At 43.4% G+C, this 144179-nt stretch overlaps 1 protein-coding gene across 2 annotated transcripts; it reads right to left on the bottom strand.

Annotated features, from left to right (window-relative positions):
- Window positions 1-38246: 38246 nt before the first annotated feature.
- Window positions 38247-124223, bottom strand: l3mbtl2 (L3MBTL histone methyl-lysine binding protein 2). Of its 2 annotated transcripts, none has more exons than XM_059953735.1 (17): window positions 124138-124223; window positions 116002-116236; window positions 112827-112960; window positions 109356-109479; window positions 107056-107135; window positions 99787-99904; window positions 94253-94387; window positions 91018-91106; window positions 87105-87336; window positions 85590-85669; window positions 81627-81731; window positions 73212-73359; window positions 70480-70559; window positions 66744-66978; window positions 53486-53554; window positions 48032-48124; window positions 38247-44099 (listed from the first exon to the last, which is right to left on the bottom strand). In XM_059953735.1, exons 2-17 carry the CDS (start codon window positions 116216-116218, stop codon window positions 43993-43995), a joined length of 2046 nt encoding a protein of 681 aa, XP_059809718.1. In that variant the 5' UTR covers window positions 116219-116236; window positions 124138-124223; the 3' UTR covers window positions 38247-43992. The 2 variants fall into 2 exon arrangements, with proteins under 2 accessions (XP_059809718.1, XP_059809719.1); XM_059953736.1 differs by having other exon boundaries at window positions 43975-44099; window positions 47980-48124.
- Between the last annotated feature and the right edge of the window lie 19956 nt (window positions 124224-144179).

The following is a 144179-nucleotide window of genomic DNA, read 5'->3' as shown; positions in this document are numbered from 1 at the left end:
ATGGTAGTGATGAGGCTGCAGGAGCAGTTTTAATGCAAAGGAATGAGGGTGATGAGGTTGATCATCCAGTAGCTTACTTTTCTAAGAAGTTTAATAAACATCAAAGAAACTATTCAACAATAGAGAAGGAATTGTTATCTCATTTTAGCTTTAGAACATTTTGACATATATGTTGGTACAACTCAAAAACCACTTATTGTCTACACTGATCATAATCCATTCGTGTTTCTGAGTAAGATGAAAAACAAAAACAGAAGGTTATTAAATTGGAGTTTGATGTTCTGGAGTACAATATTGTGGTAACTCATATTAAAGGTAAAGATAATGTGGTTGCTGATTGTCTATCTCGATGTTGAATGTACATTGTAATTTTTTTTAATGGAGTGATTTTTTTTAACATTTGTAACACTCCTACTGTTTGTAAGTTGTAAGATGTTATATGATGATACTGTGGCGACCCACTTCCTAGCGCACTCGAACCGGCTCACAAATAGCCAGCGCGCTGGCGCAAAGGCCAGACCCAAAAGGGCGCCAGGTCTGCTTCACCAACAAAGGGAAAAGCCTGTGGGGGATTGTGAGTACTTGCCCCTACAGCATCCGCACCTGGGGAGGGCGGGATCAGGGAGGCTTTAAAGCAAGGCTGTGAAGTTCGAATAAAATCTTTAACTGCAGTTTACCGACTCCGTGTCGTTATTTTAGCACTGCGTGTAGCACACTGCTACAATTGGTGACCCCGACGGTCCAAACGATTTTTGGACAGGAGATGAACGACGCCGCATCTGTTCAAGCGGTTTCGTTGAAACTGCCAAGCTTCTGGATGCTGCGACCTCACCTATGTTTCCAGCAAGCAGAAGCCCAATTCCACGTTCGGCAGATAACCTCAGAGGACACACGCTACTACTACGTGGTGAGCTCCCTCGACCAGGACACAGCGGCCCAGGTTGAGGAATTTGTACAGTCTCCCCTAGTGGACGGCAGGTACATGGAATTCAAAGCCCTGCTCATAAGGACTTTCGGACTCACGGCGCGATCGGGCTGCCCATTTACTGCACCTGATGGCTTGGGAGACAGACCTCCATCGGCTTTAATGAATGAGATGTTGTCTCTGGCCGGCGGACACAAACCCTGCCTCATGTTTGAGCAGGCATTCCTGGAGCAGCTGCCCGAGGACATATGCCTGCTGCTGACCGACGCAGATTTCAGCGACCCCCGGAAGGTGGCAGCCCGGGTGGACTTGTTGTGGAAAGCCAAGAAGGAGATTGGGGCAACGGTCACACAGATCACCAGGCCACGCTCCCAGCAGCAAACCAGACCAGGCCCGGCCACAGAGCCCGCTAACCCCAGAGGCAGGGGTGAGGAGACCAACGAACAATGGTGCTTCTACCACCAGCGGTAGGGTGCAGAAGCCCGCCCTGCAAGTTCGCGGGAAACGCCAGGGCCAGCCGCCACTGATGGCTATGGCAGCTGGCCATCGGGATAGCCTCCTAAATGTGTGGGACAAGCGGTCGGGACGCCGTTTTTTGTTCGACACCGGTGCCAAGATCAGCGCCTTACCTCCGACGAGTTATGATACCCGCAACAGGGCACCAGGTTCCCCCGAGGGCCGTGAACGGCAGCACGGTAAGGACCTACGGCACCCATACGGTGCAGCTACAGTTCGGCTCCAGCAGGTTCACGTGGGACTTCACACTGGCTGCTGTAGCCCAACCGCTTCTGGGTGCAGATTTTTTGCGGGCTCACAGCCTGCTGGTCGACCTGCCGAGGCAGAGACTGGTCCACGCCGAGACCTTTCAGACGTTCTCCCTGAGAGAAGCCCAGTTGCCAGCCCCTCACCTCGACTCCATCACTCTGTCCGACAATGACTTTACCAGAGTCCTGGCGGATTTCCCATCGGTTCTGGCACCGCAGTTCACGGCAGCCATGCCCCGACACGGCGTACAGCGCCACATCCCGACCCAGGGACCACCCCTCCACGCCTGTGCTCGGCGGCTTCCCCCGGACAAGCTCCGACTGGCAAAGGAGGAGTTCAAGAGGATGGAGGAATTGGGGATCATCAGGCGGTCCGACAGCCCATGGGCCTCCCCCCTGCACATGGTGCCCAAAGCGACAGGGGGCTGGAGACCATGCGGTGACTACCACAGGCTGAACGAGGCTACCACACCGGACCGCTACCCTGTGCCACACATTCAGGACTTTGCTGCAAACCTGCATAGCGCACGGATCTTCTCCAAGGTAGACCTCGTCCGGGGATACCATCAAATCCCGATGCATCCGGACGACATCCCGAAAACGGCTCTCATCACCCCGTTTGGCCTTTTCGAGTTCCTCCTCATGCCGTTCGGCCTGAAGAATGCCGCACGGATGTTCCAGCGGTTAATTGTTGCGGACTTCGCATTCATCTATTTGGACGACATCCTCATTGCCAGCAGCAGTCGTCAGGAGCATCTGTCCCACCTCCGTCAACTCTATGCCCGACTGAGTGAGTACGGTCTAACAATCAACCTGGCCAAATGCCAGTTCGGGCTTGACACCATTGACTTCCTGGGCCACAGGATTACTAAAGACAGGACGACCCCTCTGCCCGCTAAGGTAGATGTGGTCTGCCATTTCCCCCAATCCACCACGATCAAAGGCCTTCAGGAATTCGTAGGTATGGTCAATTTCTACCACCGCTTCCTCCCTTCAGCTGCCCGGATCATGCGCCCCCTGTTGGCCCTGCTGTCGGGTCCGGGCAAGGACATTACCTGGGACGAAGAGTCTGCCACCGCTTTCATTCAAACGAAGGAAGCCTTGGCGAACACCGCGATGCTAGTGCACCCCAGAATGGACGTCTCTACCGCCCTCACAGTGGACGCCTCTAACACGGTAGTCGGTGGGGTACTGGAGCAACTCATTGCGGGTCACTGGCAACCCCTGGCGTTTTTCAGCAAACACCTGCCGCCACCCGAGCTCAAATACAGTGCTTTTGACCGGGAACTATTGGCGCTATACCTGGCAATCCGACATTTCAGGTACTTCTTAGAAGGTAGGCCCTTCACTGCGTTCACGGACCACAAGCCGCTTACCTTTACATTCACGAAGGGGTCCGACCCCTGATCGTCCCGCCAGCAGCGCCATCTGTCCTACATCTCTGAATACATGACGGATGTCTGGCACGTCCTGGGTAAGGACAATGTCGTGACGGACACGCTCTCTTGCCCTAACATTCATGCCCTTTCCCAAGGGGTAGACTTTGAGGCGCTGGCAGAGGCGCAGCAGGCAGACGAGGAGATCCCGAGTTACAGAACCGCAGTCTCCTGTTTGCAGCTCCAGGATCTCCCCGTAGGCCCAGGTGAGAGGACCCTACTTTGTGACATCGCCACCGGCCAGTCCCATCCCGTTGTCCCGGCACCTTGGCGGCAACGCGTTTTCGACTCCATTCATAACTTTGCGCATCCCTCCATCAGGACAACCGTCCGGATGGTCTCCAGCAGGTTCGTTTGGCACGGACTCCACAAGCAGGTCAGTAAATGGGCCAGAACGTGCATGCACTGCCAGACGGCCAAGGTGCAGCGGCACACCAAAGCTCTGCTAGAGCAGTTCCACCCCACCCACTGGCGTTTTGACCACATTCATGTGGATATCGTGGGCACCTCCTGACTATCGTGGACTGGTTCACAAGACGGCTGGAGGCAATCCCGCTCACCGACACTTGCGAATCTTGCGCCCGGGCACTAATCGCCACCTGGGTGTCCCGCTTTGGTGTACCGGCCCACATTACCTCCGACAGAGGCGCCCAGTTCACCTCCAGCCTGTGGTCAGCTATGGCCAGCCTTTTGGGGACACAGCTGTGCCACACCACTGCCTACCACCCACAGTCGAATGGCCTGGTGGAGCGTTTCCACCATCACCTAAAGTCAGCTCTCATGGCCTGCCTGACAGGAGCTAACTGGGTGGACGAGCTCCCCTGGGTCCTACTCAGCATCCGCACGGCACCCAAAGACAATCTGCATGCCTCGTCAGCTGAGTTGGTGTACGGCGCACCCCTGGTCGTCCCCGGGGAGTTCATACCAGCCCCAAGGGGGCAAGAGGAAGAACCCGCAGCAGTCCTGGGCAGACTACGCCAGAGGCTCGGTGACCTGGCCCCCGTACCCACTTCGCAGCATAGGCAGAACCCGACCTGCGTACCCCAAGACCTGCAGAACTGTAAGTTTGTGTTTGTACGAAGGGGTGGGCATCGGCCACCGTTGCAACGGCCCTACAAGGGGCCGTTTACGGTGCTCCGGAACAACGGGTCCATGTTCGTGCTGGACGTTGGGGGGAGAGAGGAGGTTTTCACGGTGGACCGACTCAAACCGGCCCATGTGAACTTGGCGCAACTGGTCGAGTTTCCGGCATCGCCGCGCAGAGGCCAACCTCCCAAACAGGGCCCGGCCCAGACTGTGGACATTGGGGGGGGGGGGGGGTGTATTGCCGGTTCGGGTGGGGGGGGTGTTATGTGGTGACCCACTTCCTAGCGCACTCGAACCGGGTCACAAATAGCCAGCGCATTGGCACAAAGGCCAGTCCCAAAAGGGCGCCAGGTCTGCTTCACCAACAGAGGGTGAAGGCCTGCAGGGGATTGTGAGTACGTGCCCCCTACAGCATCCGCGCCCGGGGAGGGCGGGATCAGGGAGGCTTTAAAGCAAGGCTGTGAAGTTCGAATAAAATCTTCCTTTAACTGCAGCTTACCGACTCATTATTTTAGTGCTGCGTGTAGCACACCGCTACAATACTATGTATACTGTGTATGTTATAAAATTTATACATTTTTTTTCTTGTAAATAATTGTTAAAATTTTGTTCGAAAGACCAAAATTTTTTTTTTGGAGGGAGGTGTTACGTACCCGTGGTACGTATCTTGTACTTGTCATGTGACAGTGGTGTTGTAGCTATACTGGACTTCAGGTAATGGTCTTGTGATGGTGGAGTGGCGTCATTTTCCCGCCAGTAGAGGTCATGTGACAGGTTTTGTTGTGTTTTTTTTTAAAACAGGATATAAAAGGAGGACCCCTCCCTGTGAGGAGGGGCAGCTCGTGGCTGGATTTGCCATTTTGACTCCATGCCACTGTGTGGTCCAATATTATGACGCAGTTTGGCTGAAAGGTGGAGTTTTATTTTCTGCCTAAAGTTTAAAAAGTCATTGCCTGCGGTTTCTTTATAATACTGCCAGTTAAAAATCAGTGGAGAGTGAAGATCAGAGTTCGGGAGCTAAAAGATCAAGGAAAGTCAATTTTGACAGTGAAACAGGTTTGACCTTGTTTGATCCTCATTTGGAAGGAATTCGTTGGCTGTGCCTGCGTTAGCCGCTGCGCTGAGAGCAGAAAGGGTTGGGTGCACAGTTTCGTCAAGGAAAGGTCAATGCCTTTAAGCCATTTCATTTTCATCTTCGTAAATTCTCCGGGAAAAGTATAGTTCGACTGAGAACCACAACAACACAACGTGAAAGAGAATTTAAATCATCTAAAAAGTCTCTCCTTTAATGGACTGCAAGCATTTTGAACTTTTGCAGTACTACTTTGAAGAACTGTTTTTGCTTTATTCCTTTAAGAACTGTTTAAGCTGCCTCACAGCTGCTGATTTCTGGTTACGTTAGTTGTTTGTTTACTTTTTTGGGGTTTTTCAGTGTTTAGTAAATGTTTTATTTGTTCACTTATGTATTTATTGTTGCTGAATCCGTAACAACATTGAGCCCCCAGAACATGAGATTGTTTCACAGCCACAAGTCTTACCTGCCAAGCAGAGTGACCCCCTTTGTCAGTAAAGAAGCTATCCGACAAGGGTAAGAAATTCTCCACAGAAGTTAAATCTTTAAACCTGAACAGGACAACTTAAAATTGACCACCAGGCTGTGGAAGGTCTATATAAGGTAGTTGTATTATATAGTTGAGATACATTTTATATTGAATTTAAGTTTATAGTTAGGCAGTGAAATATGTTCTGTATTTAACATGTCAGTAATATTTGAGTAATATTGTCAATATCTTGTTTAAGCATACTCAGTTGTTTACATAGTGCATTGCGTGTTATACGTGTAGCCCCCCCCACCCCAACAAAGCAACAACATCTTCAAAAGGTGATGTCTTAGAAGGCAGCATCCATCATTAAGGACAGCCACCACCCAGGACATATCCTCTTCTCATTACTGCCATCAGAGAGGAGGTACTAGTTTTGGAAACAATTTCCCCCCCTCTGCCATTTCACCCTTTTCCCTCCGAGACTGAAGGTGTGGGTTGTGGAGGTGCCCTGCCCTATCTAAAAAAAAGATACACAAAGTCAGGTTTATTGACAGAGCCTGCTTTTCTCAAGAACAATCTTTTTATGTGCACCATACCCCAATCAAAACAACTTAAAAGAATTGTAGAGATGCATGAAGCTGGAAAAGGCTACAAAAGCATTTCTAAAGATCCAAGTGCTCATCAGTCCTCAGCAAGAGAAATAGTCTATAAATGGAGGAAATTCAGTACTGTTGCCACTCTCCCTAGGGATCCTGCAAAGATCACACCAAGAGCACAAAATGCAATGCTGAAGGAGGTGGAATAGATCCCAAGGGTAACAGCAAAAGACCTGCAGAAATCTCTAGAACTTGCTAAAGTCTCCGTTTTTGTGCCCACTATTAGAAAAAGACCGAACAAGAATGGCATTCAAGGAAGGACACCATGGAGGAAACCAATGCTCTCCAAAAAACATTGCTGCACGTCTCAAGTGTGAAAAAGCTCACCTGGATGTTCTACAACACTTCTGGGACAATATTCTGTGGACAGACGAGACAAAAGCTGAACTTTTTGGCAGAAATGCACATTGTTATGTTTAGAGGAAAAAAGGGCACTACACACCAACACGAAAACCTAATCCCGACTGTGAAGCATGGTGGAAGGAGCATCATGGTTTGCAGCTGCTTTGCTGCCTCAGGGCCTGGACAACTTATAATCGTTGAGGAGACAATGAATTCAAAATTGTATCAAGCCATTTTACGGGAGAATTTCATAGTAGCAGCCCATCACCTGAAACTTAATAGAAATTGGATAATGCAACAAGACAATGATCCATAAGACAAGAGTAAATCAACGACAGAATAGTTTAAAAAGAAGAAAATCTGTGTTTTGTAATGGCTGAGTCAAAGTCCTGACCTTAATCCTAGAGAAATATTGTGGAAGGATCTAAAGCAAGCAGTTCATGCAAGGAAGCCCACCAATATCCCAGAGTTGAAGCAGTTTTTGTAAGGAAGAATGGCCTAAAATTCCACCAAGCTGATGTGCAGGACTGATCAACATTTACCAGAAACGTTTGGTTGAAGTAATTGCTGTATGAGGGGGTGGTCCACATGAGAAATTGAAAGCGAAGGTTCTCAAACTTTTTCCAACAAATATTGGATCATTTTTCTTAATAAATAAATAAACAAGTATAATGTATTTCTGTGTTATTTATCTAGTTTTAGGACTTGCGTGAACATCTGATCACATTTTAAGTCATTTTATGCAGAAATAGAGAAAATTCTACAGGGTTCACAAACTTTCTAGCACCACGGCACCACTGTGTAAAGAGTCCCACAAATTTTCTTTAACACCCCCCCCCCCAACAATCGTAAACATCTGCCCACTATTATTTGATTTTCCATCCTGGATATAGTATCTATGTACGCCTCTCATAGTTGTATCATGTTGGCCCTCAGCCTTCAACACACTCCAGAGAAAGCATCCCAGTTTGTCCAACTCTCCTTACAATTAAAGTACATATATGTCACCATATACAACCCTGAGATTCATTTTGGTGACGTGCATGTGTGTCATCACCAGTGAAAGGAAATAGCAGGTTTTGTATAAATGTCATTGTTCTTTATATTCCACTGTTCTTACGTGCTGGACAACCATCAAAATCTCATAAGCAGAAGACAATGTCTGATGGTTTCACTGCATTTGGCACACTCTCCACATACTGCACTGATCAATGGATCTGGGGTTGAGAGGATGAACAGCTTTAAGTTCCTTGGCATAAGGAACTTGGCATTAGGATCTCATGTGGTCTGTACATACCGGCTGTGTGGTGCAAAAGGCACAAAGACCCTCTTTCACCTCAGAAGGTTGAAGAAGTTTGGTATGGCCCCTCCAAGTTCTCAGAACTTTCTATAGGGGCATGATTGAGAGGATCCTGACCGGCTACATCACTGCCTGATATGGGAACTGCACTTCCCTCAATCGCAGGACTCCGCATAGAGTTGTGCATAGAGCCCAGCACATCTGTAGGTGTAAACTTCCCAGTATTCAGGACATTTATAAAGACAGATGTGTAAAATGGGCCCAAGGGATCACTGGAGACCTGAGCCACCCCAACTACAAACTGTTCTTAACACCTCTCAACCTTAGAGGGATAACATCCATGACTCAACACGCTGCTCCCAAACAACTCCACCGTATCTTAAAAAGTCTTCAAATTACCAAATACTGCTGGTTCAGAATCTATACTGAAAGATAAACATTACTCTCAGCTCTCAATGCTGAATGATACAATAATGGATTCATGGATTTTGCTTAAATGTATTTGCTGGTATTTTGCATATGTTTATAAAGAAATCTTTTAAATTTATTTACACATTGCTCAGATCCATATCAGCCTCACTCATCTGACTGATCTTGTTTATTCTTACAGTAAAACTGTTTTCATTTTTAGCTCAATATTATCTGGTGTGAATTCCCATAAAACCTCATTTCTTTGCCTAATCTTTTCAACTGTAACTTGGGGATTTCAGCTGCTCTTGAATCGATGTTTGAACACTTTCTTTAATTGGACCCAATTTCATCCTGCGGTTAAATCTCACATTAAAATCTGCAAGGTTTTTGGGATTGAAAATTTTTAAGTAAAAATGGAAAATGCAGAAAATAAATTTTATCTGAAGGTATCATAAACTGCACCGAGATGGGAAGGTTGTAAGCTGTCCAGATAGAAGATGATCTGATTAAACAAGGTAGGGTGCAAAAGAAATTCACAAAAATGTCACTGGGACTGGAAGACATGAGTTACAGGGAGAGACTGGAAAGACTAGGACTTTTTACCCCGAATCGAAGGAGGCTGAGGCGTGACATTATGGAGGTCCATAAAGTCATTAGTGACATAACTAATATTGTCACAGCCTTTTTTTTCCAGGTGGGGGAGTCTAAAACTGGGGGGGGGGGGGAGGTTTAAAATGAGAAGGGAAAGATTTAAAGCAAACCTGAGGAGCAACTTTTTCCACATGGAGGGTGGTGAGCATATGGAATGAGCTGCTGAAAAAGGCAGTCGAGGCAGGTATAATTACAACATTTAGAAGTCATTTAGGCAGATACATGGATAGGAACTGCTTAAGAGCAATATGCAACAAATGGGACTAGTTCAGGAAGATACCTTGGTAGGCATGAATGAATTGTGCCAAAGTGCCTTTTTCCAGGTTTTATAACTCCATAATAATGAGTGTCATTGAGCATGGATATTGTAGAGTTTTCATGGCAAGATACAGAAACAGATCGCCCAGGTTGGGACCAAGCTGGATTACCAACTCAGGACTATCCACCTCGAAGTCCATTGCTGATGCCACTACACCGCTGGCTGGCCCAACCATGAGTACTTCATTCAATTATTCTTTTAACAACTGGTTAAAATATATTGGCCTGGGGAGGGGTGGGGAAGAGATTAAGCTGTAAATTGATAAGTCTTTTCATTTTCCAACTGGAGTGGGAGTGGGATGGCCAGGCCTTCCGACTTTGAGGTGTTGTAAAAGAGCCTGGAAAGAGGTCAGGGAATTAGAGTGATAAGTACCTGAAACTGGGTGCTGTACTTAATGGACTAACTAGAGGTGTTTATTCAATTTAGAGATACAATGCGGTGTAGGCCCTTCAAGCCATGCTGCCCCAGCAACCCCTGATAAACCCAATGAGCCTTAATCTAATTACAGGACAATTTACGATGACCAATTAACCTACTGTGGGAGGAAACCAGAGCACCTGGAGAAAGCCTACACATTCCAAGGGGAGGATGAACAGCCTCCTTACAGACAGTGCCGGAATTGAACTCCAAACTCCAGAACACCAGAGCTGTAATAGTGTTGCTCTAATTGCTACACTACCGTGGCACCCAAATCTGTAATTCATGCTCTGCAATTAGTCCACTTTTCACCACGTGCAGCAAACATAGTACACTAAAGTGGAGGAAGCAGTGGAAGCGCTTTGCTTTTGGACCCTGGGTGGCAGAATAGAAGTAAGAGGACATTGCTCTGCTTGTAAGAGGTACTGTGGAAAGGTGAGTGGGGATTGTTGTTGGAGTGAACCATCTTCCTTTGGGAAGAAACAATTCTGCCGGTTCCACATACAGGTGGCCCCTGTTTATTGAACGTTTGCTTTATGACAGCTCGCTGTTACAAAAGACCTACATTAGTACCTGATTTCGCTAACCAAAGAGGATTTTCGCTTTTACAAAAAAAAAAGATGCCTGCTTTATACATGTGTTTACCCCAAGAAAGACTACCATGACAGTGAAGCCTTGGGCGGGCAGCTGTGTGTGCATGCACATTTTTTTCTCCAAATCGATTTTGGCTACTGTCTTCCCGATTTTGATAAGTGGAACTACACTGTACATACAATATTTCTACTTTATATAGGCTGTATATTTATCATATCATTCCTGCTTTTACTATATGTTTGTTATTTTGGTTTTATGTGTTATTTGGTTTGATTTGGTAAGTTATTTTTCGGGTCTGGGAACGCTCAAAAATATTTCCTGTGTAAATTAATGATAATTGCTTCTTCGCTTTATGACATTTTGGCTTACGAAAGGTTTCATAGGAACGCTCTACCTTCGGATAGCAGGGGAAACCTGTGCAGTACATCTCTTTAGGGAAACAAAATGGCAAAAGTCATATCCCAAGTTTAAATTCAGTTACAAATCTGGAATTTGGGATTGAAAATACAAAAGTAACAATGCCCATGCACAACAGCAGACTGTGTTAAACCCTGGCTGGTTCACTAATATCCAGGTCTTGTCTGACCTATATCTGATATCATACTAACCCTATGTCGTTAGTCTGATGTGGCCTCAAAACGGCTTAGCAAGCCTCTCAGTTGTATCTGTAGCAATACACTTAAACAGAGGCTTTGCAGTGTTCAAATTCATTGCCTAGGTCAAGGGTCGGCAACCTGCGGCTCTTTGATCTCTGTGCTGCGGCTCCCCGTAGTTTGTTAGTTTTGGAAATGTAATTCGAAATTTGAAGATTATGGTGATCTTGTACAATCTAAAAACATTGTGGAGACCCCACTTCCTGGCACATCCGAACCGGCTCACAATTAGCCACCGTTCCGGCTAAGGGAGATAGCCTACGGGGGTTTGTGAGTACGTGTCTTTTGGAGCATCCGCGCCCAAGGGGACGGGTAGAGGGAGGCTTTAAATCAAGGCTGTTTAGTTCGAAAAAAGTTACCTTTGACTGCAGTGTCTTTATTTTAGCGCTGCGTGTAGTGCTACACCACTACAACATGTTTTTTATCGCTCTTAATATACATCACCACTGCCAATGCCTGACACCCGCCAGTGCGCACTTTCTTTTAATTCTTCGATCCAAGGTAGGCTACCTATGGAGTAACCTTCAACCCAACGTCTTTTTTTCGGAGTTCAAAATGTTTTTGTTGCATGCAGAAATGTAATTTCGTTTTCTCTGCAGGAGTTCATTAATTTCATAAATGCAACACATTATAGTTTGTTTATACATAGCATAAAGGCAAAAAAAAACGTTGTATGCAGTGTTATTTCATTTTAAATGTCAAACGGGTTTTGTGGCTCCCAGTGTTTTCTTTTCTGTGGGAAATGGGTCCATATTGGCTCTTTCAGCGGTAAACGTTGCCGACCCCTGGCCTAGGTCAAGGCTAGGTGGTCGGTCTAGTGTCATTCCCTCTCTGAGTCCAATAACTCCTGCAAAGGTCTCCTACTAAACACTAGTGGTCTGGTGCCTATGTTCAGAGGTGCACCCCACAGATTAGTCAATCCCCAGTCTGACATAATTGTATTCACTAGTCAATGTCCCATTGCTCAATCCATGGGTATGCCCTGTACCATTACTAGGCTGACCTGTCGCCAAAGGTATTGGTATTCAGGCAGGTAGGTGTAGCCCTTGGGAGTTCTCAACAGTGGATCCAGGTCCCATGAAATCTCATGGCATGAAGTCAAGTGTGAACAATCTGCTCTTGATTACCACCTTCTGTCCTCTCCCAGCGATAAGTCAGTTCTCTTTCATGGTGACCAGCATTTAGAAGTAGCACTGAGAATGGCAATGGAACAGAAAGCACTCTGCGTGGGGTTTTCAATGTTCATTCCCACAAATAGCTTGTGAGCACCACCACAGTGGTCAGCCTGGGTCTGTGGTAGGTAGTGAGTACAAAACGGGGAATAACCCTACTCAATCTGTGGCAGATGTTGATGGCAGCATTGGTAAAGGTGACATCTGTGTAGTCCGTGTGAAAATAAAGTCCTGCTTTCACACTCGTGGACACTTTTCATTGCTTAATGGAGACAAGAGAGGTTGCAGATGATGGATGTCTGGAACAACACACTGAAAGAACTCAGTGGGTCAGGCAGCACCTATAGAGGGAAATGAACGGTTGACATTTTTGAGTCAAAACACTTCATCAAGAATGGAAAGGAAAAAGGGAGATAGAGGGGCTAAGGACAGAGCAAGAGCTGGTGGGTAACAGGCGAGTCCAACTGAGAATGAGGTGGTAGTCTTGTAAGGGAGGGGTAAAGTGGGAATCTGCACAGGACTGAAAGAAACTGCAGAGTATTGTAAATTTAGTCGGCTCCATCTTGGGTACTAGCCTACAAAGCACCCAGGACATCTTTAGGGAGTGGTGTCTCAGAAAGGCAGCATCCATTATTAAGGACCTCCAGCACCCAGGGCATGCCCTTTTCTCATTGTTGCCATCGGGTAGGCGGTACAGAAGCCTGAAAGCACACACTCAGTGATTCTGGAACAGTTTCTTCCCCTCTGCCATCTGATTCCTAGATAGACATTGAACCCTTGGACACTACCTCACTTCTTTTATAATATGTAGTATTTCTGTTTTTTGCACAATTTTTAATCCATTCAATATATATACACACACAAACATACACAGTAACTGACTTCGTTATTATTATATTTTGTGTGTTTTTTCTTCTATATTATGTATTGCATTGTAATGCTGCTGTTAAGTTAACGAATTTCATGTCACATGCCGGTGATAATAAACCTGATTCTGAATGAAATGGGAGGCTGGGATAGGTGTAAGCGACAAAGAGCTGAGGAAAATGGAATCTGATGAGAGGCTTCAGTGGATGATGGAATAAAGAGGAGAGGAGGGAAAATGGAGGGAGGAGTGTGTGGGTGATGGGCAGATCAACAGGGCAGGGAAGGGAAAAAACTGGTGTGATGAGACCAGTGGAAAAAGGGAAAATAGGGAATATCTATCGTGGAATATGGTATTTAACCCTTTTAGATGGGATATTCTCAGAAGAGCAACATACAAAACACTGGAGGAACTCAGGTCAGGCAGTATCTAGAGGGGAATGGACAATTGATGTTTTGGGTTGAGACATTTCAGCTGAACTGAGGAAGGGTCTTGACCTGAAACACTGACTGTCCATTTCTCTCCACAAGTGCTGCCTAGCCCCACTGAATTCTCCCACATTGTGTGCTGCTCCAGATTTCCACAGCTGCAGTCGCTTGTAGCTCTCCCTGGTACATCTGTAGAAATTTGCAAGGTCTTTAGTAACATGCCGATTCTCCTCAAGTTCCTAATGAAATATACCCCCTGTAATTGCATTAATAAGTTGGGTTCAGGATAGATCATCAGAGATGTTGACATCCAGGAAATGATCACCCTTTCCACTTCTGATCCCTTGATGAGGACTGGTGAGAGTTCCCTCAACTTGGCCTTCAATCAATTCCTTGGTCTTACTGACGTTGAATGCAAGACTCTTGCTGTGATACCACTCAGTCAGATGATCTATCTCACGCCTGTGCACCTCATTGCCACCTGAAATTCTGCCAACCATAACTGTGTCATCGGCAAATTTATAGATGGCGTTTGAGCTGTTGCTAGCCACGCAATAGTGGGTGTAGAGAGAGCAGAGCACACATTCTTGAGGAGCACCAGAGTTGACTGTCAGTGAGGAGGAAATGTTATTCCCGATTCACACAGACTGTGGTCTCCCAGTGAAGAAGGCAAGGATTCAGTTGCAAAGGGAGGTACAGAGGCCCAGAGACCCAGATTAATTCTTGATTACAATTAAGAGTATGATTGTGTTGAACGCTGAGCTCTAGTTAATAAACAGCAGCCTGATGCAGATATCGCTGTTCTCCAGGTGATTCAAAGCTGAGTGGACAGCCGGTGAGATTACATCCACTGCAGACATATTGTGCATTAGGCAAATTGCAGCAGGTCCAAGTCTACAAATTTCTACAGATATAGCATGGAGAGCATTCTAATAGGTTAAATCACCGTCTGGAATGGAGGGGCAACTGCACAGAATCGGAATAGGCTGCAGAAGGTTGTAAACTCGGCCAGCTCCATCATGGGCACTAGCCTCCTCAGCATCCAAGACACCTTCAAAAGGTGACGCCTCACAAAGGAGGCATCCATCATTAAGGACCCCATCGTCCAAGACACGTCCATTAGACATAAGAGCCGAATTAGACTATTTGGCCCATTGCGTCTGCTCCGCCATTTCATCATGGTTGATCCATTTCCCCTCTTAAACCCATTCTCCTGCCTTCTCCCTGTAACATTTCACACCCTGGCTAATAAAGAACCCATCAACTTCCATCTGGAAAACACATAATAACCTGGGCTCCACAACCACTTTGGCAACAAATACCACAGATTTACCACTCTCTGGCTAAACAAATTCTTCCTCATCTCCATTCTAAATGGATGGCACTTTGCTTACTTCTGTTCTCGACTCCCTCACTATAAGAATAGACTTCTCTACGTCCACAACGTTTGATATAGGTTTCAATGGGACCCATCCCCCACCCCCCCGACCAATTCCCAATTCTTCTAAATTCCTGTGAGTACAGGCCCAGAGTCAAAGGCTCCTCATATGATAACCCTTTCATTTCTGGAATCTTTCTTGTGAACCTCCTCTGAACCCTCTCCAATGTTAGGGCATCCTTTCTTAGATAAGGAGCCCAAACCTATTCACAATGCTCCCAGTGTGGTCTGATCAATGTCTTATAAAGCCTCAGCATTACATCCTTGCTTTATATTTTAGTCCTCTCCAAATGAATACTAACATTGCCTTTGCCTTCCTCACTACTGACTCAACCTGCAAGTTAACCTGTGGGATCATTGTGCAGAATTCCCCAAGTCCCTTTGCACCTATAGGTTTTGAAATTTCTGCCCATTTAGAAAATAGTTCATGCTATTATTCCTTCTACTAAAATACGTGACCATATACTTCCTGAACTGATTTCCACCTGCCACTTCTTTGCCTATTTTCCTAACCCAAGTCCTTCTGCAGCCTCCCTGTGCCCTGAACACTAGCTGCCTCTCCATCTATCTTCATACCATCCCTAAATTTAGTCACAAAGCTGTCAATTTTGTCGTCCAAATCACTGACATACAATTGAAAAAGATGCGGTCCCAACACCTATCCCTATGGAACACCGCTAGTCACTGGCAGCCAACTAGAAAAGGCTCCCTTTATTCCCACTCTTTGCCTTCCACCCATCAGGCAATCCTCCATCCAAGCTAGTAGCTTTCTTATAATATCATGGGCTCTTAACTTGTTAAGCAGCCTTGTGTGTAACACCTTGTCCAGGGGTCGGCAACCATTACCACTGAAAGAGCCATATGGACCCATTTCCCACAGAAAAGAAAACACTGGGAGCCACAAAACCCATTTGACATTTAAAATGAAATAACACTGTATACAACGTTTTTTTTTGCCTTTATGCTATGTATAAACAAACTATAATGTGTTACATTTATGAAATTGATGAACTCCTGCAGAGAAAACGAAATTTCTGCATGCAACAAAAACATTTTGAACTCCGAAAAAAAGACGTTGGGTTGAAGGTTACTCCATAGTTAGCCTACCTTCGATCGAAAAATTAAAAGAAATCGCGCACTGGCGGGTGTCAGGGATTGGCAGTGGTGACGTATATTAATAGCGATAAAAAACACGTTGTGGCGGTGTGCTACACGCAGCGCTAAGATAACGACACTGCAGTCAAAGATAACTTTATTCGAACTAAACAGCCTTGCTTTAAAGCCTCCCTCAACCTGTCCCCCGTGGGCGCGGATGCTCCAAAAGACACGTACTCACAAACCCCTGTAGGCTATCTCCCTTAGCCGGAACGGTGGCTAATTGTGAGCCGGTTCGGATGTGCCAGGAAATGGCATTGCCACAATGTTTTATTTGTACAAGATCACCATAATCTTCAAATTTCGAATTACATTTCAAAAACTAACAAACCACGGGGATCCGCAGCACAGAGATGAAAGACCCCTGACCTAGTCAAAAGCCTTCTGAAAGTCCAAGTACACAACATCCACTGATTCGTTTCATCTATCCTGCTTGTTGTTTTTTCAAAGAATGCCAACTAATTTATCAGACAAGATTTTCCCTTAAGGAAGCCATGCTGACTTAGGCCTATTTTATCATGTGCCTCCAAGTACCCAGAGACCTAATCATCAACAATCCATCGCAACATCTTCCCAACCACTGGAGTCTGGCTAACTGGCCTATAATTTCTTCTCTTCTACCTCCCTCCCTCTTGAAAAGTGGAGTGACGTTTGCAATTTTCCAGTCCTTCAGAATCACGCTAGAATCTAGTGATTGAAAAATCATTACTAATGCCTCCACAATCCCTTCAGTTACTTCAGAATTCAGGTGTATAGTCCATCTGGTCCAGGTGACTATCTACCTTCAAACCTTTCGGCTAGAAATGCCCCCTCTTTTCATTGCTACCATTGAGGTGGAGGTATAGGAGCCTGAAGATACACACTCAACGTTTCAGGTACAGCTTTTTTCCTTCTACCATCACATTTCTGAATGGAGAATGAACTCATGAACACTACCTTAGTATTTTTTCCTCCCTTTTTGCACTCCTTATTTAATTTTCTTTTTTATATACAGGTTTCCCCCGCAATCCAAAGGTAGAGCGTTCCTATGAAAGTGTTTGCAAACCAAAATGTCATAAAGCAAAGAAGCAATTACCATTAATTTATATGGGAAAAATTTTTGAGCATTCTCAGACCAAAAAATAACCTACCAAATTAAACCAGGTAACACATAAAACCTAAAATAACACGAACATATAGTAAAAGCAGGAATGATATGATAAATATAAATCCTATATAAAGTAGAAATATTGTATGTACTGTGTAGTTTCACTTACCAAAATTGGGAAGACAGCAAGCCAAAATCCATTTAGAAGAGAAAAAAAAAATTGGAATGTACAAGCATACGCCTACGCACAAGGTTTCACAGTCATTGCAGTCTTTCTTGGGGTAAACACACGTATAAAGCGGGCGTCTTTCTTTCGTAAAAGTGAAAATCATCTTTGGGTAGCGAAAACAGGTACTAATGTAGGTCTTTTGTTACAGCGAGTTGTCATAAAGCGAATATTCGGAAAATGGGGGACACCTGTATACTTATTGTAATTTACAAGTTTTTATGCATTGCCCTTTACTGTTGCCACAAAACAATGAATTTCATGGCAAATGGCTGTAATAGTAAACCTGATTGATGCTAGTTTCAGTATTGAGCCTACAGCTCCAGTTCAGGTATGGAAAGCTACCATTTGCAGCAGAAATATTGACAGATCTTTACAAACAATGAACCTCATGGATGGATGTATGCCTCTTTCTGCTATTACTATCAGGCCAGGTGATTCACCAAATGTGGAAAGGCACCACAGGAGCAGCACCAGACACCCAAGATACGGTGAGTTCCCAGCCTGGTGCAGGATGATGTGTGGCAAACAATGAAAGCAGCATAAACTGGACAAAGTTAAGTAACCTCACAACTGATGGATCAAAGTTCTGCAGTCTTGCTACATTTAATCCTGACCTATGGAGGCCATTTAAACAGAAGGAGGAGACTCCAAGAACGTCCCAGTAACGGCAAGGTTCAGCATGTCAGAGCCGAAGAAAAGGCTGAAGCATTTACAATAATTATGAGAATTGTCAAATAAATGACCCAACTTGGCTTGTCCTGAGATCTCCACCGTAACGAAAGTCATAGAACAAATCAGCACAGTACAGGTCCTTCGGCCCACGATGCTGTGCCGACCCTTAAACCCTGTCTCCCATATAACCCCCCACCTTAAATTTCTCCATATACCTGTCTAGTAGTCTCCTAAACTTTACTAGTGTATCTGCCTCCACCACTGACCCAGGCAGTGCATTCCACGCACCAATCACTCACTGAGTAAAAAACCTTCCTCTAATATCCCCCTTGAACTTTCCACCCCTTACCTTAAAGCCATGTCCTCTTGTTTTGAGCAGTGGTGCCGTGGGGAAGAGGCGCTGGCTGTCCACTCTATCTATTCCTCTTAATATCTTTTATACCTCTATCATTTCTCCTCTCATCCTCCATCTCTCCAGAGTAAAGCCCTAGCTCCCTTAATCTCTGATCATAATCCATACTCTCTAAACCAGGCAGCATCCTGGTAAATCTCCTCTGTATCCTTTCCAATGCTTCCACATCCTTCCTATAGTGAGGCGACCAGAACTGGACACAGTACTCCAAGTGTGGCCTAACCAGTATGTTATAGAGCTGCATAATTACCCCACAACTCTTAAACTCTGTCCCTCAATTTATGAAAGTTAACACTCCATAAGCTTTCTTAACTACCCAATCTACCTGTGAGGCAACTTTCAAGGATCTGTGGACATGTACCCCAGATCTTTCTGCTCCTCCACACTTCCAAGTATCCTGCCTTCCCCAGTCAGACTTAAGCCAATTCAGTTTACTCCAAGTGTTATCAAGCAACAGCTGAAAGTACTGGATACAGCAAATGCTATGGGTTGGGACAACATCCCAGTTGAAATACTGCTCTAGAACTTCATGTATCTGCACCTCAGCTCTTCTAGTTTAGTTACAACACCTGGAATTTCCCCTGACAATTTCAAAGATTATCAAGGATATTCTTTCAGAAAAAGCAGGACAAATTCAATCTGGTTAAGCTCAGCCCAATCATTCTCCCCAGCAAAATGAACATATCAGGACTTATGGACTTCATCAGGGTCCAGTTGAAGGGTCTTAGCCCAAAACGTTGAATGTTTATTCTTTTCGATAGATGCTGCCTGGCCTGCTGAGTTCCTCCAGCATTTTGTGTGTGTTGCTTTGCAACAGTCCAGATTCTATAACATGTGACTGCAATTCTGTCATAATTTTGGCTTTAAGGCTCTTATCCTGTAGAGTAGTGATTCACTGCTGAATATTTGCTGATACCTAACAGACCAATTCCATTTCTCAGTCTTCTCGAGTCACCACAGCAAGGCTGCTAGTACCACCACTCGATTAGTCGAGAACCAGAAATAATATTGGATTGTTCCTAAGAAATAGCTAAGCACTGCCACATTCTATGGAAGTGTGACTTTTTGATAACAGCAAACAATATTTTAAAAGAAAAAGATTTTAACCTTTAACATCTACTTTCACACAGCAATATTCACTCTTGCCATACCAAAGTACACTTATGCCATTCCTTTTCACGCTCTGATGGCCAAAACACTAACTGATTATCTGATGCAATAGTTGTAGTGATGACCAGATCATTTTATAATCTGACCAGTTCTATAAATATCTTTGCCTTGAAATATTTTATCCATAGTAAAAGAAGAACTTTGGTAAAGATTTGAGTGCACACAGCAGCTTACTGTAGGAGTAAACCCTACTGCTCATGAAGCACTTCTAATTATTCTCAGCTATGACATAAGCATATGATGATTGTAAACCCCATCTACAGTACAAGCAGTCTTCAAACAATATGGAACTGCCCTTGGTCTGCTGTAGATTGGTGATTCCTGTGCAGGTATCTTTGAAGATACCAACTAAAATAGACAACAATGATCTGTATGACACTGAAGCACTTATGTGAGTGTTAGATATATCAGTTTAACCGAGTTACAATTTTGCAAGCGAATCCTTGACTAATAGCGTTGGCAGTCCACAGAGCTATTGGCAAGTTGAAAATCTGTCTACTGTAGCATTGCAGCTGCCCCCAAAACATTTAAAGCTTCCCGTGCAACACCTAACTGACTGCGCTCCTTGTCGTGAACTGTTTGTCACAGTTACCCTTCCCTCAATAGATTAATCAGCAGCAGTGTTGCTATGAGTTACTGAGAGGCCCCGTCGTCTCACACCGTGGTTGTTTACAGCTTTGGAGAAGTGCAAGTACTTCAGCATCTTCAAGTAGTTGTAATCTGGCACAGAGCTGCCCTTTGTGAATTCTAATGAAAAAAATTGTAATAAAGACCAAGTGTGTGAATTATTGTGAGACACAGCAGACTCCAAGTGCCGGAATCTGGAGAAGTTCAGCAGATCAGGGAGCATCTGTAGAGGGAATGGACCATCAACGTTTCAGGTTGAGAACCATGACGGGTCCTGACCTAGAACACTGGCAGCCCACGTCACACTACAAACGTTGCCTGGTCTGCTGAGTTCCTCTGGTAGTTTGTTTCTTTGCTGGAACTAATCAGCAGATCAGGCAGCATCGATAGAGAAACATAGTGAAGGTTTTAGGTCGTTGACCTTTCATCAGATCTGCAAAAGTTAAAAGCGAAAGCAGTTTTAAGTTACAGGAAAGGAACTGGTGGACCGTGGAGGGTCCAAGAGGGAGGCAGGGAGTAGGGAGAGAAGGAAACGTCTATGATAAAACTACAACCTAGGATGAGCAAATAGCACACTGCTGAGGTGTCTGGTTGTCAAAGGAGGTTAAGGTGATGAATGAAGTCTGAAATACCAAAAGAGAAGGGAGAAATGTGAGATACAAAGACCAAAATAGCTGATTAACTGAAATTGTTACATTTTGTCTTTCAAGATCACCCTAAATCAGGGGTTCCCAACCTACGGTCCACAGACCCTTTGGAAAAAAGTTGAGCAACTCTGCCCTACAGCTTGCCTTCCTGGTGAACCATTTACCCTAATTTCTCTTTTATAGCTCAGTGACAATATTTCTTTGATTACATTTCCTGAATGATATTTCCATTATCATTCAATGAACTCTGTTCAAGGAACATTAAGTCTCTCTGCTCATTTGCAGAATACTTTCTTGCCATTTAGAAAACATTTGCTACCTATCATTCTTGAGAATATAGTAGGACATTTGATATTTCGTTATACTGATTCTATTTGCCTCAATTTTGCCTACTCAATCTATCAATGTCACTTTGCACCCATCTCAATGGTGACGCTTCATTTTGCACCAATGCAAATTTAGAGTAACACATACAAAACGTTGGAGGAACTCAGCAGGCCAGAGAGCATCTATACAAGAGGAATGAAGAGTCAATGTATTGGGCTGAGACGCTTCATCAGGACTGATGAAGACATACAAGACCAGTGGGTTTACATTCTTTTAAGTTATTTATGAACATATTCAAAGGCTAAACCTAATATATAACTAAATATATCAGGGATGGGGTAAGGAGGGGAGGAGGGGCATTAACGGAAGTTAGAGAAGTCAATGTTCATGCCATCAGATTGGAGGCTACCCAGTCGGTATATAAGGTGTTCCTCCAACCTGAGCGTGGCTTCATCTTGATAGTAGAGGAGGCCATAGATAGACATATCAGAATGGGAATGGGTTGATCTCGGCTGCCCTAGCAATCCAGGGCATATTCAAACCCGGACTCCAGCACCATCACCGCGTGTTCCAACGACCATGGACAGCTTCAAAGTGATTGTGCAACCACCGACTGCGGCTCCAGCCTTGAACTCCAGGCTGGGTCTTCACACGCTGTGATTGTGTCTCCCGTCTCCCCTTCCCCCACCACCACTCGGCAATCCCCTCTCCCTCAGATCCCATCGTCAGCTCCTGGGCCCTCAGAGGCTTCATCTTCCTCTCACCCCAACCCTCCCCTCCCCCCTCTGATCCCTTCTCTCATCCGTGCCGGGTCCTTACCATTCCCTCTGACCTTTAACTCTCTGAGGCAGAGCGCTCTGTCCTCAGTAAGGGCTTCAGCTTTGTCCTCCTTCGCCCACACCTCAGTGAGTTCTGCGTACGCCATGACGCTGAACTCTTCTTCTGCCGTCTCCGTCTCCGAGCTTACTTCTTTGGTAAGGACTCTCCTACACCCACCGTTGACCCCTTCTTCCATCTTCAACCCTCCTCCTCTCATGGACACCCCGCTCTGGTCTTCTGCCTGCTCTGGATCTCTTTATTGCTAATTGCCGATGGGACATCAACTGTCTCAACTTCACCACACCCTGTTCCAATTCCAACCTCACTCCTTCCGAAAGCTCTGCTCTCCACTCCCTCCACACCAATCCCAACCTCACAATAAAACCCGCTGATAAGGGGGGGATCTGTTGTAGTCTGGTGTACTGACCTCTACCTTACTGAGGCACAGCGACAACTCTCTGATACCTCCTCTTATTTACCCCTTGATCATGACCCCCACTAAGGAACACTAGGCCACTGTCTCCTATACCATCACCAACCTCATCAGCTCTGGCGAATCTCCCATTCATTGCCACCAACTTCATAGTTCCCACACCCCGCACTTCCTGTTTCTACCTCCTACCCAAGATCCACAAACCTGCCTGTCCAGGTAGACCCATTGTCTCAGCTTGCTTCTGCCCCACCGAACTCATTTCTGCATACCTTGACACTGTTTTATCCCCCCCTGTTCAATCCCTTCCCACCTATGTTCGTGACACTTCTCACGCTTTGAATTTTTTCAATGATTTTAAGTTCCCTGACCCCACCGCCTTATTTTCACCATGGACGTCCAGTCCCTATATACCTCCATCCCCAACCAGGAAGGTCTCAAAGCTCTCCGCTTCTTTTTGGATTCCGGACCTAACCAAATCCCCTCTACCACCACTCTCCTCCGTCTAGTAAAATTAGTCCTTACTCTCAATAATTTTTCCTTTGGCTCCTCCCAGTTCCTCCAAACCAAAGGTGTAGCCATGGGCACCTGCATGGGTCCCAGTTATGCCTGCCTTTTTGTTGGCTTTGTGGAACAGTCCATGTTCCAAGCCTATACGGGTATCTATCCCTCTCTTTTCCTTCGCTACATCAATGACTGCATTGGCGCTGTCTCCTGCACGCATGCTGAGCTCGTTGACTTCATTAACTTTGCCTCCAACTTTCACCCTGCCCTCAAATTTTCCTGGTCCATTTCCGACACCACCCTCCCTTTTCTTGATCTTTCTATTCCCATCTCTGGAGATGGCTTATCTACTGATATCTACTTTAAGCCTACAGACTCTCACAGCCACCTGAACTATTCCTCTTCCCACCCTGTCTCTTGCAAAAATGCTATCCCCTTCTTGCAATTCCTCAGTCTCCGCCGCATCTGCTCTCAGGATGAGGTTTTTCATTCCAGGATGAAGGACATGTCTTCCTTTTTTAAACAAAGGGGCTTCCCTTCTTCCACCATCAACTCTGCTCTCAAATGCATCTCCCATTTCCCACACATCTGCTCTCACCCCATCCGCCTGCCACCCCACTCGGGATAGGGTTCCACTTGTCCTCACCTACCACCCCACCAGCCTCCGGGTCCAACATATAATTCTCCATAACTTCCACCACCTCCAACAGAATCCCACTACCAAGCACATCTTTCCCTCCCTCCCTTTCTGCTTTCCACAGGGATCGCTCCCTATGCGACTCCCTTGTCCATTTGTCCCCCCCATCCCTTCCCACTGATCTCCCTCCTGGCACTTATCCTTGAAAACGGAACAAGTGCTACACCTGCCCTTACACTTCCTCCCTCACCACCATTCAGGGCCCCAGACAGTCCTTCCAGGTGAGGTGACACTTCACCTGTGAGTCGGCTGCTGTGGTATACCGCGTCCGGTGCTCTCAGTGTGGCCTTTTATGTATTGGTGAGATCTGACACAGACTGGGAGACCGTTTCGCTGAACACCTACGCTCTTGTCTGCCAGAGAAAGCAAGATCTCCCAGTGGCCACACATTTTAATCCCACGTCCCATTCCCATTCTGATATGTCTATCCATGGCCTCCTCTACTGTCAAGATGAAGCCACACTCAGGATGGAGGAACAACACCTTATATACCTGCTGGGTAGCCTCCAACCTGATGGCATGAACATTGACTTCTCTAACTTCCATTAATGCCCCTCCTCCCCTTCTTACCTCATCCCTGATATATTTAGTTTACCCCCCTCTTTTTTCATCTCTCTCTCTGCGCATCACTCTGCCTGTTCTCCATCTCCCTCTGGTGCTCCCCTCCCCCTTTCTCCCTAGGCCACCCGTCCCATGATCCTTTCCCTTCTCCAGCTCTGTATCTCTTTTGCCAATCACCTTTCCAGCTCTCAGCTTCACCCCACCCCCTCTGGTCTTCTATCATTTCGCATTTCCCCCTCCCCCTCCTACTTTCAAATCTCTTTCTTTCCTTTCAGTTAGTCCTGACAAAGGGTCTCGGCCTGAAACGTCGACAGCGCTTCTCCCTATAGATGCTGCCTGGCCTGCTGCGTTCCACCAGCATTTTGTGTGTGTTGCTTGAATTTCCAGCATCTGCAGATTTCCTCGTGTTTGCTTTTTAAAAAAGCTGACCTGGCAATCATCTTTTGAGGGAGATTGTAAGTTTAAGAGACCAGCGAAGAAGACCTGAGAGCATGAGCAGGATTATAAAAATGAAAATCAATCCCGTGATGTACTCCGGTCCCAGACCATTCCGAGCTTTAAAATCAAGTAAGGGAACTTACAAATCAGTTCTAAAAGATACAGAAAGCCAATGCAGAGCAGCCTGTATGGGAGTGATATGTTCCCCCATTCTGGTTTTGCTTAAAAGTCTAGCAGCGGCGTGCTGAAAGAACTGAAGCTTGTCAAGAGATTGTTTTGGAAGGCCAGTAAAAAATATTAGATTAATATTTTATAATTTCTGGGATTCCCTCTCCCAACCCTTTTTAAAATATTGTCAGTTGCCCAATCAGATGGATCAATTTCCAATTAGGAGAGATTTGGAAGATTTCGATGCAAGCCTTTGCTGTTTTCACACCTACATCTCAAATAATTTTGGAATACTCTTTCTAAATTAATAAATGTTAACGCATGCCTTTTGTTAAAAGATTGGTATCAAAGAATGTGGAGAAAGAGGAGGGGGGTGTTAATCATGAACCCATTGAGTAATAAAACAGGGCTAGGGGTCAAAACAGGTTACCTTTGCTCTTATTTTCTTATGTTTCTGTACTTCAGCAGAGAACAGCCTGACCCTGGAAATTTGTTAATTTTTACTTCATTTCCATCGCCAATCTTTAAACGTAGAGCTAAGTAGTTTCTCCTGTAGAGTTAGTTTTATGGCAATATGCATAAAATGCTGGTGGAATGCAGCAGGCCAGGCAGCACCTATAGGAAGAAGTACAGTCGACGTTTCGAGACCCGACAAAGGGTCCACCAGCATTTTGTGTGTGTTGCCTGAATTTCCAGCATCTGCAGATTTCCTTGTGTCTGAGTTAGTTTTACCTTTATCCTGTGTCTCTGATGCCTTTTCTGCCACTATTACAATAATACAAAATCATTATTTACCAAGAAATCCACTTCCTTATTTATAAATTATAGTACGATATCTTGGGTAGAGGGGGGAGCTAAAATTCACGTTTAAGCCACACCCTTCTTCAATATGCTTTAGTATAGTCACTTGCTAGGATTTCCTCCACATTTCTTTCCGAACCTCTTTTCATCTCTCTTCTACCCTTTTTGTTGTTCTCTAAACCTCTCCCAGACATTGGGATTTCTAGCTTTCTCAATCTGGGCAGGTTCTTTCTTTGGTCCGAAGCAATATATAGTCATTCAACTTGTTAACTGATGGTGTTTAATTACATAAACAGAGCTCTTGGTGTAGATTCATTAATACCTGGTATTGTATTATTGTATTGTATTGGCTATGTACTTGGGCATGTTCCCAATGTCTGTGTGTAATATAACTCTCCCAAAAAAAAAACAATAAGGAATTAAACAATCATGAAGTCAATCATTTTATGCTTCATCTGATAAAGATGAGATCAGGGAGGCTATACCAAAACTGTTCAAAGTACTATGCAGGCAAGTGCTTAAATACTGCACACAGTTCTGGTCACCACACCATGGGAAGGATGTGCTAGCATTAGTGAAGGGGCAGAGTAGACATATACAGGCTGGAAAATTAATAGTTATGATGAGACAGAGATGGAGTTCAGGCTTTTTACTTTTGAACAAAGGAGAGTGGGAGATTTAATAGAGGCGTAAAGGTAAGTAAAAGAGGGCCAAAAAAGGATGGTTCCCTCCAGCTTCAGAGCTGATAACTTGGAGACAGAGGTTTCACTTAAATGGCCGAAAAGCAGTGTTGAGGACTTTGTTTTGCTAAGCAGGTGATTGGGATCTTGAATGCATTACCTAATAGAATGGCGGAGACAAAAAAAGTGAGCTCGTTGAAAAAAGATATCTTGATAAGCATGTTAAGTCATAACCTGCAGTACTAAAGAGCTCAATCTGGGAAGTGGCAATAAACCTAGTTGGTTCAATTGTTTAGCCAGCAAGGATACAATGGACCAAATGGCCTCCTCCTATGCAGTAAACCTCTGAGAAACATGGTAAATTTCAGCATCAATCCTTCAGATTTTTATCTATCTCATTTGGAACCCTGGTTAATGATTTACCACCTCAAACACAATAGCAAATGATAAAACCTCTGTTAGCTAGGTATTCCCTTACCTTAAATGTTGTTGGCCAAGTCTTCTGAATTCCACCACCATTATTGACCTGGACTTTAACCTCAGCCCTTTCTTATCTTCAAGCTATTTTTACCTCTATCTGACCTCACTTGCTTTATCATTCCCTGGTATTTACTGGATTTAAGTTCATTATTCTAGGACCTTGTTCCCAGGTGTCGCCTATCTCTGTAAGTCACAAGAACAGAAGGACACAGGAGACAGGAGAAAAAGTGGCCCAGTTGGTTCCTCAAACCAGCTCCAACATTCAATGCGATCATGGCTGACCTATCCTGGCCTCAATTCCTCGTGTGCCATTTCCAAATGGCCCTCAATTCTGCCAACTTTTGACTATTACCCAGCTCCACTTTAAACACATCCGATGAAGTGGCCTTCATTACTCTCCAAGGGTACTGTCTCAGAGATGAAATTTCTTAACTTGGCCCACTATGTGTTTTCATAATACTCTGTTTCTACCCCAGACTTCCAGCATCTGCATTTTTTTCATTTCTTGCTCTTCCTTGAGTGTTTCATATTTCTTTAAGAGGTAGAAAGAGGCCACTTCGATTCATCAAGTTTATGCTGGCTCACGAAGCAATCCCCTGCAACCCTTTCTCCTCAGATTCCACCACTTACCTACACACTGGGGGCAATTTACAGAGACCAATTAACCTGCCAACCTGCACATTTCTGGGACGTGGGAGAACCCATAAGGTCACAGGGAAACTGTGCAAACTCCATACAAATAGCACCCAAAGCCAGGATTGAACTCAGGTCGCAGGTGCTATGAGACAGCACCTCTGTCCTTTCTCGCACAGAGATCCTTGGACATAGGAAGGGACTGGAAGACTGTGTTGTAAGTCAGGTTAACGCAAAGGCTGATGAAGAATTCATCACAAGGGATCAGCATTGCTTTCCACCAGAGGGCCTGTCATTCCTATTTCAGATTTCAACCATCTCACAACTTAACTTCTTTGACCTCAGCAATTCCTCTGGAGCCTGAAGTCTAGGTCCTTCACTACCTTCCTGCTTCACCTGGAACCAGATTTTGTTACACGGCATTTCAACACAGAAGACAAGAATTTTTACAGGCAGAACCTTCAAGAGTGGCCTGCAATTCACTAAGAGCACAGCATATCTTCATTCCTGTTCCTTCTTTATTTCCTTTGATATCCCCAACGTCCAACACCTGATCCCATTCTTGAATAACAGCTCAACACCCACAGCCCCTTGCTGAACCACTTATATTCAGAACCCAACACATTTCTCCATCTCGATTCTCTCAATGGAAGACCATGTCCACCAGTTTCAGCCTTTTGAGCCCAAGGAAACAGACACTTCTAGCAAAGCACCATTTACTGCATACCTCCCATCTCCCCTCCATTCCCTCATCATCCAGAAATCTATCTGCAGGATTCCAGTCTGAATGAACACAATGATTTAATCACCACAGCTCTTCTGGGTAGAGAATTCTACAGGTTCATCACATTCTCCATCAAGAAAACAGTAAGAATTATACTTTTGAGAGATCCTGCAGATGCTGAAAGTCTCGAGCAACAGACACCAAATGCTGAAGGAGCTCAGCAGATCAAGCAGCAACTATGGAGCGAAATAACCAGTCACCGTTTCGGACCAAAATCCTTCATCAGGACCGCAAAGAAAGGGGACAGAAACCAGAATAAGGGAGGGAGGAGAGGAAAAAAGAGGGGGAACATCTTTGATTCAATAATTTGACAGATCAGTCTTCAATTTTACATCATAATCTGCACTGCTATGGGGTGTCCCACAACTTACAGAAATAACAATAAAAATAATATTGTCTTCACCATGTCTCCACACACACACACGCGCACAGATACACGGTCACTAGAGTTCAATATGAATAAGTGGTAACACTTGTGTATGTGGCATGCCTTTCAACCATTCAGTGAATACTGACACCTGGATTGATTTTACACATACTGCGTCACAAATATTTCACGGCACAGGAAGGTTACCAAGTCCAAGCCCTCAACACAAGCCAAAAATTGAACTTTTGGCTAATCCCACTTCTCAGCTCCAGATCTAGAGCCCCGTCATTTCTGGCTCTTCAGCTACTCAAAGAACTCTGAAATGGGTTCCTGGCTTTCCCACCAATGGACCCTAGCTACACTCTGGAATCCAATCATCTCCATTATTTAACACAACATCATTCCTATAGTTACTCTTCCTGAAAACTCCAGGTCCAATTCTCCTCCATTTCCCAGACATCTGCCCTCACCCCATCCTACTGCCGTTGTAATGGGGATAGGGTTTCCCTCGTCCTTAGTTATCACCCAGAAAGCCTCCACATCCAGCACATCACTCTCCTTTACCAATGGAATCCTACCATTCAGAACATCGTTCCCTCACACCCCCCACCCCGCCAATCTCCACTTTCCTTAGGGATTGCTCACTATGTGGCTCCCTTGACCACTCATCCCCATCCACTGATCACCCTCCCACTACCCAGACACGAGAGCTTCTCAGAATTTCCAACACTAAAATGCATGAAGCCCAATTATAATGCCTTAAGTGCTGAGATCAGTCAACCAAACAAACTTTCACCACGATTCATGGCAATATGTTTATGCTCTGTTCATTTTAAATGTACAAGTATTCTTCCAATTAAGTGCTGAGTGATGACATGGCAAGCCTCTTTAATAACAATAAATGTGATGCTTGGTGTATTCCTGAGTAGCACAAACCCAAAAGCTTCCAGGTTATCTAAGTGACATAAAAATGACTTCAGAACTAGTTCACCAACTGTGAAACTGTGATGAAAATCAGTTTCCAATTTACATTATTTAAAGCACTTCAGCTAAACCACATTAAAAATATCACAATGCTTTATGATCAGTGCAAACTGTGGACTTACGTGTTCAGAAGGTACCGATCTTGATGTAGGTGATAAGATAAAATGGAGTCAAACCAAGAGCGGGGACAGGAAGCCCAAGATCCACTTCCCATTTTGTGCTGGGTTCATTGCCTCAGTTGCAGGCCCAGTAGAGTGTGTAGATCAGCAGAAGGGAAAAATCTGAAAGCAAGAATAGAAATAGAAGAAAGTTAAGGTCTAGAATCTTAAATAAGTATCAACACAAATAGACTCTTGGTCAGAAATGCTGACGTCTTCTCAGACCCTAACATTATCTTTCTAAGAAACTAAATGCATATGGATGACATGGGAAAGCAGGACCAGACTCAGTTATGTTGTGCCCCAAAATAGAATAACCAGTTCATTCGAAGTTCACCCTTGAAGTATGGGCAATTTATCGAGCCTCAAAGACCAGAAAAGGCACCTGCATAGTGAACCCACCAAAAACCACAGCTGCTTTTGTAACTTCATGATGTGGTGGTAAAACCCAACTGGAGTAAAACTGAGTGTAACAGTGCTGCAACTTAGCTTCAGGACCAGACAAAGGATAATGGCTTTTCATGTCTCTTTCAAGATATTTCAAAGCACTTTATATTTAACAAAGTTCAAGTTTATTGTGATTGACCAAGGAGCACAACACAGTTCATATATAATTCACACACTATACATAAAGTAATATTAGCACAAATAAATTAACAAAAGGGTGCACAGTCACATAATGGTTAGCACAATGCTTTACAGTATAGGTGACCTAGGTTCAATCCCTGCTCCTGCCTGTACAAATTGGTACGTTCTCCCTGTGACCATGTGGGTTTCCTGCGGGTGCTCCGGTTTCAGTCCAAAGACATAATGGTTGGTAGATTAATTGATCATTGTACATTGTCCCATGACTAGGCTAGGATTGAATTGGGAGATTGCTGAGAAGCATGGCTGGAAGGGCCTATTCTACACTTTATCTTAATAAATAAACAGAATGAAAAACAAAATAGGGGCATTTATGACACAAGGTGAAATGTAAACAGTACAACTTTACTAGAGCTTCAGATGTGATGAGCCCTGGGAGGTGGCAGGGAGAGGAGTAATCTCACAGCCTGCGGGAAGACGCTGATTCCCCAATCCTTGTCCTATGCCACAATACGAACTACCTGACGGTAGATAGTCCAAGAGATCATTGGACGTATAGGAGGGATCCCTTACAATGCTAAGGGCCCTACTTACACAGTGCTCTTGATAAATATCTCAGATGGAAGAGAGACCCAGATGATCCTCTCAGCATTTGTCGCAATCCTTTGTAGGATCTTGTAGACAGATGTTTTAGAATTTCTGTAGATGGTGTTGCAGCTGGTCAGAGCACGCTCCATGATGCTTCTGTACAAATTGGGTAGAAAGTGGGGTGGAGGAGCTTCACTCACCTCCATCTCCTCAGGAAGTGCAGATGCAGCTGTGCATTCCTGACCATTGAGGTACCAGCTGAGATGATTTATTATGTGCACTCCCAGAAACTTGGTGCTCCTAACTCTTTCCACAGAGGAGCCATTTATTGTGCAGTGAGGAGTCATCAGCCCACATCTTCCTAAAGTTCACAATCATCTCTTTGGTCTTGTCCATGTTGAGACTGAAGTTGTTGTGCTTCCACCATTCTACCAGCTGTTGTACCTCCTCTCTACGCTATCTCATTGTCATTGTTGATGAGGCCAATCACTGTTGTGTCATCAGTGAACTTGATGATTCGGTTTGAACTGAATCTAGGAGCACAGTCATGTGTCAACAGCGTGAAAAGCATTGGGATGAGTGCACAGCTCTGTGGGGGCGGGGAGGGGAGCTAGTGCTCGGCGCGATGTCTGTCAGGAAGTCCAAGATCCAACTACAGAAAGAGATGTTGAGACCTGATGAGAACAGTTTACCCACCAGCTTCTGAGCATTATACTCCGAGCTGAAGTCAATAAACTGCATCCTGGGACATGAGGCACCATTTTCCAGGTTGGACAAGACAGAGTGGAGGGCAGAGATTATGACATCGCCAGTATGACATCAATGAGACACTTTGAAGTGTTTGAGCTATTTTGAAGTCACTGTTGTACGAAACACTGATTTTGCCAAATTGTGCACAGCAAGCTCCCACAAAGAACAATATGCTAATTACCATATAACTACTTTATTTGTATTAAGGAAACTGAGGAGACATCCTTTGGTCTTTAAAGGAGTTTAAAAAAAAAGACCATCTGAGGAAGCAAATGGGAAATATGACACAGTAGCACAGCAGTAAGTGCTAATACTTCAAAGTGCCAGTGACTTGGATTCAATCTGGACCTCCAGTGCTGTCTGTGAAGAATCTGACCCTTTGTGACTGTGTGGGTTTCCCCCCACTGCTCCCATTTTCTCCCACATCCCAAAGACATGCTAGTTGTCAGGTTAATTGCCTGCTATAAATGATCATTTCTGGATATGAATGGCTGGAGAATTGGGGGAAGTTTATAGGCACACAATAGGTGGAGTGGTGAGATTGCTCTGACAGCCACATAGACTTGATGAGGGTGCATGTCCTTATGTACATAACAATAAGTTCAACTTCGAAACATCTGATCAAAAGACTGCAGCTCCTTGGAACATTAGCCTGGACCCATGATTATTCTGGATCAGTGGCAGATCAGACACAAGGAATGACCTACACCTGTTCCAATGGCACAAGGGAGACCCAATTTACATTTGGCTTCTGTAGCGCCCACTAATGTTATTCAGGTAATGTAGTTTCTTTAGCTGAAAGACAAACTCATTCCCTGATTTTTCAGGTAGTACTTCTTTGATTTCAAGCAAGAGAAAAAATGCAGATGCTGGAAGTCCAGAGCAACACACACAAAATGCTGGAGGAACTCAGCAGGCCAGGCAGCACCTACGGAAAAGAGTACAGTTGATGTTTCGGACTGTACTTGTTTACCATAGATGCTGCCTGCCCTGCTGAGTTCCTCCAGCATTTTGTGTGTGCTACTCCTTTGATTTCACTAGCTCTGTACTAAACACATGATCATTGCAACTTGTGTGGGCTGACACAGTATCCTCTCACAGCTCCAGTAATCTGGAGTTAATTCTAATCTCTTTATGGAGTTTGCACAAATCACTGTGACCATATAGTTTTCATGGAACATAGAACAGTACAGCACAGGCCCTGGGCTCACCATGTTGTGCAGACCTACATAAACCTGCTACACAGTCCATAATCCTCCACTTTTCCTACATCCATGTGCCCACCTGAGAGTCTTTTAAATATCCCTACTGTATCAGCCTCTACCACCACCACCAACACCTCTCCTGAACTTTCTTCCTGTCATCTGGTATTGGCCATTGGTGTTCAGTGAGGATGAATCTGGCTATCCATTCTATCAATGTCTCTCATAATCTTATTCACCTCAATCAAGTTGCCATCGCTCCAATGAGAAAAACTTTAGCTCGCACAACAATTCCTCATAAGACATGTTCTCTAATCCAGGTAAATCTCCTCTGAATCTTTTCTAAATCTTCCACATCCTTCCTATAATGAAATGGCCAGAACTGAACACAATACTCCAAGTGTGGACTAACTAGAGTTTTATAGACCTGCAACATTACCACATGGCTCTTAAACTCAATCCCCCAACTAAATCAATATCCCAGGAGCTATGGTTTCTTTCTACAGCCAAAAACATGAAGGTTGGTAGGTTAATGCGGCACGACAAATTGCTCATCGTATGTAGACATGAGGTAGAATCTGGGTGGGGTGAGGAGTGGCTGAGTGAGGAAGTCCATTAGCATGGATTGGAAATCTGGCTGTCATTTATAAACAAACTTGAAATAAATGAGACCTTTTCTGCTTGGAGTGTTTTAACAACTGGAAAATCCCAGGGGTCAATTCTTGACCTTTGGCTGTTTTGCTATTTACTTTAGTGACCCAAGAAGGGAGTGAAACGTGAAGTTGAGTTTGCTAATGATAAGAAAACTGGTGGAAGGATTTGCGCTGAGGACAGTACAATGCGCTTGGAGAGTACTTTGACTGGCTGATTCACGGCCTGGTTTGGAAACACCAAAGGCCAAGAACAGAAAAGCCTAGAGAAAGTGGTGGGTGCAGTCCAGTCCATCACAAGACAAAGCCTTCCCCACCACTGAGCACATCTACAAGGAGTGCTGCCACAAGAAAACAGCGTCCATCAAGGACAACCACCATTCAGGACACGCTCCCTTCTTGCTATTGCTATCCGGGAGGAGCAACAGGAGCCTTCGGTCCCACACCACCAAGTTTAGGAACAGTTACTACCTGTTACGGCCTCAGCAACAATAAATATATGAGTGAGGCAGGGGTTTTTATAACAAAAAAATATTTATTAAACACTGAAAAACAACCCCCCCCCAAAAGTAAACAAATCACTAACGTAACCCGAAATCAGCTGCTGTGCGGCAGCTTAAACAGTTCTTAAAGCGATGTTGCAAAAACAGTTCTTCAAAGTAGTATTGCAAAAGTTCAAAACGCTTACAGTCCATTTAAGGGAGAGACTTTTTAAGACTATTTAAATTCTCTTTCACATCGTGTTGCTTCGGTTCCCAAAATCGAACTTTTCCCACGAAGAATTTACGGAGATGGACAAATGAAACGGCTTAAAGGCACTGACCTTTCCTTTACAAAACTGTTTCCAATCCTTTCTGCTATTCACAGGGATTAACATGGGGACATGGGGACAGTCAAAGAATTCCTTCCGAATGAGGATCAAACAAGGTCTAACCTGTTTCACCGTTGAAATCGACTTCCCTCGATCTTTTAACTCCCGAACTCCGATCTTCTCTCTCCACTGAATCTCAACTAGCAGTATTATAAAGAAACTGCTGGCAATGACCTTTAAAACTTTAGGCATTAAATAAAACTTTATCTTTCAACTAAACTGCGTCATAACATTAAATCACGCAGTGGCATGAAGTCAACATGGCAAATCCAGCCACGAACTGCCCCTCCTCACAGGGAGGGGTCCTCCTTTTAAACCCTGTAAAAAAAATCAAGACCTCTACTGGCGGGAAAATGATGTCACTCCACCATCACAAGACCATTACCTCAAGTCCAGTATAGCTTCAATACCTGTCACGTGACAAGTACACCACAGTCACGTGTCACGTGTATGTAACACTACCCTTCAACCACCAGGCTTCTGAACCAGAGGGGATAACTTCATTTACCTCAATAGTGATTCCACAACCTATGGACTCATTTTGAAGGACTCTACAACTCATATTCTCAGTGTTATTTATTTACTATTTAGTTAATATTATTAGGTTTTTTTTGTATTTGCAATTTGTTTTTCTTTGCAAGTTGGTTGTCAGTCTTTGTGTGCAGTTTTTAATTGATTTACTGTGAATGCCCACAAGAAAATGAATCTCAGGGTAGCATATGGTGACATATACATACTTTGATAATAAATTTACTTTGAACTTTGAAACCATAATGATTTGGGAATAGAACGAGTGCTTTTTTTTGGGGGGGGGGGGACCTGACAAATCTGAGTTTAACACGGGGAAGTGTGAAGTCAAGCACTAAAGCATGAGGAGAGAGGCTGTAAATGAGTGGTTCAATAGGGTCTATGTGTTTTGGTCCATAAATGGCAAAATGTTCATAGGAAGGGACAACAAGTATTTAAACGAGCAAACAGCACTTTGGCTTTTATTGTGAAAAAGAGATTTTGTTACCGTTGTACACGGTGTTCGTGAGGCCACATCTTTAATACTGTGCAGAATTAGCGTTAAGTGGTTAACTCAGATGGTCTCAAGGAATGGAGAGTACATACCTACCTTCAGCTTACCCTGACCTGAGATTGTCCAGCTCAGGCTCAGTTCTCTGGAGGGGGACAAGCCCAAAAACCACAACATGAGGGAAAATATCAACAGTTATCTAATTGTTCATTAACATCCTACAATGCACAAAATCAAGGAACACCTTTTAAAGAGCTATTAAGGTTGGTAGGAAAATATGGTAACCAAATTATATCCCAAGAGTTTCTGTTAAAAGCAATGGAGTGAATGACAGTTTTGATAGCGCTACTGAAGAAGAAAGGCTTGCCAAACTCACCAGAGATCTTCCTTTCAATAATTCCACAGGATTCTTTCTTTTCAGGGCCTTGAACATAGTTGAAGGAATTATTCCCAATTACAAGGAAAATGTTAGAAACACTCTGCAGGTCAGGTAGCATCTATGGAAAGTCAAAACAGAATTAATACTTCAAGTCAAACAAATAATCTTTAATTCGTTTCCCAGCAGTGTTAGGACAGTTAACAAAATGTCCCTCAAGCCTTTACAGACAACTTCCTAAATAAATTATTGACTCTAAGAGGCAAATGTTTAGATTTACAAAGGCTTAGCGACGTTTACAGTTGAAATTTCATGGCTCAGGGCTATTGAAACATTAAAAATCTGGAGCTTGAACATACAAGCATTATATGTTGAGACACTTACACTTGCAGGTGGATCTCGAGCCAGGGGACACAATTTCAAGGGGTCAGTTAGGCAGGACTTCTCACTGTAGGTAGCAAATCTCTAGAATTCGCTATGGGGACCTGGCACAGAGGAGGGAATCTGGGCAGATCAGTCACAATCATATTGAGTCGTTGGCCAACAGCCTATTCCAGCTCCTCTCTGCTTGTGCTCCTGCGAGCCAAACACTTGGGTAAAAAGGGATGGTGACCAAGGGATTGGTCAAAGAACTAGTTCTAAAGGATAAGAAGGCACATACATCACAAATCTTCTGCCTGTACATGTGTTATTCAGAGGATCCTACCATGGATTGAAACAGTCTACAGGATTCCTAATCAGCAGGGGGAGAATGCTTCTGATTAAATTCAGTGCCCAGTGAGAACTGAGCCATTGCATGCAAATTCAATCGTTGTTAAATTAACAACAGGAACTGCTACTGGGCACTTGGCCTATAGAGATTGGGTTTCTCTCTGCTACTCCAATATCCAGTGATCCAAACATGCAGAGCATAACACAGGCAGGCTCAGTAAGAACAGAGATGTGCTTGGGTTTAGGTCACAGCAACCCCCCCCAATAACTCACTCACCTTCGGAAAGAATAGTCACTTAGCTTAGGTGACTATTCAGACAGCAGGAGCCCAGACTAAGTCCGTATCTGTAGTAGAGGAGAAACAAGCCCATGATCTGGAATGTGCTGCCCTAAAGGGCAACAGAAGTGGATTGGATTCAAAGACAAATTCCAAGAGGGAATTCAATAAACATTTTAGGAAAAATTATTAAGCATTGAGGAAGTGTAGGGGACCGAGACTAACCAGAAAAAGGCCTCCCAATGAGCTGGCAACAGCACAATGGACAGAAGGAACTTGCTTAGTCCTTCATGATGTCACAAAAGAGGCTGTGTCATTGTAAAAAGAGAAGAAAGGATGCAGGATTTTGATGATTTCTGAAAAAATGTAGCATCGCTTTACAGCAATCCACACACAGAAAAGGACCATAAAGGCCAGTGGAGTTGCTCCGATTCTTTACTTTTCCCTTAAAGAACAGGAGGAGGAATAAAGCATTTCAGATTCATCTGTAACTATTTACCTTCCTCTGGCTAAATATAGAAACTCTTACAGTTTGTCACAGTACGTTTATTAAACTGTCAAAGATAGCTTTTATTTTTAGTAAGTTGCCTCTCTCTTTGAGTTAACTTGTGGCTTTTGAGCTGGCTGTCATTCTGCTCTGGTTACTTGCTTCAACTCAGACAATGACAACAAAGTCTTTGACCACTGGCCACATCACAGCCATGACAGATGTGGGCTCATCACAATCCCCTGTTGGTCTTTATGGATACCCAATAGTAGGGTTAATATTGGTCAATATCTACTCTCCCCTATAAAGATTTTGTTTTGTAGATTGTCCTGGATAAGCTCAGACTGCTTCAAAGCACATTTCAGCTAATGAAGTGGAATCATCTGTAATGCAATCAGAAATGAGCTAGCCAACTTGTAGGGCAAGCAATAGCCAAGTTCAAAACCTTAGAAATGGCCAAGTCAACATGCAAAGCAACATTGCTGGTGGAACAAAATAATGAGAGAACATCCCTTCCTTCCTTTGCTACTGCTCTCTGAGAGGTCAGATGGTAGTCTCGATGTAACAGTTCATCCAAAATAACTATTTCCAAATGTGTGGCATTCCTGCAATGGACTGAGGAGTAACACAGGTTATGTCCCGAAGTAGGACTTGAAAAAATAACCACTAAATACTAACCACACTGCCACCCCTACCTGGAGAGTTTTAGCGATGTTGCCATAGCAGACCCGAACACTGATCTTTAAACCATGCTGCACTCTACTTCAAATAACTAAACCCTCAGAAAGCTACAGATTCTACTGCTCACTTCCATTGCTGAACCAAATTACAATCCCTAAATCCTCTGATTACAGAAAAGGGGATCAGTCACATCTTCAGAGTAAAATAAAACACAAATGATTGCTTTAAAACTATGTGGGTTTATTGTCTTGAATAAAATTCATTACAGTGATTTATATCTTTACAGATCAGTAAAATTGACATATTGTAGTACAGATAGAAAATCTATTGACTTTGAGAGAACAGCAACACGCCCTGACAAAATTACAAGTATAAAATAGTAGTTTGTATACCTGTGTTTGAAGTATATAAAACTGTAGATATTTCTCCAGTGATTTTCCAACAAAGTTGCGATGTGTTTTGGAACAGATACCAGTTCTTCCAAATCCTTACACGCAACCATGGGTGCAGATAGCACCTTTATTCATTGACTCATCTGAAAAATAGGACCTCCAAGGGCACAGCCTCACATTTCCACTCCACTGGAGCACAAGGTAGGTTTACAAGATCAGATTCATGGAATGTGCCCTGACCACTCGATTTTGACTCAGCAATGAGATTGCTAATACAGTTGAATTTGTCTAGTACATCACATCAGATAATTAAATAACCAAATAAACTACTGAACAATAATTGCAACCTGATTTCTGAAGCATACTGTGAACAGAGTGGTAAAATACACCTCATGAAATTGTATCCAGCAACCTGGGGGCAGCATCTCTGATGGAGGGGGCATTTCAAAGAAGGGAACCACTTTTATTCTATGACTTTCCAGTGGCCCACTTTCAATTGTAACTTCACAAGAAATCCACACAGTCACACCAGAAGCGCATTGGTAAAGTATGGAGCAAGATGGAGATGGGGGAGATAAAAAGGCAATAGCTACCAATTCGTCCATTCACACAGATTGCTTTTTTTCCAATATATATTTTTTCTTGTATTTTTAAAAAAATTTTTCTTCTTTTGATGATTATTTTTATTTTTTTCATATATAAATATTATAGACTTGATTGATTAATATACTATTTTTATGTTGATATTTAATAGGATATTGTTATCTTATTATTAATGTAATCTCAAGTCTATTGCACTTATAACCTATTCACTATTATGTTATGTTTTCTTTATATATGAAATTCAATAAAAAGATTGAAAAAGAAAAGAAAGAAGATTGCTGAATCTTGTTAATCTTGTGTGGTTGTTAAATGAATTACTACCAATACGACAAAATCTGAAAATTATTCATTGTGAGGTGCAGGATTACCAAGGGGTCCCTTAAGTTATTAGGCACAATGTGCAGAAAACTTGTGTTCATCTGCATCTGTTTACATTACTTCATTTATAAAAAGTGTGCAAGCTTTCACAGAAAAAGCTTCATCTTATTACACACATTTAAAGAATACATTTCAGAACTTTAGCTAACATGATACATACAAGACAATTCCAGGCAACAAATTGAACATGATTTCAGGGGAATCTAGCAGAAAAAGACTTGGTAAAATGTTAAGAATCACGATTAAAAGCACATAATGCACCACCACTGGTATTCACTTAAAGGGTGTGAGAGAGCCAAGCAATCAACACAGCATTCTAGCTCCAATGATCAACACTGATTGTACTAGTTTATCTACATATTAAACACTGATGAATCCCCCCCCCCCACCAAAAAAAAAATGTCTGGTCTATTTTCTGGAGGCAAGGATTTAATTCTGGTCTATTTCATTACATTGCACATCCAATTGCTTCTACTCTCGACCTTTTAATTCATCGTGTTTCAAGATAATCTCTGACTCTATAGACCAAAAATATTTCCAAGCATCCCTCAATCCTCACGTAAACCATCCAAGTTGCTTTGAGGCTGTGGTACAGTTTGTTTGGCTTCCGTGTGAGAAACTCCAATCATGCATAAAGTCCCTTGCCAGGACATTAAGATGAGCTGAAAACAAAAACAGCGCAGATCTGAGAAAGGTGAGAATAAATCAAAGTGCCAGAAATATTCAGCAATTGTGACAAGAGAAAGAACTTCTTTCCCACAGATGCTGTCTGAACTGCTGAGAATTTCCAGCACTTTGCTTTACCTAACGATATGGTTGTTGGAGGAATGAAAATGGTATACTGACATAAAACTTGCATCAATACATCATCAGCACACCAACTCCTTACCCAAGTTGAAATAAAAAATATTTTGTCAAGGTCTTTGGAGTGGAGCACTCCTCAAAAGTGTACCTTCTGAAACAAAAATTACACAACACTTGAAATTTCATCCCTGGACAGCAATAAATACTCATGGCATGATGAATATAAATAAAGATTTCACTTGGCAAAACAGTTCAGAACCCTGTGTTCACAGATACCTTTTTTGCCATAGTGAATTATTTTAATAGAAAAGGCTCAGCCAGAAGAGCCATTACCTCATAGTTCAACAACCCGAATTCACTCCTGAACCTGCATGCTGTCTGTGTGGAGTTTGAATGTTCTCCACGAGACTGCATGGGTTCCACCTCCCCCCAACATCTGAATGACATGCAGGGAGATTGTTTAATTGGTTGCTGTAAATTGCCACAGGTGAAATCTGGAAGGGAACTGATGGGAACGTGGGGAGAGCAGAAAGTGTAAGATTAGTGTGAATGGGTGCTTTACGGTTTCTGTGTACTGAGTCACTGGAATTGTGAGATGGCAGCTTTAGCAGCTGCATCTCTGCATCAGCCAACTGCTGCATGATTCAATTACAAATGCAAGGAGGACCAACGCAGCAGAACCTCACTGGGTGCCGTGCCCAAAGTGAAGGCGTTGCACCGAGGTCGCTAAAAAGTCAGCACCAAGGAAGAGAGAAGCAGTGATTGCTACTTGGATTGATGACTTTACACTAGAGCTGGGAAATGTTAGAGAAACAGGAGGGTGGGGGGGGGGGGCTTAGAACAAGCTTAGAACAAAAGCAAAAGCTTGCGATAGGACGGTTATTGAGAGGGGATGATTAGCACAAGATGAAAGGAGTGGGCTCAACAACAGAACAAGTTAAAAAAAAAGTTATTGGCCTAAACGATTTGTGGTTGGGAGAAGCAGGCTCGTTACCTGAAATAAAGTAACTTTGAAACACTGAAATGAAAACAAATTGCTGGGAATGCTGAACATCTGAGAGGTTCTACAGCAGGTAGAGCTGAGATATTCAGTTGATCACCCTGCTACGTGAATGAGGGTAAATGGGTGATCGATGATTAGCAGTGGGCTGAACAGCCTTTTCCAGTGCTCTAGGTCTTTAAAACTCTAGTCAGATTTGCTCCAAGTACTTAAGTTGCTTTATGCATGTTATTTATATGCAACTATCCTTCACTCACTGTTTTCCTGGGTAAATGAATCTGCCAGTAGTAGGGAGAGGTTTGGCATTACTCCTATTTAAAGAGGCTGCCTTTCGGGAAAAAAAACACAGAAGATGTTAGAAGCCTTCAGCAGATCAGTCTGCAAAAAAGTGGAAAGAGGAGCAGAGTAAAATCTCAGGTTAAAACAAAGGGTCTTGAAACTGAGGCTTGCTTCCCCTGCTTTAAAAGTCCTGGATCTGAAATACTAACCAGTTCACTTTCCACAGGTGCTGAGTTTCCAGCACTTCCTGTTTTTAAATCCTAGACTTCCAGCATTTGTAATTAATTTTTCATTTGCTTTTTGAATAAAATGACTTTGTTGGCTGTATTATAGACCATTTGCTCAGTCATACAGTATATGCTGGTTCATTCAACTCGCAGGCTGATAATAGGTATTGTTAAAATAAATGGAAGAACTAGAGAAATTATTTTGCAAAAAATTATTCTCATCAGACATACAACTCTTGAAGAGATGGTGGAAATCAAGTTCCACTGGAACATTCAAAGACAATTGTATATACATATAATGGGGAGAAGACTGAAATTTAGGGTGAAAACTGGACAGGTCAGTGCAGAAAACTGATGTGAGATTCTACGGATGCTTGGAAAGAGCATTTCAAGTCGTCAGATTACTAAGATGATGGTTTGTTCCCATAATACGGTGTTCGGCTCGTGTCACGGTTCTCTTTATAAAAATGGCACTTAACCCAATTTAAGATGCTTGAAGATCAGTAATTTCACATCAGGCTTGGGTGCCAGCTTTACACTGAATGAAAGAATTAATGAGTCACACAGCTTTGGAATACAGTAAACCAGCTAAAAACACTGAGTACATCACCAAATGAATGACATATCTTCAATTCTAAGCCAAATTTTGGAATGATATGGAACCCACACACTTCAAAGACTGAGCTCCCCCTCAATACACACAAATTTTCTTCCTTCACCCTGCATAAAAAACTGCATTTCCATTGCACACCCCTGAGAACCCTACAAGGGAGAGCTTTACAACTGATGAAAATTACCTTCTTGTACAGTGGTGTCAACGTAGGCAATGCAAGTGCCAATTTGTTCCCAGAAACAGCGGTGTAAAGAAAGGCTACATAAATTTGATCAAGGGATTAAATTTGACCAGAGAGAATTCTCGTACTCTACACTGAAGTAGGTCCATTTGATCTTTCACGTGCAACGGATGGCTGATAGAACTTCAGTAGTATGCCTCATCTGATTGACTAGAACCACTCAGCATTGCAATCAAGCATCAGCCCCAGCTATGTACTTAGATCCTTGGAGACATTCACACTGAGTGGCTCTTTGAAAGGTTGTTCTGGGTAACGCCAGGTTCATTTCATGCACAACGCCTTGATATTCTTGTTCAAGTTCTCTACTTGCTCACTGACTTTTCCTGCTCTGGTTAAAACTCACCCAAGGATTGAAAAAAAAAACTTCTAGCCCTTCTCTCCCATTCATAGATCAGCAAGTTTATGCAATAAGAAACAGAGGCATGTGGGACACACCGATCACAGGCTGATGTCTGGTCTCCACCAGACAGGCAAAGAAGAGATCCAGTTAGCCAAATGTCCCTGCCTGGAATCATCCCACAGAAAAAGGCCGGAGCCGCTGCATCCCACCGCCACCCAACTCCAGATCAGGTCGCAGGACCACTGCAAGGCCCGTTGCTGGCTGTAATTCACATCACAAGCCACCAAGCAGTCAAGCTTCTGGTAAGTGATGGCATCCACATGGCCAACCAAAAAGAAAGGGCAGAGAACTTTAATGGGAGGGAAGGTGGCCAGATCTCACATTCACAGTACTGTACTACACAGACCACAGAGCCCCCAGTTTCATTGTCTGTCTTGACTAAAGACCTGAAATTAGCAAGGACAAATATAGGAACCACCGGAGGTGGTTTTCAACTGGTTCTGAATAAAGGACTCCACAAGGGAATTAAAAGCTGGTTCCTACTGCTGACCATGAGAGACACATCACATCAACAGTGCAATGCAGAAACAGTGATTGATATAGTTACGTCAGTAGTTGAATGATTCACAACTATCTGCTCTCTACACATGCATACAAAGGATGACCACTTGGGTGTGATAGAGGGCAAAGGGGCCTTGGCATTAGGAGAAGTGCTTAAATGTAACACGATGGGTGGTAATATCAATTGAAAATAAATTTTATAATATTCTGATGTTATTTTTGTAAAGCACTCTCAGACCAGCTTCTGAAATACTTTCATATAATTACTTCAGCTATGATATTTCTAGCCTATTACTGCAGAACTCTTATTAATAAATCATAAGCCTTTTTGACAGCACAGAATTAGTATCACAAGAGCCCCAGCACATACTTGGAGGAGGATCCAGTCCTAGCCAGTTTAAACCAGCCTGCTTCACCGAACTCAGTTTCCAAGGCTGGGGCCTTCGTTCTCCAACAGCAGTCACTAAATGAAGAAACTTACAGGTGCAGAGGTGGCCAATTCACGCTAGCGCCGTGTCAAGAGTGGGTCAGTCATCTGGCTCCTGCTTGAGGTTTTCAGGGGGGAGCAGCATGATGCTGGGATCCACCGATGCTGGAAACTCAATGGTTTCTTCTTTCACTTGCACTGCGATGACTAGGAGAGAACAGAACATTTTTTCAATTGAGCTGCAGTTGTTCAGCCTACTGGCCTGTTGAAAAGTGTTAACCACCAGCAGCAGGGGCATCATGGCTCACCTACACAAGCTGATTGTTCCCAGTGTGGAGACAAGCTTCACAAGAGAGCTGCTCAGGACTCACCAGCACAGCAAAGTGCTGCTGTGACACTAGGATTTGGAACAGCTGCTAAATGACTAGCAAGTTATGTCATTGGAAGTGCTGCTCGTCAGACTGATTTCCTTGCAAAGGTTGACATCATTTTATTTAAAAAAGGTTTGATTCTTGTATTCAATCCCTCTGTGGCTTCAGTGGAGGATCTCAGCAGGTCAGGCAGCAACAATGGAGAGGAAATGGACAGTTGATGCTTCAGGTCGAGACCCAGATGAAGGATCTCGAGCTGAAATGCCAACTGTTCATTTCCCTCCACAGATGCTGTCTGTCCCGCAGTGTTCTGCTGGCATCTTGTTTGTTGCCGAAGCTTCCAGCTCTGCACTCTCCTGGCTTCACTTAGTTACATGTTTATTTATTTTTATTTTAAATTGAGATTCAGTGTAGAATAGGCCCTTCCAGCCCTTCGAGCTGTGCTGTCCCCCAAGTTAATTTGAGCCCAATCACAGGACAATTTACAGTGACCAAATAACCCATCAACCTGGACATCTTTGGACTGTGGGAGGAAACTGGAGCACCCGAAGGTCACACGGAGAACGTACGCATTCTTTACAGGGAGCGGCGGGGATTGAACCCAGGTCGCTGGTACTATAAAGCATTTTGCTAACCACTACACTACCATGTTGCCCCAATATTGAGGAACAGATATGCAGGCAGCTTCGGGAAAAACATAACCACTTTCAGTGCTTCAAGCCTCAGAGTTCCACACACCTCCAAAAATGGCACCTTGGAAAAATTTGTTTCTCTCACTTTGTGATTGGCAGTGGACATCTAACCAACAAACCCCAACCACCAAAGTTCTGTCCCTGATGTTCTTCAGCTCTCTTGAGATGCTTTTTAAAAAAAAGTCCCTGACCAAGCATTTATTCTCAGCCCTAAGATCTCCACTTAGACTTGCTGCCCAGTGATACTCCTGTACAGCAGCTGGGGTGGATTTTGCCTTTTGAAGATACTACGATTGTGTAGTAATTCCCTTTCTCTGTACTACATGGAACAGAGAGCAACTTACTCCATTTGTGTTATGCTTTGGAGATGGTGCAGGAGAGGCTTACCGGGATGCTACCCGTGTTAGAGAAAAAGAGGTTAGACAAACCTGGGTTGTTTTCTCTGCAGCAAATGGAAGTTGACAGAAGACCTGATAGAACTTGTAAGATTGAGAGGATGGAGTAGACAGGGTTTATTCAGGGTCAAAATGTCTATCGCCAGAGGGTGTGAATTTAGGAGAGGGGTCAAGTTCAAAGGAGATGCATGAGGCAAGTATCTCACCCTCTGCATGCCACCTTGGCTGAACAGAGGAGCACTTTCAGTCATAGACTAAAACAATTGCACTGCTCTAAACAGCACTATGAGATCATTCTTACCCTCAGCCATTAGGCTCCATAATGAGTCACCCTAAAGCTGGGGAAGTGATGACCCCCTCCTGTTAGACTGTTTAAGATAACTTATTTATATTTATTCTTCTTACTTATCTAATGCTGTATATCTGTGAACTTGTAATGCTACTGTACTTTCCTTTGGGGTCAATAAAGTATCTATTTTTCTGAGAGAGAGAGAGACAGACAGACAGACACACACACACACACTCTCTCTCTCTCCCTCTTAATATTAAACCCAAACCACTCAGAATGATACCAGGAAGCACAAGCTCACACAAGAGGAAATAGAAATATGAGACTCTTCCTCTGCCAAAACAAAAAGCCATTCAGTTTTGCTTCAGTGCACAATTTAAAAATTATGATTAACTGAACCTAGCTTTTTATTTTTCAGATCTAATTATAGTCAACAGATTAACTTATTGCATACTTTTAAGTGGTGTTGAGATGTGGGCAATGAGTTGCTGCCTTGAACCTAGGCAGCCTTTCAGGTGCTCCTATGGTGTGGAGGAGTTCCAGGATTTACACTCAGTGGTGACGAAGGAACAGATATATTTGCAGGTCAAGATGCTGTGCATCTAGGAGTTTAAGTAGGTGGTGGTTCTAGTGTCATGCGTCAAGTGCCCTGTCTGTCCTTCTTGATGGTAGAAATGGGTTGGGGGGGGGTGGTGGAGGTTGGAACTGTTATCAGGACAGCTTGGCAAGAAACTGCAATGTACTTTGCATATGGTATATACAGCAGGCATTGTGTGCCAGTGGTGAATGATAACAAGAGTTAAGACAATTGGGTAATCCGACAGGATGTTGTGTTTTATATGAACAATAGTAGAGCCTCGAGGCTGAATAGCCTGCTCCTGTGCGTCATTTTCTTACATGTCCACATATCCCCAAATCCTTTATCTTTATTCATATAATCTTCTTCACTAAAGAGAATTTTTTATCTCACTCGTGGATCCTGTATCTGAGACTCTGCATGAAGAACTGTTCTCTCTGGATGTTGTAGCTTTTAATCAGTGCCGCCCACATTTTTGATCTTCATTGCAAATAATCTGCTGCTGTCTAACCTGCATTATCCTTGCATCCACTTATAAAGTTCTTTTCTATCAAAATTCAAAGTAAATTATCAAAGTACATATACAACCCTGACAGTAATTTTCTTGCGGGCATACTCAATAAATCCATAATAGAATAACTATAACAGAATCAGTGAAGGATCACACCAACTTGAGAATTCAACTAGTGTGCAAAAGATGGTGAACCATGCAAATACAAAAATAAATAATAAATAAGCAACAAATATTGAGAACATGAGATGAAGAGTCCTTGAAAGTGAGACAAAAATAATGCTCTGAGCCTTTCTTTATGCTTGTGATTCCACACAACAAACTAAAGTGAACAAAATCCGTTACTTGTGATATTGACAATATCATCATATGAACAATTCACCAAAAAAAAACCCTGTTAAACGTTTGGCCCTTCACTAATAATGTGGGGTGAGAGTGAAATACAATTCTAGAATGCATCTAGCTTTTCTGTTAATATTAGTAAATAGCAGGAATGATGTCTTTAAGACTTTAAAATCACTTTTCTGTTTCTTTCTGATCTATGCGATGACCCTACTGTCCAGAACCAGGGAGACTGTATTTCAGTGATGGCGGGTAGGGTACTGATGAGATCTCATGTGGTCCACTGTGTACAGCATCTGTGTGTTTAAGGCCACATAGTCATGCATGGCAAACTGTTCAGAGAAGGCTTACTAGACCTGCAATGAATGGTTCATTTTTTAAGATTAGATAGCCTAGGCTTGTATCCTCTGCAGCTGGAAGAGTGAGAGGGAGGTTTGATTGAAACATACAGGATCCTGAAGGGCTTACACAAGATAAGTGCAGAGAGAATGATTGGCTTGTAACTGAGAGCCACTGCTGAAAAATAAGAGGTCACCAGGAGGATGAAACAAGCGAGTCTTTGGAATTCCCTTCCACAAAGAGCAATGGAAGCACATGCTTCAAGATTTTAAGGTAGATGCAGATAGATTCTTGAGAAGTGGTGAAAAGTACCCTTGCAGACAGGAATATGGAATTGTAGTTACCATCAAATCAATTAATCTTACTAAATGAGGGAGCTTGCTTGAGAGATATGTGCCTACTTCTGCTCCTCATATCCTCCAAATAATTATATAAAATGACCTTTAACAGGGATTTGTCCCAGTATTACAGAAAGTCTTCTCAAACAAGTACCATTTGACATTTGAGCCATTTAACGTGGCCACAATGAAAAAGCTACCTGTAGTATTTTCCCTTTTGGATGCTGACTAACCTGCTTGGTGCTTCCAGTTGTTTTAACTATCAGAAGACTTGATTTTTCTTACTTTTATCGTCAGCTGGCTCTTCCTTTGCTTTTATTTTGGATAATGCTCCTGCTTTGCCCTTCATTCTACGGTTCATCAGCAGCACCTTCCTCCCTGAAAAGATTAAATAAACTAGTTACAGGTATATCCACTTCCCAACACCACCCCCCACCATTTTATAAGTGCATCTTACACCATGGCAAAGGGGTTTTACTTTATACAATCCAGTTAACCCACCTTTCCAGTGTAAACCCCACACTTCACATTCACCAGACGGCAATTTCTCAAATTCTCCGCTCCATCTGGAGTTCAAGGATCTCATCTTTGCAATCCCATTAGTAAATACATTGCCATTTTACTGAAAAGCAGCTTTTCTGTCGAAAAGTATGTGTGAACCACTTTGAAACTGGACATCACTTCTGTCCCAGTAACATGCTATCTCTGTCTCTATACACAGAAAAGATTACATCAAGATACATACATGGAATTGGTACAATCATTCTTCTAATCAATCGATATTGAAATTCAACAATTTCAAGCATTTTGTTTTCTTTGAATTCATCAAAATTGTTCATGTTTTGATGAAGCTCATCTATCTGTGAGGTCACAACGTGAATAGTTCATTATTAAGACTGTCTGACTGCAGTGATGCTTCTGAAATCTCTGACCCACATTTCCATTCTTTAGTTGGCGCACTCTCATTCTGACTTCCGTCACTAATCTTTCAACTGCTCATCATCACAGCAATTCTGGCTGCATTCTAGTCGAGATTTCCTCTTTGTCCTGTCATCCCTCTCCCAATCTCTCTGCAACTTAACTTACTTCTAAATCTCCTTCCCACTCTTTGATGTGAAACATTTATTTCTCCTTGCACAGATGTTGCCTGGCAGGCTGAGAATATCTGAGTCACAAAAAAAAAACATGTCCAGCAATAACTGAGGTGGACAAAGGCACTTTAGCCTCTACATACTGGATCCTTTACATTCTTATAGGAAGACGACAGTCAGGTGTTGGAAAAGAGAAAGAGATACCGCTTCTACCTCTTCCAACGATTCTGAGTGAGGCACAGAGAGATCTGTATTTACTGACAATTACCTTGATTGTTCAAACTAACAAGTATGTGAATTCATACACTAAATACCTTGTGCGCACACCTGCTAAGTATCCCTGACTCTCCTGGATAGTCAAAGAGTAGCAAAGGTGGAGGAATTTACCCTCGCCAGGCATTCTTCGTTCCTCGTGGTCCCGATTCACTCGCCACGTGCTTCACGCAGGATTCTTCTCGCTTGTATTTGCAATGGTTATTCTTCAAAGTTACCGCTACCAGCGCCCACAAAGCATCCACTTTTATATCCATTTCTTATCAATTCAAATGTCGCATTTCCGTGTCATTGGCCGCAGGTCATGTGTCTGGCCTTCAACACCTGGTCATTGGCTCTGGTTCAAGCAGCATCCATCTATTGTCCTCTTCCCATCAAGGGACAGTTGCTGACTCATGGCTCTTTGTTCTCAGTCAGCAATGAGCTTGAATCGCCTCAGGCATTCACAATCCTGCATGTCATAGCCAACCAAAGAACACCTCACAAATAACTCCTTATTTGGAAATGACCTCCAGTCCAGATTACCTGAAGAGTCTTTGTGTCTTCTTTAAAACACTAATCAAGCCCAGCATGTCAAGCTCACAAAATGAAGAATAGGGGCTGCCATCTTCACAAAATGGCAGCCTCCATCCCCCAAGCACACGGCAAGAACAAAGACCGCTTCTACTGTCCTTGATTCATTTCAATTCACTGATTTGAAGATTGTCATTCTTTCTGGCCAACACAGTGCAGATCAATGACATCTCTTCCTCACTGGCCATCACACCACAGACACACCTCAAGGATGTGTGCACAGCCTACTGCTCTACCTTCTCTAGTCATGATGGTGTGGCTAATCATTGCTCAAACACCACTTAGAAGTTCACCGATGACACCACTGTTGACGGTAGAATCTCTGTTGTCAGTGAGGAGGCTTGCAGGAACGAGATAGATTGCCTGGTCAAGTGTTGTCACAACAATCTCACATCAATGATCACGGAACTGACTGTAGACTTCAGAAAGGGGAAGAGTGTACAGCTTCATGATCCTGGACCGAAAAATCTCAGGATCTATACTGGGCCCAACATATTGATGAAGTCTGCATGCCAACAGCTCTACTTTATTAGGAGTTTGAGGTGACTTGGTTATGTCAACAAAGGCTCTCACAGAATTTCTATAGATGTACAGTGAAGAGATGCACGGTTGCATCACAGCTGGTATGAAACCTCCAATGCACAAGACCGCAGGAGGCTACAGAGAGATCTAGACTCAGGCAGATGCTTCACGGGAATGCGGGCTTGCCTGCTGCAGCCACCCAGGGAAGAAAGACACTGGAGGCATCCAGCCTCCTGACGAAGGGTCTCGGCCCCAAACACCGACAGCGCTTCTCCCTATCGATGCTGCCTGGCCTGCTGTGTTCTACCAGCATTTTGTCTGTGTTGTTGTTTGAATTTCCACCATCTGCAGATTTCTTCGTGTCAGCCCTTCCAGAGTTCATTCGGTGGAAAACAAACTGGATTGTGCGCATGCATTTGTTCATCTGCAGACTGCCGAGGGCTTGTTGCCGACAACACCATTGCTCCACCAATTTACAAGACATGACACTCAGGGACTTCAACTATATTACTTTTGTCTACCTGGATATTCACTGCTGTCTTGTATATGCTATATGTGCCGTGTGCTGTGTAAGACTGTTGGTACTGTGTTTTACACCTTGGCTCTGGGAGAACACTGTTTCATTTGGCTGTAGTATGGTTGACAACTGAAATGGAATTCCCCACTACTAAGTACATCTTCAGCAAGCAAGGGAGTATCTGCAGAGGGGAGTAAAGAGTCAACAATTTGACTGCTTGCTTGATGAGTCCTGATGAAGAGTCTCAGCCCGAAAGGTCAATTGCTTACTCCCCAACCCGGATGCTGCCCGTATCACTCAAGTTCCTCCAGCATTTTGTGCATGCTGCTCATGATTTCCAGCTTCTGCAGAATCTCTTGTGTTTATGATTTACCCCTCTACAAGATGTACCATTTTGCAGTTCTCCAGTATAGTCTTCCGAAACAACAGTAGGAATGAAACTTAATCCATGGTCAGGGGTACCAAAAAAAAAAGCAGTAAATGAAATAAGCTCAAGAGGGTCAAAGGTGCAATGTTAGGATATCATCCTATTGATAATGAACTTAAGTTACTTTTTCTTTTATGGATAATTACAAGCTATTCTCATAAAATGCTCGGAAAATATTTTACCTTTTTGTACAAGGTGTAGGTGAGTTTATAATAACACACTACGCCAACATTGTCTCCACAAAAAATTTGTAAATTTCAATACTTTCAAATGCATTTTGAAACTTTAATGGCTTTTATTTTTTTTTAAACTTATTTCCTACCCTAATCACAAACATTATTTCTGGCTCAGTAAAAGTCGTTGAGGCTCTGCTTTTTGAACTTCTTGATTTAAATGACTGAGAGAAATCTTTAACCTGATTGGCTGCTCAGCTAGCTTGATGACCTCACCCTTCCTAGACACAGGAAACCAATCCGACAGCACTCGATGTTGAGAAAGGAAAAGCAACCGAGAACACTACACCACAAAAATCAACAGCAAATGACATCAGTTAGCAGCTAATTAAAGAACCCAGACTATTGTAAAAGATCTTGCATTACACATTCCAATTACAAGTATTATTTGAAAATACACAAGCCAATAATTAAGAGTATTATTCTCCCATATTTGTTAAAGAGTCAGTATTTGGACAGCTCAGGAAGTAATTAAAGGTGGGAAATGAATAACAGGAATGAAAACGCTAAAGGATGTTGCTCAAAACAGTAAATAAAGGGGGTAACCATTTTAATAGGGGATTTGATTAGATGTAAATGAAACAAACCTAAGCAATCTAAATTCAAAGTAAATTTAATATCAAAGTCCATATACGTCACCAAATGTGACCCTGGAAGGTGGGGGTCCTCGATGATGGATGCTACTTTCATGCTCCCTGTAGATGTGCTCAGTGGTGGGAAGGGCTTCACTCATAATGGACTGGGCTGCATCCACTTTTCATATGCTTTTTCATTCAAGGACATTGGTGTTTCCATGACAGGCCTTGACGCAATCAGTCAATATATTCTCCACAGCATATCTACAGAAGTTTGTCTAAGTTTCAGATGACACGCTGAATCTTTGCAAACTTCTTTAAAAAAAAAGTAGAAGTGCTGCTGAACCTTCTTCATAATGGCACTTAAGTGCTGGACCCATAACATCAGCTGAAATGATCAACACTGAGGAATTTAAAGTTGCTGACCCTCTCCATGTCAGGTCTCCCAGTGAGCTCTGGCTCATGGACCTCTGGTTTCCTCCTTCTGAAGTCAGTAGTCAGCTCCTTGGTCTCGGTGACGTCGAATGAGAAGTTGTGGTTGTGGCACCACTCAGCCAGATTTTCAATCTCCCCCCACATGCTGATTCATCATCACCTTGGATTCGGCCAACGGCAGTGGTAGTGTCAGCAAACTTAAATATAGCATTGGATCTGTGCTTAGCCTCACAGTCACAAGTATAAAATAAGTGGAACAGGGGGTTAAGCACACAGCCTAGTGGCACACCTGTGCTGATGGAGATTGTGGAGGAGATAATGTCAATCTAAACTGACTGGGGTCTGCAAGTGAGGAAATTGAGGATCTTATTGCACAAGGAGGTACGAAGGTCTTGAAGCTTATTGATTAGTGTTGAGGGGGTTGACAGTATTGAATACCAAGCTGTTGTCAATGCAGAGCATCCTGATATATGCATCTTCACTGTCCAGATGTTCCATTTTTGAGTGAAGAGTCAATGAAATGGCATCCGCTGTTGGCCTGTTGTGATAGTAGGCAAATTGGAGTCGCTTCTGAGACAGAGGTCAATATGTTTGATCACCAACCTGCCAGAGCACTTCATCACTGTGGATCTAAGTGCTAATAGACGACAGACATTGAGGAAGATTTCCACTTCTTGGGCACCAGTTATAATTGAAACTTGCTTGATGCGAGTGGGTGCCTAAGACTGCCAAAGTGAGAGATTAAATTTATCGGTGAACACTCCAGTCAGTTGATCAGCACAGGTCCTAAGTACCTGGGAAAGGGTCAGACGCACCCTCCTGAAGGATGCTCTCACGTCGGCCTCAGAGACTGAAATCGCAGCATCATCAGGGACTGTGGGAGTTTGTGAAAGTTCCTAGCACCGAGAGTTGGATGCTTAATGGTTCATCATGTGAACAATTTAGTATTTGTAAATGATATAAGATACAGGAAATAGAAGCCATTACATCACCATTGGTTGGGAATAGAGATTCATATTTCTGGGAAACTCTTGATTCAAACAAGCTCAGAACTTTGCTCTCATTTTGGAAGAGGTTCAGTGTCAGGACTTACTTCTTCTCTTGTAAGTCTTCTTCTTTGCCTTGTTGGTTTCTTTCCACTTAGTCACCGGTTGTTCAGGAGCTATGTACAAAGCGAGAGAAAGAAATCTTAAATACAGGTCAAAGAAAAAGCTGGAGTTACACGACATATCTACCTGGGGCACAGGTTGATATCCCCAATTTTTTGGTTGGCTGACGGCAACCAGTTACAAAGTAACATTAACAGAATCAGGCCATTCAGCCCATCAACTCTGCTCCACCATTCAATCATTTCAATCATGACTGATTTATTTTCCCTCTGTGGCAATGAATTCCATAGATTTAGCACCCTCTGGCTAAAAAAACTGTTCTAAATTATCTACCTTGAATAGATTCACAGTTAACGGACATCTTTGCTTACACTAAAAGAAAATGTTGGTGATAGTCAGATTAGGCAGCAACTGCGAACAGAGAAAGAGAGTTAACAATTTAGGCTGTTAACTCTTGATCAGAGGCCTAACTTCGTTTCCCTATGAACGATGCCTGTACTGATGTGAAACCCCAACATTTTGTGCTTTTATTTCAGAGTATTCAGAGATGATAAGTCTGATATGGACTAGTCAGCATGGCTTTGGCTGTGTGGATTTGGAAATGGCTTGCTCACAGAAGGCAGCGGACGGCAGTGGATGGAGTGTACCCTGCCTGCAGGTTTCTGCATTATCTGATTTATCATAGAACAGTACAGCACAGTACAGGAACTTCAGTCCATAATGTTGTGCGGATCTTTTAACCTACTCCAAGATCAATCTAACCTTTTTCTCCAACATAGCCCTCCATTTTTCTTTCATCTCTGTGCCCATCTAAGAGCCTCGTTAATGTCCCGAATGTATCTACCTCTACCACTACTCCCAGCAGTGCATTCCATGAACTTACCACTTGTGTTAAAAAACAGCGACCTCTGACGTCCCCTGAATACTTTCCTCCAATCGCCTTAAAGTATGTTCTCTTGCATTAGCCATTGCCACCCTGGAAGAAAGGCACTGGCTATCTACTCCGCCTTTTATCATCTTATGCACCTCATCCTTCTTCACTCCAAAGAAAAAATTCCTAGCTTGCTCAACCTATCCTTATACACACTCTCAAGTCCAGACAGCATTCTAGTAAACCTCCTCTGCAATCTTTCTAAATCTTCCACATTCATCTTATGAGGCAACCAGAATGGCACATAATATTCCAAGATGTTCCAGGACATCCCCTCTTATTACTATCATCAGGAGGGAGAGGACAGGAGCCTGAAGGCGCACACTCAATGTTTCAAGAATAGCACCTTCCCATCAACACGAAAGATCCATGAATTCATGAACACTACTGCATTATTTTTCTTTAACACTATTTTACTTAAACATAATAAATTTGAGGACTTGCACTGTAACAACATTCATGATATAGGTTTCTGGAGTGTGGTCTTACCGGAGTTTTATACTGCTACAACATTACCTCACCATTCTTGTACCCCTGACTAACAAAGGCCAACATACCAATGTCTTCATAACTACCCTAACAACTTACTTGGCAACCTTTAGGGATCTACGGACATGGACCCCAAGATCTCTCTGTTCTTCCACACTGCTCAGAACCTGCAATTAACCTGTACTGTCTTCAAGTTTGACCTTCCAAAAAGTGTATCACTTCACACTTTTCTGGACTGAACTCTATCTGCTGCTTCTCAGCCCAGCTCTGCAAACTGCCAATGCTGCATTGTAACCTACAACAACCTTCCACACCATCCATACCACCACCAACTTTTGGTGTCATCTGCAAACTTACAAATCCACCATTCTACTTCCATGTCTAGGTCATTGATAAAAATCGCAAAGTGTCCCAGAGTATATCCCTGCCAAACACAACTAGTTGCAAACCTCCAATCAGAATACATTCCTTCTACTACCATCCTCTGGCTTCTGTGAGCAAACCGAAGCCATGCCTGTCACAAAGCCAGGCTGACCACCCCTAATCAGACTATGCATCTCCAAATGCCCAGTTTGCCCAGCACTGATATAATTCCCAGGATTACTTTTATTACTGTACTTGAACAAAGGAATAACATTTGCCATCCTCAAAGCTTCTAATTTTTACTCCTGTGGCCAATGAGGACAGGCAGATAATCAAAGACGTAGCAATATCTTTCCTTGCTTCTCGCGGTAACCTGGGGTATATCCCATCCTGCCCCAGACAAGAACCTATCCTACTGTTTTTCAGAAGTTTCAACACAGCCTTGATCGATTAATCTTAATTTTGACATGTTCCAGCACATTAACCTGTTCTCTGCTGACCTCACATTCAACAAGGTCCCTCTCACTGGTGAACACTGAGGCAAAGTATTCATTAATGACATCCCCTATCTCTTCCAATAGCAGGTATGTTTCCTCTTTTAACTCTACTTGCCAAAGCCTTCTCATGTCCCCTTCTAGCTCTAACACCATTCTTAAGCTATTTGGTTATCTTATAACTCTCAAAAGCTTATCCAACCTGCTTCCTAAACCTTAGCAACACATACAAACTGCTGGAGGAACTCAGCAGGTCAGGCCTCATCTAAGGTAAGGAATTAACTGTAACATTTTGGGTTGAGCCCCTTCATTAGAAATATACACAGCTCAGGACACTAATCGCACCATGCTCAACCTTTTGATCCCTGACTTTGTCTGAGGTCTCCACAACCTCTCCACTAACTTTTCTAGCACTCTGGTTTCCATTCTGCTGCAACTCTAGTTTAAACCTTACTGTGTAGCACTAGCAAACCTTCCCACTAGGATATTAGTCCTCCAGTTCAGGTGCAAATCATCTCCTGTTTATCCTAAATCTTAAGTATGCTTCCTACTTCCTCGTGATTAAATGTTCCACCTCTCTTGTTAAAATAACATTTCCCTGCCTCAAACTTATCCAGAACCCTATGTAAGCGCTCCTTAAACATCCTCCACATTTTCCCAAGAACATCTGCTTCCAATTTATAGACCCAAGTTCCTGCCTAATAGCATCATAACACACCATCCCCCAGTTAAATACCTTCCCATACCATCTACTCTTATCCTTGTGCAAGGCTATGCTAAAGGTTTAAGGATGCTATGCTCATCCACTGAGAAAGCTGCCACCTGATCAGGCTCACTGCCTAGTACTAGATCCAGCATGGCCTCTCCTCCAGTTGGCTTCTTCATATATAGTGTCAGGAAACCTTCCTGGACACATTTAACAAATTCTGCCCCATCTAAATTAAGGAGGAGCCAATTAATATTAGAGATGTCAATACTGATCAATATTATCAAAAGAGACATTGAATGAGGCCACTTTGCGTATCTGTATTTTGGTCGATGTTTCCAGTTATTCCCATTCATTTGTTTAGTTTATCCTTAAATCAGTCAATGAAAACAATTACACCTTCATATCTCCAGCTCTTCCCTACTCTGCCTGACAGAAACAATGTCAACTTGGAAGCTGTAGAGAAGGTGTAGAGGAGCTTTACCAGGATTCTGCCTGTAGTAGAGGGATGTGTTATGAAAATAGGTGAGATGTTAGGGCTTTTCTCTTTGGAACGAAGGAGTCGTATAAGATGACAAGAGGAATAGATCATTTGGATGGCCAGGGGCAGTGGTGGAGGCAGATTCATTAGGGGCATTTAAGAGTTGAGGGGTTCTCAACCTGCGGTCCACAGACACTTTGCTTAATGGTGTTGGTCTATGGCATGAGAAAAAGGTTGGGAATCCCTGTCTTAGATAGACACATGATGACAGAAAATTGGAGGGAAGGGTTAGATTGATTGTAGGAATTCTGCTTATTGGCTTTGGATGTCATGACATATTAAGAGCTCATCCATATCTTTTGGAAATACAACGAGGGATTCTGCCTTTGATTCAGGACCTAGTTCTTGTTGGATAATCTTGCTCCTCCACCCCCCCACCAACCTTCAACTCTACTCCTAACAACAATGTACAAATCTATGTCTCTCATGCTCTCCAAGTGAAATAATTTTACAAATTTTACTTAAAGCTCCTCTTCTACTCCTCTGTTCCAAAGTAAATATGCTCAGAATAGCTGATCTTTTCCCTTAACTACAGTTCTCCAGTTTTGGAACATGCAGCTTAATCTACTTTACACCCTCTCCTGTACTACTATATTCCTCCATTGGACTAAAACAGCACAGAAACAGGTCCTGTGGCCACCCAGTCCACATTCATCAAGTGCCCATCCCCTCGTCCCTTGTTATTCCTCCCCTAACTCCCATCAATCCTCCAACCTGCCCCCGAGATTGTACCACTCGCACACCAGAGGCAATTTCACAGTGGCCAATGTGAAACACATATCAACACATGGACCTCTGGAGGAAACCCACAAAGTTCCAGGGGAAATACACACAGAGAGCACCCAAGGTCAGGATTAAATCCAAGTAACTGGGGCTGTGAGCAAACAGGTATACTAGCTGTGCTAATTTGTGATGACCAGTACATCCACCTTCTGTGGCATAGTCTGTACTTTACCGATGGTTTCTTAGCCACCGGGCTTGCTACCTCGAGAGTTCTGTTGACATGAGCTGCAGGATTTCTCTGCTTCCCCCTTGCAGAGCAGCTTTGCCACATTTCACTTCAGAGGTTTGCCGTCACACTCCCTTTTTGAACGAAAACCATTTTCATGATTGCATCACCTCCCCCATTGAACATGCTCCAGGAGCCCTCCGCCTTGCTGTAACTTAAGATGCTACCGGATTTCCAAAACCCTGAACTCTGATTTGAACAACTGGAGATACACCTGGCACAGTTGCACAGTTATGCAGGACACATGAAACCAACCTCTTCCCCCCCCCAGCCCCCACGGGGTTCTCATTAGGCAGTGGAATTACTGCAGATAAGACTCAGCTGTCCAACATTTTGCTTGAAAAAACATTCAGATTAATTACTTTGAATACTTACAGATTTATGGCTGCTCCCTAGTTTAAATATATCCTGTATTGGCTGGCGTTCTCTCCCCAGCAAGACTATTTAGTCCTACATTAAACCTCCCATATTTACCCTGGCTGGCAAGAGGCACCATTAAAATGGCATCTCTACACTGAGTGTCTACGCTGGTTACAATCAGATCTGCATTCAATGAACAGCTATTCTGGGAATATTGGTATCCTGCAAGACTAAAGCTTCATCAAAAGAATATTATTAACCTGAAGCCATTCTCTTTAGCTTTTAGCTAAACTGCACACTAACACCCATTCCACTTCCAGGATGAGCAGAATGATTCTTGCAGGCACTTGTCAGAAGTGACTGCTAGATGATTTCTCTTCTAAAGAAGTCCACTGATTCAGAAAGGCCAACAGTAGGCTTACATGGTTCAAATCTCACTCTTCAAAAACTTAAACTTACACAAACTTTACAAAAGTTTTCATAAATAAAGTAGAGATTCAAGAGATAATTTGTTTTTTAGATCTTAAGGGGGTTGAATCATGCTTGCATACATGGTTCATTTCAGATACAAGAGAAATGTAGCAACAGAGGCCAAAACTTCAAGGATTCTAAAAGGGAGATCTGGATTAGATGTCCAGAGGTGGCTTTCCTCCATGAGAACAGGGAACTGTGGAACAAATTCCCTGCCTGTACAATGGAAGTCAATTCACTGAATACATTGAGGTGGGAGAAGAGGGCAGGACATATTCCATCAAAATTTGTACAATCACATGGGATAAACTGGATATGTAGCCTTTCAAATCTGTCACTTTTATACAGATACCAAGCTGGACTGGTAGACGTCAGAGGGAAAGAAGAAAAGCCTCATCGCATGCTATAGATTTTTCAAGACAGCCGTAAAGTCTAAAACTCTCAGCAAAACTATTTCAAAGAACATGATGAAGGCTCTGTTAAGCTCAGTTACCCACAAGTGATCAAAAGGGGTTAAGTAACTCAAGTGGCCAGAATCAAAGCAGTGGAACATCTTGGACTGTAGGAGGCAGAACTGAAGAATGGTTCGCAGACATGAAGATAACCAACAGCTGAGAAGGGAATGGATTTTTAATACACAAGACAGGTTGGGAGCAGTTGCAGGTTAGCAGGAGTCCGTTTAGGGCATTTAGCCTCCAGTATATGATGACCATAAAACCTTAAGTCATAGAAGCAGAATTAGGCTATTCTGCCCATCCAGTTTGCTCCACCATTCTACATGGCTGATTTATTATTCCCCTCAACCCCATTCTCCTGCCTTCTCCCTGCAAACCTTTGACATCCTCACTAATCAAGAACCTATCAACTTCTGCTTTAGATATACCCAATGACTTGGGTATATCCCAAAGCCGTCCGCACCAGTGGATTCCACAGATACACCACCCTCCAGCTAAAGAAATTCTTTTAGCCAATGACAAAAGTGAAGGAAGGGCTGGAGGAAGCAAAGTTACTTGGAAGCAATGAAGCATTTGAGGATTAGAACAGTGAGTTTAATCACAGCACAACGCCAAAAAGAAAAATAATTGTCAGGTTAAATCTGTACTGATGGCTGGGATGAATTCAATGGAGACCAGAATTTTATGTGGGAGTTGATAATGAACACACAAATTGGACATCACTGGCTGCCTCCACATCCTTAAATAATGAGATGGTCTCACAGGACGAAGCACAGGGAATGACATGAGACACATTTATGTAGCACTCTTTGTGAACAATGACTTCTAAAGGCAATTTATAGGCATAGCTGCACATAAAACATGGATTTGTGGCGACCCATTTCCTGGCACATCCGAACCGGCTCACAATTAGATAGCCTATGGGGGTTTGCGAGCACAGAGCTTTGGAGCCTCTGCGCCACGGGGGGCAGGTCGAGAGAGGCTTAAAAGTGAGGCTGAGGATTTCGAATAAAGTTTTTCCTTCGACTGCAGTTACCGACTCCGTGTCGTAATTTTAGTGCTGCGTGTAGCACACCGCTACAATTGGTGACCCCGACGGTCCAAACGATTTTTGGACCAGAAATGACCGACGCCGCCTCTGTTCATGCGGTTTCGTTGAAACTGCCGGGCTTCTGGACTCAGCGCCCGAACCTATGGTTCCAGCAAGCCGAAGCCCAATTCCACGTTCGCCAGATCACCTCAGAAGACACCCGCTACTACTACGTGGTGAGCTCCCTCGACCAGGACACAGAGGCCCAGGTCGCGGAGTTCGAACAGTCACCCCCGGCAGACGGCAAGTACACGGAATTCAAAGCCCTGCTCCTCAGGACTTTCGGACTCTCACGGCGCGAGCGGGCTGCCCGTTTACTGCACCTGGAAGGCTTGGGCGACAGACCTCCATCGGATTTAATGAATGAGATGTTGTCTCTCGCCGACGGACACACACCCTGCTTCATGTTTGAGCAGGCATTCCTGGAGCAGCTGCCCGAGGACATACGCCTGCTGCTGTCCGACGTGGATTTCAGTGACCCCCGGAAGGTGGCAGCCTGGGCGGACTTGCTGTGGAACGCCAAAAAGGTGAGCGGGGCGTCCATCGCACAGATCTCCCAGCCACGCTCCCAGCAGCAAACCAGTCCAGGCCTGGCCGCAGAGCCCGCCAACCCCCGGCCCAATGAACACTGGTGTTTCTACCACCTGCGGTGGAGCGCAGAAGCCCGCCGTTGTCGCCCGCCCTGCAAGTTCCTGGGAAACGCCAGGGCCAGCTGCCGCTGATGGCTACGGCGGCTGGCCATCAGGATAGCCTCCTGTATGTGTGGGATAGAAGGTCGGGACGCCGGTTTTTTGTCGATACTGGGGCTGAGATCAGCGTTTTACCTCCGACGAGTTACGACACCCGCAGCAGGGCACCGGGTCCCCCCCTGAGGGCTGTGAATGGCAGCACAGTAAGGACCTATGGCACCCGTCAGGTGCAGCTACAGTTCGGCTCCAGCCAGTTCACGTGGGACTTCACACTGGCCGCCGTAGCCCAACCGCTTCTGGGTGCGGATTTTTTGCGGGCTCACAGCCTACTGGTCGACCTGCCCAGGAAGAGACTGGTACACACCGAGACCTTTCAGACGTTCTCCCTGGGTGCAGCCCAGTTGCCAGCCCCTCACCTCGGCTCCATCACGCTGTCCGACAACGACTTCACCAGGGTCCTGGCGGATTTCCCATCGGTTCTGGCACCGCAGTTCACAGCGGCCATGCCTAGGCACGGCATACAGCACCACATCCCGACCCAGGGACCACCCCTCCATGCCCGCGCTCGGCGGCTTCCCCCGGACAAGCTCCGACTGGCGAAGGAGGAGTTCCAGAGGATGGAGGAATTGGGGATCATCCGGCGGTCCGACAGCCCATGGGCCTCCCCCCTGCACATGGTGCCCAAAGCGACGGGAGGCTGGAGACCATGCGGCGACTACCGCAGGCTGAACGAGGCTACCACACCGGACCGCTACCCTGTGCCGCACATTCAGGACTTTGCAGCAAACCTGCACGGCGCACGGATCTTCTCCAAGGTAGACCTCGTCCGAGGGTACCATCAAATCCCGATGCATCCTGACGACGTCCCCAAAACGGCTCTCATCACCCCGTTTGGCCTTTTCGAGTTCCTCCGCATGTCGTTCGGCCTGAAGAATGCCGCACAGACGTTCCAGCGGTTAATGGACGCGGTGGGACGGGACCTGGACTTCGCGTTCATCTATTTGGATGACATCCTCATAGCCAGCAGCAGTCGTCAGGAGCATCTGTCCCACCTCCGTCAACTCTGCGCCTGACTGAGTGAGTACGGTCTTATAATCAACCCCACCAAATGCCAGTTCGGACTTGATACCATTGACTTCCTGGGCCACAGGATTACTAAAGACGGGGCAACCCCTCTGCCTGCTAAGGTAGATGCGGTCCGCCACTTTCCCCGACCCACCACGATCAAAGGCCTTCAGGAATTCGTAGGTATGGTCAATTTCTACCACCGCTTCCTCCCTTCCGCTGCCCGGATCATGCGCCCCCTGTTCGCCCTGATGTCGGGTCCGAGCAAGGACATTACCTGGGACGAGGAGTCCGCCGCCGCTTTCGGTCAAACGAAGGAAGCTTTGGCGAACGCCGCGATGCTAGTACATCCCAGAATGGACGCCCCTACCGCCCTCACAGTGGACGCATCTAACAACGCAGTCGGTGGGGTGCTGGAGCAACTCATCGCAGGTCACTGGCAACCCCTGGCGTTTTTCAGCAAACACCTGCGGCCGCCCGAGCTCAAGTACAGTGCTTTCGACCGGGAACTGTTGGCGCTCTACCTGGCAATCCGGCATTTCAGGTACTTCCTAGAAGGTCGGCCCTTCACCGCGTTCACGGACCACAAACCTCTTACCTTTGCGTTTACGAAAGCGTCCGACCCCTGGTCGTCCCGCCAGCAACGCCACCTGTCCTACATCTCTGAATACACGACGGATGTCCGGCACGTCTCGGGTAAGGACAATGTCGTGGCGGATGCGCTCTCTCGCCCTACCGTTCATGCCCTTTCCCAAGGGGTAGACTTTGAGGCACTGGCAGAGGCGCAGCAGGCGGATGAGGAGATTCCGAGTTACAGAACCGCAGTCTCCGGTTTGCAGCTCCAGGACCTCCCCGTAGGCCCGGGTGAGAGGACCCTACTCTGTGACGTCGCCACCGGCCAGCCCCGTCCTGTCGTCCCGACAGCCTGGCGGCGCCGTGTTTTCGACTCCATTCATAACTTGGCGCATCCCTCCATCCGGACAACTGTCCGGATGGTTTCCAGCAGGTTCGTTTGGCACGGACTCCGCAAACAGGTCAGTGAATGGGCTAAAACGTGCATGCACTGCCAGACGGCCAAGGTGCAGCGGCACACCAAAGCCCCACCGCAGCAGTTCCACCCCGCCCACCGGCGTTTCGACCACATTCATGTGGATATCGTGGGCCCCCTGCCAGTGTCGCAGCCTCCTGACTATCGTGGACCGGTTCACAAGATGGCCAGAGGCGGTCCCGCTCACCGACACCACCTCCGAATCTTGCGCCCGAGCCCTGATCACCACCTGGATATCTCGCTTTGGTGTACCAGCCCACATTACCTCTGACAGAGGCGCCCAGTTCACCTCCAGCCTGTGGTCAGCTATGGCCAGCCTTTTGGGGACTCAGCTGCACCACATAACTGCCTACCACCCACAGTCGAACGGGCTAGTGGAGCGTTTCCACCGTCACCTGAAGTCGGCCCTCATGGCCCGCCTGCGAGGAGCCAACTAGGCGGACGAGCTTTCCTGGGTTCTACTCGGCATCCGCACAGCGCCCAAGGACTACCTGCACGCCTCGTCGGCCGAGTTGGTATACGGCGCGCCCCTGGTTGTCCCTGGGGAGTTCCTACCAGCCCCACGGGGGCAAGAGGAAGATTCCGCAGCAGCCCTGGGCAGACTACGCGAGAAGCTCGGTAACCTGGCCCCCATACCCACTTCACAGCACGGGCGGCACCCGACCTGCGTACCCAAAGACCTACAGAACTGTAAGTTTGTGTTTGTACGAAGGGGCGGGCATCGGCCACCGCTGCAGCGGCCATACGAGGGGCCGTTTATGGTGCTCCGGAACAACGGGTCCACGTTCGTGCTGGACGTTGGGGGGAAAGAGGAGGTTTTCACAGTGAACCGCCTCGAACCGGCCCATGTGGACCTGGCGCAACCGGCCGAGTTTCCGGCACCTCGGCGCAGAGGCCGACCTCCCAAGCAGGTTCTGGCCCAGACTGTGGACATTGGGGGGTGTATCGCCGGTTCTGGGGGGGGGGGGGGGGGGGTGGTTATGTGGTGACCCGTTTCCTGGCACATCCGAACCGGCTCACAATTAGATAGCCTACGGGGGTTTGCGAGCACAGAGCTTTGGAGCCTGTGCGCCACGGGGGGCAGGTCGAGAGAGGCTTAAAAGTGAGGCTGAGGATTTCGAATAAAGTTTTTCCTTCGACTGCAGTTACCGACTCCGTGTCGTAATTTTAGCGCTGCGTGTAGCACACCGCTACAGATTGATAAATTCATGGAAGCAATGCAACATCTCTTTTGCAACAACACCGAGATATCAAGTTTGGTATGGGGGGGGGGGGGGGCACTGCACAGGACTGAAAGAAGCTGCGGAGGGTTGTAAATTTAGTCGGCTCCATCTTGGGTACTAGCCTACAAAGTACACAGGGCATCTTCAAGGAGTGGTGTCTCAGAAAGGCAGCGTCCATTATTAAGGACCCCCAGCACCCAGGCGTGCCCTTTTCTCATTGTTACCATCAGGTAGGAGGTACAGAAGTTTGAAGGCACACACTCAGCGATTCAGGAACAGCTTCTTCCCCTCTGCCATCCAATTCCTAAATGGACATTGATCCTGTGAACAGTACCTCACTTTTTAAATATAGATTATTTTTGTTTTTGCATAATTTTTAATCTATTCAATATGCATATACTGTAATTGGTTTATTTATGTATTTCTTCTTCTATATTATGTATTTAATTGTTAACAAATTTCATGACACATGCCGATGATAATAAACCTGATTCCGATAAGTTTGTGATTAACTGAAGATTAATTTTTTTTCCCTTGGACATTGGTGAGAACTACTGCCTTCCATTATCTAACCCTGCTCCTTTATAAATCACTATTATGGTGTTTTTTTAAAAAAAAATCACCTTAGAAGATATTCAGGGTCTCAATTTAACACTTCTCCAAGACGAGAGACCATATAACACTCTTCCACTTCTGCAGTGGAGTGTCAAGCTATTTCCACACTCAAATCTCCAACGTGAGGTTTGAATGCCCAAACAAGTATACCACTAAGTCACAACCAGAAATGATCAGAGACCCTGCCTGAGGGTGAACCACATGCAATTCAATAACTTAAAATAGTTATGGAAGGAAACATAGAGTTATGGAAACATAGAAAACCTACAGCACAATACAGGCCCTTTGGCCCACAAAGTTGTGCCGAACATGTCCCTACCTTAGAAATTACTAGGCTTACCTAGAGCCCTCTATTTTACTAAGCTCCATGTATCAATCTAAAAGTCTCTTAAAAGACCTTATCGTATCCGCCTCCACCACCGTTGCCGGCAGCCCATTCCACGCACTCACCACTTTGTGAGTAAATAACACCTCTGATATCTCTGTACCTACTCCCCAGCACCTTAAACCTGTGTCCTCTTGTGGCAACCATTTCAGTCTTGGGAAAAAGCCTCTGACTATCCACCGATCTATGCCTCTCATCATCTTATACACCTCAATGTGGTCACCTCTCATCCTCCATCACTCCAAGGAGAAAAGGCCGAGTTCACTCAACCTATTCTCATAAGGCATGCTCCCCAATCCAGGCAACATCCTTGTAAATCTCCTCTGCACCCTTTCTACGGCTTCCACATCCTCCTATAGTAAGGCAGCCAGAACTGAGCAGAGTACTCCAAATGGGATCTGAACAGAGTCCTATATAGCTGCAACATTACCTCTCGGCTCCCAAATTCAACTCCATGATTGATAAGGCCAATTCACCGTATGCCTTCTTAACCACAGAGTCAACCTGTGCAGCTGCTTTGAGCGTCCTATGGACTCGGACCCCAAGATGCCTCTGATCCTCCACACTGCCAGGAGTCTTACCATTAATACTATATTCTGCCATCATATTTGACCTACCAATATGAACCACTTCACACTTATCTGGGTTGAACTCCATCTGCCACTTCTCACCCCAGTTTTGCATCTTATCAAAATCCCGCTGTAAGCCCTCCACACTATCCACAACACCTCCAACCTTTGTGTCATCAGCAAACTTACTAACCCATCCCTCCACTTCCTCATCCAGGTCATTTATAAAAATCACAAAGAGTAAGACCACTTAAGTTACTGATGTAATATGGGAGTAACAAGATAATACTTATAAGACATAAAACATAGGAGCAGAATTAGGCCATTCAGCCCATTGATTCTGTTCCAACATTCAAAATTGTCAAACTATTGTCCCTCTCAATCCATTCTCTTGCCTTCTCCCTGTAACCCTTTTTGCCCTTACTTACCGAGAACCTATGAACGTCTGCTTTAAATATACCGAATGTCTTGGTATCCACAGGCTTCTGACTAAATAATCTCTGTTCTAAAGGTATGTCCTTGTATTTTGAGACTGTGCCCTCTGGTCCTAGACTCCCCCTCCATAGGAAACATCTTCTCCATGTCCACTCTTTCTAGGTCAGGCCCAGAACCATCAATGCTCTTTATAATCTAACCAATTCATTCCTGAGATCCCGTGACCCTCAACCCTCGTCAATGTGAGAACCAAACATATTCCTCCCTTTTCTAGTACAAAATGACATTTAAAAAAAAATCTTACCTGGTGCTACAGGTGCTTGGAGCTGGTAACCAGTCAGTTCACACCAGCCTACTGGATACACATCAGGTGATTCGCAGTCTACCCACTGATCATACTCGTCATCCCACCCATCGAAATGGATCCTCAACAAGCGGTTCACCACTCGTGTGATGGTGGCCACACAGATTAAGCGAGGCTCCATCAGATCAACAGCCTCCAGTTTCATTCCAGGTTCAAAACCATGATACGGAATGTCCTGACAAACAATGAGGATAATTAGGATTACATCACAGACTTCTAATTCTGTAAATCATTACAGCATTAATGATTGTTATAATGATTGTTGCTCCCTTTGGCACTGTAAGTCTGCAAGTTAGACATTCCAAGTGCTAGAAACCAAATTTCCATGGTATTAAATCCAAATTTCCTTGCAGCTCTCAATAATTTTAATTATCTAGCTTACAAAAGCAAACACCCCAGTGAAATCCCTCTCTCCCCCTTGTTAGCGAGAGAGGGGGCCTGTTGAGATGTCGAGCTGTTGAGATGAACAGTGGCTTTTGATGGAAGATAGATCATGGTCTTTGGGGGCTTGATATTGCTTGCATAGTGGATGGTGGGGGCAGGGGTGGGGTTCTGATAATGAATAAGTGTGGGGAGGGTGAGAGGTGAGGGAGGAGGGCTTTGGGGTTCTTATGTTTTTCTGCCATTCATTCTTTGCACGTTTTCCCCCGTCTTATGGATATCTGGAAAGAGTAAGGATTACTGTATACATTCTCTGACATTAAACTGAACTTTGAACCATTGAGACAGAGCCAAATGATGGCATAACCAAAAGATCCGACCTAAAGCTTTGCAGTCCTACCACATCCAGTCGTGAGCAGTGGAGGACAGCCAGTGTAAGGTCTTGGCTCCAAGTACATCCCAAACCCAGAATGTGTGTGCAAAAGAGGCTGATTCACTCAAACACATTCAACCCGAATGACTGAAAAGATGATTCTTATCTGCTCTACCGCGATTCCCTCCATCACAGAAGCCAGTTTTTAGCAACTTTAATTCACTCTATAAGGTATCAAAAATACTGGATCCAGCAACCTATAGTACAAAATAGCTATGCTCCACAACTAGCTGTGCTGTAGGCCAAACACAGCTACCTGACAATGTGCAAAGTCAAAAGAGATTGAAGATTAGCTTTATTTGCCACATGTATATCAAAACATTGTGAGGTGGAGTGGAGATCTGTCTCCAGCAAAGGAGGTGTAAGGTGCTCCTTCTATCTGCTAGCCTGAAGATCAGCCTTGGGCAAGGTGTAGCACCTGCTTAGCAACCTGACGGGGTCATGTGAAGCCAAGGGAGCAGGTGGTGGATGGTCGTATGAGCAGCTAGCGCACATCACAAGTCCTGGTTTTGCAACCATTGACTCTAAGCAGACAATCCCTGAAAAGTATTGAAATTGGCTGGGGCCACCCATCTTGTAAAGACACTTCCCAGAAGAAGGCAATGGTAAACCACTTCTGTGGGAAAATTTGCCAGAAACAATCATGGTGAAAGGCCATAATCACCCACGTCATACAACACGGCACATAAGTATGATGATGATGATGATAAGAAACATATCGTGAAAGGACTACAGACCTGCACAGGACTACATCAAGTGCACAAAACAATGCAGGGCAGTACAATAATCAATAAACAAGACAATAGGCTCAGTAGAGGATAAATTTCAATATAATAATAAATGATGCAGATGTCAGTCTAGACTCTGAGTATTGAGGAGTCTGATGGCTTGGGGGAAGAAACTGTTGCACAGTCTGGTCGTGACAGCCTGAATGCTTCGGTACCTTTTGCCAGATGGCAGGAGGGAGAAGAGTTTGTGTGAGGGGTGCGTGGGGTCCTTCACAATACTGTTAGCTTTGCAGGTGCAGCGTGTGGTATAAATGTCTGTAATAGCGGGAAGAGAGACCCCAATGGTCTTCTCAGCTGACCTTACTATCCGCTGCAGGGTCTTGTGATCCGAGATGGTGCAATTCCCGAACCAGGCAGTGATGCAGCTGCTTAGGATGCTCTCCTCTGTAGAATGTGGTGAGATTCTCCGCCAGGCGAACACCAAGAAATTTGGTACTCTTCACAACCTCAATGGAGGAACCGTCAATGTTCAGCGGAGAGTGGTCACTCCATGCTCTCCTGAAGTCAACAACCATCTCTTTTGTTTTGTTCACTTTCAGAGACAAGCTGTTGGTTCTGCACCAGTCCGTTAGCCGCTGCACCTCCTCTCTGTATGCTGACTCGTCGTTCTGGCTGATGTGACCCATCACGGTCGTGTCATTGGCGAACTTGATGATGTGATTCGAGCTGTGTGTTGCTATACAGTTGTGGGTCAGTTGAGTGAACAGCACAGTGGACCGAGCACACAGCCCTGAGGGGCCTCCATGCTCAGCGTGATGGTGTTGGAGATGCTGCTCCTGATCCGGACTGACTTAGGTCTCCCAGTCAGTCAACCCAGTTAATCAGGTTTGTCAGGGGTTCCTGGAGTGGCACAGCTCGAAGTGACAGACGGGTATAAATAAGGCACCCTAAGATGATTTTTTTTTTAAAACATGAGATTAACTAAGTATAACATGGACAAATATAACTGGACAAGTTGAGAGTTTTATTGAAAGTCTTAAAGAGCAGAGAAGCAGAAAGACCTAGGGAAACATTTTCAGAGATTGCTATCCCTCTCCGATTATTCCTTGCCATTTCTTTGGCACTTAATCTGTTTTTCTTTACAAGTTGCTAGCTCAACACTCAACCCAGCACGATGGAAATTGTGCAAGGAGCCAGCTGGATTCAAACGCAGGACCATTTGCCTCAAAGTGTGGTGCTGATGCCGCTATACCACCGGCCAGCATTTCCAGAGATCACGCTGGCACAATTGAAGATACACCCATCATTGTGCAAGGAGCCAGAATCAGAGGAAAGCGGAGATTTTGGAGGCTTGTAGGAAGTAACAGAAATGGGGAGGGGTAAAGCCAGAGGGACTTGAGAATGAGAAAGAACATTGATGAGACGTGAGGGATTTCCAGACCAGGAGCCAAAAACAGGAGTATAGGTCGAGTGGGACTTGGTAAGTGTTAGGAGCACCACAAGTTCCCCGTGATCTATTGAACATTTCTATTGTTTTCAAAGAAAAAAAAAAGAGCTAGCTGGAGGAACTCAGCAGGTTCACACCCACAATGTCCATTGTCAGGGTGAGGCCAAGCTAAAAGAACGCCACCTTATATTCCACCTTGGTAGTCTAAAGTCCAAGATATAAACAATGAATTTGCTAATTTTAGGCCACCTACATTTCCCAAGCTTCTTTCTCACTCCTTTCAATCCATCCAGGTTTACTAATCCACTCCCAGCCCCCTACCCCCAAAAACATACACCCCAGCTCCCTGTTAGCTAGTTTTGTGCCCTCTCACACCTTCCTCCTAACCACTCACCGGCTGCCAGCCTTTGCTTCAGTTAGGCCTCCCCATCACTTTCTATTATAAGCCATCCCTTTACCCGTAGTTCTGATGCAGGGTCGCAACCAGAAATTTTAGCCATTCTTCTGCTTCCATGAATGCAGCCTGATACTCTTCTCCAAAAATTAAAAAAAAAATTTTCTGCCCACTCAAGTTTCTAGCACCTGCAATCTCTTCTGTGTCCAACATGTCAACCAAAGTCCAATTAATCAATGGTCAGGGGAATTGAAAGAAATTAATCACAAAAGAAATCAATATTCATCACTCACCCGAATGAAGAGATGTGCAGGGGCTGCCACAGAGTCAGTCTCTATTAAATATGTTTCCCAGTCAAAATTTTTCTCATAACCTATAAACATAAAATGCAAAACGTTACCAGCAGCATCAAACACGGTTCAAATCAGACATGTGTGCAAGGGGCGCATTAATAGATGTCATCACAAGAAGACACCTAGTAAATGACAGCCATCCACTTCTAAACTGAACATTTTCAAAGTTCCACTGAAAAAGCCAATGGGATTGGATATAGGAATAGGAGTGACCATCAGCCATTTAACTCTAGTCTATAGTCAATAAAATTACAACAATGTAAATTTTAAATTCTAATCCACCTTACTTTCATATCCTTCAATATACCATGGGTGGTAAAACTCATCAATTTCTATTGAGCTACTGCTTAGCTTTTCCATGTTATTATGACATTTGTGAAGTGGTTAATTCTGAGTAACTTCCACACCCCTAACAATAAAAATAAAATTTATACTAACTCTTTTGAGACTCCTAAAATGCTGACTTGCCCTTTCATCCCCGCATATCAGGGACTAGCTTGTGCAATCGCTACTTACGGTCAACCTCTGGAGCTACAATAGCATTTTGATGATTCTGCACTGCAGTCCTTCCAAGATCAACAGATTCCATCTAAGATATAGTACTCTGAACTCAATACGGTACTCCAGATGTGAACAAACTAGAACATTGCATAGATTAACAAAATATTCTTCCTTTTCTGGCCAGCAAAGAAAACTAACAAACATTCTGGTACAATTCTTCATTATTACTTTTACCTGATCGAGTGTTCTGTTAATAGGAGTCCTCAGTCCTTTGGTTTTGTGTCCCAACACTTGTTTATGAATAAGAAAATGGTTCTCAGGTACCTTTTTTTGAGGTCTGAAATAGCTCCTCTTGCAGACATTTGTGATTAAGCTCACCTACTGCAGTTTCATTCATTCTACCAGTATATTAACATAATTCTATGGTCCTATCCATGCCACTTGGTCTCTTACCAATCATTTTCAAACTTTGATATTGATTTGTTATCCAAGTTATTCATGAATATGGCGAATAACTAGGAATCCAGCACTTACTCCTGTTGGGCACCGATATCACTTTTTCTATTTGAAGCAAACTACATTGAACCTTATTACATACCTTCTGAAAATCTACCTAGCTAACATACATAAAGTATTTCTCCTGCTTATTAATTTAGTTACTGCCACAAAAGATTTAATTAGTAGGCAACTACAGTACTTTACAAACTTGTGTAGGTTCCCCAAACTGGTAAAACTCTACCTGTACCTTTAAAAATTCCTACCACTCTCTTCTACTCTTTGCTGTTTTGTTAAATAATAGCCATGTTTGCTTTATTAAAAGGATAATTCTCAAACTAAGTTCATTTTGGAAAATCATGGCTTAATTATGGTGGTTTTCGGTTCATCAGGACTGGTACATTTTGGTCCAGTTAAGTAGCTACTCTAATTAGCCCAAGTTTCATGGAAATAATTAGAAAAAGGTATATAAAAATGAGTAACAAATTAGGTATTGAAATGAAATACAGAACAAATTAGAACATACTAATATTACTGCAGCACTAAAACCATGTATTAGTTCCTAATTGTTATCAGAAGAATTCATCCGGTCTACACAATGAACAAAATCAGCACACTCTTAGTGCAGATAATAGAGTGCTTTCAAATCATGCTATTGCCAAATGCATCCACCAAATCTTCAATTTTGGTACAACATTCAAGAGGATTTATCGATACCTTCAAATTCCCCTAATTCGTTGAAGTAGTGAAATCATTTCATTTTCACTCCTGGCCTTTTCTGGCATTTCCAAGCCTGAATGCTTGAAACTGCAGTGAGCAAAGCAGTTCTGACAGTCTTACATCTTATTTCTCACCAACAAGCACTGTTCTTTCAGCATAAACACACACAACTGATGCCATTTAAAAACTGTTTGCTTTTGGCACAGTATCGTGTCTAATGTCCACATAAGTAGGCACAACTGGCGTTATTTAGAACCTGCTCAACAAGTCTCCTGCCCCAACTAAACAACGTAGTGATCCAAATAAACAAAGGGAATCCCGGCTATTTTCCCAATTTATTTTGGTTCTTTAAGGGTTGTCCCAAATAAGTGGCTTCCTCATAAACAGGCCCAATAAACTTATGATGAGGCAGCACAAAGTTAGAATGTTGGGGCTTCCAGAGTCATTCAAACACTCGAGTAAAATCTACACAGACATTCTAGTACAGTGCACAAGATTTTAGAACAAGAAATATGTGGGCAAGGTTAACCCAACTGAATCATGAATAAACACAGTAGAACAGTGGTACAGCCAGTAGAGTAGCTGCTTTGCATTTCCATAAATCCTGACTCTGGTGCTGTTTGTGTGGAGATTGCATGTCCTTTCCATGATTGTATGGGATTTGTCCAAGCGTTCCAGTTTCCTTCCACATCTCAAAGGGTTTGCAGGTTAATTGGCTGCTGTAAATTGGCCCTGGTATGCTATTGAGTGGTAAACTCCCAAGTTCATGGGAAAGTGGGGAGAGTAGGATTGATATAAATGGGTGCTTGATGGACTTCCAGGAGGTTAGGGTAATTATGGTCGAAGACATATTTCTGTATTTCATTTAATCATACCGGTTACTACATTGAATGCTTAATTTGGCAAGTTTTAAAACAAGCTTACAATCAAGTCCAATTGTTATAACAGTAACTCACCTTGCGGAGGCACTAATGCAATGTCGTTCTTCTTGCAGAATCCCACAGGAAAGATGGAATACGAACATGCATGGTAACAGAACCAGTCTGATCCATCAGGAGCCTCAGTGCCATCAATTCCAATCATCAGGTAGCCATCTAACAGCACCTATCATTCATTGGGACATGAAACAATTCATCACATCTATTGCACTAGTCTAGAAGCAGATAACAATTATAGCACAGTTTGCACTATTTGTTCTCTATTTAAATATCAAATCTCAGTAAAATTGAAGCCCAGGAACTTAAAAAGACTTCAAGTGCATTGGAAACCACTGTTTTTCTTAAAATAGTGCTTTTACAAGATTTATACCATTAACAAGCTTGTGTATTTTTCACACTCACTGGCAGAAAGCGGTATAGCAGCTAAACCAAAGGTTTAATCACCTTTCTTATTTTTTATTGGCTAAGTATTAGCACATTACCCATGTGATGTAATTTTTAATTATGTAGCCTACTAACTAATTTATCTCTAAGGAATTTTCTTTACCTTGTCTATTAAAGTAACACATTTTTCAAAAGTGCCATCTTTTTTTTCTTTAGTCCTTTGTCTTAGCATTAATTCCCCTCTTAGCATTATTTTTCCAACTATTTATTTTGCTTAGTATTTATATGCTTACTGAAATCTTGGAATTAAGACTGCTGGTCATTTTTGACTCCCAGAAGAACCCAAAGGATTGAAAAATAAACAGATCTAACATGGTGTGTGTGTGTGTGTGTGTGTGTGTGTGTGTGTGTGTGTGTGTGTGTGTGTGTGTGTGTGTGTGTGTGTGTGTGTGTGTGGTACATATGAAATGTACAGGGTAAAAAATTCAAAGCTTACAGATAATATGAAAATCAAAATTGCAGCACTGGATATAAACCATAGCAACAGACTTCAGGGAGATAAAGAATAGTTTTTTTTAAAAAAGGATAGAATATTGGTGTGTGCCTTTTCACAGTAAAATAGCACAGATCCAGGAAACAAATTTCAATCCCACCCCTGCTGTTGGAGAATTTAACAAGTATATCTAAAATAGCTAACTATTATCACTAATCATTACCACAAATCTGCCCAACTGTTATAAAAACCTGTTGTGTTCACTAATGCTCTGCAGGGAAAGGAAATCTGGTAACATAACCCAGCCTGGCTGATAGGCAACTCCTCCATTAGTCTTGATAGACCATGGATTTGCACCTTGGAAAGTTTCCAGGGCGCAAGCCTGGGCAAGGTTTTTTTTTTGTGGAAAACTGGCAGTTGCCCAAACTGCAAGTCTCCCCTCTCCACGCCACCAATGTTGTCCAAGGGAAGGGCGTTAGGACCCATACAGCTTGGCACCGGTGCCATCACAGAACAATGCGTGGTTAAGCGCCTTGCTCAAGGACACACATGCAGCCTCAGCCAAGGCTTGAACAAGCAACCTTCAGATAACTAGACGAACACCTTAACCACTTGGCCACGCGCCAACACTCATCTCCAAAGCCTTCACTACACTCCCCCCCCCACCCCACCCCCTCAACACCAACATGGAAGTTCTGGTAAGGCAAGGGTTAGCATATCGTCCAGGAGAGATTGCAGGTAGACTGTAGACAACCCAGACAAGACAGGTTGTCGAAGAGCACAAGTTCCCTTCTTACAGCAGGTTACCAGAGCCATATTGACTTACACAGACATTTATTGAAGAACGTTATTGAAGGATGCAAGGGGCACACATCCCAACTAATGGTCAATTACTTTAGTAACTTCAAAGTATCATCATTTGCTAACTGGTAGTTGCTACTGACTTCTAACACCTCTGTTGTGAATGCTGTTTTATTCTTGCAAATTAAGAAATTCAAACATACACAGTTTACCATACGGTCAAAATCCATAGCTGCTAATCAATTCTGTATTAAAATGTCAAATGTCTGTTCAGACTTCAGAACAGTGTGGTGACGGGATCATGCTGTTCTTCTTTCGCACAAGTAAATAAAGTACGTTTGAGGGATGAGTAAGTTTTCAGAATCCAGTTAATCAAACACCCGGATTGTTGACAGAACTGCCTTGTTTGTTTGGCAGTGGACAATTAATGGCAGCCTTGCCAGCAACACCCACATACGTGAACAAATAAATGGAGAGGGAAATGGCAAGATTCATGAGAATTCCACCAAGAACATGAGGCTTCAGTTACGTTGACAGCTCAGAAGTTGAGTTCTCAGAGCAGATTTTAACAGCAGGATAAGGTAAATGAAAAGCAGTACAGGTGGCCCCCTTTTTCGAACATTCGCTTTACAACAGCTCGCTGTTACAAAATACCTACATTAGTACCTGTTTTTGCTAGCCATAGAGGATTCTTGCATCTACGAAAAAAAGATGCCCGCTTTATACGTGTCTACCCCGAGAATGACTATCATGACCGTGAAGCCTTGTGCGGGTAGTTGTGTGCACATGCATGTACGTGTGTATGCGTTTATGTGCTGATTTTTTTTTCTCCAAATCGATTTTGGCTCTCTGTCTTCCTGATTTTGTTAAGTGAAACTACACCCGTACATACAATATTTCTATTTTATATAGCTGTGTCTTTATCATATTATTCCTGCTTTTACTATATTTTCAAATTATTTTGGTTTTATGTGCTATTTGGTATGATTTGGTAGGCTATTTTTTGGGTCTGGGAATGCTCAAAAATTTTTCTCATATAAATTATTGGTAATTGTTTCTTCACTTTACGACATTTTGGCTTATAAATGATTTCATAGGAATGCTCTAACTTCAGATAGCGGGGGAAGCCTGTACATAGCATTTTCAGCACAACCAACGATCACCAAGGGAAAATATTCAGGGCTCAGGAAAAGATAACAATGGAGATTATTAAGTAGCTCTTTCAAAGAGCTGGCACGCACACAATGGGCTGAACAGCTTCCGTTTGTACTTTCCAATATTCAAAGATAGAAGCCGTACCTTTGGTCCCTTTCTCTTTGTTTCATCACTACTAACAATCTCTGTAGCCACTATCTGAGCCTTCACAATCTCATTCTGATTGAAACCAAATTTCTAACCCCTAAACTTCTTCCCTCACCATAGAACAGCTAATGCTCCTTCCACAATGCCACAATTATGCCCTATGCTAGCAAGATGAGCCCACAGTGTCATAAGGCTAAAAACAAGGTTGTAGACCTAATGATGCTAGAGGCACAAAGAGAGAATGCAATATGAAAATCCACATTTTGTCTGACTGTGGGCTAGCTCAGACGAGTGAACAATGATTGGCCACAAAAAACTTAGAATAGTTGAGCCTGCAGCTCAACCCTCTGAATTAGCTGGTCTGATTCTGATCTCTTGCTCGCTCCCAATTTCTGTTGTCGTACCACTAGTGATTATGCCTTCAGTGATTCATCTGAGTGTCAGATAGAACATCTTTACTCTGAACTGCCAAGAGAGAGCCCTATATATCACATCCTAGAGGCAATTCTAAACAGTGTTTTATCATCACATCCACTCAGGAACAATTAAAAACTAAATACCCTTACCGTTAACAATCTTATATTCTCTCAAAGATCAACAAAGGGAACCTCTACCAGTCCTACAGCCTGAAGGAGGAGACAATGGTGCCTAACAGTGACTCCTTTGCTTGTATCTTTGGAAACAGCTCCATTTCCATCTTTAATATCTCTATTTTCCCTTTCAGGGTTCTTTTGAAGACCTGGAGTAACACACTGACTTCGGTTCTCAGGGTCTCACGACTGGCCGTTATTCGACATGCCAAGAATGCGGCCTAAGAGCTTCGCTTGCCTTCGGGGGTCTGAGATCTTGTGGCTCTGGAGACAGACGGACTGAAGGTCGGTGTCTCTGCAGGAATCCAGTGCGTTGTGGCAGACGGAAGATCAAAAGCAGTGAGCTGGCTGCCAAAATTCTTTGGGCACAGAGCTCGAAAAAAGCGACGCAATGGACTTTTAACATCGTAAATCAACGAGCTGTTTGTTATGTCTCCCCTCTTGTCGTGAAAAGGAGACACCCCTTTCTCCCCTTATTAGGGGGAGAGAGAGCCTGTGGGATGTCGAATACCGGGTGAAGGGGTAGACTTTGGGGTTCTGCAAGTCTGTGTCTTTGCTAATGCTTTGCTGCAGGCTTGAGTGCTCAGTGGGGGCACCGGTGCTTTTTTATTTTGCTGGTGGGGGAGGGGGATTGTTGCTTGCTACCACTTACGCGTGGGAGGGGGGAGCTGGGGGGACTTTGGGGTTCTAACATTTAACTGTCATTCATTCTTTGGGGACACTCCTCTGTTTTCGTGGATGGCTGCGATGAAAAAGCACTTCAGGATGTATATTGTATATATTTCTCTGACATTGAGTGTATCTTTGAAAACAAAGGGCAGGAATATGCAATACAAGTACAGCCTACTGGGTTAAAAAGTTCAGGAACAGTTCTGAGTTTCCATACAGATGAATAGCAAGTTCACCATCTCCTCAGCCAGAGTTAAGTGAGACACCTAGAAAATGCTGTATCAGTTTCTGGAAAGCATTTCCAATGTGCTTTAGACCATTCAGCCTAGCTTTCGATCAATGCCAATTTATTTTCCTTCTCAACCCTATTCTCATGCCTTCTCCCCATAGCCTTCGACAGCTTTGTTAATCAATAACTTATCAAACTCTGCTTTAAATATTACCAATGACTTGGCCTCCACAGCCATTTTAGGTCTATCTTTAACATGAGGAAGTGTGCAGATGCTGGAAATTTAAAGCAACACTCACAAAAAAATGTTCATCTTTAATTTGCTTTCATTAGCAGCTTACAATAAACCAGTTCTATCCTAACGGCAACTTATCAGCCACTTACTCCAAGGAAGAAATGCCCAGATGCAAGACTGACAGGGACAAAAGATCACAATAAAAGTAAACATTCCTGGCACTAATTATTGCAGAAAATGGTTATCAATTGGAAAATAGCACAGGAAGGACAAAGCTCCTGACCATTCCTTTATTAAATATTTTCTTTGTTTCCACCTCATAATTTAAAATGACAAAAGAAAACAACATGCCTGCACCCCAATCCAAATTTCACCTGCCCTTTCTTATTTACACCTCTTTCAGAAACAACTTTTGATACTCACTAACTAGCCTTTATCATCCTCTTTCAGACAGCATCACCACCACTGACCTCTCCTGGTCTTCATTCTATCAGAGGCCATCCTGTTTCTTCTTGGATTGTGTCCTAGGAAGATTAATTGATTCTCTCTCCACAGAGCTCTTCAAACATTTACCATGCTGGTCAAGGTCAGCACTGACGGGTCTCCTGTCAGACTGTCCACTAACCCTCATGTGAAGAACTGCTGTTCCTCTTAGTGCCTTGTAGCGCATTGGGCAGCACTTTTTGCCGCTTCCTTGGCATTTGTCTGTTTTTACAAGGTGGAGTTCAGATCAACACTCAACCCAGCACAAATGCAAGGAGACAGCTGGGACCATTCGCCTCAAAGTCCAGTGCTGATGCCACTACATCACTGGCACGTGAAGAGTGACTGTGTGAATTCTGCACCATAACTTCAATAGTGCTTCACAGAATTCTTAAGACAGGAGTCAAGTTGGCCTTTCAAGTCCATACTCACTCGAGTACAGCCATCATTCCTTTGCTTTTCTCTAATAGCTGTGGAAATTTATTCCCTCTCAATTGCCTATCCAATTACTTAATAAAGCCTCTGATTGGTTCTGTTTTAACTAACCTTAAATAGTACAGGAAGCACCAAAAGGAAGCAAGTTTCTGTCCATTCCTATACAAGCTTGTTCCTTTGTTCCCATTTCAGCAGTTCATAACTTAAAAATATTCTGAATCCAACTTCCTTCAGTGAATTTCAGAATAACTACATTCCGCATAAAAAGGTTTATTCCCTTATCCTCTGTAGCCTTTGGCTAAAGTTTTAATTCTGTGCCCTCTCAGGATTGAACCATGAGGATAGGAATCATCTCCCTCCACTTAGCCTTTCACGCAAGGTCTCTTTACTTCTGTATCCAGATCCCAACTGAGGAATGTGTGTTCAAGAGGACAAAATGTTATAATTTTCCCTCCCCCTCTCCTCTATTCCCTACTTGGATCTCTTGCCTGTTCTCACCTGCCTATCACCTCCTCCTTCCCTTTCTCCTATGGTCCACTCTCCTCTCCTACAGTCCTTCTTCTTCAGCCCTTTATCTTTGATACTCACCTGGCTTATACCTATCCTCATTCCCTCCACTTTTTTAGTTGTCGTCTTCTCCTTTCCTTTTCCGTCCCAAGGAAGTAACTCAGTCCAAAACATTGACTGTTTAGTCATTTCCACGGATGCTGCCTGACCTGCTGAGTTCCTCCTGCATTTTGTATTCCTCCAGATGCTTTGGATTTCCAGCATCTGCAGACTTTCTTGTGTTTAAAATGTTGTGAATTTAAAGAAAATTTAAATCCTAACAGAATAAGGTAAATATTTTAAAATATGATACAGTGACATCAGTTATACATCTTAATTTGACTTTAATAGCACTATCAAAACTTTTCAAAAACAATACTGAGTGGGACAGTTGCCTCAGTTTTGGACACCCAGGTTCAGTCCTAATCTGTGTGGTGTAATCCCTGTGGTCATGTGGATATCCTCCAAGTCCACTGATTTGCTTTCACACCCATTTCATGAAGAGTTGGCACTGTAAATTGGCCATACTTTGTAGGTGAGTGGTAAAATGTGGAGATCAATGGGGTTAATAAAATAGGACAGGCTTACTGTCAATAGGTGCTTTATGGTCAGTATAGGCTGAAGAGCCAGTTTCCATGCTTTATCACTCTACAGGCTAATGACTTGGTACCAACACAAACACAGGAGGAACACAGCAGGTCAGGCAGTATCTTTGGAGAGAAATGGACAGACTGTGTTTTGAGTGGAGACCCTTCTATGAAGAACATTCAGTCCAGCTGAAGAACCTCAATCCAAAACCCTGACTGTTCAATTCTCTACGTAGGTACTGCCCAACCTGCTGAGTCCCTCCAGTGCCTTAAGTTCCAGCATCTGCAGAGTCTTGTGCCTCCAAGGACTTGGTACCATCAATTTCATGCTGAAACTCTTTCCAACAGAGTCAAAAGATTAACTTTATTTGTTACATGTACATTGAAAAATTGAAGAGTACAGTAAAATGCATCATTTGCGTCAAAGACCAACACCATCTGAATGTTTGCTGGGGGTGCTGGCAAGAGTCGTCAAGCTCCCAGCACCAATGTAGCATGCCCACAATTTACTAACTTTAACCCGTATGTATTTGGAATGTGGGAGGAAACCGGAGCACCTAGACAAAACCAACACGGTCACAGAGAGAAGGTACAAACTCTTTAGAGACAATGGCACAAATTGAACCCTGGCCACTGGCACTGTAATAGTGTCCAGCTAACCGCTATGCTATTGTTCCACTCCACGAACCTGTGGACAGCCGAATCCCTTAAGTGCTTAATCATACAAGGAATGACTCAGCCAAGTAATATATTTATTGTGAGATAACGTGTGGAGTGCACCGTTCTGCCCAGCAGCCACCTACTTAACACTAGCCCAATCACATGATGTTGTACATTGGCCCATTTAATTGCCTCCATCCTTTCCATTGTGGAAGTCAATGAGCTGAAAGTTAACTCTGTCGTACTGTACACACTCAAATACCACATTGAACAACATATATAAGCACTAAGCCAAGACGACAAGTGTAAACAACTTTCCTTTCTTCCAGATTTCTTTCCCATCAATTGCAGATCGTCTTTCACTGAGCACCCACATCATAAATGAAGAAGAAGCTAGGGTCCAGAATGAAAATACATTTCTGAAATCAACTGAACGATGGTACTCTGATCTTCCTCAGACTACTGAGTGTTCCTTTGAATAGCTAACCAAGTAAACATACCCTCAGTGGCCATTTTGTTAGGTACAATCGCGAGTTAACACAAATATTTAATTAGACATGTGGCAGCAGCTCAATGCATGAAAGCAATGTCAAGAGGTTCCACTGTTGTTTAGATTAATCATCAAGAAATGCAATCTAACTGACTTTGAGCGTAGAATGACTGACTACTGGTGCACGTGGGATGGCTTGACTATCTCAGAAAATGGTGCAAAAAGCAAAAAACATCCCGTGAGCAGCAGTTCAGTAGGTGAAAGGCCCTGTTAATGAGAGAGCTCAGAGGAGAATGGCCCAACTGGTTCAAGCTGACAGAAAGGCAGTAGCAACTCAAATAACCACGCGTTACAACAGTGGTGTGCAGAAGAGCATCCCTGAATGCACAACATGTCGAAGTGGATGGGCTACCGCAGCAGAAGACCACAAACATACGATCAGTGGCCACTTTATTAGGTACTGGAGGAATCTAATAAAATGGCCATAGTGTATACGATAACAGATTTTATACTTTAAAAAAAAACTTACCTTTCGAACAGTAGCAACACAAATAGTGGATAAATTCAGTGGATCAATAGCTTCCAGTTTCATCCCTTCTTTAAACCAACCATTGTGTGAGTAAACTGCTCGTACCTGAAATTCAGAGAGAGACAAACTTGCAAGAAATGGCAAAATGCAAAGAGTACACAGAATGTTTGAAACTCTCAATAAACCATGTCTGTGGAGAAATCAGCATGCTAGCCCTTCCAATGTAGGCAACATACTGTTAAATGGTCCATTACATGTGTTAACTTATTGATTTCTCTCAAAGATTATGACTGAACTGCCTGCTGTCAATTTTTCATACGAGTATATCAAACATACAGATGGATCAAAGTAGTCAAGTGCCAACAAGGTTCAGGGCTAACACTCAGCAGACTACCATACTCTAGTTGTCAATAGACCTTGCATATGGCAGCACAGTAGCACAACGCTTTACAGTACCAGCAGCCCGGGTTCAATCCCCGCAGCTGCCTGCGAGGAGTTTGAATGTTCTCCCCATGACCATGTGGGTTTCCTCCGAGTGCTCCAGTTTCCTCCCACAGTCCAAAAACCTACTGGTCGGTTGGTCAATTGGTCATTTTAAATTGTCCCATGATTTGGCAAGGGTTAATCAGGGGTTCCTGGGCAGCTCAGCTCGAAGGCTCGGAAGAGCTTACTTCACATTCAATGTACATACAGGGAAGGAGGGATGGATAGATATTGTTGAATTGTTCACAAGAGTAGCAAGTACACCTAAGAACATCGTGACTGGCTTCTAACTCAGTTTGTTTGATGTAGGAGAATGACTCCTCAGACTTTTCCCTAATATTCCACAATTTTCACAAAGGGAATATCTACAATGAGTGAAACATAATTATCTCCCTCACAAAGCAACCACTGTAGCTAATTAGCTATATCCGTCAAAAGGGAAATGTTGTTTATTTATAAATGTTTCTTGTTAACCAGCTATTCTAATTGTGCCAATGTTACAACTCCTGTCATGAGTTTCTACTTCAACATACTCAGTGCCCACTTTGAGGTACACCTGTATACCCGCTCGTTAGTGCAATCATGTGGCAGCAACTCAAGTCATAAAAGCATGTAGACATGGTCAAGAGGTCTGTTGTTCTTTAGACCAAACGTCAGAATGGGGAATTGACTTTGACCATGGAATGATTATTGGGGCCAGACGGGGTGGTTTGAAATTGCTGATCTCCTGGAATTTTCATGCACAACCGTCTCCAAAGTTTACAGAGAATGGTATGAGAAACAGCATGGGTTTCCTCCAGGTGCTTGGGTTTCCTCCTACAGTCCAAAGATGTACCAGTTGGTAGGTTAATTGGTCATTGTAAATTGTCCCATGATTAGGATAGGATTAAATCAGGGGATTGCTGGGCAGTGTAGCTCGAAGGGCCTATTCTGCGCAGTATCTTAATAAATAAAAACATTAGCTCATGGCTCTTGAACTCTAAGTTCCAACAAACCATATGCCTTTTTAATCCCCCCATCAACTCACAAGGCAACTCTGAGGGATCTATGGACGCGGACCCAAAGATTCAGTCTGTTCCTCTGCACTGTTAGGAATCCTGTCATTAACCCTGCACTCTAACTTTGAGTTCGACCTTGCAAAGTGAATCACTTCACACTGATCTCTATCTGCCACTTCTCAGCCCAGCTGTGCATCCTACCAATGTCCCACTGTAACCTATGACCATCTTCTATGCTATCCACAACACTAATCTTTGTGACATGCTTCATCTACTGCAAGTCATATGTGAAAATTACAAAGAGTGGGTTGGGGAGGTCACAGAACAGATTCCTTCAGAACACCACTAGTCATGGACCTCCAGCCAGAATGCACTCTCTACTGCCACCCTCTGCTTTCTATGTCAAGCCAATTCAGAGTTCATGCCTTCTGACTTTCTGAATGCGCCTATCATGGGGAACCTTGTTGGATACCTTACTAAATTCCATATTAACCACATCCATCATTCAACCTTCATGAATTAGTTTAGTCTTTTCCTCAAAGTCAAATCAGGCTCAAGAGGGATGACCTGCCCCTCACAAAGTCATGCTGATCATCTTCAATCAAACTCTGCTTCTCTAACATTTGTAAATCTTGTCTCTAAGGATCCCCTCCAATAGTTTGCCACCACTGATGTAAGCCTCAATGGTCAATAAATTCAAGGATTATCCGCAGTATCTTTCTTAAAGAAAGGAATAACATTTGCCATCTTCCCCCCCCCCCCCAAATCTTCTGGTACTACTTGTGTGACCAATGAGGATACAAAGAACAAAGGGACAGCAATCTTTACCCTCTTGTTCTGTAGTAACGTGGGTATCACCCCTCCAGTCCTAGGGACGCATCTATCCTAATGTTTTTCTAAGGTTCCAGCACATCCTCTTTCTTAAGCTTGGCATGTTCCAGCATATTAGCCTGTTCTACACTGACCTCACCTTTATCAAGGTTCCTCTCACCTGCTTCTTCCCCAAATGCTCCATTTTCCTCCAAAATGACAAAGAGAAGCTAATACTTTTACTTTATTGTCACCAACCAATTGATACTAGAGTGTACAATCATCACAGCAATATTTGATTCTGCGCTTCGCTCTCCCTTATGTACAAATCAAAGTAAATATAATAAAAATTTAAATTATAAATCATAATTAGAAAATAGAAAAGGGGAAGTAAGGTAGTGCAAGTCAGGTCCGAATATTTGGAAGGTATGGCCCAGGTCTGGGTCAGGATCTGTTCAGCAGTCTTATCACAGTTGGAAAGAAGCTGTTCCCAAATCTGGCCGTGTGAATCTTCAAGCTCCTGAACCTTCTCCCGGAGGGAAGAGGGACAAAAAGTGTGTTGACAGGGTGGGTCGTGTCCTTGATTATTCTGGCAGCACTGCTCTGACAGAGTGCGGTGTAAAGTGAGTCCAAGATTGGTTTGGGTGATGTGCTGGGCTGTGTTCACGATCTTCTGCAGCTTCTTCCGGTCTTGGACAGGACAACTTCCATACCAGGTTGTGATGCACCCTAGAAGAATGCTTTCTACAGTGCATCTATAACAATTAGTGAGTGTTTTAGGGGACAGGCCAAATTTCTTCAGCCTTAGTTAATAGGTTAACTGGCTATTATAAACAAGAAAATGAATCTCAGGGAAGCATATAATGGCTTATACATATTTTAATAATAATTTTACTCTGAACTGCCACTGGTAGAAGTGGATGGCAGGAGAACGGGGGAAGGTTGCAAGTATGTGAAAAATATAGCTTATTGGGAAATACCTGGAGCATGAGAACGTTCTGAGCTGAGAATGGATTTGAGGGCCATGAAATAAGATGAGGTTCCCAATAAACAAGAGTCAGAATTCTTTGCACACTTGGAGAAATGACTGACAATTGATTACTCCTCAGCATTCAAGCAAAGGCACCTATGCAGAAGATCGAAAGAGACTACACCAGGTAGTACGTTCAGCCACATGACTTCTGAGTGGTTCATGAACATTATTTCACTATTCCTTCTTTACACTAATTTATTATAACTTCTTTTTAAACATCTTGCTGCTGCTGCAAAATAACAAATTTCACGGCATACACTCAGTGGAGGATACCTCCTCCTGTACCTGATAAAGTATTCTTTCTAACATACACATCAACTTTACCCTGATTCATTCACCACTAGTAATTCACAACAGCCAATTAACCTAACAACCTTGGGACTTGTGAGGAAATAAGAGCTCTTGGGAGAAACATGGGCACAGGGGAATGTGCAAACTCCCCAGACATCAAGCCTGGGAGTCTGGAGCTAAAGCAGAAGCACTACCAACTGTATCACTGTACCATATATACAGGCAGTAAGACAGTTTCTCTTACTTGTGCTTCCAACTACTTTTGCCCTAGTGGCAAAACTGTTGACTTGCATTTCTTTTCTGATGCAGATACTCCCAGAGAATGAAATGTACAATATTTTTCCTTACCTTTTTGAAGAGGTGGTATACAGCATCACAGTAGAATTTCCTGACTGCTGAGGAGCTCATCTCTCCGTTAAGAGATTCTTCTGTAGAAGTGAGAACGTTTTAAGCTGACAGCTGCACCGACTAGAAAATTGTACTTTTTAAAATCTATTTTATAAACAACCTGTTAATTTTACCCTTTCTCACTTTAACTGGTAAACAATTCAAAGGAACCTGTTTGTTGATTAGCATCGTGTTATAAAACCAGTCTTTACAAAATGACAAGCTAATAGCCCCTCACATTCACATGCTAAACTCACTCCTTCCTATTTATCAAGAGCTGGCTTAAATCTTCTACTCGTTCTCAGCTGGCTGGTGCTGTCGTGGCATTGCACTGGACTTTGTGGCGAATGGTCCCAGTCTTTGCACACTTTCCACCCTTAGGTGGGTTGCGCGTCAAGCTAGCAACTCGGCCTCAAAAAAAGTAAACAAATGCTAAGGAAACGGCAAAAATGCCACTCGATGCACATCAAGGGACAACAAGGATTCAAAGCCTCAGCTTTATATGCTCTCCCTTTTCACTCCATCTATTGATTCTTCTGGTTTATTCTTTGAACATCTTACTGTTAAATGGTCTTGTAGCAGTAGGATAGAGGCCATCCTTGAGCCTTGTGATATGTGCTTTCAGGCTTTTGCGTCCTCGGCCTGATTTCTTTTGGGGGGGGAGGGAGAAGAGAGTGTATCCAGGGTAAGGGCTTTGATTACGTTGGCTGCTTTACTGAGGCAGTGAGAAGTTAAAGTGGTGATGGTTAAAGAGGACGTGCCAAGTTGCTTTACATGCAAGTGTATACCTGGAGCTTCAACCCCCAGTGTGGGAGTGATATATAATGGTTTGGAGGTCCAGTTGAAAATTTTGCTACAGAGATTGCTAGCGTTTCATTGGAAAGATGGCTATCCGTACAGTTAGGATGTACATCTGACACACCAAAGCTAAGGGGCCAAATCCGGCCCTTCCTGAATAGATAATATTGTAGCGATGTGCTACACACAGCACTGAAATAATGACACGCAGTCAGTAAGTCGTTTCGAGACTATTTTTTTCAAACTTCCTGGCGCTGGCATTTAATCCCTAGCGCCCGCCCTCTCTGGGTGGAAATGATGTCAGAGGTGTATTACCAAAGTCTCCCCCGCGCGCTGGCTATTTGTGAGCCAGTTCGCCTGCGCAAAAAGTGGGTCACCATAATATATTGAATAATGGTTTTGACACGTGACTCTCACCCTTATGTCTTTGATGCCACTCTTTTTGCACGGTTCCTGTATCAAGCCAGCCATTTACTTGTGACAGATGGGACGCAACATTCATGGTTGACACCCTCCGACAGAGGGCCTCATTACCCTCCTTGCTTGGCTCTACCTTCAGACTGGTTTGGATACTTCCGATCCTCACACACTAAAAGCATTGCTATGACTGCACTCTGGCCCTCTACACTCCAGAAGATTCACAACAACAGAAGTCCCTGTAAAGCCTCCAGTGCTCACCTGCGTATTTCACATTGTGACCCACTCTCCTGGACCATCCCACCGGGTGAATGAGAGGACTCCACATGTGGCACCAGAAATCGTCGTCCTCCTCACAATCTATATACAGTAGCCGCAGACGTCCTCCTACCACTCGATCCACAATCGCTTTCCTTGTGCGTGAAATTTCCGTCTTATCGACAACCTCCAGCCGCATCCCCGGTCGGAACGGGTACTTCATGCTCTCTACCATCTGGCCAGAAAGAAAGAGAGGACTTTTCTTTTTGAACAAGTGCATCAACTGGAAAAACAACACTTTTGAAGGGAGTGCACAATTCCACAGACAGCAGTTTTCTTAGTGAGAAGTGGAGATGAAATTCATGGATGGAGAGGCTGGTTTCTGTGATGCCTCCCTTACTGTTCAAAGTAAATCATACATTAGATTATCTTGATGCGGGGGAAGCCATAGTCAAGATCTCAACCGAGTGCCCAACCAATTGGCGCAATTATTTCCCAACATCAGCAAATTTGCTGATGATACAAAGATTGGAGGTGTAGGAAGGTTTTCAAAGCTTGCAGAGGGATCTGGATCACCTGAAAAAATGGCAGATGGAGTTTAATACAGACAAGTGTGAGGTATTGCACTTTGGAAGGACAAACCAAGGTAGAACATACAGGGTAAATGGTAGGGCACTGAGGAGTGCAGTAGAACAGAGGGATCTGGGAATACAGATACAAAATTCCCTAAAAGTGGCATCACAGGTAGATAGGGTCGTAAAGAGAGCTTTTGGTACATTGGCCTTTATGAATCAAAGTATTGAGTATAAAAGTTGGAATGTTATGGTGAGATTGTATAAGACATTGGTGAGGCCGAATTTGGAGCATTGTGTATAGCTTTGGTCACCGAATTACAGAAAGGATATTAATAAGGTTGAAAGAGTGCAGAGAAGGTTTATAAGGATGTTGCCGGGACCTGAGAAACTGAGTTACAGAGAAAGGTTGAATAGGTTAGGACTTTATTCCCTAGAGCGTAGAAGAATGAGGGGAGAATTGATACAGGTATATAAAATTATGATGGGTATAGATAGAGTGAATGCAAGCAGGCCACTTCCACTGAGGCTAGGGGAGAGAAAAACCAGAGGACATGGGTTAAGGGTGGAGGGGGAAAAGTTTAAAGGAAACATTAGGAGGGGCATCTTCACACAGAAAATGGTGGGAGGTGGAATGAGCTGCCAGATGAAGTTGTAAATGCGGGCTCATTTTTAACATTTAAGAAAAACTTGGACAGGTACATGGATGAGAGGGGTATGGAGGGATATGGTCCAGGTGCAGGTCAGTGGGACTAGGCAGAAAAATGGTTCCGACACAGCCAAGAAAGGCCAAAAGGCCTGTTTCTGTGCTGTAATATTCTATGGTTCTATCACAACAACATTGCTGAGATTTCAGTGTCTCTCCCTTAGACATCACATTAAATATAGGCATCTTATTTTCTTATTGCAGCTACTCCAAACCCTTTAAAATGCTACACCCAACATCCCTCACCCAAATAATATGCTAGACCATGTAACACATCTGGAGAAACATCAAACAGTTTGGGATGAATACAGTTACAAGGCTCTCTCTCCCTTGCTATGGACCTGCTGTCAATAGTGGTGCAGAGAACAACAGACATTGCCTCAGAGGAAGAATCAGCCAAGGCTAGTATGAGCAACAGAATAAGGTGTTGCAAAGCACATTGCTCTAATAAACCAGCTTCCAAATACAACAGGAAAATTTTACTCCTAAGGAGAATGGCCCAACAAATATCAAAGTGCAGTTTATTTTACTTCATAGGCTTTCAAAAAAAAGTATAATTGCTTTTCATAAGTGACTCTTGAAGAAAGTGTTTTCGGAAGCAGAGGCACTCTCTGCCTCACATCCCTACCAACTTCATAAGAAGCTACATGTGCTTATGCCCTCAGTCACTCGACAGAAATGGGCAACACTTATCAGAAGTGCTCTAAGTTGGGCTGCTGGTTATTACTGATTGGGGCAGCACAGTGGTTAGCACAACGCTTTACAGCGGGTTCAGTTCCTACCACTGTCCGTAAGTTTGTACATACTCCCCGTGACTGTGTGGGTTTCCTCCAGTGCTCTGGTTTCCTCCTAGATGTAGTCCAAAGATGTAACAGATTAGTCATTACGGATTGGGTCAATGTAAATTGTCCCATGATAGGGCTATGATTAAATCAGGGTGAGGGAGAAGAGGAAAAATAAATGGATAAATAAATCGCTGGGAGGCATGGCTCAAATGGCCGGAAGGGCCTATTGTGCGCTGTATCTCAATCAATCAATAAGTAAGTGCACTTGGGCTCGATGAGTGGCATCTTTCCAACCAGAATATTGGTAAAATATATGCAGAAATTCTTAAATAATAACACACTCTAAGGCAGAAACTGCAGCCAAAGGCGCAACTAGGGGTCTTTAGCAGGTCTCAGTACAGGAAGATCCGTCTCCATCACTGACCACATCTACATGAAACACTGTCACAGGAGAGCATCATCAGAGATCTTCGCCACGCAGGCCATGCTCCATTCTGCCAGCAGGTAGAAAATACAAGAGCTTCAGACTCGCACCACCAGGTTCAAGAACAGTTACTACCCCACAACCATCAGGCTCCTGAACAAAAGGGGATAACTACACTCATCTATTGAGATGCTCCCACAACCAATGACCTCACTTTAAGGACTCCTCATCTCATATTCTCATTATCTATTGCTATTTATTTATAATTGCATTTGCGTCGTTTGTTGACTTCTGCACTGTAGTTGAATCTTTCATTGATCCTGTTGTAGTTACTGTTCTGTAGATTTGCTGAGTATGCCCACAGGAAAATTAATGTTATGGTTGTATATGGTGACATACATGTACTTTGATAATGAAATTTACTTTGAACTCTGAACCAGTGTGGATAACTTCACTCACCTCAACACTGAACTAATTCCACAACCTATGGATTCATTTTCAAGGACTACAATTCATGTTCTCAATATTATTTATTTATTTATTTGTTGGTTGGTTTTTGTATTTGCACAAATTGTCTTCTTTTGCACATAGGTTGTTTGTCACTCTTTGGGTGCTGTTTATCATTGATCCTATTGTATTTCTTTGTTCTACTGTGAATGCCTGCAAGAAAATGAATCTCAGGATAGTATATGGTGACATATGCGTAATTAGATAATAAATTTAATTTGAACTTTGAACAGCAATCATGGGTGAAGGAACTAAATCTTCAATCACTATTGAAAATGCATATACAGAAAGCAGGAAGATCAGAATGGAAAGACTCACTTTTGTTAAAACTCCCAACACCCTACTTCACATGTATACACAAATTCAAACACCATGTGGCACGTGGCCAAGTAGTTAAGGTGTTGGACTAGCGATCTGAAGTGAGTTTGAGCCCCAGCCGAGGCAATGTGTTGTGTCCTTGAGCAAGGCACTCCAGTCCACCCAGCTGAAAATGGGTACTGGCAAAATGCTGGGGGACCTCATGATAGACTGGGGTCCTATCCGGGGGTGGGGGGGAGAGGGAAGAGCCTCATCCTCTCAGTCACTTCACGCCATGGAAACCAGCATAAGCACCGGCCTGATGAGCCTATAAGGCTCGGGACAGACTTTAACTAAATTCAAATACTAGAAAATGAACTCATAAGGCAATAAAAAAAAAACAAGGACCCTCAATGATTTTATTTTCCTACTTCTCAACTCAAATCCATTACATTGCTAAGATCAATTAGCTCAGCATGGGCAGAGAAATAACACCGTAAACATCCTTGATCGACTCTCATCAATGAGCAAGAAGCATTAGGTACTTTCATTTTGACTTATTCAGATTAACTCCTTCCAGATGCAACTACTTACCCAGAGCCAGAATAAATGGTAATTCCCTTACCTTAAAATGAAAGTCAGCTGGGAGGGTCTTAGAACCAATCAGTTTCTTTAAAAGATAGGCTTTCCAGTCTGTGGTTTTGTTTTGCACAGCTACACAAAGAATATCACCAGTTAATACAAAGTCTTATAATGGAATACCATACCATATCATACAGTGGAATATCTTCTCATCATGTCCTGAACACATTGTGCACTACCTAGATTACTATCACAATGCAAGGCTTGATCCAGCCTACAGAGATTTTCTCCTTTGGTGTACAATTAATTTATTAGGACAACTACTGTCTTGGTGCCAAGGAAAGGCAAATCCATTTCAGCTCTTTTAGCCATGTTTGCACCAAGGCATTCAGGAGAGAATAGTCATAGTGACAGTAATGACACATTGCAGCAGCTTGCTGATGAGGCATTAATTAGCTGGAATGTATTGGCTGCTTTTCCATGCTGTCTAGATTCTCCAGTGCAGGCCACACCAGGTACCCAACGGGTTCCATTTATACAAATATCCTCTGAGTTGATTTTGTCCACAAGTCAAAAAACAAGCAAAAAAAGTCATCCCATATGTAACTGTAACTCCTCTGTATTCAATAAATCTTACTGAAAGACACACAGGTTCGATAGAATACTTGATTGTCACCAAACAATTGATACTAGAGCGTACAATCATCACAGTGATATTTGTTTCTGCGCTTCGCAATCACTAGAAGTGGAAAGAGAAAGGAAGGTAGTTCTGCTCTTTGTAGGAACAAACTATGCACGTATGTAAGCTAGAATTCTAAATTTAATATTATGCGTGCTTGTTTGTATGCTCATTCATTATGTACCATGTCGTATGACAGAGGCTATCGTGGTCTTTTCATGACCATGACTGTTGGCAATTTTTTTCCAAAGAAGTAGTTTGCCATTACCTTCTTCTGGGCATTGTCTTTACAAGATGGATGACCCAAGCCATTATCAATGTTTAGTTGTAAGGGTGTTCTTAAATTCAATGTTTATAACCCAGAGACAGCCTGTATAAGGAAATAGTCTCTGAGCAGCTAAACCAGTGCGCAGAACCTAAATGGAGTAAATCTTTCAATCCCAATGAATTTATATTATATTCAATTGCTCAGTATCTCTAAGAACAAGGCTTTCATCCCAGGAATTAAAGTAGGTAACCTCTATTTCCCTTCCAAGAAAAGGAGACCAAATTGTAGACATTATTCTAAGTGTGACTCCATAAAGCCCTTCATAAATACAGCAAAACTTGAATTACCAGCCTCTTGCAATAAAAAACCATATTCAGTTTCCTCCCCATTTGCTATACTGCATGTTAATTTTGTGACAGATGTTCAAGAACACTCAAATTATTCTGGGGGGAGCCAATATTTTCCAGACTTAAACACTACAGACGCAGGAAATCCACAGTAACACACATAAGATACTGGAGGAACTCAGTGGGTCAGGAACATCTAAGGAAAGGAATAAAGAGTTGACATATCAGGCTGAAACCCTTCATCAGAACTAGAAAGAGAGGGGGAAGAACCAGATTTAAACTCCTGGTCAAGCTGGCTTCCTCAGATGATATCTTCCAGATAGTCCACAAAACTGCTTATTTCATTTTTTCTATGTTCTTTTTATCTTAAATGTGTTTCTGGAACTGTTAGAGTCTGCGATTTACAATTTGGAGATCGATCGAGTGATTCAGTGCTTTGCCGTCTCTGGGAAGATTCCAGGAAGCATGCACGAGTGACCTCCAGGCAAAGAACTCGGAGACAAGACGCGAGCTCATGATCAATTCCATTTTGCTGATCAAAGCACCCGTCCATCGCAGACGGGCGAACGTGGAAGGCATGCGAGGCTTCAGCACCGACTACCTGCCTCTTGATCACTGCTATGGCAAATCTTACGCTGCTTCCGGAGAAGGACTCTGTGTGGTGGCCTATTGCTCCCTGCTCTGGAGGGTAGGTTACTGTGTTCCAAGTGGTCTCTCTCGCTCCCTCACTCTCTTTTTTATGCGGGGAGGGGTCTTGGGGGTTGATCATTGTATTTCTGTTCTTATCTGTACAGGTGGGGGTTTAATGCCTTTCTCCGAATGACTTCCATGGTTTTCATTGTTTCGTGGCTGTCTGGAGAAGACGAATCTCAGAGTTGTACACTGCATACATACTTTCATAATACATGAACCTTTCTGAACCTTTGGTGGGGAAGTGAAGTAGTACAGGTTAGAAGGTGATAAGTGAAGCCATGTGAGGGGGAAAGTAGGTAGGTGTGAAGTGAGAAGCTGGGAGGTGAGAGGTAGTTAAGGCAAAGGGCTGAATGAAAAGAAATTTGATAATCATAGATGTTGCTTGACCTACTGAGTTCCTCCAGCATTTTGTGTTTCCCAGACTCTTCCCTTTCTTACTAACAGAGTGTAGTTTCATAGATTTTTCACTCATTGCCTAGTCTCACATATAAAGAATAGTTACACAAATTCAGACACCAGAAGATAAACAAAAGGGGCCATCAGTGATATTTCCTCTCTCTACCCAAGCCAAATTCATCACAATGATTTAAAAAAAGACAATTTACTTGTGAAGTGTTTTGTCATCGGAGGTATCTGGTTTTATATTGTTTTGTGGAATGCCCCAACAACAGATAATTCCCTTTCTGTACCCTGACTAGTGTCTCCATCATCAACCACAACCTACCAGATAATCCACCAGTGACTCCCCTGCACCAGCCATCCCCACCTCAGGAAACCAAAGTCACCTCCCGCTAATTCTTCTCACCTTTAGAATTATATAGAAACAAAGTCTACTTCAAAGGTTTCAAGGGTACATTTAATGTCAGAGAAATGTATACAATGCATATCCTGAAATACTCACACTGCCTCTCCCCATTTCTCGCCTACCTTCCCGTCCTTTCACTCCAACATTACGTAACTGGGGAGGAATCCTGGCAGTATTCCCCCCCCCCCCCCCATCCAATTACTTATTGAGGTACCAGAATGGAGTACACCCTTCCTGTCCTTCAGGAACCCCGCTTAATCGTGGGACAACTTATGATGACCAATTAACCTATCAATTGGTAGATTTTTGGACTGTGGGAGGAAACCAGAGCACCCAGAGGAAAACTACGTGGTCACAGGGAGAACGTACAAACTCCTTACAGGCAGCGACAGGAACTGAACCCGTATTGCTAATACCGTAAAGCGTTGTGCTAACCACTACATTACCATGCTTGATACAACAATAATAATGGTTATGAGAACTTACCCTGAGGTGGTACGAGAGGTTTGTCAAGTGCTGCACACCAGCCAATAGGATGGACATCTGCACTCCCAAGATTGTACCAGAAGTCTTGCCGCGAGTTATTTTCAAATCCTTCATATCTCAGTAATGACTTGTAACCTGCAAAGAAGAAAAAAAAAACAAAGTAGATCAGTGAAAATTTTAAAGCATTATATGCAAGATTGTCCTGCTTTACTTGTGAAAGAATGACATTATTAATGCTGGAGAACTCATCAGGCAGCACATGAAGAAGTGAAGCTAACTATTCAGGAGGAGGATCTTTTATCTGGAAGGTCTTTGGCTCAAAGTATTGACTGCTTCTCCCTCCCTCCCTCCCCTAGAATTAGGCCCTTTTACCTACCAAGTTCATGCAGACCAACTTGCGTCTGTTTTTAAATTTCTTGTCCAACCCCAATTTATTCTCCACATGTTCTCTTTGATCAGCTACATGAAACACTGGCATAGGAAAGCAGCATTTGTCATTAGGGATCCCCATCACCCATGCTATCCTCTCGCTCACACCACCAGGTTCAAGAATAGTTACTACTCCACAACCACCAGGCTCTTGAATAACTACGCTCACTTTCCCCAATCCCAGAACCAATTATCTCACTTTAAGGATTCTTTATCTCGTCATTTTGTGCTTTCATTACTTATTGCTATTTATTTACATTTACATTTGCACAGTCTGTTGTCTTCTACACTCTGGTTGATCTTTCATTGATCCTTTCATAGTTACTATTCCATAGACTTGTTGAGTATGCCCGCAAGAAGATGAATCTCAGGGTTGTATACGGTGACATATATGTAATAAAATTTACTTTGAACCTGCTTGGAACTCTGAACCCCTACCTCCTCTTCCCCCACATTCTACCACTTATTTCACGCTAGGGGCAATTAACAGTTTCCAATTAACCAACCAGCAAGCATATCTCTCAGATGTAGGAAGCCAGAGCACCGAGGAGACACCCAGGTGATTACAGGGAGAGTATGAAAACTCCACATTGACAGCACCGGTGGTCAGGATCAATCCTCCACCTCGCAGAAGCTAAGAGGCGCCTGTTCTATGACCTGCTGCATGTTTACAGCAGTTTGTTCTTATTTCAGCTTTACATTTTTGTGGGACAACGAAAGTGCCTGTAATTAGATCAAGCGACTGCAAAAATAAATCAATTGATCTGTTACTGTCATTAGTCAACATTTACTATATTGAACACCGAGGAACGTGGTCTCCGTGTGAATTCGGGATAAAAGTTCGATGTAAAACCTGGCAGAGGAAATGCAAATATAACTTACCGTAAATTCCGGACTACAGAGCGCACCTGATTAAAAGCCGCATGCTCTAAATTTAGAAAGAAAATCAATTTTGTACTTGTACAGGCCGGACCAGATTTTAAGCCGCAGGTGTCCCACGTTGTAATATGAGATATTTACACAGAAAGATATTACACGTGAGGATTTTTTAACTTTTAATTAAATCCGTATGGTAACATAAACAAATACATATTGCAAATGCTTTTTTTCGAACAGTGCCTGTAACACAGCTACTTTTAAATATACATACGTATCGGTAACACACAAATTACGTTGCGTATACTTTTTTACTGAACAGTGCACGAACAACATTCCAATATCTCCTAACGACTGGTAAAAAAATATATATTTGCTGCAGCCTACCAGGAAAAGTTATTGATCGCCTTCTTCATCTTCCTCCTGCGCACTAAAACCATCAAAGTCCTTCAGTGTCCGAATTGAACAACCTCAGGATCTCATCACTCACTTCAGTCTCTTCGTTGTCGCTCTCACTTGAGCGCACGCGGTCCTCTTCATCACGTAGCAGTCCAGCCTTTCGAAACCTGTTGGTGATGGTGGATGTTGTGACACGGCTCCACACATTTAGGATCCACTGGCAGACTTGAGTTAAAGATGCTCTTTGCATGCGTCCTGTTTTGGTAAAGGATTTCTCGCCGCTCGTCACCCAAGCCTCCCTCTCAACACGCAGCGCCACTTTAAATGCCCGGTTCACGCTGATGTCCAGTGGCTGCAAATACTTCGTGGTGTCCCCAGAAATCACAGCTGGAATTGAGTTTGTACTCTTGATGGCAGCTTTCACTGAATCTGTTATATGGGCCCTCATGCTGTCCATAACGAGCAATGCTTTTTTTCTGTGAAAAAATCCCCCCTGGTCGCTTGGCGTAGCACTCTCTCAGCCAATCCTTCATTAGACTCTCCATCATCCAACCGTTCTTATTGATTTTCACCATGATTTCTTTTGGGAATTTTTCCTTTGGCATTGTCAGCCGCTTAAAAATCACCATCGGTGGAAGCTTTAGTCAGGATGCTGTGCAGCTCAGAACACAAGTAAAATGCGTTCTCTCATGGCCACTTGTTTTCAGTGTGATGGACGAGTCACCTTTTTTATTAACAGTCCGAGTGAGAGGCAGGTCAAACGTCAAAGGTACTTCATCCATATTTATGATATCATCTGGCCCGATGGAATTCTCCGCTATCTTTGTTTGAGTGAATGTGCCGAAGTTAGCAAGTTTTTCCTCGAGGTCGGGAGGGAGCTGCTGACACAGAGTCGTGCGTACCCTGACGGACAGGCCTTTTCATCTCATAAATCTAAAACACCACGGTGGCCCACCTCTAAAATCTTCGATTTTCATTTTGGTGGCGATTGCTTTAGCCTTCAGTCTGATCTGCACGGTGGAAACACCGCGGCCACCTGCTCTCTGTGTGTTAACCCAGTCTTCAAGAAAGTTTTCAAGTTCGGGCCATCTGCTATGATTACCTCTGAAAGCTTTTGTCGTCTTTTTGCATTGACTCAGTTCTTCACGCTGGCGTCTCCACCGTCTCACCATCGATTCATTTATGCCAAGATTATGTGCAGCAGCTCGATTTCCTTCTTCAACCGCCAGATTGATTGCCTTTAACTTAAAAGCTGCATCATATGCTTTTCTTCGAGTGTTTTCCATGTTGATGAGGGTGAGTACAAATGACTGATTTACAATAATTTAATTGTGAAAGTGTGCTTGATTTATCGTACAATTTCATTGGACCTCTGTGAACTATTCATCAATTTTATTGGTCTACTGTTACGAGGCAAAATGTTTTTGGCGGCATGAAAAAAAACATGCATTAGCCGCACCGTAGTATAGGCCGCAGTGTTCAAAGCGTGGGAAAAAAGTAGCGGCTTATAGTCCGGAATTTAAGGTAGTTCTTTTCCAACACTTATTTTTTGCATTATATAGCACCAATATCAGATTATCACAACCATTCACAGCTCGGCTGTTCTTCATCTTCACATGGGCTTGACAAAATGTTTGTTTAAGTTATTTTTATTTTCAACATTCATATGTGTCACCATATACAACCCTGGGATTCACTTCCTTGTGGGCATGCATAGCAAATACAAGAAACACAACTGAATCAATGAAAGACCGTATTTAACATGGAGGGCAAACAACCAATGAGCAAAAGACAACAAATACAAATAGAAAGAAAACAATAATAATAAATAAATAAGCAATAAATATTGAGAACATGAGATCTAGAGTTCTTAAAAGTATTCTTAGAGTTCTTGGTTGTGGGGGAAAATTCAGTGACGGGGCGAGTGAAGTTGAGTGACATTATCCCCACTGGTTCAAGAGCCTGATGGTTGAGGAGTAATAACTGTTCCTGAACCTGGTGGTATGAGTCATGAACTTCCTGTACCTTCTTCCCAATGGCAGCAGTGAGAAGACAGCATGACTTGAATAGAGACAGGTCCCTGATGATGGAAGCCACTTTCTCACGACAGCATTCCACGTAGATGTATCAATGGTGGACTGAGCTTTACCTGTGATACTGTAGGTTTTTCCGTTCAAGGGCTTTGTGTGTTTCCATACCAGGCCATGATGCAACCAATCAATATACTCTCTACCACTCATCTATAGATATTTGTCAAAGTTTTAGATGACATGCCGAATCTTTGCAAACTTCTTAAAAAGAGGGGTTGCTGCGCTTTTTCCTTTGTAACAACAATTGCGTGCTTGGCCCAGGCCAGGTCCACTGAAATTATAACAATGAAGTATTTAAAGTTGCTGACCTTTCCACCTCTGAGTCCCTTGATAAGGACTGGCTCGAGGTCTTCCGGTTTCCTCCTCCTGAAGTCAATAATCAGCTCCTTGGTCTTGCTGACACTGAGTGAGAAGTTGTTGTGACACCACTCAGCCAGATTTTCAATCTTCCTCCTATGTTTTGATTCGTCACCAACTTTGATTCAGCCATCGGAGCTGTGCTTAGCCACACTGTCATAAGTGTAAAGCGAGTAGAGCTTTGTGGTGCAGGTGTGCCGATGGAGATTGTGGAGATGTTGTTGCCAACCTGAACTGACAGGGGTCTGCAAGTCAGGAAATCAAGTATCCAGTTGCACAGGGAGTTATTGAAGCCAAAGTCTTGAAGCTTATTGATTAGTTTTGAAGGGATGATGGTATTAAATGCAGAGCTGTAGTCAATGAAGAACATCTTGACGTATGTATCTTCACTGTCCAGATGTTCCAGGGTTGAGTGAAGAGCCAATGAAATGGCATCTGCTTGGAGTGGATCCAAGTCACTCTTCAGTCAGGAGTTGATATTTCATCACCAACCTCTCAAAGCACTTCATCACAGTGGATGTAAGTGCTACTGGTTGATAGTCATAAAGGCAGGTTACCATATTCTTTTTAGACACTGGTATAATTGAAGCACGCTCAACTCTAAGCAAACTGGAAAACAGATGCTGACGTATCTGATCTACCACCCTGCTCACCATTGAACTCAAAGGCAAAGCACTGAACGGCTGAAGAAAAGCAGAATGTGCTCTACATTCTGGCCCTAGGCTTTTTCCATGGGGTCACTGGTATAAAGCCAAATCTAGTTACTTTTAAATCATTTCAATGTTTTTTTTAATAATCAATTATTGGTTTAGATAAATTTTTAAGTTACATCTTTTTGAATTGGTTCATACATCTTAAGACATTTTAAAACTTTTCCTCATCTTTTGATAGTCAAAGGTAATCAGAGATACACTGCCTAAGTACTTGGAGATCACTCTGCCTCAAGGGACATATCCTGCATATGGAGGGCCAGCTTATTGGCCCCGAGAAACAGGATCAATAAGTGGTAGGCAGAGCCTTTATCAGGACCCCACTGATGCTCCCTGGCGTGTTGTTGAGTTCCTCTAGCATTTGGTGTGCATTGCTCTAGATTTCCAGCATTTGCAAAATCTGATGTGTATAACCATTCTTCTTTCTGCAATTTAAGTTTCTCTCACTTACTGGATCATCTCTATTTTTGTGATGTTTCTGTCAAACATTAGAAACAAGCTGCATACAAAGCCAAATCTTAACCCCATAAACATCTGTCTCTGCTGGAATACTTAAGCAGGGACTGACCCAACACAATCACCTCAATTATATAGAGCTGGGTGTTTAGGTGGGATTGATTTGAGGTACAGAATCTAGTGCTGTCCTAAGCAAAAGAATTCAGCAGAAACCTACCTGCTAATTTGATAACAGTTGCTATCCAGTAGACTTTGTTAGGAAGATTACAGTTATGATTTAATATTTCTACTTTCATGCCTTCTGCAACATCTTCCCACTGGTCATATAGTGGAACCTAAACAGAGAACATCAGATATTGCATCAATCTCCATATCTACCCTTGGGAGATTTCCCCTCTTAAAACTGTCGCTTGAATATTATGGATTCAAGTATTTCTTCAGTTGACCAGATAACTGAAGTAGAGTGAAGTGTACGCTGCATTACCGCAGATATGCCTGCCCCTAGATGTGTCTTCATACTCAATGGGACATTGACACTTCAACAAAATGCATACAATGCATAACTGCACCAAAGCAGTATTACAAATAAACTCATAAGTCAATTCAATGGCTAACTAGACACAAACAATGGTCAGATGATCAAAATGAAAGGATGCTACTTGCTTCTGCTCCACATTTCAATAATGAGTATTAAATTGGAACAGGGCAAATTACAAGGGTATTAGGTAGGTATTAGGGAGAGGTATTACCAACAGCAAGTCTACACCTGACGTGTGGAGGGTGTTTAGAGACTGCACAGAGTACAGGACAGATATTCTCCAGTTAGAAGGACAAGAATGGCAAGGTAAGAGAACCTTGGATGTCAAGAGAGACGGTGATTTTAGTCAAGAAGAGAAAGGAAGCATATGTAAGGTTTAGAGTAGAATAGAATGAAACTTTGTCATTGCTCGAGGCACAAGATTGTGGAGCTAATGCAGAAATCTGCTCCTCTATTTAGGAACCAATGATTAAACAGAGCTCTTCAGGATTATAAAGAAGCAGAAAAGAACTCATGAAAGGAATTAGAAGGGCCAGAAGGGGTCATTACAGTAGGATTATCTGTATATAAACATCAAGAGCAAGAGGATAACTAGGGGGTGGGTAAGACCACAAAGATAAAGGAGGGATCTGCTTGGAGGCATAGGATATAAGCAAGCTCTCAAATGAGTACTTCAAATCAATATTTACCAAGGAGAAGGATAAGGAACATTGGGAAATCAGTGTGGAGCCTGCTAATTTGCTAAGTCATTTCAAGTTAAAAGCGGTAATGTGGAGTGTCTTAAAGAATATTGAAGTGGTTAGGTCCCGAAGGCCTAATGGAATGTAGGCCAGGTTATTGAGAGAGGCAAGAGATGAGACTACTGGGGCCTTGGACAAAACCTATGTGTTCTCAAGCCACAGGCAAGGTCCCAGAGGATTGGTAAATAGCTAATATTGTTCGCTTATTCAGAAGGGAAATGGGGAAAATCATGGAACCCATAGATTTGATGAGCTTTATGTCAGAGGTAGGGAAGTTACCAGAGAAAATTTTAGGGATAGAATCTATAAGTACAATAATTGAAAATTCGTGGCCTAATTAGGACAGTCAGTATGACTTTGTACAGGGCAAGACGTGTATTACTAACTGGATTGAGATTTTGTGAAGGTGACGAAGGCGACTGATGAGGGTAGAGCTGTGGATGTTGTCTACATGGATTTTACTAAGGCATGGCAGGCTCATCCAGAAGATTAATGTGTATGGGATGAGCAGTGAATTGATAGTTTGTATTCAGAATTAGCTTGCCCATAAAAGAGGGCAGTTGTCGATGGGGACTTTTCCTGGCCGAAGGGTCGTGACTAGCAGTGTTCCAAAGGATAAATGACTTGGATGAAAATGGAAATGGGTGGGTTTGCATACAATATGTAGGTTAGTAGTGTTGTGGACAGTGTAGAAGACTGGCACAGCAGAAGATATATATAGATCAATGGCCGATAAGGACAGAGAAATGGCAGATGTAGTTTAACCCATCCAAGTGCAAAATGTTGCACCTTAGGATATCAAATGTAAAAAGACTGCAAAATGTTAATGGCATGACCCTCAACAGCAGAGGGATCTTGGGGCTCAGGTTGATAGCTCCCGAAAAGTAGCTGCACAGGTTGATAGGGTAGTAAAGAGGACATTCAGCATGCTTCCCTTTACCAGTCAAGGAATTGAGTTCCAGAGTCCGTAAGTTATGTTGCAAATTTATAAAACTCTAGTTAGGCCACTTCTGGAATATTACATTCAGCTCTTTAGGAAGGATTTTAAGGCTTGGGTGAGGGTATAGAAGAGGATGCTGCTTGGATTGAAGTGTCTGGAATGCACTACCTGGATAGAGGTCAGGCCATTCAAGTGACTCTTAGACAGGCACATGAATGTGTAGGAGATAAAAGGATGTGGACATTGTGTCACCATAAGGGTTTACTTTAGTTGAGCATTTGATCACTAATTTAATTAATTTGGCACAACACTGTCAGCTGAAGGGCCTATTCCTCCGCTGTACTGATTTACAATCTATGTTCTAATTGTTCACACTCTTTTGGATTGCTGATCCACTAACATATACTGTAGTTTAATAATAATCTGAATTTTATCACTACTTCCTTGAATGTTTACTACCTTCTAAGGCTTTGAGTCATCTGCAAACATGAAGTCAGGTCCTCATTACCCAGTGCATCGATAATAGCTATGAATCAATACCAGCCTCTGTAGTGCAGCATTTTAAAAGGCCAATCAGATATGGTCTAATCAGTCTAGTATTTCCATCATTTCTCACTCCTCCCATTCTGAGCAACGGCAGGATTCCTCACCAACCTCCAGATCATTCTCTATAAATTACTCCACTCTCACAGTGCAGACACCAGCTGGCATTTTTCTCCAGCCCTTCCAGCATTCTGAAGAGACAATTCCCCCCACAACACCCTGATTCACTCTTCCATCTCCATCAAGTGCTGCTCCCTCGTTCCTACGCTGCACCTGCCCTGTCACTCAGAGACCCAGACATTCCTTCCAATTGTAGCAGCAATCAACTTGAACAATATGCATCTCAGCACTCGCAATGTCGCCCCACTGGAGGGAACAAGCACAGGGAGGTCCTGGTCAATTCAGAACAAGAGCAACCGTGTCAGCTTCTGACTAAGTGACAGGATTCAATTTCAAGAAACCAACATTTCCATTTGTATCGGGACAAGGTCATCAACTTGCAACAGAAGCTCAGTTTTTATCCCTCAATGGAGGCTGCTCAGCTTGCTGTACATTTCCAGAGTGCTATTTTACTTCAGTTTTCACAAACTGTCCGATCTTGTGTCTCTCAGTTCCTGCAGTGTTCATTTTCTTATTTTTTTTTTAAAAAAAATCCTTCTCACCTGTCCTTATTCATCTTCATTGACTGGCATCTCTTGCAGACAGATCAGTTTCAATTAACAAGCTTCATCCTCTCTCAGCCAGCACCACTAGCAGATGTGCAATTCAATCCCACTTGCTCTCCGCCTCATCAGAGTCTCTTTGTTGTTTCTGCCCCTCCCATTCTATGCAACTTAAAACATTCAATTTATAAAGGTCATTGACCTGAAATGTTAATTCTATTTCTAACGCCACAGATGCTAGAAAGAACAGATGGCATATAGACATACAGCAGGGTTACAGGCTTTTTGGCCAACACTAATCAATTTTGCCCACGTTTATGGAATTCGGTGCCACATACAGCAGTGGAGGCCTGATCATTGAGGGTGTTTAAGGAGGAGATTGATAGGTATCTAATTAGCCAGGGTATGAAGAGATGTGGGGAAAAAGCTGGAAATTGGAACTAGATGGGAGAATAGTTTAGCTCATGGTGGAGTGGCGGAGCAGACTCGATGGCTGAATCGCCTACTTCTGCTCCTTTGTCTTGCGTCTGCTCTTCAACTGGAAAATTCTACGACTTGCTTACACACGAGGGACAATTTACAACACCCAATTAATCTACCAACCTGCACACCTTTGGTTTGTGGGAGGGAAACTGGATTGTCCTGAGGAAACCCATGTGGTCAATGGAAGAGCGTGATAAAAAGAAACTACCTAGTACGGAAGCTGGTCAGAAGGGGCATCCCACAACCACCAATGCTGGGAATACTGCTGATCACCATATTTATTTGATTCAGGTAGAAACGGTGCTACTAAGGGACAATAAATTCAAGATAGTCGCCAATAAACCACAGGAATTAGAATTTAGTTGAACTGTTAAATGTTTCAAAAAAAAACCAAATCAAACCACTGAAATGCATCACAGGGAGGGCACAAGAGGAGGGAAAAGAAAACTGAAGGTGAAAGTTAACAGACTACAGATGCTGGAAATGTAAAATAAGATAAAGAGTAGTGGAAAAGCTCTGAAGGAGAGGCACATCAGTGTTTCAGTTCTAGCGGAGGGTCCTCAACCTGAAACGTTAACTCGGTTTCTCTTCCCACAGATGTATTTCCGCACTTCCTTTCTATTTTAGATAGTGGTTAAGTTTAGATAGAAATTCAGAAGCCTTGTAAAGAACAATCACTAATATGGCACTATACAAACTAACCACTCTGCTCTCATGTTAATTTATGGCACCAACTAGAAGTAGTCCATCAGCAGCAAAATTTTCAAGTACCTGGGTTGTTATCCCCAGGAGAAAAAATATCCTTTCTGATGATTATTCTGAACCTAATAATTTTGCTTAATGAAAGCTCTATACGTGGTATCAGTCAAGACTGTGGCCTCTCTCGCCTTCTCAGCCTTGGACAAGGCCAATAGGCTGGACAGTTGAAGATGCAGCCATGTGTCTTGTATAATTCACCACTGAATCAATTGATCCACTGGCTTAATCAGTGGCATTGTTAAGAGGTTCTGGGTTTAAACCCAACTTTTGGGTATATATTAAACTGACATTTTAGACTGGTATACAAGCAGGGTGGCAGGATGGAGATATGTCTCTACCAAAGGAGGTGTGATGCACTTAGCTGGTCACCCTTGTGCAAGGGGTAACACTTGCTTAGTTCCCCCCCAACCCCTCCCAACGATCAGGGTCACGTGAAACCATGGGAACAGGTAGAGGATAGTTGTATGAGCAGCTGGTGCATATCGCAAATCCTGGTTTTGCGACCACTGATGCCAGGCAATCTCTGAAGAGTATTGATAATGGCTGGGGTCACCAGTCTTGTAAAGGCACTGCACAGAAGGTGGCAATGGCAAACCATTTCTATAGAAAAATTTGCCAAGAACAATTATGGTCATGGAAAGACCATGATCGCGCACAGCATACAGATATAACACATAATGAACTAATATAAGGTGTTCCGCATTAGGGTGTCAGATCACAGCCTCGACTAGAGCTTCCTTAAGGAACTGACGACACTCAGGCTTACTTTCTTCCCTCAGACCAACACCATCAAACAATTAATAATAATGCCCAAAGAGCACACAAAAAATGCTAGAGGAACTCAACAGGCCAGGCAGTATCCATGGCAAAGAGAACAGTTGACATTTCAGGCCGAGACCCTTCAGCAGAATGGAGAAAAAAAAGATTTCCAGCACCTTCAGATTTTCTCTTGCTTATTACTTTTATTTAACCTTTTGCCTTTTATCTGTTTGAGAGAATTATCTGTGATTAAACTGGCTACTGGGGTCGCCCACATAACATTGGTTATGCTGAGGATCACAGAACCTTACAGCTGTTCCACTCATAAACAACTCTGTGGCTGATTTTGAAATTATTGTCCCAGCTGGTACCACATGCCAGGGTTGATCACAATCCAACTGCCTTAAAGGTTCCCTTGGAACTCTCTGTTCCATATTCCAACATTTGGTCCATCGCCTTCAGTGCCTCAGGGATTCAACTGTTTGTCCAGATACTTAAATGTTTTGAGAGCCTCCATCTTCAGCACCCCCTCAGATCCCTTCTAAACATCTACCCCTTCTCTTATAGTTAAGACCTCCAGATACGCATCTCTGCTGCACAGAAACATTTCTTACAGTTTATACCGAGCCCCTTAAATTATTTTCAAACCTCAAATCAGACTCTCCGCTCAGCCACCTGAGCAGCAGCAGTACAGTGCAATACTTAATATTTCAGTACTGTGCAAAAGTCTTAGGCTCCCTAGCTATATAAACACACCTAAGATTTCTGCACAGTACTGTATATTCTATCTGCTATTACTCTGCCCATCTTACCAAATGATCAATATCGTCTTAAAACCAAATACTACCTGCTTTGCTACAAACTCCACCACTAATTTAACTGTGATCTACATAAATACAATCATACCTTTAACATTTGTATCCGTATCAGTTGTATAACCTACTAGCAATCTCTGTAGCATACATCTAGTGACAGGCTAACGCCATGGTCTAACTCTTGGATGTAGGATCCTGTCAAAGGTCTTACTGAATTCTATATAGACAACATCAACCACACTGCCCTCATTGATACATTGTGTTACTTCTTACAAAACAAAAATCAAACTGATCAGAGGGGCATGCCCACTAATAAGGCAGTGTTGATTATCCTTGATTAATCTCTGCCGCTTCAAGTACAAATTAATTTTTATTTTATTGAGACACAGCACGGAATAGGCCCCACTGGCCCTTTGAGCCACACCGCCCAGCAAACCCGATTTAATCCTAGCCTAATCACAAGACAATTTCCTAAGACCAATTAGCCTACCAACCAGCACATCTTTGGACTCTGAGAGGAAACCAGAGCGCCTGGAGGAAACCCACACAGTCATGGGGAGAATGTACAAATTCCAATTCTATCCTACAGAATCTTCTAATAATTTCCCTATTATTGATATTAGAGTCACTATACTGACTTGTCCTAATGAATTTCTTGAACAAAGGAACCACATTTTTCTGTCCTCCCCTCATCTGATACCTCACCTGTAGCCAATAAAGATATAAAAATATCCATCACATCCCAACATTCTTCTCCCTTGCCTCTCAAAGCAGCCTAGAATACACCTCATCAACTACATGGGGAGGCTTTTGTCCTTCATTCATTGCTTCATTCTTTGTGTCCCCTTTGGAAGTAAATTCATGCTTATATTCATCAGATCATCTGTAGTCCCTTGAGGAAATGTAGGATTGGTTGCAACTGTATTGCCTTATGCTGTCACTTACAAGATCTCCTCTTCCAACTTCCTAAGCCGTCAAGGTAGTAGCAAGAATTTTAATGGCCTCAGCTAATCTGTGATTCCCAGAAAAGATCACATGTCTTCCAAAATGGTGGAGAAGGAAATTGTGAATTCTCTCCACCATGGAATACCATTTCAAAAGCAATATGAACTCATTTCCAGGAGCTCAACAGACACTAATATATTGGTTATGAATATTGAAGGGAAATTTAAGGATGGACTGGGGAGATAGAGAAGGCTTCAATAGGAAAAAAAACCTTTAACAAATAACATATATGTTTCACTCACATGTTTGAAGCAGCTAACAGGGGCAGCTTTGCAGTTCTGCTCTTCAATATACTTCCCCCATTCAAAACCTCGGCTAGCACCTTGAAAGAAAGAAATATAATCAGAAGAAAGCAAGATTTTAAAATAAATTCTGACTTACTTTTTGGTAATCTGAAACAAAAGTAACCTGTGGGAAGAGAAACAGAGGTAAGGTTTCAAAACTGGGAACCTTCATCTGATGAAAAGCCCAGGATCTAAAACTCCATTTCACTTCCTACAGATACCACCTGACCTGCTGAATGTTTCCGGCATTTTCTCTTCTTAAATTTGATTGTTGCTAGTTCTAATCAGACTCAAGTCCTAACTAACTGGTGCAATGGTGAGATACTGGTCACTCTCTTATCGGCTTAACATGTCAACAGCAGCGATGTTGCAACGTGACAACCCACCGCAGCCTGCTGGTGGTGTTCTCCCCATAACCCTGTAGGTTTCCTCCCACAGTCCAAAGACATAGCAGTTAGTCTAACTGATAATTGCAAATTATCCTAGTCCAAGACTAAATGGGTGATTGTTGGGGAGCCTATTCCGCACTGTATCTCGATAAACAAACTAGAGATGTGTCTTTCAGAGACCACATGGTTCCTGGGTGTTGAGTAACTAATTCAGCAGAAGATCCTGGAGCAGGTTCTTCTACTGTCTCACCCTAGGTTGATTTCCAGTAAATTAGTGGTGCACTTGGTCGCAGTGGCCTCTTTGGATCCAACAAATAGTGCAAATGTGTGTCTTAAACGTTTTTCTTGGATTGCAGGACCCCGATGGACATTGGTAATACAAAATACTGAAAGTCTAGTTTGTTGGTTCATTTATAAGACCAATGGCGGGAGAGCCTTGTGGTCTCGGTTGTTGCGCAGGCCAGGCTCTCAGTGCGCAGTATTGCCTGTTACAGCCACCCAGGAGAGGAGGGGCAGGAAGTAGTGTGGGAGAGAACAGAGGCATGGTGGGAGTGCTGACCCCTGCAGGCCATCTCTCCTGTTGGTACTACACTCCAGTGTTCACTCCCTGGAAGACGAGCTGGATTGCTTTCATCTGCGGCTGACACAGCATGAGATGAGAAACTGTTACACGCTCATTCTTGCGGAAATGTGGCTCCAGGACAACATCCCATGCACCATCGATCTTCAGGCTATGACAACCAGGAACTTGTGCTAATATTGTGTTATAAAATAATGTTACTTTACTGTATTTGCTATCACAACTATATCTACCACGTAGCATGTATATACTGCGTTTTGCAGCTGGGCCCTGGAGGAACGATGTTTCATTTAGCTGTATACACTGTGTGGTTAATTGACAATTAAACTTGAACTTGATAAACGGAGGAGTCAGGTCTCTCTAATCTCAAATCCATGAAAAACATTAACTCAATTCCCATTTTCTCATTGTAACCTGGTGTGAGCTAGCTAATAGAAAAACTAGAACAGGCCATAGCGCACCAGGGAAAATTTTTTCCATTCTAAACTGACAGTTAAATATGGGAAACCGTGATTCTCTCCATGGGTAAACTACCTCCCGATGCTGTCAGTACCTGATAAATGGGCACTCATTGAGAAGTTTACTTACTCACTATGACACTGGAAGCCATTAAGCCCACGAGGTTCCCGCCGACCCCCAACACAACAACCCCATAAGCCCAATCCCCCTCTCCCCGTGGTTCTGCAACTTATTCTCTCAGATGCCACTTAACTTCCCTTTGATTCTTTTTGACAGCCCTCCAGGTTTGGGGGTTCAGCTCAGGGCTAACAACCCTGACTGGCAAAACAAAACGGTTATGGAAACAGCAATGTATAATCCTTCTACAACTGATTACGACAGTATTCCTGAGTCTCCACCCGGGATTTGCGTGACTGACGGTGGTGAAAACCGAGCTACTGGAACGATGAAGGAAGCCCTGAGTACCGCCAGAGATAGAGGACCTTCGCTGCTGCCCTAAATGCCAGAGGTGTAACGGGCAGCAGAGTAGAGATTCTTTTTGCCCCCTACCCATGTAGGAGTCATTTACAGAAGCCAATTAATCCACATAACATCTTTGGGACATGAACACAGGTAGGGTGTGCAAACTCCATCCACCAGAGGTCAGGATCAAACTCAAAAGTCCTGGATTCTGTGAGGAAGCCGTTTAATCTGCTACACCACTGTTCCCTCCTTCAAAATTTTTTTCAGCAATTTAACTGTAGGCACAGCTGGGGCCTCAAAGCCTTGCCGTGGTCAGAGGGAGCAGTTAAACTACAGGCAGCCGGTCTGCATCGAGACACGAGTCTTACCGGAGCTGCCATTCTGAGAGCTGTTTGCTGTTGGCCCTCCGGAATGACGTTGCAGAAATGCCCCCAGTTTTGCTGCCCAGGAAGCTTTGTTCAACACCTTTGCTTTCTTCGTCGGTGGCTTTCCCTGCAAAGCAACAAGCAAAGAATTGTTACATTAACAGAGATTGATAAAAACATCAGCAAGTCAGGAGAGAGGATGTCAGTGAGGATGAAACAGCGGCATAACTGTCTCACAGTGCCAGAGACCTGGGTTCAGTAGTGACCTCCGGCTCTGCCTGTGTGGAATCTGCATGTTCTTTGTGACCGTTTGGGTCTCCCTGGGTGCTCAGGTTTGATCCCACGTCCCAAAGGCATGTGGGTTGGTAAGTTAATTGGCCACTGAAAATTACACCAAAGCTGAGCAATAAAATCTGGAGAAAAATGGCAGAAAGAACAAAATGGAATTAATGCTGTTGAGATTGAATGGATGGCCAATAGTTGGTGCAGGTCTGATGTATTGGTGGGCCTATTTCTACGCTGTATCTCTCTTTGACTCTACATTGCATCACTACTGGGATGGTAATTGAACTGAAGCATTAATTCTGTTCCTTTCTATACAAATACAATTTCACCTCCTGTTCAGTCAGTGACATTAAAAAAACAGTACAGCACAGAAACAGGCCCTCTGCCCCATCCAGTCCATGCCAACCTATTTGAACTACCTACTGCCATTAATCTGGACTGGGATCATAGCCCTCCATAACCCTACCATCCATGTACCTGTATAAACTTCGCTTAAGTGTTGAAATCGAGCCCTCATGTACCACTTGTGCTGGCAGCTCATTCCACTCTCTCACAAACCTCTGAGTAAAGACATTTCCCCTCATGTCCCACTTAAACTTTTCACCTTTCACCCTTAACCCATGACCTCTGGTTGTAGCTCCGCCCAACTGCAGTGGAAAAAGCCTGTATTAACTCTATCTGTACCCCTCATAATTCTCAATCTTCTACGTTCCAAGGATTAAAGTCCTAGTCCCAAACTTTTAATTTCATTTTTAACTGCAAACATGGAAAACTTTACATGGAATTCTTAATAAGCAATACAGCCCCTAGATATTATCCATACTTGAATTTTCCTGCTTTATTTGGAGGGTACATAACTGTCCAGTCTTCTGCAATAGCAAATAGATGCAACACCCAACCATTCCACCGCAACTGAAGCAGAGGCCATTCTGGAACAGAAACGAGAATGTTCTCTGGTCCCCCAGTCTTTGCTCCAATGTTCTCAGCCATTCTTGTTTTTAAACATATTTCCTAATGGCATTGGAAAAGGATAATTCGGTTCATGATGCAATTCCACCACTCCCGTTATCCTACTAATTTCCCTGTAAACCAGGGGATCCCAACCTTTTTATGTCATGGACCCCAGGTTGGAAACCCCTGCTGTAAATCATTCTTTCTCAGAATAGCAGCCCCTCCATTCTAAACCCACACACTAGGAGCAGTTAACAGCAATCAATTAACCTACAAACCCACGTGCCTTAGGGAAGCAGGAGGAAACTTCTACACCCAGAGGACATGCAAGCAGTCACAGGGAGAACATGCAAACTCCAAACAGAGAGTGTCCAAGGTCAGGGTACAATCTGTTGCATCGCTGTGCTGCTCACTCACTTCCCTGAAATCACCTGCATTTAAGCAATTTGGCTAAAAATCAACTTTTGTGATGGTTTGGAAGTCAATAGGAGGCGGAGGTGGGCCTCCACTTTGACTGAAAATGACATTTTCTTTGGATTCAGCACCTACCTGCTGGGCTCTATCATCACTGAAGATTAAAAACATTCGTGATGCCTCCCATTCACCCGACACCATCCCCAATTATCTAACCACCATTTATGATCAGAACAGGATAGGACTGGTAATTTTCTCAATGTGAAGATGGAAGGCATCTCAAGTACTGTGCAGTGGAAACCTAGTAGTACCAGCCAGAGCAGACGCATCTGACGTGGATAGGCCGAAGAGAGAAGGATTAGCTTTATTATTTGCCACATGTACATCGAAACAGTGACATGCATTGTTTTACAGTCTGAGGACTGTACTGGGGCCAGCACACAAGTACTGTCATGCCTCTGGCACTGACATAGCAAGTCCATAACTCACTAACCCTAATCTACATTTTCAAAAAATTTTTATTGACGTATAGAATGGAGTAGGCACTTCTGGCCCTTCGAGCCATGCCACTCAGCAATACCCCGATTTAATCCTAGCTTAATCTCATGACAATTTACAATGACCAATTAACCTACCAACCTGTATGTCTTTGGAACGTGGGAGGAGACCGGAGCACCTGGAGGAAACCCATGTGGTCATAGGGAGAACATACAAACTCCTTGCAGACAGTGACAGCAATCAAACCCTGATCAGTGATCACTAACGCTGTGAAGTGACTGCACTAACCACTACGTTACCGTGCCATCCCATGATCTTATAGGATGGTACTTTCAACCTTCAAGACATCATGGTGCAACCAAGCTATAGGTCAGACGTCAGTCCCTACTCACTGCACTTTCAGTTCTCCTGTGTTTCCTACATAACGAGTGCTGACCCATCAGCTAAGGGAGGGTGATAGCTGGTCACTTGGGCTTTTTTTCCTGTGTTTGACCAGATGCCAGAGAACTTTGTGGAGTGTAGTATCAATGTTTCAAAAGACCCCAAAGCCACTCCGTCCTGATTTAAATTGTTGGATATATCAAATAGAAACAGGCTCTTCAGTTCACTGTCCACATTTATCATGAAACACCATGTACGTTCAACCCCCTTCCAACCCGTCTATCTCACATCTACACACTGGCAGCAATTTGCAGAGCCCAAGAAACCTACCAATCCCCACGTCGCTGGGGCAAGAAAGGAGACCAGAGTACCTGAAAAGTCACAGGGAGAACGTGCAAACTCCACACCACCAGCAACAGGACTAAACCCAGGTTACGCCGTAAGGCAGCAGCACTTTAACCGCGTCACTAACCATCCTGCAAATGGGATTGAATGTTGCTACGGATAGTGCCAGAACATGAGACATTGGCTGAAACATTCCATGAAAATGCTGCTTGACTAGTCTGTGGGTCAGGACTCCCGGTTTAAACAAATGGATATGGTCTTATTGGGCTGACTAAATTGCCATGTTCTTTTTGAAAGGTTTGGAACAGTGAGGTTCAACCAATACAACCATGTACTACAGTTTTGTACTCAATGCCCTGCTGAGCCAAATGTTTTGCTGAGAGTCTGAGTCCAACTTAGGGCAACAAACCAATCACCATTATAGATGGTCACATCCAGATTATTAAACTGCACAAATTTTAATTTCTACAGCTACCTTTTTGGGATTCAACAATGGTGTCAGTTCTGCTATCTGTTCTTGTGCTGGTTAATTCAGAGAATGCAGCATGCCCAGTCACTGGGTTTGTATCAGATGACAGGCCAAATGGAAGGATAACTAACCTGTAACCGGGCCAGGATGCTGGCTTTCTTCGAGTTGGAAGAGTAGCTCCGAGAACAAGAGACACTGCAGAACCTTTTAGTCTTGGAAAAGAAGTCTTCCCGCTCTCCTTTAATGCCGCACATCTCGCAGGTAGCTTTGCGTATTTACAACAAAAAAAAAACAACTTTGTTTTAGAACAGCAGAACTGAAGCAGGTAAAGAGGTCAAAAGAAATTTTGGAATTCTTAAAAAGGTGGGTTTCTGAAAAGGAGAGGCTAATTAAACTCCAGTCATTCTGCATAATGCTGGAGGTTTCCAAGTCTTGATTTCTATCAGACTCTGGTAAGTAGGCTGTGTTCATAGCAAGCCTAAGGGTTTCTACTAGGACCAATGCTTTTCTCAATATATACTTCAACATGCACAATTTTACAAGTTTGCAGATGATACAAAACCCAGAGGCACAAGTGAACAGTGGGAAAATCAGGCTGTGAGGATGCAGCCTTTTTGAGGCATTGCCTTTTGAAGGTACCCTCAGTGCTGGAGAGGCAAGTGTCCTGATGGAGCTGGCGGAGTTTGTAACTCTCTGCAGCCTTTTCCAATCCTGTGTATCAATCCCTCCATACCACAGTGAGACAACTTGTTAGAATGCTCTCCCCAGTACATCAGCAGAAATTTGCCAGAGTCTTTGGTAACAAGTCTCCTCAAACTCCTAATGAAATTTATTGAAATCTATTGAAACCTTACCTTCTTTGTAATTACATTAATATGTTGGACCCATTAGAGATCTTCAAAGATACTGATTCCCAGAAACTTGAAACTGCTCACTCCTTCCACTGCTGATCCCTTGATGAGGACTGCTGTGTGCTCCCTCAACTTCCCCTTCCTAAAGTCCACAATCAATTCATTACTCTTACTGACATTGAATGCAAGGTTGTTGTTGCGACACCACTCAACTAGCTGATCTATTTCACTGCTATAAGTCTCCTCGTCACCATCTGAGATTCTGCCAACAATAGTTGAGTCATCGGCAAATTTATAGATGGTGCTCGAGCTGTGCCTAGCCACACAGTCATAGGTGTAGAGAGTAGAGCATTGTGCTAAGTGTGCATTCTTTGAATTGCAGCATTATTGATTGTCAGTGAGTAGGAAATGTTATGCACTGAATGCGGTCTCCTGATGAGAAAGTCAAGGATCAGGAAGATAGCAACAGACTATAGAGAAATACAATCAGGTTGGGTGGGGGTGGGGAAGAGGAGCAGCAGAAATTTAATGGTGACAAAAATTTCAGTAAGAAGAATGAGAGAGACAATCACATTACAGTAGGTGTTCCCAACTGGGGCCCATGGACCCCTTGCTTAATGGTATTGGTCCATAGCATAAAAAAGATTGGGAACCCTACCACTACATCATACTATATGAAAAAGAATACAAGAATAGAGAGAACTGAAGCTATATGTGCATAGTTTGTTCAATGTGACAGGGGAAGTACAGAAAGTGGTTCAACGTGCATACACGATCCCAGACTTGATCAATGAAGGTGCAGAGTAGAATACAAGAGCAAAAGGAAGTCATCATGAACTTGCAAAAAACCTTCTTCATCTATAACCCAAAGGGTGTGCACTATTCTGGGTGCCTCACTGTGGAGAGATTGAAAGCTTTGGAGAGGATACAGAAGAGAAGAGATTTTACAAAATGATTCCTATGTTGGAAGATTTTAACTTTGCAGGAGGATTTGGAGAAGTGGAACAGAGGAAGAGGAGTATGAGGAGATCTGACAGAGGAATTTTAAAGCATAGGGATGGGAAAGACCGAGTGAAACTGTTCCAACTGGCCAAGAACAAAAGAACATAGAATGAAACCTTTTGGTAAAAGAAACAAATAGATACAAAAGGGAAACTATATATAGACCTGATTAGTTAGGGGCTGGAATATACCGCCAGAATTGTTGAGGAAGGTTTAGTTGTAATGCCCAGCACTCACATCAGATATTGCACATTGGATGAGCAATCAAGATACTTTGTTTAAGCCCATCCTAATTAGAAAATGCCTAATTCTATTTTAATTTCAGTTGCTGACTTTGTTCCATCAACCATTTCTTATTAATTATTTGATGATCAAATTTGAACATTTCTGTTGACTCAGCTTTGCTCCTTACCCTTTGGCTTAAAAGCATGTCCCCAATGTACAATGAAGCAGACCAACTATAATTTAAAGAGGAACCCCTCCCCCCCCCTTCATTTATTCAATATCTTCAGTTTTGTTCACTATGCTACAGAAAGGATGTTAAGCTGTAGGCAAGGTATAGATGAGGTTTTATAGGCAGTATCAGAGAACTACAGCATAGGTCAGAGCTTTTCTTTTTTTTAAGAATAAAAGGGACAAAGCAAATGTATAAAATTACAAAAGAATTTACAAGTGTTAAGAGAAACCATTTATTTTCCCTTGACAGAATGGGCAGTAACTAGGAAGGTAGACTTTTAAGCAACACACACAAAATGCTGGTGAAACGCAGCAGGCCAGGCAGCATCTATAGGAAGAAGCGCTGTCGACGTTTCAGGCCGAGACCCTTTGTCAGGACTTTTAGTGTTTCTTCTTATAGATGCTGCCTGGCCTGCTGCATTCCACCAGCATTTTGTGTGTGTTGCTTGAATTTCCAGCATCTGCAGATTTCCTCAGGTAGACTTTTAAGTTAACTGCAGAAGAACTAGAGGAAAGATTTTCCTTAACCTCAATGAATTTTGGCGATTCGAAACTGAGAGGATGGTAACAAGAAAATAACATCGCATAGATAAAAGAGGAAGTTTTTAAATTTAGTTTAAAAAAAACATTGAAGGAGACTTTTAAAGCTATACTTTGCAGGGTAAGAGGACTGAGAGCTGGGTCACAAAATTAGCATAAAATAGTCCATTCTTAGCCTAGTATGGGCTCAATGGAGCAGGCAGCTATGTTACAAATTAGTAGGAATAAGACAACAAAAATCAACCCAATCATTTGTTATCTCCCTTTAAAAAAACATCAGCTCTCGACATTAATAAGTGTCACAGATCTGAGAGTCCAGGACAGATTCAATACTTCATATCAGTTTCTGACAAACAAACCATGTTACAAATTAATAAGGGTAAGACAAGACTCATATCTTGTCTACTCTTCAACAATCAGGTCTCTAACAAACACACAATACTGTTAATCAATGTACCCATTCCAAATTTCTCATTGATGGACAACTCATCGTCATCGTTTGTCATTCCAGATATCGACTCCAACTCCAGATCTTTGTGCTGGCTCTGCTCCTCTTCTTCCATGTGCTCGTCACTCGATTCCCCGGTGATGAAGTTCCCATCACTGCTGCTGCATCGGTCCTCCAGGCTATCGTAGCCATCAAATAGTCTGTAGTCGTCTTCTACAAAAGCCATTCCTATGTCATGCTGTAGCTGAAACAGCAATGGGGGTGGGGGGAACAAAAATCAATACAATACTTAAACTGATGAAAGCTTCTGGGCTTGCAGTGTTAAGTTTGACCAACCACGGCCCAAGTTCAATGTTCCCCATTTTGTGACAGGCACTCACAACAGCATTTTCTTCCAAAGATTAATTAGGCAAATGATGAATAGGAAGAGGTGAAGGTGGGGTTGGGGGGGCGGGGGGGCAGGGGGGAAAGATGTGCAAAAGAAAATGAACAGCAAATGCAAAAAAAACTAATAATAATAATAACAATGATAACTAAATAGTAAATAAATGATACTGAGAACTTGAATTGAGGAGACCTTGAAAGTGAGTCCATAGGTTGTGGATTCAGTTCAGTGTTGAGGTGAGTGAAGTAATCTATGCTGGTTTAGTAGCCCAATGTTTGAAGGGTAAAAACTGGTCCTGAACCTGGTGGTGTGAGACCTTTCCCAGTGGCAGTAGTGAGGAGACAGCACGGCCTGGATGGTGGAGATCATGATGAATGGATTCTGCTTTCTTGTGGCAGTGCCCTTTGTATGTGCTCAATGGTAGAGGGGGCTTTTCCTGCGATGGACTGAGCTGTAGCAACCACTTTTTGCTGGCTTTCCCTTTCTTGGGTATTGGTGCAGCCAAACCAGGCAGTGATGCAACCATTCCACCTTTAGAAGTTTGTCAAAATTTTAGATGACATGTTGAATCCATGCAGACTTCTAAGAAAGCAGAAGCACTGCTGAGCATTTTTTGTAGTATGCTGGTCCCAGGACGGGCTCTCTGATACATTATGTTATGTAGTCCCAGCAATGGACTACCACCCTGTCATTGAAAAAGACACGATGATGATGATGGAACTGGGAGAAACAACCAATCTGCTGTAAGAACTCAGCTAGTTGAGCGACATCAGTAGGAGGAAAGGAACTTTTGCCATTTTGGGTTGAGAATCTGGATTAGAACAGAGAGTGGAGAGGCAAGATGACCAGTATAAAGAGGAGAAGGAGAGTGGTGAGAAAGGAGTCCAGGTGATTGGTGGACTGAGGAGGGGTGCAAGGCAACAGGCAGGTTGTACCAGGTAGTGGAAGGGAGAGACAATGCAGTTGGAAGACCATGGTAGGTGAATGATGGATGGAGCCAGATGAAGAGAAAGAAGGAAAAGTAAAGAAAAATAATTAATGAAGCAAGGTGGGGGAGAGGAGTGTGAAGGTTGGAGACAGCTGTTGGAGGGAGACAAGCACTATGTTCTGCATTCCAACACTGACAGTCCTTGGTATTCCTGCTTATCTCTCTCCAACAGCTGACTTCAGCCTTTACCCTCCCCTTTCCCCACCTTGCTCTGTGTTTTTTCCCCACCTTTTCCTTCCTTCCCCTCTCTTTATCTGGCTCCACCTATCATTCACCTGCCACTGTCTTCCAGCTCCATTGTAGCTCCCCTCCCTGGGATGATCTGCCTATCATCTTACACTCTCACCTCACTCTACCAATCACCTGGAACTCCCTTCCCATCAGTCCCCCTCTCTACACTCAGTTCAACATGAAACACTGATAATTCCCTCTCCTCACACAGATGCTGCTTGACCCGCTGAATTCTTCCAGCAGGTTGTTGAACCTGGACATTAACTCAGAGTTGAACTGTTAACTCTGCTTCTCTTTCCACAGATGTTCCCTTCACAAGCACCACCACCACCACCCCACCCCCAACCATTAAGGACACCTTGAAGGGGCAGTGCCTCAAGAAGGTGGCGTTCATTACCCTTACCATCTGAGATATGCCCTCTTCTCCTCACTGCTATCAGCAGAGGAGGTGCAGGAGCCTGAAGACTCAATGATTCAGAAACAGCTTCTGACCTTCCACCATCAGATTTCTGAATGGTCCATATACAATACCTTATCATTCCTTTGTTTTTGCACTATTTAGCTCTGTAATTTATAGTAATTTTATATCTTTGTGTTGTACTGCTGTAATGCAAATTATGTGTTTTATAAGTCAGTGATAATAAAGCTAATTCAGTGATCTAATTGTTATCTATTAGCAATAACCTACTGTGCATAATTTGGTTGCTGTACATAGAAAAAAAACAAAAACTACTATTCAAAAATACTTCCATCAGTTTTGATACACCCTACAACCATGAAGGGTACTATAAAAACAAGTCTTTTTATGATCCCGGCAGTGTTTCAGATATTACCAAGAAGTGCAATATTAGATCACGTAATATATCTTATCCCCTGGGATTTCACACACCTCATAGTACAACTTAAAATGTTGTTTCATCATTGACAGAGGTAGAAATAATAGAATTTTAATCCACTGCACCCGCATTTAACATGAGAACATAAACAGTCAATAAAGGACTAAATCATTTGTTCTCAAGCCTGTTCTACCAGCCAACATCCATAGCTGATCTTCTACCTCCACGTTTCTAAATTCCTCTAACATACAGAAATACACTCGGTGGTCACTTTATTAGGTACACCTGCTCGTTAATGCAAACATCTAATTAGCCAATCATGTGGCAGCAACTCAATGCATAAAAGCATGCAGACACAGTCAAGAGGTTCAGTTGTTGTTCAGACCAAACATCAGAATGGGGAAGAAATGTGATCTGAGTGACTTTGACTGGAATGATTGCTGGTTTGAGAATCTCAGAAATTGCTGACCTCTGGAGATTTTCACATACAACAGCCTCTACCGTTTGCAGAGCATGGTGCAAAAAAAAAGATAAAAAATCAATGAGCAGTTTTTCTGTGGGTGAAAATGCCTTTTAAATGAAAGAGATCAGAAGAGAATGACCTTCAAACTGACAGGAAGGCGACAGCAACTTGAATAACCACGTGTTACAACAGTGCGGTGAAGAGTATGTCTGAATGCACAACATGTTGAACCTTGAAGTGGATGGGTTACAGCAGCTGAAGACCACAAACATACACTCAGTGGCCATTTTTAGATACCTCCTGTACCTAACAGAGCAGCCACTGAGTGTATGTTTAGAATGCAAACAATGGCTGAGGCTCCTTTTCCAAGGTACAGAATTCAAAAGGTTCAGTATTCTCTGAGTAAAGAGATTTCTCCCTGTTTCAGTCCAAACTGACTACCTCTGATTGTGTGTCAGTGATCCAGGCAGGAGATTCCTCAGCTGAGGAAATATCCCATCAGACCATCAAAGAATATTGAGTATGACAGGATTGGGTGCAATGTTGATTGAAACCAATAGTGAAAACTACCGCAGAATGTAAATCCAATATCTTGTCTAGCTTCACTTGCAAATCTCTCAGTAAGAATCTTGGGCAAGTGCCAGTCGTTACTTACCGAACATCCATCTGCCCACAGATCTAACCTATCCTCTATCAAGGCTTTGACTTGTCCTGCCAAGCCCTTGCAGCCACTGCGACAGCTTCTTCCTACACATTGAGGAGATTCCGGGTGTGGAACCTTACCCACTCCTTTGGTCCCACCAAATCTCCTTGGGACTAAGTTCCCCTAACTGATAGAAACTTTGAGTTACTCTCTAAAGAGATGGGATTGCCCTCAACTATTGCATACATACTCTGCCAATCTCTTGGTTAACGAAAGTCTTGATTTTAAGATTTATCTCCATTTTTTAAAATCTCCTCACAGTTTCTCCCCACCCTTATAACCTCCTCCTCCTCCCTTCAAGACACATGCACTCAAGTTCAGAATGGTTTTACATTGCTGACTGTAACCTCTCCATCACTGGGACCTTCAGCTGTTGAGATATGAAACTCTAGAATTTCATAGCAAACCACTCTTTAAAATGCTCTTCATAATCTACGAGACCTAGCCCTTGGTCATCTAACCCAGATTTTCCTTATGAAGCAAAGCTTCCATTTTTCCAGAATATGGACACACCATTGGGGCATTTTGCCACATTAACAAGCAAGAATAAAAGGAACTCAAAACAGAAAGTACTGGAAACACTCAACAGGTCACACAGCATCTATGAAGAGAAGCAGAGTTAACAGTTCAGGTCACTGATCCGACTTCAATGTATTTATGTTTTGAAATTACTGTATGGATGGCATTCAAAACAAAGTTTTTCCCACATATGTGCCAATAACAAACCCACTACTGATCTCATTTAATCAGAACTAAGACCATACAACATGTGAGCAGAGCTAGGCTATTCAGACTGCTCCCACATTCCATCATGGCTGATTCATATCCCTCTAAATCCCATTCTCCTGCCTTTTTCTTGCAACTTTTGGCACCTTTACTAATCAAGAACCTTCACTTTAAATATACACAATGACTTAACCTCCACAGCCATAGATGGCAATGAATTCCACACTTCCTAGCTCAGGGGTCCCCTACCTAGGTCCATAGACCCCTTGCTTACTGGTATTGGCCATTGGCATAAAGAAAGTTTGGGAACCCCTGCTCTAGCTAAAGAAATTTCTCCTCAGTTCTGCTCTAAAGAGACGTTCTTCTATTCTGAGACTATGCCCTCTAGTCCTAGACTCCCCCACCATAGGAGACACCATATAAGATGGCACCAATGGTGGATTAGTACAATAGGTGGTTGATGACTGGTGCAGGCACAATTGGCCAAAGGGCCCGTTTCACACTGCATCTGAGACTCAATAATTTAAGGCTTCGGTGTTGTTTTGCTGACAGCACTACTCAAGCTCAAGCTGTCAGCTAATCTGTGGCAAATAAAGTGAAAAGCTCATCTCTGTTCACACCAAAGGCTACATCTTCTAACAGCCAACTGCACCAAAATCATGACAAATATTATATAAATTAGAGCTTAAAACAAACTTTGGAGGTCAGCAATCTGAAACAACAACAGAAAATACTGTTAACATTCAACATGCAATCACTACAAAGAGGCATTTAGACAAATCAAGTCATTTTTTATTGTCATTTCGACCATTAAAAAAAAACAAATCAATGTTCCTCCAGGACCATGGTGCTACATGAAACAACACAAAACTACACTAGACTATGTGAGACAACACAAAAGCTACACCAGACTACATAAAGTGCACAAAACAGTGCAGGGCAGTACAATAATTAATAAGTAATAGGCACAGTAGAGGACAAATTCCAATATAATAATAAATGATGCAGATGTCAGTCTAGACTCTGGGTAGTGAGAAGTCTGATGGCTTGGGGAAAGAAACTGTTGCACAGTCTGGTCGTGAGAGCCCGAATGCTTCGGTGCCTTTTGCCAGATGGCAGGAGGGAGAAGAGTTTGTACGAGGGGTGCATAGGGTCCTTCACAATACTGTTAGCTTTGCGGGTGCAGCGTATGGTGTAAATTTCTGTAATGGTGGGAAGAGAGATCCCGATGTTCTTCTCAGCTGACCTCAATATCTGCTGCAGGGTCTTGCAATCTGAGATGGTGCAATTCCTGAACAAGGCAGTGATGCAGCTGCTCAGGATGCTCTCGATACATCCTCTGTAGAATGTGGTGAGGATGGGGGGGGGGGGGGGGGGGAGATGGACTTTCCTCAGCCTTCGCAGAAAGTAGAGATGCTGCTGAGCTTTCTTGGCTACGGAGCTGGTGTTGAGGGACCAGGTGAGATTCTCCACTGGGTAAACATCAAGAAATTTGGTGCTCTTAATGATCTCAAAGAAAGAGCCGTCATTTAGAAAGGTCAAATGGGATTAATGTGGACAGACAAAAAGCTCGGTGAGCTGAAGGACCAAATTCTGTGCTATGTGACGTTATGACTGAGATGAGGCAGCAGAAACAGGCAACATTCTGGTGATGTGTCTTTGACTTGAAACATTAACTCTTGTTTCTCTTTCTGCACATACCACCCGATCTGAGTATTTCCAGTGTCTTCTTCATTCCAATGTTTTCTGCCTTTATTAAGTAACTGAAATAGTGTTCAAATTACAAAATTGGAAATTAATACATGCAGTCGGCCCTCTGTATCCGTGGGTTCCGCATCCACGTATTCAACCAACCACGGATTGAAAATATTCCAAAAAAAATTCCAGAAAGTTCCAAAAAGCAAAACTTGAATTTGCCGTGCACTATGCTGAATCCACGCGAATGAAGTGATGTGTGGGCATACCCTGCTGTAGCCTCCCACCATTTCACAGATCCTCAGTCTTTCTCCAGCACTCAGTTGTTTGAACATTGTTCACCTCATGTCTCATTTGTTCGCTACTTGTGTTGTGAGTAAGAGGAAGGAGTTTAAGGCTAGTAAGGGATGGCTGGCTGGCTATGTAAAGCGCTATAGCCTCAAGAACTTAAAGATCATGGGAGAATCGGCAACAACTGATGCTGAGGCAGCATCAGCGTTCCCAGAAGAGCTACAATGGTTCTGTATGTACTGAACATGTACAGACTTTTTTTTTCCTCGTTATTAATCCCTAACAATACGGTATAACAACTATTTACATAGTATTCAAGTCAAGTCACTTTTTATTGTCATTTCGACTATACCTGCTGGTATGCAGTACACAGTAAAAACGAGAAGTTTTTCAGGACCATGGTGCTACATGAAACAATGCAAAAACTACACTGAACTACATAAAACAAAACAAAAACTACACTAGACTACAGACCTACCTAGGACTGCATAAAGTGCACAAAAAAAGCATTGCAATAAATAATAAACAAGATAATAGGCACAGTAGAGGGCAGTAAGTTAGTGTTAGTCCAGACTCTGGGTATTGAGGAGTCTGATGGCTTGGGGGAAGAAACTGTTACATAGTCTGGTTGTGACAGCCCAAATGCTTCAGTGCCTTTTCCCAGATGGCAGGAGGGAGAAGAGTTTGTGTGAGGGGTGCATGGGGTCCTTCATAATGTTGTTTGCTTTGAGGGCGCAGCGTGTGGTGTAAATGTCTGTAATGGCGGGAAGAGAGACCCCGATGATCTTCTCAGCTGACCTCACTATCTGCTGCAGGGTCTTGTGATCCCAGATAGAAATGATTTAAAGTATACGGGAAAATGTGCGTAGGTTATATACAAATACTATGCCATTTTATATAAGGGACTTGAGCATCCGTGGATTTTGGTATCTGCGGGGGACCTGGAACCAATCCCCCGCGGATACCGAGGGACAACTGTACAGTACTGGCTGCATTATTTGCACTCTGAATATTGCAATGAAAAAGCCAGGGGCATGTTTCAGAGCCCAAAATAATCAGTTGTTTCTCAGAACAATCATCTTCTATTCACCGGCAATTACTTTATGATTGTCACGTGTAGCGAGGAACAGTGGAAAAATAAACTATTTTGAATGGCATCCATTACAGCTCATTTTAAAATTTGTGCAAGGGAAAGACAACAGCCTGCAGAATTCTGAACACAGTCACAGTAAAGGGGCAGGTACACAGTAATGTGCAAGGCTACGTCGAGGTAAATTGTGAGCTCAAGAGTCTATTTTATTGAGCAGAGGAAAGGAGAAGTTGTGCAGGGTGATTGTACAAAGTTATAAAACGTTTCAATAGCTTTATCAAACAGATTCCATTCCTAAGTGGCGATGGGGCTGTTTTTTATAAACAGATGTTAACACTACGAAACAAACTAACCATATGTCACTGAGAATGTAATAAGTTTTTGAACTGTTTATTATTTTATATTTTTTCATTAAGATAAAGTTTATTAAATGTAAAAAAAAACACAAACGGGCTCCAAGCAACAGTACAAACGCTTTTAAAAGCCAACCAACTCTCACTTCTCTCTGGCAATAATATTATGTTTTTATTTCCAAAGTAGAAGGTAGAAAAAAAACTAATTCGATGCAAGAGCATTAAAAATATTATTGACACAATATGAAGGTATAGAGACATCAGTTACAGAATGGGGGCTTTCATAAGAGAAGGGCAATCAATCATCATTAAACTTACAGTTTATCTTAATACAAAATATTGTTATTTTCGATCTATATTAAAACAATTTAAAATAAAACTTACAATATTTTCCCCAGCAGATCTGTGTATCTTGATTTTTGAACCAAAATCACATTGCTCCCATCTTAGGTACAGCCATCGCAAAATAAGGTGCCACCTTACTGGAGGAGACCTCCATCCTCCATAACCAATGAACAGGGCTTATATTGAATAGGTAAAACATGCCGGGGTTGACAGAGCACTCTGGGATATGTAGTCCATTTTAATTGGCGCTTCACACTCTGCTGTCAACACACAAAATGCCGGAGGATCCCTGCAGGTCAGGAAACAGCTATAGAAATTAATAAACCGTCGACGTTTCAAGCCAAGATCCTTAGGATTTCCAGCGTCTGCAGATTTTCTCGTGTTTGTGGTTCACACTACTGTCAACCGCTTTAGACGTTAGCAGTTTTTAAACGATTTATTCAAGCGAACGGTCATAATCAGGATGTTTATTTCTGAAATATTCAAGGTATATGGTTTTGATAAATAAAAACTGCAGATTCTGGAAACCTGAAATAAAAACAGAAAATGTTGGAAAACTCAGCAGTTCTAGTAGCATTGGTGGATAGAGAAATTGTCAACATCTAGGCTTCAAGACCCTGTATTGATCCGTTCCTGTGGGAGATGGGATACTATCCCAAACTAAGGGTTCAGATATTTAAAACTCAAAGTTCAAAGTAAATTTATTATTAAAGTACATACGTATTGCAATAAGCAATCATGAGAGAGATGGGACAACTTTTTTTTACCTCTTGAAGAGTCATGAATCCTCAGAACTCTTCTTCTAAGGTCAGTGGACCCACGAGTTTACTTTGATGGTGATATATATATCCAGCTTCTAATTATAAATGAAAGACTGACATGGCAAAGGCTGGGGTTCAGATGGTTCTGGTGAATCTGAGCATGATGGCGCTTTGTGGTAAGGAATCTTATTATGACCATTCCTGGATGGCTTATGAATAAGCATCAAGAAGATGTCAGTTGATAAATAGGTTAATTATTGTCACATGCATGGAGTACAGTGAAAATTTTTGTTTTGCCTGCCAATAAAACAGGTCATTTCCCCACATCTATACATCACTTATTTTCTGCCTGTAACACCGCTGGCATTTAGAACATCAATGATTGTCCTCCATCTCTGGCGGCGTTCAGGGCTTCCTTCAACACGTCTGTAGCTTTCTCTCGGTTTTCACTACTGTCAGTCACACAAGTCCCGGATGGAGACTTAGGAATACCGTTGCTCTCAGATGTAGAAGGATTCTTCATTGCTGTTTCCGTAACAATTTTGTCTGACCAGTCAGGGTCGTTAGCCCTGAGCTGAACCCCTGAGCCTGGAGGACCGGTGGACCACTCTTAGTTTGGCCTCTACCCTTTGACCTGTTGGCATGGGTGACCCTACCAAGAGCCAAAGCATAAAGTCCATACGCCAGCCATCATAGCTCTCCAGGTCATTGAGGCATGCATGCATTCAAACCACGACAAACTTATGGTCCTCTTGGTAACTAACTAGCTTTGCTCAACAGGAATAACATGACTGTTCTGACCTGAATGTTGTACTTTATATAGAGTTGGATGTTTTAGCATAAGGTACATATCGAAATTTACAAAAAGATCACCCTAGCTTCTTACTTTCAATTCTACAGTCCTCTACTTGCCAGAGAGCGGGTGAGTGCGAACTGGTTTGGTCAATGCATTTGCAATCAAGGGGCAACGTCCAGTTCCAGACACCATTAATAACACTAATATTTAAATCAATGCATTTCATGCATTGCACTTCCTGAGATGGGAGCAATGTAATTTTGGTTCAAAAATCAAGATACACAGGGCACAGAGCTGGGAAAAATATTGTAAGTTTTAATTTTAAATGTTTTTCAAATAAATTGAAAATAATATTTTATACTTTTTAATTTTAGCAAAGCAGTTTGATTAAGATATATAAACATGGTATAGCAGTGGTGCTTTTTAAAAGATGCAAGAGGAATGTGTGCAGCATCTTTTTTTTTAATAAATATTAGTAGTGAAATTTTCTGACTGTAGAATTGGTGAAAAAGGAAATCTGGGACTTTCTACGGGACATTGGGTGGACACTGGAGGCAATCATTTTCATCATTATGATATTCTACGGAAGGCTTAATTATGATGTTAATATTACATAAAGTGAGCCACACAATAAAATAGAGGGAAAAAAGGGGCCGTTGATAAGTAGGGAAAACAAGTTCTGAAGTACTCACTAACTTGGTAGGAAAAACATTGTTATTGATGCAACACACACAAAACGCTGGAGGAACTCAGCAAGTCAGGCAGCATCTACAAAAAGGAAAAAAAATCGATTCTTCAGACTGAGCCACTTTATCAGGACTGGAGAAGGATCCTGCCTGAAATGCCAATCACTGTTCCTTTTTATAGATGTTGTCTGGTCTGCTGAGTTCCTCCAGCATTATGTGTCTGTTACTCTGTATTTCCAACTTCTGAAGAATCTCCTGTGTTTATTGTTATGGATGAAGAGGCTTTGGAGAAGGTGCAAAAGAGGTTCACCAAGATGCCAACTATTAGCTATAGTGGCTGACTTCCAAAAGGACCACAACTTTGTTGTAGGGATTGGAGGCTTGCCTACCTCAATGACCCGGAGAGCTATGTTGGCTGGAGTCAGGGCTTTGTGTTTTGGTTCTCGGTAGGGTCCCCCATGCCAAATGGGTCAAAAGGTAGAGGCCAGACTAAGAGTGATCCACCAACCCTCCAGGTACGGGGGTTCAGCTCAGGACTAACAACCCTGATTAGTCAAAAAATATTGTTACAGAAACAGCAATGAAGAATCTTTCCATACAGATCTTCATTGCTGCCCTAAACGCCAGCAGCAAAATGGGCAGTAGTATCAGAGGCTGAGCGGAGACAAGACTTGGTAGATGGGACTGACAGGGTTGCTCTGCTAGGAGAATGGTCACCTATGTATCATATGATCCTAAAGGAGGCGTTAAGTGATACTGGACCTCAGGTCATAAACAAGAGAAAATCTGCAGATGCTGGAAATTCAAGCAACACACACAAAATGTGAAACCCTTCAGCAGGGTTTTGGCCTGAAACATCAACTGTGCTCTTTTCCATAGATGCTGCCTGGCCTGCTGAATTCTTCCAGTGTTTTGTGTGTGTTGCTGGCCCTCAAGTGTCAGTTTTATTGGCCAATCAAAAGAGACCCAGTAGATTCTACATTTGTAACAAACGTACCAGTAGGGGGTGCTGGGAGCCTGGGAAATCAAGTGGAAAGTCTCCTCCAACTCAGCCTGAATGTGCCGCAGATGATATGTGGCCATCAAAAATGTATTTTTAAACAGACTTTTAAATTAAAAACCTCTGCGACAGGATCTCATTTTGTAGTCCTGCTTTAAGTGCATCAGCTATGACGATGAGGCTGGAAGTTGTTCTTCCCATCATCGCAAGGAAATTTCTAATACAGAATCAGGAGTGTAATTTCTATGCCACTTCTGTTCAATGGACAAAGGCATCAGAATCAGAGAGCAAAGTAATTAGTGCAAACAAAAAGGGAGAACAAGGCATCAATGTTGAGCAGTAAAACACACCCACGAATCCCTTGGTTAATGGTGTTGGTCCATGGCATAAAAAAGGTTGGGAACCCCCTGTAGATGTCGGAAATGTCAGACCTGCACAGGTAGTCACCTTCCAGTCTCCACCCAGCTAACAGGAAACACTTGCCACTCATTTCCAACTCATCTCCTGCAGCCTATTTAAACCCAGCTCTCATCCACGAACTTGTTCACCCATCAAACCAGCTAGTTGCTCCTAGCCTCCGTTACCTTGTTACCTGTGAGTTTAGTATCCGTTCTCTCTAGTTTTGTGGCCCTGTGTGGCTTGTTATTTTGCATTTGATTATCAAAGGAATGCTTCACTGCTGAATTGTTTCCGCTGCTCTGCTTTTGGGTCAAGCCTCCTCTATGTTTCTTGACAGGAAACCCAGAGCAACACACACAAAATACTGCAAGAACTCAACAGGTCAGTCAGCATCTATGGAAAGAAATAAACAGTTGACGTTTTCAGCTGAGGGACTTCCAACAGGACTGGAAAGGAAGAGGGAAGAAGTTGATGTAATAAAGACTATGCAATGGCGATGTTGGAATTCGTTGTTAGGGACAGGTAAAGGGAACAAAAAACATTGAACATTACAGGCCCTTCGGCCCACAAAACCAACCTTATAACCCACTCTAAGATCAATCTGACCATTCACTCCCAAATAGTCCATTTGTTTTAACCACCCATGTGCCTTTCAAATTCTCAATAAATCTACCTCTATCACCAACCACCCCTGGGAGCATGCTCCATGGACCCATCACACGCTGTGTAAAAAAAAATAATAATTTACCTTTGACATCCCCACTATACTTTCCTCCAAACACTTTAAAATTATGCCCCCTCGCAATTCTGCCCTGGGAGAAAGTCTCTGGCTATCTTCTCAATCAAGGCTTCTTATCATTTTGTATACCCCTGTCATCCTCCCTATACTTTTCTACAACTGCCTTAAAAGTATGGCTTCTTGTATTAGCAATAGCCACCCTGGGAATAAGACACTGGCTGTCTGCTCTATGTGTGCCTCTCATGCACCTTTGTCTCTATTGCCTTTCATTCACCTTCACTCCAAAGAGAAAAACCCTAGCTTGTTCATTCCCCTAATCTGTCTAAGTCCTTTTGCAGATTCTGTGCTTCCTCAACACTACTTATTCCTCCACTTATCTTAGTATCATCTGCAAACCTGTCTACAGATAAATACAACACGAAAAGAAGCGGTCAAAAACACCGATCCCTGCAGCACACCACTAGTCATCAGCAGTCAACCAGAAAAGACCCCCTTTATAATCACGCTTTACCTCCTGCCAGTCAGCCTTTTATCCATGCTAGTACCTTTTCTGTAATTCCATGGGCTCTTAAACTCGTTAAGCAGTCTTATGTGTGGCACTTTGTCAAAGGCTTTCTGAAACAACAAGTAAAAAATGTATACTAACTCTCTTTTATCTATCCTGCCTGTTATTTCCTCAGAGAATTCAAACAGATTTGTAAGGCAAGCTTTCCCCTTAAGGAAACCATGCTGACTTGGGCCTGTTTTTACCATGTGCCTCCAAGTACCCTGAAACCTCATCCTTAATCTTTGACTCCAACATCTTCCCAATCACTGAAGTCAGGCTAACCGGCCTATAATTTCCTTTCTTCTGCCTCTCTCCATGACGTTTGCAATTAACCATTCCAGAACCTAGTGATTCTTGAAAGATCATTACTAATGCCTCCACAATCTTTTCAGCTACCACTTTCATAATCCTTGGGTGCAGTCATCTGGTCCAGCTGATTTGTCTACCTTCAGGCTTTTCAGATTCCCAAGCACCTTCTACTTAGTAATAGCAATGCCACCCACTATTGCCCCCGACACTCTCACCTTCTGGCATTCTGCTAGTATTTTCCACAATGAAGACTGATGCAAAATACTTATTAAGTTCTTCTGCCATTTGTCCCCCATTACCTCAACAGCATCATTTTCTAGCAGTTCAAAACCCACTCTCATCTCTTTTACTTCTGATATATATCAGAAAAAAATATATTTTTAAAATATTATTGGCTTGCTTATATTTCATCTTTTCTCTCTGGCCTTCCATTGATTTTAAAAGCTTCCTAATCCTCTGCCTTCCTAATTTTTGCTATGTTATATGCCCCCTCTTTTGCTTTTGTGCTGCCTTTGACTTACTTTGTCAGCCACAGTTGCCTCATCCTTCCTTTAGAATATGTTTTCATTTTAGGGTGTATCGTTCTTGGACCTTCTGAATTTCTCCCAGAAGCACCAGCTATTGCTGTTGTGCTGTCATCCCTGTGTGTCCCCTTCCAATCAACTTTGGCCAGCTCCTCTCTCATGCAACTGTAATTCCCTTTATTCCACAGTAACACCAATACATTTGATTTTATCTTCTCCCTGTCAAACTGCTGGGAGAATTCTATCATATTATGATCACTGTCTCCTAAGGGTTCCTTTACCTTAAGTTCCCTAAACAAATCTGGGTCATTACATAACACCCAATCCAGAATTGCTGTTCCCCTAATGGGATCAACAACAAGCTACTCTAAAAAGCCAGCTCATAGGCATCTAGCACCAAACAGATTTTCCCAATCTACGTACATATTGAAATCCCCCATGATTATTGCAACATTGTTCTTTTCATATGCCTGAAGGGTAAAAAGATGGGAGTTATATACATGCCTCCTAACAGTAGCCAGGGTTTGGGCTACAAATTACAATGAAGATAGAAAAGGCATCAGTAATCCCCCGATTATAAGTATACCGCTTTGGATACTGTTGGGTGGGATGACCTACCGGGGGAAGCCTCAGCGACCAGGTCTCTGGAGTGAGTGTGGCTCTGTGGCTCAGAAGGGAAGGAGGGTGAAGAGGAGTGCAGTAGTGAAAAGGGAATTCATAATTAGAGGAGCAGAAAGCAGATTCTGGGGACGTGACAGAGACACCCAGATGGTATGTTGCCTCCCAGCTGCCAGGGTCAAGGATGTCTCGGATCAATCAATAGATTTCTAAAGGGGAGGCTGAACAGCCAGAAATCGTGGGGCATATGGTACCAATGACATAGGTAGGAAAAGAGAGGAAGTCCTGAAGAAAGAATATCGGGAGCTAGGTAGAGATCTGAAAAGAAGGACCTCCAAGGTAGTAATCTCTGCATTACAGCCTGTGCCGCATGCCAGTGAGGGTGAAAATATAATGATTTGGCACAGCTGAGGAATTGGTTGGAGGGAGCAGGGTTTCAGATCTCTGGATCATTGAGATCTCTTTTGGGTAAGGTATAATTTGTACAAAAAGGACAGATTATATCTGAACTTGAGAGGGACCAATATCCTTGTGGGCAGGTTTGCTAGAGCTGTTGGGGAGGGTTTAAATGAATTTGGCAAGGGGGGGTTGAAACTGGAGTAATAGTGCTGAGGATGGGGCAGTATTGAAAGGACAGGCAGGTGGCAGAGTGGGTGAGGAGACTCTGCTGGTAAAGCATGAAATCAAATCCTTACAGTGGTGACAAAGGATCGGAAGATGTAGCATCCTTGTGGGTAGAGTGTGGTGAATGTTGAACACCAGGTGGCAGTAATTGATCCTCACCTTCTCACTGCATTGATGGATGACCGATGACACAGCAGAATCCTCTTTTAATACAAAGATAGAAATAAAAAGTCAGAGCAGAGAGCTACAATAAGATGCAGACAGAGTTAGTGGGTAAGGGCACGGCAGATACAGGTCAGTGACTTGCAATGTGAGGTCGTGTTTCTCAATCTGAAAAGATAGATCAGAATATTTTCTTAATGCTGAAGAAGATCAAAATATGAAGGAGTGGAGAGGCTTTCATGTTGTCATGCCTGATGCATTGAAACCTAGCTCACGGATTAAAAAAGAGTGGTTCAAGGGGTTAATAAAATATTGGCATTTAGGATGGCATGGCAGCAATCGCTTTACAGCACCAGCCTAGCCTGTAAGATCAGGGTTCAATTCCTGATCTTGACCGTGTGGGTTTACTCCACATGCTCTGGTTTCCTCCCACATTCCGAAGATATAGAGTTCGGCTTAGTGAGCTGTGGGCATGATATGTTGCCGTTGGAAGCATGGCAACATTTACGGGCTGCCCAGCACAATCCTCGCTGATTACACTTGAAGCAAATGATGCATTTTGTTGTACATGTGTCAAATAAAGTGAATCTGATCTTTAACAAAGGGATTTGATTGCCATATAGAGAAAGGATGTTCCTCTTGTAAAGAGGCTCAGGAGATCCAGAGGAACTTCTGCCTTGAGCGATGAATCTGGACGTGAAAAGCACACAGACTTCCGTATCCCAACACACTCCAGGTCCCAGACCCCTATATCCCATCACACTCCGGGTCCCAGCCTCCCTTATCCCATCACACTCCAGGTCCCAGACTCCCGTATCCCATCACACTCCGGGTCCCAGCCTCCCTTATCCCATCACACTCCAGGTCCCAGACCCCTATATCCCATCACACTCCAGGTCCCAGACTCCGGTATCCCAACACACTCCGGGTCCCAGACCCCTATATCCCATCATACTCCAGGTCCCAGACTCCCAAATCCCAACACACTCCGGGTCCCAGCCTCCCTTATCCCATCACACTCCAGGTCCCAGACCCCTATATCCCATCACACTCCAGGTCCCAGACCCCTATATCCCATCACACTCCAGGTCCCAAACTCCCGTATCCCAACAAACTCCGGGTCCCAGACCCCTACATCCCATCACACTCTGGGTCCCAGCCTCCCTTATCCCAACACACTCCAGGTCCCAGACCCCTATATCCCATCACACTCCAGGTCCCAGCCTCCCTTATCCCAACACACTCAAGGTCCCAGACCCCTATATCCCATCACACTCCAGGTCCCAGACCCCTATATCCCATCACACTCCAGGTCCCAAGACCCCTATATCCCATCACACTCCGGGTCCCAACCCCTATATCCCATCACACTCTGGGTCCCAGCCTCCCTTATCCCAACACACTCCAGGTCCCAGACCCCTATATCCCATCACACTCCAGGTCCCAGCCTCCCTTATCCCAACACACTCGAGGTCCCAGACCCCTATATCCCATCACACTCCAGGTCCCAGACCCGTATATCCCATCATACTCCAGGTCCCAGACTCCCGTATCCCAACACACTCCGGGTCCCAGCCTCCCTTATCCCATCACACTCCAGGTCCCAGACCCCTATATCCCATCACACTCCAGGTCCCAGACTCCCGTATCCCAACAAACTCCAGGTCCCAGACCCCTATATCCCATCACACTCTGGGTCCCAGCCTCCCTTATCCCAACACACTCCAGGTCCCAGACCCCTATATCCCATCACACTCCGGGTCCCAACCCCTATATCCCATCACACTCTGGGTCCCAGCCTCCCTTATCCCAACACACTCCAGGTCAGAGACCCCTATATCCCATCACACTCCAGGTCCCAGCCTCCCTTATCCCAACACACTCGAGGTCCCAGACCCCTATATCCCATCACACTCCAGGTCCCAGCCTCCCTTATCCCAACACACTCGAGGTCCCAGACCCCTAAATCCCATCACACTCCAGGTCCCAGACTCCCGTATCCCATCACACTCCTGGTCCCAGACCCCTATATCCCATCACACTCCGGGTCCCAGACCCCTATATCCCATCACACCAGGTCCCAGACTCCTATATCCCATCACACTCCAGGTCCCAGACTCCTATATCCCATCACACTCCAGGTCCCAGACCCCTAAATCCCATCACACTCCAGGTCCCAGACTCCCGTATCCCAACAAACTCCTGGTCCCAGACCCCTGTATCCCATCACACTCTGGGCCCCAGCCTCCCTTATCCCAACACACTCCAGGTCCCAGACCCCTATATCCCATCACACTCCAGGTCCCAGCCTCTCTTATCCCATCACACTCCGGGTCCCAAACCCCTATATCCCATCACACTCCAGGTCCCAGACTCCTATATCCCATCACACTCCAGGTCCCAGACTCCTATATCCCATCACACTCCAGGTCCCAGACCCCTATATCCCAACACACTCCAGGTCCCAGACCCCTATATCCCATCACACTCCAGGTCCCAGACTCCCGTATCCCAACAAACACCGGGTCCCAGACCCCTATATCCCAACACACACCGGGTCCCAGACCCCTATATCCCAACATACTCTGGGTCCCAGCCTCCCTTATCCCATCACACTCCAGGTCCCAGACTCCCGTATCCCAACAAACACCGGGTCCCAGACCCCTATATCCCAACAAACACCGGGTCCCAGACCCCTATATCCCAACACACACCGGGTCCCAGACCCCTATATCCCAACATACTCTGGGTCCCAGCCTCCCTTATCCCATCACACTCCAGGTCCCAGACTCCCGTATCCCAACAAACACCGGGTCCCAGACCCCTATATCCCAACACACACCGGGTCCCAGACCCCTATATCCCAACACACTCTGGGTCCCAGCCTCCCTATATCCCAACACACTCCAGGTCCCAGACCCCTATATCCCAACACACTCCAGGTCCCAGCCTCCCTTATCCCAACACACTCGAGGTCCCAGACCCCTATATCCCAACACACACCGGGTCCCAGACCCCTATATCCCAACACACTCCAGGTCCCAGCCTCCCTTATCCCAACACACTCTGGGTCCCAGACCCCTATATCCCATCACACTCCAGGTCCCAGACCCCTATATCCCATCACACTCCAGGTCCCAGACTCCCGTATCCCAACAAACACCGGGTCCCAGACCCCTATATCCCAACACACACCGGGTCCCAGACCCCTATATCCCAACATACTCTGGGTCCCAGCCTCCCTATATCCCAACACACTCTGGGTCCCAGCCTCCCTATATCCCATCACACTCCAGGTCCCAGACCCCTATATCCCAACACACTCCAGGTCCCAGCCTCCCTTATCCCAACACACTCGAGGTCCCAGACCCCTATATCCCAACACACACCGGGTCCCAGACCCCTATATCCCAACACACTCCAGGTCCCAGCCTCCCTTATCCCAACACACTCTGGGTCCCAGACCCCTATATCCCATCACACTCCAGGTCCCAGACCCCTATATCCCATCACACTCCAGGTCCCAGACTCCCGTATCCCAACAAACACCGGGTCCCAGACCCCTATATCCCAACACACACCGGGTCCCAGACCCCTATATCCCATCACACTCCAGGTCCCAGACCCCTATATCCCATCATACTCCAGGTCCCAGCCTCCCTATATCCCAACACACTCTGGGTCCCAGCCTCCCTATATCCCATCACACTCCAGGTCCCAGACCCCTATATCCCATCATACTCCAGGTCCCAGCCTCCCTATATCCCAACACACTCTGGGTCCCAGCCTCCCTATATCCCATCACACTTAGAATCAGGATCAGATTTTTGTCACAGACATATGATGAAAAAATTGTTTTACAACAGTAGTACAGTACAACAAAACAATGAAAGTCTATAAATTATAGAAATAAATAGTTCAAAAATAAGGTAGTATATGTCCTGCATGTTGAGAATTCTTAATGATATCCCATCGCCCTCCAGATCCCATCCTCTGATGTCCCATCTGACTCCAGGTCCCTGACTCCAATATCATGCACCCATGGCATAATCATTTCATACAAATGCCAATGCCCACAAAAGGACTCTCCTGCATAATCTACCACTGCAGAGATTGGGGATGAATTGCTCAAGGCAATGCATTGTGAGGTGCCTGATGAATAGGATCCTACAATGGCAGGAGGCCATTTGGTCCATTTTATTTATGTTTGTAGCCCTGATGAACATTTCCATCATTCTCTGCTTTTATCATTGGGAGTATTATGTTAGCTGATCAACCCGGTTGGAAAATGAGGCAAGTTTGTTGAATATATTAATATCTATATAGGGAAGGAATTCCAGCATTTAGGACCAAGGATCGGCCGGCCATAGTGAAGTAAATAAAATGCAGAATGACCAAGTTGCCAGATTTGGAGATAAAGGAAGTCACAGTAAAAGTAAGGCTGAAGTCCTGGAGAGATTTGAAATCAAAATGAGAATGATAAACTGAAGCACTGCCAAACCGAAGCCATTATGGACAGTGGGAACAAATGACTGGTAACTGGCAGGAGACTGGATACGGAAGGATAAAGTTGCATTCAGCAAATGACAAGAGCGAACCAACAATCAGGTAAACATTTAAAAAAATAAATCAAAAGTATTTACAACCTATCAATTAATAAACAAGAACTTTGAACAAAAGAAGTACTCTCCAGGTTTCTTTAACTGCTTTGTTGGGCTTGGCTGACCTTTTGTTTTACTTCTGTGCTTCCTTCCATAAATTTGTTGTTGAAGTTGTCATGGGACACCAGACAGTATTATTCACTGAAACAGCTTTGTAAGCACAGCATTTTGTTTAGGAGTGCCATACTTCAACAGAAGGAGCTCTGAAATGTACAGGTCATTTGTTATTGTAAACTCAGAGCCTGTTGACTGTAGATGCACCAGGTCCCTTCCTGGTCAGAAAGTCTGGAGATTAGGTCTAACTATATAGTGTGTTGCTTTTCATGATCTCATACATTATTTCTCGTTTTGTGCTTGTTCTGTTCATGACAACTTCGTTAGATATTCTTTGCATCCTCCACAAAAACCACATCTCTGCTGCTTCAATTTGTTTCCTCATGTTACTCGATATTGTCCAACATTTTGAGCCTTATACCATAACTGGATAAACGTAACATTTCAGTATTCTGAGACGGGTTGTCATGCCTATTTTATTGTTGGTTAATATACTCTTCATTCTCGTATGAGATCATGAAAAGACAACGCAACTTCATTGTGATTAGGAAAGAGGAGTTAAAATGCATGGTAATTATGGGAAAGATTGAACGGAAGAAAGAAAGAGGAAAGCAAAGACAAATGATGATGGAGACAGCAGCCAGAGAACTGAAAATGAATACCAAGAATTGATCCACTTGACCTGAAGCAGGAGTGTGTGGGCCATGGCAGTTAAAGCTCAAACTGGGCATGGCACATGATGATGATATAGTGTGTTAGTAAACAATTCTCCTTGCCCCAAGCTTTGTAGGGTGACATTGACTTTGATAGAAATCATTTGAAGAAGGTATTTCTTTAATTGTCACTAATAAATTCATTGAAGAATCCAAGAAAAGTATTGTCCAGGGATCAGAGGTAATATGGAGGGGAAGTGTTTTTCCTTTTCAAAATCGAGGATAACCTGAGGAAGGGATAATGCCAGTGCATAGACCCATTCAATACGGAGACGTTACAAACCAATTGGACATAGTCTTAGTAGAGCAAAGTCTTGATCCAATGGTTAAAGAGATGAAGGCCAGGCTCTCAGTAGTTTAATATGTATTGACAAGCATGCCCAAATGAACTCTGAACACGCCAAACAAACTTGCTACTGAGGCTCTTTACTTCTCCCACATCTCTAGCTTAATTCTCCTGACTCTTCATTTTCCCCCTCCCTTAGTATTCCTACTTCTTTCACCTTCCCCCTCTCTCACCTCCCTTCCATTTCCTTCCACAGCAAGAAACAAAGAGGTCTACAGGAAAGTTCATGTTCAGTACTTACACTTTGAGACAAGAGCCATTTTAATAGGGAAGAAAGGAAATGGCAGAGCAATTAAACTAATATGTTGTGTCTGTGTTCACACAATAAGATACAGAAAGCCTCCTGGGAATGGCAGAGGATGATACAATTTTCCTATTTCCATACAACAGAAGAAGAGGCCATTTTAGTGTTTATCAGTCCACAGAAACAGCCTATTCCTCACTAAATTTCCCCCATCTAATCTGCCATTAATCTTCTCATTAACTCCTCCTACAAAGAGGAGAAAATCTGCAGATGCTGAAAATCTAAGCAATACATGCAAAATGCTGGAGGAACTCAGCAAGCCAGGCAGCATCTATGGAAAAGAGTACCGTCAATGTTTCGGGCTGAAACCCTTCAGCAGTCCTCAGCCTAAAACGTTGACTGTACTCTTTTCCATAGATGCTGCCTGGCCTGCTGAGTTACTCCAGCATTTTGCGTTTGTTGCTCATTAACTCTTCTCTTGGTTTAGGGTGTAGAATTGTTATTTTTCTAGTAGTTTAACTGTTGTGTATTTAATGTTTCAATAATATTTGTGTAATCTTGTATATATCGTTTCAGTATTCTCGTTCACTTAATTTGGGTTATAAAAATAAGTTAATTGCATACGTCATCATATATGCATGTCTCGCTTAAAGTAAAGGCAAGGTTAGACCCACATTTCAGACTCCCGTGTCTTCCTTTGAATTAGATTAATGTTTTGAAGTTACAAAACATAACATTAACTGTCCTATGCTTGCTTTTATTTTTATATACATATTATATGTGTATAATATTCAGGGAATTTTCCAGTAATTAGTACAATTGCTTTTGTATCTTTTGAGAAGCTTCTCAGTTTTTCTGCAGCAGGTGTCTTGACCCTTGAATCTGGTTATTTTATATGTTAATTCTTACCAGTGGAATTGAGTTTATCTCTAGTTTGAGTACAAGATAACCACCTCTTCCTTTGCTTTGTCTTTTCTTTGTTCCTCATTCTGCTAACACTTAACAAAACGGCCATAAGCAACAAGATTTATGTCTCACTCGTTACTTCCTAAGAACATCTGGTTTGCAAAAACATCAGGATCTAACACCACTTCCCCCAAGATTCTGCCATGTCCACACACTAGGGGCAGTGTACAGTGGACAAATAATCTGCTCATCTTTGGGATGTGAGAGGAAGTCCAAACAGCCACTGGAAGAATGTACAAACTCCACACAGATATCACTCATTGCCAGTACAGATCAACTCCCACTCACCTGCTATTTGTTCAGAGCCCCAAATTTGGAATCTTCTTGCTCAGTGCATTGAAAAAAATTAAGGAAACCCCTTTAAAACAAAAGTAACAGCCCTAAATTTGAACACTTGTCTTGTGTCATTCTTCAAGTGCCTCCAAGAGGACCTCAACCTTTTTGTGGTTTGGAGGCTTGTGTGCCTCGATAACCCAGTGAGCTATGTTTGCTGGAGTCAGGGCTTTATGTTTTGGCACTTGGTAAGGTCACTATGCCAAACAGGTCAAGGGGTAAAGGCCAGACTGAGTGGTCCACCTGTCCTCCAGGTTTGGGGGTTCAGCTCAGGGCTAACAACCCTGACTGGTAAAATAAAACTGCTGTGGAAACAGCAATGAAGAATCCTTCTACATCTGAGTGTGACGGTATTCCTGAGTCTCCACCGGAACTTGCATGACCGACAGTAGTGAGAACCAAGCTACTGACACAATGAAGGAAGCTCTGGATACTGTTAGAAATGGAGGACCTTCACTGCTGCCCTAAATGCCAGCAGCATAGCTGGCAGTAGAGAGATTCTTCAAGTGACAACGAAAGTCCAGAACTTCTGCTTTGATCCCAGCCTGCAGCTGGGATTGGGCAGGAAACAATCTGCAATGCTCTTGGTTCACTCGGGAAGATTAAATCCAGCTGTGAATGGTCTGGACTTTCCTGTATGGTGTGTGAGTGCTAGAAGTAAATGATTTTTCAAATCATGAGTATGCCAATAAAACTGCAATACCTACAGATTTGTCTCCAACCCTGACAAACTTGGTTAATCACCAGAGCTTATTTTCAAATGCAATAAATTTGCATCTTTGTGACTACTAGATGTTAATTCCCGGTTTGTTGGAGTGCCTTGTGGTGCAGGGAAATGTTCCCTCCAGAATAGAGAGGGAACTGACATCCAAGTTTCAGTTGGCTGAATTTGTCACAGAAGCCAGCCAGTATCAGAATCAGGTTTAATATCACTGGCATACATTGGAAAATTTGATAACTTTGCCGCAGCAGTACAATGCAATACGTGATAATAGAAAGAAAAAAACTGAATTACAGTAAATATATATGTACATACAGTAATTCACAGTTCTCTTTCTTTTACTCTCTCTCTCCTATGTGTATGTACAAAACTATTCAAGCTCTGTAATACTGCATGGGGATTGTGAGTGAACAGACCTTTTCAAGTTGAGCCACAAATTCTCATTTGGATTAAAGTCTTGTGGTGAACTATGTGCCTGTCTGGACACGCCCCCTGCTGACTGCTCCTGTGGCTCCTCCCACAGGCCCCTGTATAAAGGCGATCTGAGGCCTGACGCTCGGCCTCAGTCTCCAGGTCATAGTATGATGGACACTCACTCCTGGTTCCTTCTTCCAGTCAATAAAAGCCGATATCTCGCCTTACGTCTCAGTGTGAGTTATTGATGGTGCATCAAGTCTTGACTCTGACTTGGCCACTCCATGACATTAACTTTGTTTTTAAGCAAATCCTGTGTAGCTTTGGCTTTATGTTTGGGGTCACTGTCTTGCTGGAAAACAAATCTTCTCCCAAGTCACAGTTGTCTTGCAGACTGCATCAGGTTTTCCTCCAGGATTTCCCTGTATTTTGCTGCAATAATTTTGCCCGCTACCTTTCAATTGTAAGGATGTTGTGTTTTTGATGATGTGCGGTGTTTGGCTTAGGCTAAACATAGCTTTTAGTCTGATGTCCAAAAAGCTCACTTTTGGTTTCATCAGACCATAGAGCCTTCTTCCAGCTGACTTCAGAATCTCCCATATGCCTTCTGGCAAACTCTAGTCAAGATTTCATGTCAGTCTTTTTTTTCAACTGTAACTATTTCTTTGGCAGTCCCCCACAAAGCAGTGTGTGGTGAAGCACCGAGGCATCAGTTGTTGTTTACACAGTCTCCCCCATCTCAGCCCACATCTTGCACGGTCACTCATTTTTGAGGATGGCCTGCTCTAGGCAGATTTACAGCTGTGCCATATTCTTTCCATTTCTTAATGATTGACTTAACTGTTCACTGGTATTCATCTGTCTCAAAGGACAATGCGTGATGATGATCATTATCATAAGCCTGGGCAGAAGGTATGGAGATCCTGAGCTACCCAGTCGTCAGGATCCCCTTCTTGGCCTCACTGGTGTAGTCCAAAGGAAAGCTTCTGAAGCAATACATTTGGTACCAGCTTGGCTGCAGCAGCTCCAAAAGGACGTTAGATGTCCAGCTGCCTTAGGGGCTCCACTCCGGATTTGTTGTCTGGGTTTACTCCTGTAGACTTTGTCTCTCCCAAGGTTGTCCACAAGGCAGTGGTGTTGTGGTGAACTACATATACCTGTCTGGACACGCCCCCTGCTGACTGCTCCTGTGGCACCTCCCACAGACCCCTGTATAAAGGCGCTCGAGGCCTGAGCCCGGCCTCTCAGTCTCCAGGATGTAGTATGGTGGTCACTCACTGCTTGTTCCTTCTTCCAGTCAATAAAAGCGGATATCTCGCCTTTACGTCTCAGAGTGAGTTATTGATGGTGCATCAGGGCTATTTACCCCTAGCTAAGGATTTGGTTCACAAGCACCAGGGTGTCCACATGCCAGTGGGCCTATGTGCTAAGTGTGCAGGGGATAGACCTCCTCCCCATCCTCTGTAGTTCATCCTGTCTGAATGGAGTTCAGTTTCCATGTGTTGCCAGCGAGGAAGCAGTACATGAGGTTTGCTGTTGGAGAGGCAATATATTGGCAGGGAGAGCATTACACATTCAGCTCTCTTTTTTGCAAGACTGCTAGTCAGCGGTGGAAGCTGAATCTGAGAGCAACAACCATTACTCACTATACTACCACACTAGACGTATCACAATAAACATTTTGACACTTAACTGTACTCCAAGGGATATTAAGTGACTTGGAAATTTTCTTTTATCCACCTCCTGACTTGTGCTTTTCAATAACCTTTTCACAAAGTTTTTCTTTTGTCTTCATGGTGTAGTTTTTGCCAGGATACTGACACACCAGCAGTTGGATCTTCCAGATACAGGTGTATTTTAACTACAATCAATTGAAACACCTTAACTGCACATGGTGATCTCCATTTAACTAATTATGTAACTTCTAAAGCCAATTGGCTACACCAGTGACGATTTGGTGTGTCATATGAGGGGGGTGAATACTCAAGCAATCGATTATTTTGTGTTTTATATCTATAATTAATTTAGATCACTTCATAGAGATCTGTTTTCACTTTAACATGAAAGAGTCTTTTTCTGTTGATCAGGATCAAAAAGCCAAATTAAATCCATTGGGTTTCAATGTTGTAAAACAATAAAATGTGAAATCGTCCGGGGAAGAGTGATTACTTTTTATAGGATATACATACATATTATATATGTTCATGGGTTCAATGTTCATTCAGAAATTGGATGGCAGAAGGGAAGAAGCTGTTCCTGTGAGCCTTCAGGCTTCTGTACCTCCTTCCTGATGGTAGCAGTGAGAAGAGGGCACATCCTGGGACTTGGGTGATGAACTTCTGTCTCACCGCTTTAGCAACCTAGATTCAATCCTGACTTTTGGTGCTGTCTGTGTTTGCACTTTTCCGCTGTGACCTCATGGGTTTCCCTTGGAGCTCCGTTTTCTTCTCCAAATCCCAGAAGTGTGAGAGTTGTCAACAGGCCACTTGGCGTATAGGTGAGTGGTTGAATACTGCAGGAGTTGACTGAAGTGTGGGAATAATAGTATGAGTAAATGAGTTGTTGAAGGATAGCATGTACTTTGTGGGCTGAAGGGCCTGTTTCTGAGCTGTAAGTGTCCATTAATATTGTCACAATTTATGGGTTGCTCTCTCCCACCATCTGCTGGTCATGAGTGAATATGACAAGTATAACAGACACCTCCAGTAGACGCAGGAGATGCTGGAAATCTAGAGCAATACACATAATGTGCTGGAGGAGCACAGCAGGTCAGGCAGCATCTATTGATGGGCATAAACAGTTGCCATTTCAGGTCAAAACCCTTCTTCAGCACTGAGAAGGAAGGGGGAAGTTTTGTACTGAGACCCTTGCCCCTCTTCTCAATCCTGAAGAAGGGTGCTGGCCCTGTTTATTCTTTTCCATAGCTACTGCCTGACCTGCTGAGTTCCTCCAGCATTTGCGTGTGTGTCGCTAGAGGTACATACAATCTGATTCAGAGGGGCAGCAGATTTTAAACTAGTTCAGACCATGATGTTGTTCGATGTTATATCAATGCCTCTTTCCACTAAGCAAAGAGAATTATGAACAATAAACTAAAAGAAAGCAAGGAAATATATATAGCAAATAAAAGGATGTGAAATATATCAAGCAATTTTATTTTGTGTATATTAATAACTATTACAGTAGCCACTAAATAAAAATAAATTCAACTCTTGGGATATTTAAAAAAATCACTCCCCATTTGCTCTAAAGATAAAATACTGCAGATGTTGGAAATCTGAAACAAAGGAAGACATTGCTGGACTTACATGCACAGAATACCCAAAATGTCAACTGTTTACTTCCCTCCATAGATGCTGCCCGATTTGCTGAGTTCCTCCACCATTTTGTGAGTGTTGCTCAAGATTTCCAGGATCTGCAGAATTGCTTGTGTTTATGCAGTGCTGGAGATAATGGGACAGGTAGTGTCAGTGGAAACAAAAACTGTGTTAACGTTTCAGCTTGATGGCCACCAAAGCCAAGGGAAGGCAGAGATTTCATAACGTTGGAGGATGCAGGGAACGAGAAAGCAAAAGGGATGGGGTGGGGTGGAGAGATCAAATGTTTAAAGAGATGGAGAACTCTCCCACTTCAGATCAGGATTGAGTTTCTGGGCTGTAGAATCTGGAGGTGAACTGCGTCACCAGTTTGGTTTGGGTCAATTCCTGGACTTCAGCACATCACCATATGTCTCCAACTTCTCCATCCCAGTAAAATAACTTACCCCACATCCAATACTTTTACAACTAAAGAACTAAAGTATTAAAGTAAATGGTCCTCTAAATTATCCAGAGCACTGTTCATGTACTTTAACAAATATTGTAGAGATCAAACTGTTGCTGCTCATCTAACCCTGATCGAGTTTATTGATCTCCCTGTCTAATATCCTTCCCCCACCTGAAATGGACTGGCTCTGTACTGAGGGCCTGAGCTGGTGGTGTAGTGGTATCCACACCCAGACTTCAGAAAGAGAGGTCCCAGGTTCGCATCTGGCCAGTTCGCTTACATGAGTTCCACCCACGCTGGGTTGAGCTTCGACCTAGCAACTCGGCCTCGTAAACCAGACAAACGCTAAAGAAGCGGCAAGTTTGCTGTGGGAGGAACTGTACAGAGGGACATACTGCGCATGTGTGTTTGTGTAAGTGTATGTGAAGGGCATCAATGTAGGTGCTCCCACCCCCACAGATGCACACAAAGGTACATATATGGATGTAAACATGCACACATTAATTGTGAACATAAACATGCAACACACCCAGTAAGAACACACCAATAAACACACTGACACAAAACACACATGTTTACAGTCAAAGAAAGAGACAGGCAAACACAACCAAACCTCCATTCAGCAGAAGACAGGAACTCTTCCTAACTACAGCAGGAAATTTAGCAGGAACTCTCCTTCACTAATTCCCCATTGCATCA

Source organism: Hypanus sabinus, chromosome 29 (genome assembly GCF_030144855.1).
Source record: "Hypanus sabinus isolate sHypSab1 chromosome 29, sHypSab1.hap1, whole genome shotgun sequence".
NCBI lineage: Eukaryota > Metazoa > Chordata > Chondrichthyes > Myliobatiformes > Dasyatidae > Hypanus > Hypanus sabinus.
Note: the sequence above shows the minus strand (reverse complement) of the source record. Positions and strands in the feature narration are given on the sequence as shown.

Coding starts and splice junctions, on each gene's coding strand:
- l3mbtl2 (XM_059953735.1), bottom strand. CDS start 116,218: ATGGCTTTTGTAGAAGACGACTACAGACTATTTGATGGCTACGATAGC. Junction 112,961..116,001: donor CAATGAGAAATTTGGAATGG/GTACATTGATTA, acceptor AAATACGCAAAG/CTACCTGCGAGATGTGCGGC. Junction 99,905..107,055: donor CTGTTAGCTGCTTCAAACAT/GTGAGTGAAACA, acceptor TTCTCTGTTTAG/GTTCCACTATATGACCAGTG.